The sequence below is a fragment of the Haemaphysalis longicornis genome, unplaced genomic scaffold (assembly GCF_048455015.1).
Source record: "Haemaphysalis longicornis isolate Haplotype H1 unplaced genomic scaffold, Haemaphysalis longicornis Haplotype H1 scaffold_10, whole genome shotgun sequence".
NCBI classification, from domain to species: domain Eukaryota; kingdom Metazoa; phylum Arthropoda; class Arachnida; order Ixodida; family Ixodidae; genus Haemaphysalis; species Haemaphysalis longicornis.
Genome location: NW_027526204.1, coordinates 53506010 through 53650188, shown reverse-complemented (window position 1 = coordinate 53650188; position 144179 = coordinate 53506010). Strand labels below are relative to the sequence as shown.

General features: G+C 46.9%; 1 protein-coding gene across 1 annotated transcript; it reads left to right on the top strand.

Moving 5' to 3' along the window:
• The first annotated feature begins 30169 nt into the window (after nucleotides 1-30169).
• Nucleotides 30170-126458, top strand: LOC144159836 (protein Skeletor, isoforms B/C-like). Its single transcript, XM_077691506.1, has 8 exons — nucleotides 30170-30428; nucleotides 48754-48843; nucleotides 59980-60129; nucleotides 72730-72811; nucleotides 84482-84584; nucleotides 100446-100611; nucleotides 116598-116673; nucleotides 126143-126458. Exons 2-8 carry the CDS (start codon nucleotides 48789-48791, stop codon nucleotides 126456-126458), a joined length of 948 nt encoding a protein of 315 aa, XP_077547632.1. The 5' UTR covers nucleotides 30170-30428; nucleotides 48754-48788.
• The last annotated feature ends 17721 nt before the right edge of the window (nucleotides 126459-144179 follow it).

Sequence of the window (144179 nt, the reverse complement as noted above, 5' to 3'; positions counted from 1 at the left end):
TAACCATACAATACCGAGCAAGCACCCTTTGGTCCTCCCTGTCTTGTGCAATCAGTCTCGTCATCGAACACATAAAAGTGCCCTCGACTTTTGTCCACACTTTTCACTTATCCCACAAACTGACCCAATACCTTTTGTTAAATTCAAGTGTGGCGCATGTGACATTTGCACTCAGAATCACATTCGGGCAGATAAGTGCCTGTTTACATTTTTATATAGTAGATTTAGCCATGGAGCAGACTTCGCACTCTTGTGTGAGCAGCATTATGCGGCCTTGTTACATGTCCAGCAAGTGATGTGATGCCATGTCAATACACATTCTTCAGTTTTTGCGACGACTTTGGTGTTTCGTTGGCTTCACTTTCACATAGTGAGAGTTCCTATTCATCAAGAAGCATACACTTACAAATGCTAGGTATTCTTATTTTTTCTTGGAGGTGACATTTAAAAAGTTTCCTTTGCAGCGCAGCATAACATCAAAACAAATAAAACCAAACTAAAATAGCATATTTGGCATATTTTGGAAAAGAACTAACAATGCAAAAACAAGAAAGCACGAGAGAAAGAGGGAGAGCACAAAAAGTAACAGCACTGCCTGTTTGCACTGTTTTCTTGTTTTCGTGCTAAAAAATTCAACAAAATAAATATGCAAGGAATGCAGCAGAAGTGGGGTAACTTTTTATTCGAGCTTGTGCCTTGGACATACAAGTACATTTCTTGATTGCTGGAATACTGGATGCAATTTTCGATATTAGGCAAGCACTGGATTCTCGAAGAAACACAACAGTATGTTAGTTCAATTCTTATTTGTATTGGCATAGTGCAGTTTCCCTGGTACAAATCATTTTGGCCAAAGTCCATAGCATTGCTTGAGTTAGAATAAAATAATGCCTGTGTGCCAAGATTTCCAAGCATGTCAAAGATTCATAGGTGGTCTGACTTAACCTCTAGCCCTACACTATAGCATCCCTCATAGCTGGCCCGAGCTATGCCGAGCTTCGCCGGGTGAAACGTAAATTCGAATTTTGATGTTTACAGCTACGCTGTGGAATGTATACACCTAGTATAATGTACTCTTCAGTATTTTGCCTCTATCGAGGTTTTCTGTTTATTACACCCCAATCAAAGTGCGCAGCCGGTAATTGAAGAGAGTCAACCAATTCAGGTTGAAAGCACAAAATGCTAACAGAAATGGCAGTCTTCACTTGTGATCAAATACGTAGTTCTTTAACACTAAACACGGCCAATGCAGAATGCCAGTAGCATGAAATATACTCGGCGAGATGCAGTTGGCCAGTGTGTAATTTAAGCAGCATTGTTTTAACACAAACAAGAATTGGTGAAACAGCCATGAGCTTCGGTCAGTAGCTGTCACCGTGACTGGCCAATTTGGCTGAGTGGGCATGTTATGGCTATGTGTTCGCCTTTGAACGTGTGGCCTAATAGATTGCCAAGAAATTTCAAACTCATTTTATGTCGGGTTGCTTGTACCTGTCGGCGTTTTTTTAAGTGCAATGCACTTGTTAAGCGACACTGAACCTGCGTCCACCGGCGATGTCCGTATAGCATACCCACGTGGGGGATTGGCCAGGAATCTCCTCGTCTTCTTTGGCAGGGGGGGGAGATGGGCGCGCGCTGCCTGGACGCTGACATGGCACATACCCACGTGGGGGATTGGCCAGGAATCGGGCGTGAGAAGGGCTAATGCACCCGCTTAAAGGAGAACTGACACGAAATTTCAAAGCTGAGATCCGCTATAGCAATCAAGTACAACGACAACACAAATAGGTGTCTGTGAATAAATGCATCTTTCTTTCTTTGTAGTTGTGTGTGTGTGTGTGATCTCTCTTTCGCGAACATTACCGAACCGCGCAAATTCAACTCGTGCATTCGCACTTTCACATTCTTCCCCTCGGGGAAATGCGGGGAATTTTTTTAGTTTAAGGTCACAATGCGCTCCCTGGGTCCACCTTTATTTAGCTGGAGCCAATGAGCTATAGTGGCGTCAAGGATTTGGTTCTGGGCTTGTACTAGGGAGGTTCTGGGTTTGATCCCCATGTGGTTTCAACTCTTCCCAAAGTTGTTTTGAACTTAATTTGCTCTTTGTTCTCTTTGCACTGCCGGCCAATTTAGGAGCTGTTGTGCTAGTGCAGACAGCGGATAGCGGCTTGCTACTCAATGGGCCACATATTGCTTTCGCTTTGATAAGGTAGGGTCCTCAAGATAGTGTGTTACGTTCGGTTACAGTTGCTACATTTAGGGTGCTTAAATCCGACCATGCGCAAATTGCAGGCCGGTGATAAATGTGTACAGGTGATTATCTAGATACATAAAACTACGCTCACTGTCAAAACATGCCATGAATTTGTTGGTGGAATGGATATTTACAAACATGCATTGACACTATTTCCACTTCAGCATAAAAAGTTGCGGCTCCCTAGATAACGACATAAAAGGTGCATTGGAATTTTGCAGCTCCCAAGTAGTACACTACATAAGACCCGCACTGCTTCCCCTTGTGGTGTTTGGACAGCTCACAGCAAAGTGCACAAAGCAACAGAATCAGCTAGTGCTTGATGTAGCTGCTACAACTATTCCCTTCGAAATGCAAATAGCTCGACACCAGATTTCCCTACACTAACACTAGAATTGGGTTAGACAAGTGGAATGAACTGGGAAGCTGTGGGTGAAAAGTATGGTGAACAAGAGAATTTCAACAGGAACAAGACCACCTTGTTTTGGGAGATTTACCCCAAAAGACCATGGCATTTGGCAACGAAAAGAGCCCCAGCAGAAACAAGAGCAAGGACTCATGGCTTGTGAAGGGTGCTATTTGTGATAGAATGAATGGTTCAGCCGTAACTGCCTGTCATCATACGATTTTGATTGCCCAGGAGTCTTCACCGCCACGGTGTTGACACTGAAGGAAGGTGACGAAAAGGGTCCGCAAATCGTTCGTCAAGGCTACTATTCCTCTTGACACTGGACAGGCAAAAAAGCCAAAATTACTACTAAACTTTTTTTCTGCACAACAAAGAGGTCACTTTTTTGTTTTGCCAGAGTTAATAACACGCCATTAAATGATCCATGCATGACATACGTTCATCACCGATGGGTTTGGGTGCATCAAATTATTTGTTATACGGAACCTTTTTTTACCGCACGGAGCAGTGCGAACTGGCACGAAGCAGTTTTATTTCGCCGAACGCATTTCCAAGACCAACGCAATCACTTTGGTCTAGGTCTGCCTTACTCCTACTAATGATTCTTAAACTTATCCCAGCAAATAGAAAGCAAACAGAAGCAAGAACGCAATTTAGCTCACGAGATATCCCCAGCTGTCGATCGCTGTGTTACTCGCTGAAAGACTTGTAACGGTCAAGCTGGCATAGATCCGTAGATCGTTTTGTTTTGTTTTCACTGGCATTTCCAGTGCGCACGCTGCTGTCTTCATGGCTATCCACTGCCGCGTTGGTTTAAGCCCTCGCTTTAAATGTACGCACAGTGAGAACTCAGCGGTGTATCTAAAGTATGCCACGAATTATAAGCCACGCAAGGGCGGGAACGCGTTAGGTTGTGACAAATGGCCATAGAACATCAATTCTTGAATGGCAGGCTGAGTGCTGGAAGCAGGCTAGGGGCACCGTGACTGCAGTCAAGAGAGGCTGCAAGAGAAAGAAATAAAACGTTAAGAATGAAACAACGTTCACACAACAGTAAATAATCTAAGACGTCTGAAAAGAACGGCAAACGACAGAGAAAAACTCACAAGCAGTTCTCCTGCCCTGCGTTGTTATCGGGGTCGTTCCCGCTTCATTTCCATCAGTTATAGAACACTGATCAGCTTCAGTATAAAAGATGAAAACACATAATAAAGTAATCATCCCTTGGCAGGCACTCCTGGCAAGAAAGAGTACTAGATGCAGGAAAGAGGTGCAACAGGCTAAACCAGTGTGTTACAGCACCCTCACGGACCACCCGCTCACACGAAAACCTTCCCAACAGCGTCCTGTCACGCTCCTAACTTCACGCATAGATCGTACAGCAAGTTCATTTTCGTTACTACATTAAGATAGATAGCACAAGGCGCGTTGCCCAGAAAAATCGTACAGGATAACAAGCGATGGTAATGAGCCCACAATAAAGAAGAGAGAAAGAGGCGTCACGGGCGAGAGCGGTTTGCATGTGAGCGTGTTTCCGGGCCGTGCAACAAACCGTCAACAGCTGCGATCACCGACGGACGCGAACAGAGCAGCATAAACTCCGACAATAATGCAAGACAGTGAGAACGCGTCCTTAAGAATTTCGTAAACATCGCTATTATAATGTCGCGCGCCGAAAGCGACCTCTTCAGTAGCCAGTATGCAAACAGATTGAAACCCCGACAAAAACGAGCGCTCAGCTGCGTAGGCCAATGGTGGACAGTTGAGGGCCAACAGCTGATTGCAAAGCCGTAGAGACAGAAGACACTGGAGCTGCTGATTGGCGATCGAAAGGGCGACACCCACAGACACGTTACGAGTTCTTGCGTCGACAGCGAAAGTCGAACGCGACTACTTGAATCGTGTAGGCAGCACTTGAAAAAATGTAAACTAGCCGCGCGGGAACGCAACGCTAGGAACAAACGACACGTCACATCCGCCCAGCGTTCCTCCTCACCCACCGAAATGGTGGGTTAATTCCTCCCCTGAAGGATATGTCTGCAGACCGTTTTCGAATGTATGCGGCGGAGCTGCGCTAGCGTGGGCTGTACGGCCGGCTGTCCCTACCCGCACACCTCGCGCGGATGTCTTTTAAAATTGTGCGCACGCCTCGCATTGATTACTTTTTAAATTATCCGCACACCTCCCGCGAATTACTGTTAGAATTGTCCGCAAGCTTCGCGGGGATTACTTTTATAATTGTTCGCACTTCTCAAGCCCGATTGCAGCGCTGCTTGGATGCGCCCAGTCTTCCTTTTTTCGCTGAATTGTGGCTGAATGTGGCGCTGAGGTGAAAATACGAGCTGAACTGGTCGAAGTTCTCGAAGTGCTCTGGGCGTCTCGAATTCCTTATTATTTGGATATGCGTGTTCTAGGTAAATTAGGTCAAATAGAGGTATAGTTATCTGTTTGAACTTTTCGCAGCGCAGTGGACTTGTAGACGGGCGGAGTGGCCAGCGGAGTGCTTGAATTCTTCGGGCTGCCTGTTTGCACCGCAACTCTTCTGAATTTACTTTCTCTTATGGAGAAGAAGAGCGAAAACGCAGCTTTTTCTCAACACTTTAATCATAATCTGGATTAATAATCAGCCCCCGACTACGGTACCAACGTTTAGGTTCAGCACTAAAGCCATAAAATTTGAATTATTGAATCTAACTTATGTGCCTCAGTGGTCTCAGTCGTACGGAAATGTTCGGTCACCCTTTCGGAGCAACCGGGACGTGTCTGGGGCTAGGCGCCGCCCTGGGATTATGCCTGCATATTTTGTGACCAGCATGCATTTTTCCGCGACTGTTTTTATTCCGGCGGTGTCGTCCGATTAGGTGGATGTTTCTATGACGTAAAAGCTTGAGTTCCGTTTTTTTGCTGGCTCTCTCTGCTGGCACTATTGGCCTTGTTCAGTTCTAGCTAACTCACCCGCCACTACAGGCTTGTGCTCCGTACCTGGTATAATTGCGTGCGACCTCGAACTACCACTCCACTTGACGCCACGGCACTTAATGCTAACTCGCAGAAAGGAATGGATTCATCGATCGACGACTTCGTAGAGGCCTGTCCAGAACTTTTCGAAAAAATTTCCCGCATTTCCCCGAGGGGAAGAATGTGAAAGTGCGAATGCACGAGTTGAATTTGCGCGGTTCGGTATTGTTCGCGAAAGAGAGATCACACACACACACACACACACACACAACTACAAAGAAAGAAAGATGCATTTATTCACAGACACCTATTTGTGTTGTCGTTGTTCTTGATTGCTAGAGCGGATCTCAGCTTTGAAATTTCGTGTCAGTACTCCTTTAAGCGGGTGCATTAGCCCTTCTCACGCCCGATTCCTGGCCAATCCCCCACGTGGGTATGTGCCATGTCAGCGGCCAGGCAGCGCGCGCCCATCTCCCCCCGTTGCCAAGGAAGACGAGGAGACTCCTGGCCAATCCCCCACGTGGGTATGCTATGCGGACATCGCCGGTGGACGCAGGTTCAGGGTCGCTTAAGAAGTGCATTCGCACTTAATAAGGAGCCTGCGTGGACAAGAGAAGATCATAGGGACATTTCACTGCCCGTATGGCAGACCTGCCGCGAGCTCCTGTGACCGGAAATTGGCAGAACTAAACTACTAAACCGTCTGGGATCTCGTTCGGACTATTCCGAATCAGAAAAAGCTCGTTCTGCAGAACACACAAATCCCTGGACTGAAGGCCCGCCCACGACGGGTACTTGTTAAGATTCCGTACTTTAATACGTTATTGCAATCACTATGTATGCTGGCTTACGGAATGTATTAATGTGTCAAGGCGCATATATACTTAATTGCAATGCAAGCACTCTTTGGGATGGAGGGCCCACAGTTGTGTTGGCTTTGTCGGCATGATAAGTTAATGATGGCAAGACAGCGCTAAGACGGCGTACTTAAAAAGGGAAAGCAGACAAAACGCGCGCCCTGTGTCAGGGCGGGCATGTGTTCCTTCTTTTTCTGAGTCGTCTTTGCGCTGTCGTTCTATCATGAACAATTACCAAGTAGCTCCGTTGGCAGTCCTTCGGAGTGATCAGCGGTCGTCATAATTAACGGGTGTAAGACTGTCGCATACTTAATCAAATGTGCCGCAGCCGGCACTTTGGTACGTGAAGATATGTGTTGCCGGCAGTCAATTCAACAGACCCCTGGTGCATGCCATGTATCCAGGTAGGCAGTGCGCTCGGTTTCCCTAAAATATTCCAGCTGCCGGCATAATTACCTGGACCAGAAAATGCCGGTTTCTGGCATAACTCACAACGGTCGAATAATGCTGGCAGCCATGAATTTTCTCCTCTGGTATTTTTGCCGGCACTCTGCCAGATGTAGCGCCAGAGCCATCGTTGTGCTGGCATGATTGACGTCAGAACAAAATGCCGGCAGCATCCACTTCCACTAGAAGAAGCACCGATTCCAGTGTCAAACCAACAAAGTAACTTTCTATGCTCTTTAAGATTGAGTACTTGTATACATAAAAAGAATACTTGCGTTGCTTACTTTACTAAGCAAAAAAATGTTCAGATAAGACAATTAAATAGAAGTATGAAGCAAAACATATTTTTCGTCAGCCGAGCACGGTACACATGCTTTCCAAAGAGGTTATTCTAACCTTTGTAGTATGATTTCTTTTGCAATTTCAAGCATGAGCGTAGGCTTTCTTCCTATTTGATAATTTAATGTTTTTGTGAGTGCATAAAGCCTGTTAGCACGCGCACTGGTTCCGAACGAATACAAAATACGCTCTAGGTGTTTAACAACACGCTGCAGCAAAGTTTCTCGTCATCATTCGCAACAACACACAGTAGAAGGTAAATTTACTACTAGCGGATGCAGAGCACAGCTGCTAGTACAAAGAATAATAGCAGCACTGTACCACTCACGCACTTCGCCCCTCTCTAAGCTCCCTCTACACAATGCACTACACAGAAAAGGCAAACCTAGTTCACCTAGCACACGCAGAGTAAAACAACGACGCACGCGAGACACGCACGCGACAGGCAACTTCGACCACGCTTCGCCGACTAGTCGACTAGCGTCCAAGACTGCAACACACAACCGACACAGAAAAGACAAGAAATAGAACCTCGGCCACTCGGCGCTGCAAGCGAGCTCGAGGTAAGGCCACTACCTTAGCTCTAAGAGGGCTAGGGGTGCTAGGCGTGCGGACAATTTTAAAAGTTATCCGCGCGAGGCGTGCGAAGTTAAAAAGGAAGCTAGAAGTCTGTACGCTGGGGCTTGACTTATCATACATGATAAATGGGCAGGTGGTGGAACAGCGAGTTCCAAGTCTAATGAATGCAGAAGGACATTTTGTTGATGTCGGACAACCGGATAAGTGTCCAGGGCTTGATGAAATCCACACGGGGCACGTTGATCAATCTTGGTGACGGTGTTGGCGACACCGCGGATCCTGGGCCCCCATACTCACGATGTAACCGACCATTCTATTGAGTTTAAAGGTGAAGGGTAGAAACCTCAAACGGTGGCCATCGGAGCCAAGGTCAAGCTGCTCCGGCGGATGGGCTCCTGTCTGTTTACCAGGCAGTGAGCTCCGGGACCTCTTCGACTATCAGGGTAAGGCTGACGAAAAAAGTACCCCCGTCTCCATGCTTCTAAACTATACTTTATGGTATTGTCGAAACCCCGCCCCCAAACGTAAACGGCCCCCTAAACGGGGCCGCACCGAAGTATCGTTTCCCCAACTGCCATCTCTAAAATTTCCTGAACCAGATCATTACTCTCGATATCTTGTCATGGAGTCCGTCAGTCCATCCCATCCCCTTGCATCTCAACCAGTCTTCTTGATTGCAAAATATTTCTAAGGCATAATAGGAAAATCGTATAAATGCAAAAACCAATGGTCTTGTGAACTCCTCATCGAAATAAATGACAAGCAGCAGTCCACGCAGCTTCTAGCTCAGACTAGACTGGCTAATCTAGACATGAGGGTCACACCCCATCGGAGTCTCAACAGCTCGCAGGGTGTGATATCCGAGACAGGTCTACTGAAGGAAACAGATGCAGATTTCCTTGCCGGCTTGAAGGATCAGGACGTCACTCCATGAGACGCATCACTATCCGCAGAGGGGACAAGGAGATTCCCACCAAGCACATCAACTTGACTTTTGACCACGCAGTTCTTCCACAACACAAAAATGCAGGTATTATCTGCAGGTTTTATAGCCACAGGCATCTAATCTAGACATTTGTGGGATTCTACATTTTACACATTAATTATTTCCCACCCCGCCGCCATCCGCGCTCAGCAAACATGCCTTGCGAGCCCCGGCTGCAGACGGGTTTGTTGTTTGTGGAGACAGACAAAGGCAGGAGGCGTCGAGGGCAGAACATCAATGGCAGCATTTATTGCAAAGTGCGAATCAAATACACTGTATACAGACTGATCGCAGGCCATAACGGTAACACTGTGAGCCAGGCATTTAACAACGCTAGAGATCAAAATGGTTCGACTCACCGATACCGAAGCAGCGGAGCGCTGCGCGTACGAGCACAGCTGCAGTCTCCCAGCTCTCACGGAAGCGTCCCATTGTGGCGCGTTCCCCAGGTCCGGACCGCCGCGCCGAAACGTCCGCTCGCTACCGTATCCCCAAGACAAGAGCCCTCCCTCTCATCATGCGACAACACACCAGGCCTCGCCATTTTGTGGCTCTAGTATAGGAGGAAGAACTGGTTCTCGGGTAAGGCAGAGAGGTAAAGGGTCAACGCCTCCACCCGGGCGAGGAGAAACCCTCCGGCCGCTGGCGCTCTCCCGTTTGGCTCCCGTCGCGTAAGCAAGGCGGGTTGTGCAACGCCGGCCGCGATGGGAAGCTAGCCAGAAAGGGGTTTGCGTGAAAGCCGCGATCCCCACATCCCTCTCTCCTAAATTCCTTGCATACGCCGGCGAGATCTGATTACAGAACTTGAGGCGATGGAAAGTTCGTTGGTGTAAATAATCGTTAGTCACTGCATCGTGTTTCCTACGCCGGCTTCCGCTCGTCCAATGCCACCGCTGGTATTGTACCAGCAGGCCCGGTCGTCCCCAGCTGATGTCTGCAGGCAGGTAGATCAGGGAAGAATCGCACCAACCAGCCCCAGCAAACGTTTATCAAGTGGCGGTACATCCGCGATGGCCCGTGGCGGCAAAGTGGCCAGAGGCTGCCGACTACTTCGGCCAGGCTGGCGGCGGCATGCTGCACCGCACCGCTTCAGCAGGATCGCGAGTTGCAGACGGCCCGTCGTTCGGACCAGCAGTCAGCAGCATAAACAAGCTTCGTCATGTGGTTTAAGCCTGGGTGGCTGAGCTGCCCAAAGAAACTCCCCACACCTACAGCGTGGGGCAGAAAAATAGTTCTCCGACCCCAACTCCTTTCTGGCGCGATGCTAATGATAATTGCCAAGTTGTCAGCATTGCCTTACCTCTGTTAGCGTAAACAAAGCCCAATAAATTCCCCAACCCCTGCAATGTGTAGAGCAGGAAACACAGGCTGCAGTATCCCTTTGATACCATTTATCACGTGGTTCGATGTTGAATATCACAATTGCCATGGCTTCGGCATAACTACCAGCTTGCTAAAGTCAACAAAGCACGCCAACTTGTCCTAACCCTGCAGCGTGCAGGTCAGGGAGAATACAAACTGGATTGCATCAATAACGTGACACAATCCGATGGTTCAGCTGCTACGTTTCTCAGCAATGCAACCGCTCTGGAAGTGTCAACAGAGCGAAAACTTGTTCTAACCCTGTAGGGTACAGGGCCGAAAGAACACACACGATCGCATCGACCGCCCCACGCGATGCTTAACCACACAATTGCGAAAGCACTATTTCCTCGCATCTGTAACACTACATTCATTCATATGAACACGGAAACAGTATTTGCTCCCAACGACAACTTTACGTTCACACACATGAAGACCGCTTGCGTAAAATGGCTGAAATACACTTCAACACACTGGCTCTTCGTTCACGTGAACAAAGCTTGGTCTCTCGAGCCGAGCAAGGGCTCCGCCGACGTTACAATTATGGGGCGCAAAATTTGCCCCGCGTAATCCTCCCAGTTAGTGGGAAAAAAAGGAGGGATGAGGCACCCCTTCAGTCCCGTCACCCGAGTGGCGCGACAACAAAAACAGCTACGCTGCGGAAAGGAGTTTTTCAAGCAGCGAGGGGTCAAAGCAACAGTCTTTCCTGAGAGGGGAGAGATTCCTTTCGCTCGCGCGAGGCCTCACAAGACAGGGGGCGCACCGTGCCGCCCTCGCATTGCTCCCAAGGTTCTGCATTACACCGGGAGGACCGGCTGCGAAAGCCTTCGGGTCATTCCCTTAGCAAACGACCCCATTCAAAAACACACCAAAATAAAACAGATCAAACAAAAGAAACCCGGAACGTGCCCGTACTTCAGCCTTGAGGAGACATATGCTTTGTTTAGGGTCCTACACGCTCACTGCAACACAAGCAGCTTATTACCGAATGGCGCCTACCGCAATCAGCGGTATCGGAGCGCCCGTGCCATGCTGCAATACCAGCTAGCCTTTTGCGGCACACGTGGCCCGGCCACACGGCTACCAGAGCCTCGCCTCCCGCAGTCAACAAAATAAAAAGAAAAACTCGGACCCAAATTGCAGCTTCGGACTGACACTCACTTCGGACTGACACAACGGCGCGGGCTCCCTTCCCTCGCGTGGGTGCAAACTCGGAAACCCTCATTTCCGTAAAGAACAACGTCCCGACGAAAATTTGGAGACCACGTGTGAACTGGCAGCGATGTACTGCCATATACACGATTGCTGCTAACTCGGCGCTTAAGAAATAATTAAAAGCCGCAGCAACAAACAACTCACCTCACTCTCAGGGAAGTTCACCTCTGGTATAACTCGCTCCAATCAGTTAGGCCTGAAGTCTCTTTATGCTCGGATCGTCCGACGCCGGAACAAAGGATGCTGCCGTGCCTCCTGCTCGTCTGCGCAAACAAGGCCTCACGTTGGAGCGCCAGATGTGGGATTCAACTTTTCACACACTAGTTATTTCTCACCCCGCAGCCATCCTCGCTCACCAAACATGCCTTGCGAGCGCCGGCAGCGGACGGGTCCGGGTTTGCGGAGACAGACAAAGGCAGGAGGCGGCGAGGGCAGAAAATCAATGGCAGCATTTATTGCAAAGTGCGAATCAAATACACTGCATACAGACTGATCGCACGCCATAACGGTAACACTGTGAGCGAGGCATTCAGCAACGCTAGAGATCGAGATGGTTCGACTCACCGATGGCATACTGGAGCAGCGCAGCACTGCGCGTGCGAGAGCGGTTTCAGTCTCCCAGCTCGCCCGGACGCGTCCCATTGTGGCGCGTTCCCCAGGTCCGGACCGGCGCGCCGAAACGTCCGCTCGCTACCGCATCCCCAAGACAAGAGCCCGTCCTCTCGTCATGCGACAATCCACCAGACCTCCCCATTTGGTGGCGCTAGTATAGGAGGAAGAACTGGTTCTCTGGTAAGGCAGAGGGGAAAAGGGTTAACGCCTCCACCCGGGCGACAACTTACCCTCCGGTCGCTGACGCCCTCCCGTATGGCTCCCGTCGCGTAAGCAAGGCGCGTTGTGCAACTCCGGCCGCGATGGGCAGATAGCCAAAAAGGGGTTCGCGTGAAAGTTGCGATCCCCACAACACAGACTTTAGTAGCTTTTAGACATCCATAATGTGAAGAGAAAATATTATTCAATGGAACTGTAGAGGCCTCCGTAAAAATGATGATGACTATGAGATATTACATTCGAACCAGCCAAGAGTGATGTGGCTTCAGGAGACACATTTGAATTCCAATCACACAACTTTTAACTAGGTTCATGGTATTCAGATAGGACAGGGTTGGCTGCACACACTCTTGTGGCGGTGTGGCCACTGTCGCCCGGAAATCCTTAGCATGCCACCCTGTCACTTTGAACACTGTCCTTGAGGCTGTAGCCATCCACACAATAATATTTCATACGTTCATAACAGTGCGCTGCATTTTCATCCCTCCCGATCTGGCACTCTCGAGCTCTGACGTCGAGGCGCTGGTTGACCACCTGCCCCAACCATGCATCCTCATAGGCGACCATAATGCACACAATTCTCTTTGGGGCTCTTCTCACACGGATGCCCGAAGTCGCCTAATAGCTATGTTTCTTACCTCATCTGGAGCACGCCTTTTCAACGAGAAACAGCCCACAGACCATAACTTAGGACACAATACATACTCACATCTTGACTTTGCTATTGGTTCTGGAATTCACTTTCCATGTCTTGAGTGCGGCGTGGGCACTGACCCGTATGGTAGTGACCAATTCTCCACTTCACTAACATATATAGGTAGATGACTATGCAGTCCATCTTCCCATATCAGATTTAATGAATCAAAAGCAAACTAGTACATTCACAGAAACATCTAAAATACACCGCACATTCATAAAACACATACATGTGGAGGAAGCTGCCTAACTCATCACGGCGCACATCATCGACACTTGCCAAAGGTCTATTCCCCAGGCCTCTGGTTCTCCGCCCAACCAAAGGAGGCAGTGGTGGAATGAGGACTGTAGGCGGACGCGAGAGGCCCATAACAAGGCGTGAGGTGTCCTTCGTTAGTACCCCATTTCGGATAATCTAATTTCCTTTAAACGGGCCAAGGCTTTTGGGAAGCGGGATCGTCGTAAATTCCTACACAGACATGCGCAAAGTCTGGACACGTATACGAAAGCAGGCTGTGTGCCTCCCACACTATACCAACATTTTCCTAAAGCATAAAACATCCTGCGAGAAGAAGTTCTTGCGATATAGTAATAGCTCGAACTCGTCTTAGAACACCCCCTTCTCACTTCATGAGCTGAAGATTGAACTAAGTACTTGTAAACCTTCACCTTCAGGCGCAGGCATTAAAAACTGTATGATGCAACAATTACACGCAGACCAATTTGAAACCCTCCTTCACCTCTACAACAAAATATTTATTTCGGGGCACCTCCCAAGGTAATGGAGGGAGGCCATCGTAGTGGCCTTTCTGAAAGAGGGGAAGGACCCCCTTCCTCTCCCGCAAGTTATCGTCCCATCGCCCTCACAAGCTGCCTGTGTAAGCTGTTCGAGAAGATGATCAATAGGAGACTCATGTAATTATTAGAGTACAATGGTCTTCTCGAAAGATGCCAGGCTGGTTTCAGGGCTGGGAGATCCAGCAACGATCATCTGGTAGCGTTAGAATTGTATGTAAAAGATGCGTTCATCGAGAATCAGTTTTTCATAACAGTCTTCTTTAACATGGAAAACGCCTATGACACGGCCTGGCGGTATGGCATCTTGAGTGAGCTTAAGTCGTTTGGTGTCTCCGGCATGATGATTAACACCCTCGTTAGCTACATGTCGGAAAGAACCTTTCGAGTGAGGGTTGGCAGTGTAATTTTTAATGTAAATGTGCAGAAAAATGGCGTTCCTCAAGGTGGTGTCTTAAGCTGCACACTATTCATTGTTAAGATGAACTCGCTCCAGAAGGCATTGCCACCAACCATTTTCTGTTCTGCATTAGTAGATGACGTCCAAATGTCGGTTAAGTGTTGTAATTTCTCAATTTGTGAGCGCCAAGTACAGCTGGGGTGAACAAACTTGCTGGCTGGGCGGACACAAACGGTTTTAAACTGAACCCTGCAAAAAGTACTTGTGTTCTCCCAAAAGCGCCGTATTGATGCTGACCCTGATATCTCTCTTAATGGTGTAGTAATCCCTGTCAGAGGGGAACAGAAGTTTTTGGGCTTAATATCCGATAGTAAACTCACATTTATCCCTCACTTGAAACACCTCAAACACAAATGCCTAAAAACAATGAACATTCATCAGGTCCTGTCACACCAATCCTATGGTGCTGACAAGCAGCTGCTCCTGCGCCTTTACGCTGTAGTGGTACGATCTCGCTTGGATTATGCTAGTGTTGTTTATGGGCCCGTGACGAAGACAGCTCTAAAAATGCTTGCCCGGTGCTGCATTTGGGGCTTCGGCTTGCCTGTGGCGCCTTTCGCAGTAGCCCCATTGAAAGCCTCTATGCACAGTATCACAAATGTTCCCTGTATTACCAGAAAACATACACTAACTTGTTGTATGCCTATAAAATCCTGTCTTTTACAAATCATCCTTTTAATTCAACAATTCGTGATGCATGCTCAGAGCAGCTATTTGGAAATCGTCTATCTATTTCCATGTCGGTCCCTCTCAGAATGAGAGCAGATGGTTGTGAGCTAGTGGTGTCTTTTTCACACATCCATAAGAGACCCATCACTATTTTATTGCACTGTGGCAACTCCGGGCTGTTTGTTGTGACTTGCCCTTCCTGCAATTCGATAAAAACAGGCAACGAAGGGTAGCCAGTATGCAGCATTTCCTCTTCCTGCAGGAGAAGCATCAGTGCGCAGAATATTACTGTGATGCATCAATGAGAGCTACGCCTGTGTCTTGTGCTGCACATGGGCCGAACTTTCATGTGTGTCAAAGAACTCTCACAACAGCATTTTATGGCTGAATCACAGGGCATTTTACTTGTTTTACATCACATCGTTCACCATCAAATTTAAAAGTCCATAGTGTTTCCGATTCTTTTAGTGTTGTGCGTGCACTTTTGTCCAGAAAACGCTAAAAAACGTATGTAATCTATCTTGTTTTCAAGGCCCTGATTTCGGTATACGCCTCAAATCTGGAAATACTATTGCCGCGAACCATACATTGGGTTTGTTTATTTGTGTTTTGCTTTTACCGCCCGGCTGCGCCGGTCTGTGTTATCTCTGCGCCAAGGGAAGCGCGTGTTCCATTCTTTCTTTCTGTGCCGCATGTGTTATCTGTTGTGATAGGGAGAGCATTTCGATCTAACGTGAACAGCCCAGAATATACTTCTTGGATCTACTATGTTCTCGATGCGAATCGATGTTTCGAGAACTACGCGCGCCGAAAGATAAAAAGCCTACAGTGCGGACGCAGGGGCATTCGATTCGACGACACTCACCTGTGCAAGTCACTTTGTTGACCGCTGCTTCGCCGCCTCTGCATTCTTTTGACTTTTTAGGGGAGCACAAGTTCGCTCCAAAAAACGTGTTTGTCATTCAAGACAACTGCATCGTCCTTGTCTTCGTGACATCTGGTAAGCTGCTGGGTACGCACCCTTCATGCCCACTACAACCTCTGGAAGCCGCCAAGCCAGTCCAACCGGAGAAAGCCCCCGACTGCAAGGATTGCTACCCAAGTTCGGTCTTCTGCCAGAAGGGCCCAAGAGAAGGAACGCTGCAACCAACACCATGGTGCAAGAAACAACGTCGCCAATCGTCCTGCAGCAGCCCCGGGAACCGCCATCGTTCCGGGGAGCCCCCGCTGAAGACCCCGAAGAATGGTTGGAGAAGCTGGAGCGCGTCGGCATCTTCAACAGGTGGGACGACGAAGAAACTTTTCGGCATGTCTTCTTTTACTTAGAAGATGCTGCTCGAACTTGGTTCGAGAACCATGAGAGTTCTTTGACCGACTGGACTCACTTCAAAAGGGAGTTCCTCAAGACATTCACTACCGTTGTGAGAAAAGAGCGAGCTGCGCTTTTCCTTGAAACTCGGACACAACAAGCCAACGAAGGGGTCGTGATCTTCGATGAGGAGATGAAGCAACTGTTTCGCCGCGCGGACCCCGAAATGACGGAAGAAAAGAAGTTACGCTTCTTGATGCGCGGTGTGAAGGAGGAGCTATTTGCTGGACTTGTCCGCAACCCGCCCAAAACCATCGCTGAATTCGTGACCGAAGCCAGCACGATTGAGAAGGCTCTCGGAATGCGTGCTAAGCAGTATGACCGGAACTATGTTGGCGCGGCCAGTGCGAACTATGTCGACAACATGCGGATTCCTGCTGATAGCCTACGCGAGACCATCCGCGCAGTGGTGAGAGAGGAGCTGCGGAAACTTTTCCCGACGACGCCGCAACCCCAAGTCGCTTGCCTAACTGACGTGATCCGGGAAGAAGTTCAAAACGCTTTGGGAACTTCTGTGGCATCCGAAGTACACTGCGAGCCCCAAGCTATGACGTACGCCGCGGCTGTTCACCGACCCCGCCCTGCTCCAACCCGTCGTCAAGAGGCACGTCGTCAAGAGGCCCCGCCCTACCGCCGCCCACTGTCGCCCGCCCGACCCCCGGTAGCACAAACCCAGACGCCGAGGAAGACTGACGTAAGGCGAACACCGGATAATCGCCCTCTGTGCTACCACTGCGGAGAGGCCGAGCACATCTACCGTCGCTGCCCATACAAGAGACTCGGGCTACGTGGTTTCTCCGTCGACGCACCACGCCCCCGACCCGGCCAGCACCCATCTGAGATTGAAGAATACCTGTCCAACACCAGCCGTGGACCAGCCCGTTTCAACCGTTCGTCGCCGCCCTCCCCGTACCAGTCGCCGGCCCGCCGTAGCAGTGCTGACTTCGCACGTGGAAGGTCTCCCAGCCCACGCGGGAGAAACTAAAGGCGGCAACTTCTGGAGGTGAAGTTGCTCTACGGCGAAAAACTGGAAACCCTCCAACGACGCAAGGACGCACTGAAGACAGTGATTCACGACATGCCCTCATCCAGACGACCCGACGTAACCCTGACGAGACTCCCGAACCCGACGACAGCTACACGGCGCGACGCGTTAACGACCTGACCGAGACGTCCGCTGAGAAGACGACGACAACGACGAACACGTACAAGCAGAGATACGACGCCCCGACGAACGCGGAACTCGAGGAAGACTGCATCTGACGTCAAGGTGTCCATCGACGGCTTTGACGTAGTCGCCCTCGTAGACACGGGAGCTGACTATTCTGTAATGAGCGGACCATTTGCGTCTAAACTGAAGAAAGTTATGACCAGATGGGACGGTCCGCACATACGCACAGCAGGAGGCCACCTCGTGACGCCAAGTGGAACGTGCACATCGCGCGTCACCATAGACGGCACAACGTACCCTGCGGCGTTCGTCGTTCTGCCTAACTGCTCCCGCGACGTAATTCTTGGAATCGACTTTTTGATGGACAATGGTGCAATAATCGACCTGCAGACTAAGTCAATAACTTTTTCCCCCCATCACTCCATGACGCCGGAACCGAACCCCGAACGACGTGCTGCTGTAAGGATTGCCGATGATCATGTCACCCTGCCAACCCGCGCAAGCTTGATGGTCGCAGTCTACTGTGAAGATGCTGCTCCTGACGTCGACGCTATCGTAGACACTGATCAAAGGGTGCTTCTCGACCGTGGTGTGTCTGTCGCAAGAGGCATTGCGGGCTTCAAGGAACACCAATCCCACATTTTGGTTACTAATTTCACCGAGGAGTACCAGCATTTAAACAAGGGCGCAGCAATTGCATTCCTCGAAGAAACGCAAGAAGCAAGTGACGTGATCGCGATCGCCGACTTTTAACGCACACCCGTAGAAACCTTCAAGCTCCCACAGCCATTCGACGTGAATCCGGCGCTACCGCAAGAACAACGGAAAAAATTATTGGCTTTGCTGCGTCGCTATAGCGAATGTTTTTCGTCGAGCGCAAAACTACGTCAGACCCCTCTAGCGAAGCACCGAATAATAACCGAAGATGGAGCCCCACCTACCCGACAGTCACCGTACCGCGTCTCTTCACACGAACGGGAAGCCATCCGGACTCAAGTCGACGACATGCTCAGCGACGACATTATACAGCCATCGAAAAGCCCCTGGGCTGTGCCCGTCGTACTCGTGAAGAAAAAAGACGGCCCATTAAGGTTTTGCGTTGACTACCGGCGACTGAACAAAATCACGAAAAAGGACGTGTACCCCTCCCCGAATCGATGACGCCCACGACCACCTCTGCCACGCGAAGTATTTCTCATCGATGGACCTGAAGACCGGCTACTGCCAAATTGAAGTGGACGAGAGAGACCGAGAGAAGACTGCATTTATAACCCCAGACGGCCTATACGAGTTCAAGGTGATGCCGTTTGGGCTGTGCACAGCACCAGTGACGTTTCAGAGTCATGGACACTGTGCTAGCAGGCCTTAAGTGGCACACCTGCCTCGTATACCTCGACGACGTAGTGGTATTCGCCCGGACTTTCGACGAACACCTTGAAAGGTTGGAGTCTGTACTCAAGGCCATTCGTACGTCGGGGTTGACGCTGAAGCCTGAAAAGTGCCGTTTCGCATACGGGGAACTCAAGTTCTTGGGCCACGTCGTCAACGCCGCGGGAGTCCTACCTGACCTGGCAAAAACTTCAGCCAATGCGAACTTCCCAAGGCCGAAAGACAAGAAGGGCGTGCGAAGATTTCTCGGGCTGTGCGCATACTACCGGCGCTTCGTCGCAAACTTCGCACTCATTGCAGAGCCACTCACGCGCTTGACGAAAGATAGCACCCCTTTCACCTGGGAAAACGACCAAGAAAAAGCATTCTGCGAGCTGCAAAAACGCCTAAAAGACCGCCCGTGCTCGCTCATTTCGACGAAAATGCCGAAACGGAAATGCACACGGACGCCAGTGATATAGGCTTGGGTGCCGTCTTTGTCCAAAAGCAAAGCGGCTGCGAAAGGGTAATCGCCTATGCCAGCCGTGGTCTGTCGAAGGAGGAGAAAAACTATTCTGCCTCTGAGAAAGAGTGCCTGGCTATTATATGGGCGATTTCAAAATTTCGCCCATACGTGTATGGAAGGCCATTCAAGGTTGTAACAGACCACCATGCGCTGTGTTGGCTCGCCAATTTGAAGGACCCCTCTGGCCGGCTTGGGCGGTGGAGCTTGCGCCTGCAGGAGTTCGACGTTACAGTCGTTCATAAATCCGGCAGGAAACACTCCGACGCCGACTGCCTGTCCCGCGCCCCCGTCGACCCACCACCACAAGACTCTGAAGAAGACTGCGCGTTCTTCGGGATCGTGACGGAGAGCGACCTAGCCGCCCAGCAGCGTGCCGACCCCGACTTACGCGTCATAATCGAGTACCTCGAGGGTTGCAACGTTGCCGTTCCTAGGACATTCAAACGCAGCTTACCAGGATTCAGCCTGAGATACTCCGTCCTTGTGAAGAAGAATTTCAGCACCGGAACAAGAGCGAATTACCTTCTCGTCATCCCCGCGGACCTTCGTGACGAAATTTTGGAAGCGTGCCACGACGACCCGTCTATCGGACATCTGGGCACAGCCCGCACTATTGGAAAAATCAAGGCGAGGTACTACTGGCCCGGCCTTACCGCTGACGTCACCCACTACGTCCGGAGCTGCCGTGACTGCCAGCGACGAAAAACGCCGCGGACAAGACCCGCCGGACTTCTGCAACCGATCGCCGTCCCATCGAGACCATTTGAACAGATTGGAATGGACCTTCTAGGCCCGTTCCCTACGTCACGATCACAGAACAAGTGTATTGTCGTAGCGACAGACTACATGACGCGCTACGCAGAGACCACCGCTCTTCCGAGGGGGACTGCACAAGAAGTGGCGAAGTTCTTTATAAGCCAAGTTGTGCTGCGACATGGAGCCCCGGAAGTCCTAATCACAGACCGCGGAACGGCATTTACTGCGGAGCTGATGCAAGGACTATTACGCTACAGCAACACGGATCACCGAAGAACGACGGCGTACCACCCCCAAACGAACGGACTAACAGAACGACTGAACAAGACAATCGCAGATATGCTTTCAATGTACGTAGACGTTGAACATAAGACTTGGGACGAAGTGCTCCCGTATGTCACATTTGCGTACAACACGGCTATCCAGGAGACGACGCATCTGACGCCGTTCGAGCTTGTCTACGGTAGAAGGCCGACTACGATGCTCGACGCCATGCTTCCGCACGTAGAAGACGACGACCTCAACGCCGACGTCCACGGATATCTTCAACGTGCGGAGGAGGCCCGCCAGCTCGCTCGAGTCCGTATAACGGACCAGCAGCTGGTGGATGCGGGCCGCTACAACCGCCGACGCCGAGATGCCGAGTACCAACCAGGGGATCGTGTGTGGGTTTGGACTCCCATCCGACGACGCGGACTGAGTGAGAAGCTCCTGCGACAGTATTTCGGACCCTACCAGATTCTACGACGTGTTGGCCAACTTACCTACGAAGTGATCCCCGATGGTGACTCCGTCACATCACGACGACGCACGCGGCCTGAAGTCGTCCACGTGGTTCGCTTAAAACCTTTCTACGAACGATGACGAACTTTTATTTTCATTTTTCGGACTGTCGCTTATGTTAGCATCGGGTCGATGCACTCTTACAGGGGGGGGGGGGGGTAATGCCGCGAGCCATACATTAGGTTTGTTTATTTGTGTTTTGCTTTTACCGCCCGGCGGCGCCGGTCTGTGTTATCTCTGCGCCAAGGGAAGCGCGTGTTCCATTCTTTCTTTCTGTGCCGCATGTGTTATCTGTTGTGATAGGGAGAGCATTTCGATGTAACGTGAACAGCCCAAAATAATCTTCTTGGATCTACTATGTTCTCGATGCGAATCGATGTTTCGAGAACCACGCGCGCCAAAAGATAAAAAGCCTACAGTGCGGACGCCGGGGCATTCGATTCGACGACACTCGCCTGTGCAAGTCACTTTGTTGACCGCTGCTTCGCCGCCTCTGTATTCTTTTGAGTTGTTAGGGGAGCACAAGTTCACTCCAATAAACGTGTTTGTCATTCAAGACAACTGCATCGTCCTTGTCTTCGTGACAATATGTTGGGTTCCTGGCCACTTTGGAATAGCCGGGAATAAAACCGCGGATCAAATGGTCACTGCTGCATCACTCTTGAATACAGTAGACATAGCAACAGTGCCGTATATAGTCATGAAGCCACACATTAGACACGAACTTCGCAAGGCATGGCAAACACGCTGGAGTGAACAGACCGATAAGTTACACGTAATAAAACTACACTACTGACTCGCACAACAGACACATTGAAGTTACCTTAGCTAGGTTGTGGATAAGCCATACACATGTAACACACTCATACCTGCTCACGGGCTCTCTAAGATCCATGTGTAGCAGGTGTTGGGGGGGGGCCAATTCGTAGTGCACATCTTAATCACATGCATGGCACTCGACACAACCAGACAACTTAAACTTCAAGGATATATACAGACAACACATTCCGCTACACCCTTCCTTGTTTTGGGGTGACAATGCCATGGTTTCTGTGCAACGCGTTCTTATATATCTCTCAGATGTTAACTTTTTAAACCTGATATCCTATCATGCGTTATGAACACTGGCCCTCTATACCAGCCATCTCCAATGGTTTTATTTGATTTTACTGTTATTCTGGCGTACACATTTTAATAGCCACTCTTTTCTGTTGTATACTTTTGTTTGGAGCTCTTTGCCCCAGCTGGCCTTGCGCCAAAAAAGTACAACCATCATCATCATCATCGTGATCCACATCCTCTTACAATGTAAGGCACTTCACACAACACGACACAAATACCTCCCACAACTACACACACGACATATTATACCACACCCGTCATACTTCTTAAGAGACGAGCCCATGTGTTCAATCAAACACGTTTTTGAATTTTTTAGCGACGTCACATTCTTACATCTCAATTCGTTTTGTGCATCTTGACAACCTGGCCATTTACACCAGTCATTTTCATTACATTGTGTTTTAGTTTGTTTATATTTACTGAAATGTTCTACTTTTATTTTCATATCACTCTCATGTAATAAATATTGTTTGGCGCTCTTTGCCCTTTGTTTGCCTTGCGCCATTAAACTCCAAACATCATCAGGGTTTGATGGATATAAGCGCTCAAGAAGCGACACATATGGGGCTATCATTTGCCGAGAAAAATAGGGGATCATGGTCCTTAACGATGGCGCGGAGCACAAAACAGTATCAGTGCAGCAAGTATAAATACCATTGGTGAAAAAGTATAAATATTTAGGAGTATGGCTGAACGACAGTGAAGATTACACACACGCGCATAAGGCTCACCTTCAGACGAAATGAAGAAGGAACACGGCTCTAATGAAACATAGAGCCCTCTGGCAGTACAGCAATTACGAAGTGCCAACGGGAGCTAGTGAGGGGTCATGGTACCAGGATTACCTTTCGTACATTCGGTTATCCGCATGAAGCCGGAGACCCAACCCGGCCTGGAGGTAAATCAGAAGGCGGTAGGCAGATTGGCCCAGGGGCCCACAGTAAAACTTCATTTGATGCTGTGCAGGCGGATATGGGCTTGTCGTCTTTCGAGGTGAGGGAGGCGCCGAGCAAGATAAAGTTTCACGAACGACTTCGTGACATAGAGGAAGCAAAATGGGCCGCGAGGTTGTTTAGGTACCTGTACATTGAGAGCGTGGACACGCGGTGTAGACGGAGGACCAGACAGCTGACCAAGCCGTACAGAAAGTCGGTAGGAGAAAGTGGGGTTTACACAACAGTAAAAAGCAGGTAAAGGCAGCAGAGACGACAAAGTGGGCACATAGAAAGGAAGCGAAGAAAACCTGGAGACTTATACAGCAGAGAAACAGGAAATTAGGAAGGTGGGATTCTATGGAAATACGAGAGGCAGTGCTTTGCTCTTCGAGGCATGGGCGGGGTACCTGAGAATCCGGGCTTACACGGGTAGCTACAGGCAGCATGATGAAACATGTGCATGCTGCGGCAGTGATCGGGAAACTATAGACCATATTATCAGGAGCTGCACAGAGATACGACCGCCGCGGGGTGAGGGAGAAACGACGGTGGCGGAGGCTTTGAGATTTGGGGTGAGGGGGAACCTAAACTCAAAGGCCATAGACGTGACGACGAGGCGACTGGAGTGCAGGTGGAGGAAAAGTAGGGAAGGGATGGGTACGCAGGCGGAGTAATCTTACGGATGAGAATTTAGAACAGCGAGGGGAGAAAAAGGGGGGTGGTAGCGATGAGTGAAGAACGCGAGACGGGAGGGAGGAAACAAATTTATTAGGTTAGCTGGGAGCAGGGCAAGTAAGCGTAATAAAACAAGCAAGTCAGTTGCTGACAACCGACGCCGAGAATCAAGGGAGAGCCACTAATGATCATCATCATCACCATCAAGTTATCCCGGCGAGGCGTGCGGACGATTTTAAAGTTATCCGTGCTAGGCGTGCAGATAGGGACAGCCTGTATGGCCGACCTCCTCGACTCCTTTGACTGCGTGTGGGGCGTCGGCTCGATATCACGGTTTGGAACTAAAACGGGTCTTTTTCAAAAGATATGCAATGCCGGGTCGTCAATTTCAGCGGGATTGTTTTGCTTCCGAGTGCAAGACGGGATAAGAGTGGACGAAAGACGGGGCGCCGCCGTTGTTTGCGGTGTAAAAAAGGCTGTAACAGTGCCAAACAAAATTGCACAAAAATTCGTTCATTACACTAGTTACAGTTTCCCCCATCGTGGGAGGATGTGGCATCAGCTTTGTTTCCACTTTTTTCAGCAAATAAAATCTGTGCAGTAACCGTACAGTCGACGTTGTCTGCTAGCTAAATCTCAGTTTTCTTGCAGAATTGGGTGCAGCCAGCACTGATGAGATAACAGGGCGACATTTTGACGTTTTGTGTTTTAACTAGGCTGCATGTCTACGTCACAGGCATCGATGTGTCTCAAAAAGAACGCAGAAAAAAAGATCCTCATGCCGAAATAGGCCGGTGCTCCTAGCTGCTCCTGCTACGTGTGCACCCACTTGGCAGAAAATGAAATTGTAGGTTGTACTTGTATATGAGGATGTTCTATTGTGCTTCAGCCTTAAGAATAAGGTAAGACCAGCATGCCTTGTCCGAAATAAAGAATGCAGTGAACCTTGCGCTGAGGCGCAAGAAGCTTGAACGGCCAAGCTGTTGTATGCGAGAATTCGGACACATACCTGTTTCAGTATCTTAGTTGATTTGCATTGTTGTGGTTCTAGTAATCGTCGTCATATCCTGGCGGTGGTGGTTTCATGGTTCGAGTAAAATGGCGTGTACCCACTCAGGGTGATTGGCAAGGTTATGGGCGCCTTACCGAAAAAAAATGTGCAATTTTTGAAGGGAAAGAAAAGTATTTAAATACAAAAATGGATTAGCACTAGACGACTAGAGAAATAAAAATAAGGAGATTAAAGAAAGATATAAAAAAGGTACAAACGAACACGATTCAATAAAAATTGGAAGTAAGAAACACGAAGAAAGAAAGTGGTAAAGACGAAGGAGTGAGCTAGGCGCGCATATATGTTGTGTCTGCCCTCCATTCTTATGTTGTGGCGACAGGCAGGTTTTCCTGCTAGCCAGCTAAACATTCACACATACCTCATTTTTCTTCCTGAATCAACTTTAATATTATATATATTTTAAAAATTCTGTTGGGTATTTCTTTTTCTAAATTTTGGTATCTAAAATAATATAGGTCACATCCTCCTTAGGCACAAAACTTCTTGGCCAATCCTCCGCGTGGGTATGTGCCATGGTGGGAGGCAACCAACCAACCAATTGGAATCCAGAAGGGCCAAATGATGTTGAACACGGCTGACGGCCTGATTACAGGAAGAATGAGGGCAACGCACAGCAAAGATCTCCGTGGCAGAATCTTAGTTCATTCACCCCGAATTACAAAATAGGTCTAGCAGACAGCGGGAGATTTAGCCGGCTGCATGTGCTTTCTAAGTATCTTCTTGTTATATAGGAGAACCGTCTGAAGAAGAAGAAATGGTCGATTGTTTGTTATTCTTTGCAGAATGCGCATAACGGCGACGGGGCCAGATTAGAGCGGTGCAAGTAATAATTTAAATTTCGCACGCGACAGTGAAAGCGCCACACGGGGCACCTCGAGCAATCTTGGTGACAGCACTGGTGACACCGTGGACCCCGAGCACCCCAACATAAGCTGTGACCTACAACGGTATTTTGTTTGAAGGTGAAGGATACGAAACCACGAACGGTGGCCGTCGGAGCCCAGGTCAAGCTCCAGCCGATGGGCTCCCAGCCTGTTTACCAGGCAGGCAGGTCGAGGACCCCTTCAGCTATCAGGGTAAGGCTAACGAATAAAGTACCCCCGTCTCCGTGCTTTTATACTATGCCATATAGTATTTTGAACACCCCCCCCCCCAAACGTGATCGGTCCCTGAAAAGGGGCCGCACCGAAGTATCTTCTCACCCATTGCCATCTTTACATTATTGAACCGGATAATTTTTCTCGATTTCTTGTAATGGACTCCCTCAGACCATCCCATCCTCTTGCATCTCAGTCATTCTTCTTGATCGCAAAATATTTTTAAGCCATAATAGGGAAATTGTAAAAGGCCAAAAAACGAAAGGTCTGGTGAACTCATCATCGAGGTAACTGACAAGCAGCACTCCACAAAGCTTCTAGCTCAGGCTACACTGGCTGATCTAGACATCACAATCACACCTCACCGGAGCCTCAACAGCTCGCAGGGTGTGATATCCGAGACAGATCTTCTGAACGAAACGTATGAATCTCCTTGCGGGCTTGAAGGATCAGGGTGTCACTGCCGAGAGACGCATCACCATCCGCAGAGACGACAAGAAGATTCCCACCAAGCACATCATCTTGACCTTTGATCGAACAGTTCTCCCACAACATAGAAATGCAGGTTTTTTCCGTTGCTCAATGCGTCCCTGTGCTGTCGCGTCGGCGACGGCCCAGAAGGGCGAAGCAGAAGACGTACGCCCGAGTCGAAGAGTTAAGCCAAAAAAGTCTAATTTATTCAGTGACGTCATATATATAGCCTGGAGTTAGCCCCCTGGTGGTAGAACCACCGAAACGCCAAGATGCGAAACCCCGGGATACTACATACTCCTTGCCTTAAAATGTTTTTTCTACTTCATCTTTCCCCCTTATAAAGACATGAATAAAAAGAAGCAAATGACATTCCCATACTCTAGACAAACAACTGACACAGTCCACACATTGCACTGTTTCCCTTTCTGTTTTTCTTCTTGTCCCCATCGGCAGACTCATTATATTCGACGGCCTGGATCTGGGGCTTGCTCTGTTTGACGACCTTCTCAGCGTCTCCCTGTAGCTTGTCGGCCTTTTTGGAGTCTTCCTCGGGCTTGCCAGCTTGTTCCTTTTGAACCTCCGGTACTTGAACCGCTTGAGATTCACTTGTGCTCTCCTAAAGTTCCGACGAGTTTGCTCGTAGTCGCTCTCGAAGATCTGCTAGTTGCGATTTTAGCTGTCGCATCTCTTCTTGCAGCTGGGATTCTCTACGTCTGCTTTGTGCTAGCTCTGATACGAACAGGGAAAGTAAGCTGTCATTTACCTTGACATCAGAGTAGGATTCTTGGCGTGTTGGCGTCGCATGCTGACCGAGCTGGTTGACGACGACGACGTCCGTCTCGTCGTCGGGTGGGGTCTCGTTGTTTTGCAATGGTGGCAGGGTGTATCGTTTCACACGAGGTGATGACGGATGCGTGGTTGCAGAATGCGGCGTACGGCAGGCATTCTTGAAGTGGCCGATTTTACCACACTGGAAACACGTTTTACCCAGAGCGGGGCACTGTTGAAGCGGACGTGGTGTACGGCAGGCATTCCAGAAGTGGCCGATTTTTCAGCACCGGAAACATGTTTTTCCCAGAGCGGGACACTGATGAAGGCGGTGCCAATCGTACCACAGCGGCCGCATGTTGGAGGAGGAGAGCGTCGACCACTGGTCCGGGCGAAGCTAGGCCCCGAACGGGATGGTAACGAACTTCGGTTTCTGGAGAAGCGGGGGGGGGGGGGGACCTCCGGACGTGGAAAACGGGTGGGGCGCTTTTGAAATCGCAGCGGTCGCGTTCATTGAGTCCCGTCGATCGCTTGAACCATTTCTTCTCTGGCTGCTCGATATCGTTGCAGCAGATTCTGGATTTCAGTTACGTTTTGGATGACTTGGATGGCTTTGTCAAACGTCAGTGCCGGACCTTCTCTGAGCAGACGTTCCCTGGTGCGATCGGACGCAAGTCCCGCGATGAGTTGATCCACGAGTGACGCGGCTTCGTCGGAGTCGAAGTTGCTTTGTCGACCCACGTATTGCACACGGCGCGCGAAGTCGATCGCCGATTCCGTTTCCACTTGACATAAACTTCGGAACTGTATGCGGTTCGCCCGCTGCGATGTCGAAACGTCAATGTAAGCCGCGAAGCCCTGAACTAGATATTCATAGTCGTTGCCGGTGCTTGCGCCCGCCGATCTGGCTGACTCGATTATATGCGCAGTTCTATTCGCTTCCGCTCCCAAAAAGGTCTTCAAGAGTGCTGTTTTGCGTCGCGGAGGGAATTTTTCACAGCCTGTGCGATAAGGTGGGTTTCGAACGAGCGATGCCACTCGCGCCATGCGATGGCCGGCCTCCCCGGGTCCGGCAAAAATGGTTGCGGCTTCGCGGTTATGTCAGCCATCTTGACACGACAATGAACCAAGTGGTGCCGCTTTACTTTGCTTTATGAAGTTTATATAATCCTGGTGCAAGAAATACTTGGTGCCAGTTGATGATATCTTGCAGTATTACCTGAAGGTTACATGCCGCTGGAAGTATTTGCTGCGTGTCGCTCGATGCACGTCGATTTCCGCACTAGGCTAATGGCCGTCTTTACCTCGCCGGTGCGGTCGTCCACGTAGGCCTAACTCTCTATCGCTCTCGGCTGACTGTTTCAACCCTCACTACTTGAAAATAAAACTTCCGGCCTGTTCGGCGGCTTACACGTTACTGAAGGGATGTCGAGCGCTTACATTTCGCACGGTTCTTGAGTCGGCTGCGCCATTGTGGTGTCGCGTCGGCGACGACCCCGAAGGGCGAAGCAGAAGACGTACGCCAAAGTCAAGCAGTCAAGCCAAAAAAAGTCTAATTTATTCTGTGACGTCATATATATAGTCTGGGGTTGGCCCCCTGGTGGTAGAACCACCGAAACGCCGAGATGCGAAAACCCCGGATACTACAGTCCCTACATCCCGAACCCGCGGCGCTGTTTTAAGTGCCAGCGGTTCGGGCACAGTGCAAACGCTTGCCGTGGCCGAACGACCTGTGAAAAATTCGCGCCACATGATCATCCCAGCGACAACTGTCCATCCGAAACCCTCTCTTGTGTGAACTGCGGGGGGTCGCATACAGCGTACTTCCGCAAGTGCGAAAAATTTCAAATAGAGAAAAAGATAATCAACATCAAGGTAACTGAGAAGATCACCTTCCAGAGGCGCGGTAAAGGTTCGCCTCTTTGCCCCTGAGGAGGTACGCCGACCCACATCGCCGGGGGGTGGAGCGGCGCCTGGTGTCCACATGCCCAGTCCAGCGAGTCTGACCCAGTCTAGCGAGTCTGACTTTCTTCGTCGTTTTCTTCGTGAAAACGAAGAGTTCGTGCTGCAGAGCGGTGCCTCTTATATTTGAAACCTACGGAAGTGCAAGGTAGCACCATGTGATGTGGAATGGCGGAACCACAATCATAAACATCGTTTCAAAATGGACGCCTCCAAGTTTTGTGGAAGCTCCGGTGTGTTGCCGTACGAAGTTCTCTTTTACTGTGGCGTAAATCATTAATAAAGACTAAAAACACCTCTTTCATGTGCACAAATTTTTATGTCACCTCCTAGTTTGTAAAGCCTCAGAATATTTAATATTTTTATAGGGAAAAGCAGAATTGAGTAATGGTATCTCCGTATGAGAACACAACTCCATTTGCGTAATATGCAATCTAGATAGAGTCAACCTTTTATTCTTACCTCTAGACACTTGACACTGCTAAACCTCCAAGTATGGATTTTTGCGCAGTGAATATATTTATTCGTGACTGAAAGTGCTATACTTCGGCGCCCATTCCTTTGATCGGACCACTACAACTATGACAGCTTCGACATCACTTCTGATATGTCGCGCCTTTGCCCGTTAAAGGCTTTTCTTTCGCTGTGCTTGCAATGGCCTCCACCGCAAGCTGCTGGTAAACCAGCGGCACTGATTATTTTGGAACCCGTACACAAAACTGCCAGTCACCAAATGCGCGCACTGGACTTTTCAAGGGATATCACCTACACTCACACATAAAGCGCCAAATTCAAATAATTATTCTTTCCCTCCCCGTAGCAGCCCGAGCACGAGGCCTCCAACACTCCTAGAGTTGACTGCTGGATGGCTGGACGTGTATTCCTCCTCTCCCTTTCAGTTACTGGCTAACTAGAAATAAAAATTGTTGCCACGCGGCGTGCTAACTAAATAAAGGAATTGTCTCCACGCGGCGTGCGAACTAAACATAAACATTGTTCCCACGTGACGTGCGAATATGGACACCCCATAATTTCTCGTCTGTCTGGTAGCGCCCTCGGGTGTTTTAAACTTGTTTCTTCCGAATATCTAAGCGGTAACCAATAAGATTACGGGACGTAGGCCGCGGTCGCACATCACTGCGCAATGGCTGGGTGCGCCCCGTAGTGGTGGTTATAACTATGAGTTGCACAGTACAAGAGCCTTTTCTTGTGGTTTTTGTCCGTGCCGTCGCACGCGAAGTCTCTCCGAAACGAAAAGAAAAACTTATATTCACGGAGGGGATAAAATGTTTTTCATGCAACGGTACTGTACATCAATTTCGCGGCCAATTTCCCGCGAGTGGGTACGCACGTGCAAAAAACGAGAAGAGAAAGAAGACGCTGAACAGGCACCAGCTGCTGCGTCTGCTAATTGTTCGTGCGCCACGTTGGATGTGACTCGGTGTTCGACCTGCTCACTCTACCGGACCTCCCCGTCGTCTCTTAAGCTCCTGGGTAAGTCCCATACTTATGTCAATACGTGAAGCGCTTGCTGTGCGCGAAGTGTTGGGCCCTTTTATTACATCGCGCTTTGTCTTATAGCAGTTTTTATCACCGAAATCTCTTGAGTGTTGTTCGGCGCCGCTCCAGCTCAGCGCTGGAGAGTGGCACAGCACGAAGCGTTCGTCACTGTGGTGAAGAGGTTCTGTCTTAGCTTCCTCATGCCAAGGACAATTGTTGAAGACCCGTAGTTTGCCGGCAATATATTTTCGACTTTAATTTTAATTTTTGTAGCGTCTACATTCACGGCAACTGTAAGAAATACCGCCAGACATTTCTCACGGCAGCTGCCTTTCATTGGCTAAGAATGCTACCCGGAAATTCTATGGGATGAATATGCCCTAAAAGGGCGTGTTGGAGTGGCTCCTGTAGCGCTTGGTATAGTAATTGGTTTTATTGGTTGAGTCCAACATTGTGCCGTGTGTGTTTTTTTTTGCCTTGGGATTTTTTTTCTCATGGGGATTTCGTTAATGGTTTTTTTACTCTGGTTTTTACTATATCAAGAGGTCGACGCGCAGGACTTCTTGAACAGGTTGTATTTTGTTTATTTCAGGTCGTCTTCGGTGTCGTTTGCTGGGTTAGATAGTGTTTGTTGCAGTTGGGCTGAATTTGAGTAGGTAGGTTATGATGCATTCGGGGAGCTTAGCTTACATTAGGTTCGGTGAGGACATGTTATGTTAGATTACGTTGGGATGCATTATTATTCATCGAATTATTCGCGAGCCAGTTTTTATTGCAACTGCCGGGAGAATTTACCTGGGGGAAATTCTCGCGGCTGCCGTGATATGAAACGCTGCCTTATATTTTCAACTTTAATTGTAATTTTTCGTGGCTTAGGTTAATTTTTTGGTGTTTCGGTGTTTTAAATAACGTGTGTTTTTTAAGCTATGTTCACGTTATGTTGTAATAGGTTAGATTACGTAAGCTTTAGAAGAACGAGGTAGTGCTTTACGCGGAATTTTGTTACGAAACGCAAATCGACATTCATGTAATGGACCACTTATAGTACCGTAGGACGGCACTTTAGAAATCGCCTTTTATCAAATGGGAGTGGGAGAGCATTGTAGTCGCTCCGTTTGTCTCTTTCACTACACAGCAAAATTGGGAACGGTACAACAACGAAGCAGTTGTGATACTTCGGTCTCGTTTTTCTCTTTTATGTGTGCGTGATTACACGCGAGTAGATGTATTTTCCACCGCATGAAACTACGCGCCACGAAATGCGGCTACGGTGTGGATGTTTCCGTGACTGGTTAAACACATTCTAGCTTGAAGCTAACACTCTACCACGGAGGTACTGTGTTTTAGGTAGTTATGTAAGCTGCTTTTCAGGCTATGGGTAAAACAAGAGCGGTTTTCTCTTGCGGCGGTATTTACTGCAGTGTCTTACGCGCTCTTTGGGGTTGTAGGTTATATTGCCTGAGTATCCAGGTGTCTTAATGGGGAAATGTGGTGAGATTACCCATTATCGCTCGACAGTCGCGGTAGAGCTGTTTTGGATCTGCCCTTGCTAATCCCAGGGCTTATTTTGGGTTGGGCCGTTGGGCCGCTGTCGCAGTACTCGGACCGCTAACTAAAAGTAAAACAGTACCTATTGGTTGGACGCGGTGCTTTAAGAGATACTACGCGTTGTGCTCTTTTGGGCTTTGTTGTTTAACAGCGATTACTTGGCGCGAAGCAGCGGGCATAACTAAATCAACGCTTTCGCCATTCGCGGTTATTTAAAATTTTGTAGAAAATAAAAATGCGGATGCGTTGTGTTATGAATCATTAAATGAACGCGGCACCTGCACGTTCACGCATACTAAAAGCTTGAGACACAATAAAAAGATGGCCGAAAATTGGTTCGAGATGCCGTATCTGCATATATTGTTGAAAGTAATGTTTTGGGTCCCAGTAGGCAATCACATTTTTCTGAGATTTCTGTTAGAAAAACTGGACGCTTTTTGTGGCTTCTGCGTCTCGAGCCACCAAAAATGTCAAACATTTCAGCAAGAAGGGGGTAATTGTGCATGATCTGGCATCCTATGGATTGCTTCTGCAAGTTTGCGACTTTGTTCTCTTGCTCACGAGGGACTACAAGGCGATCGCAATCCCACTACTCAGTACTCGCCGAAAATAATGAAACGTTTCACCGATACAGACTAACAACACGGTTAATTTTTTTTACTTGAAGGTTAGGTGCGCACGCTTTGGCCCCCTACAAAAAGAGGTATGGTTGTAGTGTGTGTTGAGTGTGGAATCAACTTATTCACAAGCGGCGAGGGGCGCAGTAGGGGGGGGAGGGTTGTGTGCTAGCAAACCCTCAAAAGTTTCTGAAAGCCGCATCCCTTCCCCCTTGGACGCATAGCATAGCGCATAGCCAAACGCAAAGCGTAGCCGTTGTCGTCTAAAGTACATCAACGGATACGAAATTTTTGTGATCCGCGCTGTAATTTTGGTCATGTTAAAGTAAAGCTGAACAGTGGCATTGCGGTAAAGGAGGATACTGAAGCACAGGGCCGTTACCAGAAATTTGGCGGGAGTGGTGCGTAGCGGAGGGTAATTTATGGGTTAAAGGAAGGCAGAAGTTTTTCTGAAAGGAACACCAGCACAAGAGAACGCTATGCGTGTCAAAATATTTCGCAACATTTCGGAATTTCGTTTTCGAAAGTCCCTTTGAAAACGAATTTCGTATGGAAAGAGATGTTATCGAAGTTTCGGAAACTTCGAGAATCTTCGAAGTGTCGGAAACGTTTTTCTGAACTTTGTTTCTGAGCGTGTTTCGGAACTCGAAAGTTTCGACAGGTTTTGAAACTTGCAAAGAGTTTTGAAAAGTTCCCCTCCCCCCCTACTCACCTGACCTACATTCCGTCTGAATAGGGATTTTATGGCAAAGATATGTGGTCCCCATACACAATTTCGGTCGGCCTTGAGTCATAGAGGAGTTGCGCGGTTCGTTTGTTTTAACAGGGGTTATGTTGCCTGCCGTATGGTGTTGCCGTCTCTGGAGTATGTTTCTCCGCCGAGCGAAGCTGGATCCCTTTATAGGAAAAAATCATTAAGAGATAAACATAATGTCCCAAGGCCTTAATATTTACATTTAAGACAACGTACATTGCCCGCAGAAAAATGTATCCCCACCGATGCGTTCGTGTTAAGATGTGAGGCCATCTTTCAGGGAACTGGTGTAGGCTTGGTATTTGTAATCCTGAGTTTCCCAGTGAAGCGTGGCCGTCTACGGGGGTAGTACGATTAGTTAAAACATTCTCTTTCGTTACCAAAAGCATCATGAAACAAATTATATGACAATTTTCGCTTAAGACGACCCTACCATAGCGCAGTTTTATTTAGCTGTTATCATTACTTCACATTGAAGTGGTAAACAATGATGTACTGTCGTGTATCAATACATGACCCCCCTACGGAGGCACTGCTGCTACAGAAAGCGACGGTAACAGTTGTTTTATCGTATCTATGCGGAAACAAATTATAGGACGATTAGCCGTTAAGACGGCCGTACAATTTAGCACCACAGCTTAATCCTGGTTCACATAGCTGAAGAGACTGAATTGTTATCAGATTTTGTAGCCTGTTGTTCATGTGCACTGTCACAACTAGCAACATTCTAGTAAGAGGCTGCGGCATAAAAATAACTCTTTTTAAAGCGCGAAAAGCGTTGAGTTCAAACTTATGCACGTCTGCTGAATGCGTGATTTTCCTTCCGTATGCCAGTGTCTGTGATAACAAGTCGTTTTCTATCCAACTTCAGTGTAAGCGTAGTGTTAATGCTTGGTGACGGGTCAGTTGAGAGAGCTTCCAAGAAACCGTGCTCGAGTATCAGACAGAAATTTTAGGATGTCAACTGTTACAAATTGCCTGCGGTTGCTGCTGTTGCGTGCGGGAGTGTAGATTAGAACTTTACGGCGCTTAACTCGAGCCGTACGGGGTAGGGAAATCAGCGCGCATATGGTTTACGGAAAGCAGCACGCGGGCAGCTCACCCAGCAAATATGATTCCAGTAACACTTGGAATGAATGAACGAACGAACAAACGAACGAACAGACGAACGAACGAACGAACGAACGAACGAATCGATCGAACGAACGAATCGATCGATCGATCGATCGATCAATCAATCAATCAATCTCAATCAATCAATCAATCAATCAATCAATCAATCAATCAATCAATCAATCGATCGATCGATCGATCGATCAATCAATCGATCAATCAATCAATCAATCAATCAATCAATCAATCAACCAATCAATGAATTATTAATAAATAGTTAATCGATCAATCTATCAATCAACGAATCATTCAAACAATCAATCAATCAATAAATAAAACAATTTATGAATCTATGAATCAATCGATAAATCAATAAGTGAAAGAAATCATGAATGAAGGAATGAATTTACCAATGAATGAATTAATGTATGAATCAATCAACGATAAATCAATAACTCATTGAAATAATTTATGAACGATTTAATGGATGGATGGATGGATTGATAAATGAATGAATGACTGAATGAATGAATGAATGAATGAATGAATGAATGAATGAATGAATGAATCAGAGACTTTACTTAAAAAAATTCCCCGCATTTCCCCGACGGGAAGAATGTGAAAGTGCGAATGCACGAGTTGAATTTGCGCGGTTCGGTAATGTTCGCGAAAGAGAGGTCACACACACACACACAACTACAAAGAAAGAAAGATGCATTTATACACAGACACCTATTTGTGTTGTCGTTGTACTTGATTGCTAGCGCGGATCTCAGCTTTGAAATTTCGTATCAGTACTCCTTTAAGCGGGTGCATTAGCCCTTCTCACGCCCGATTTTTGGCCAATCCCCCACGTGGGTATGTGCCATGTCAGCGGCCAGGCAGCGCGCGCCCATCTCCCCCGTTGCCAAGGAAGACGAGGAGATTCCTGGCCAATCCCCCACGTGGGTATGTGATGCGGACATCGCCGGTGGACGCAGGTTCAGGGTCGCTTAAGAAGTGCATTACACTTAAAATAGACCTGACGACCTTCGGCTTTATGAAGGAAAGGAAAAGGAAGGCCAATGTTTCAATGAAATGAAATCAACTGTACACTGTGTTATCGGTTGGCAGGAACTACCAAGGCTGTGAGACCACTGTACACTGCTTTGTAATGACTGCTTGGTCAAATATTAAATCAGTAGATGCGTTCCAGAAGAGCGTGATGTGACCTATCATAAGAGCATCCTCTAATCATCATCGGAACATTTCAAAGCTCGCGACACAGAATATGCGGTGAAAAGCCACACTTTAATGCCAGCTTTTTGCGAAAAATAGAACCTATATTTGTATGTGAACCTAATCATTCCATTACGCCTGTGCCTGAAGTACTAGTGTGTCATAGTGCGCGCTACCCTATAAGCTACATGGGTCCGCGCGTACCTACGACCTACCTTGCTTTCTTGATGTTACTACAGACTGCAATTCTTTTATACCAAAGAAACGCAAACTAATTTTAGGCTGTTATTAACACATACCCACCGGCTGTCTCTCTTAGTACAGCCTCCCAAATCTTCAATATTATAGCGGTAGTGACGACCGATCGGCATGCAGCGCCTCATCACGGTGTTCACCGGTGAAATAGGCGAAAGTACGCGCACGCGCGTAAACTATCTGCTGTGTGGAGCGTCGTGTGCTGCGCTATTCTCCTCAGGGAAACACACCCCCTGTGTTTCTTATCTTGCAAGTCCATTTCGCTACCGCCGAAGGCAGCTAAACAGCGTGAGGGACAAGCTTTTATTTTTATCAGATTTCTTATTTATCGCATTACATCGCGCAGTGGCATAAGGCCATACCGACCAAAATCTTTCCATGTATCTTTTATGTATCTTTCCAGTGGCATTACTCACGCTGTGCGCGGCAAGTGATCCGAAAGAAAAAGCAAACGTGTATTTGATATGCGCATGCGCTTCAAGTAACCACGGTTTCTCGTGAACAACGTCATTCAGTTGCAGTGGCAAGGGGTGTACCGCTCTCAAGGAAACAGCGTAGCAGACGACACTCGTGCAATAGATAGTCCTTTGCGCGTGCGCGCACTCTCGCCTGTTTCGCTGCTGAACACCGTGCTCAGGAGATGCAATGCCGATCGGTCGTCGCTCCCGCTATGCTATGAAAAAATTGGGGGGGGGGGCTGTACGTGTCATTAACACTGTGGTACGTGCACGAGACGCGCGTGGCAATATCTCGCACCACAATAGAAATATCTGTTTGCTATGCGCGCGCATTTCGCTCAGCAATAGAACGACATTTTTCTGTGCTAAAATAGTGTCCTCTGAAGTCTTCATTGCTTTGTGTGCTTGTTTCGTTATCTTGTCCTAGCATTAAGAATTTCTTTTGCAACTTTGCGCAAGTGCCGCTCTCTGTGTTCACCAAGCTTATAGCACTCTGGCGCGTGCTTGAGCGTTATTTTTTATTTTTTATGTATCCACCGTATGCGCGTATATTTGCACACATTTTCAGTCAGTTGTTAGTGTTTTTGCATTAATGGCTTCGCGTTTCTTCCCGCACAAGCTTCCCTTTATTTAGTTCTTCCCACTACTTGTACCAAAACCCACTATTTTCTGTTAAGCCCCATAGGCACTCAAAATACCGAAATAAATAAATAAATAATTAAACAAATAAATAAAAAACAAACAAATAAATAAATAAATAAATAAATAAATAAATAAATAAACAAACACAGATAACTGGAACACATCTTACCTTCATTTGCAGGCCTTACCTTCCAAGAAACCGTGCTTCCAAGAAACCGTGCTCGAGTATCAGAAAGAAATTTTAGGATGTCAACTGTTACAAATGCCTGGGGTTGCTGCTGTTGCGTGCGGGAGTGTAGATTAGAACTTTACGAAGCTTAACTCGAGCCGTACGGGGTAGGGAAATCAGTGCGCATATGGTTTACGGAAAGCAGCACGCGGGCAGCTAACCCTGCAAATATGATTCCAGTAACACTTGGAATGAATGAACGAACGAACAAACGAACGAACGAACGAAGGAACGAACGAATCGATCGATCGATCGATCGATCGATCGATCGATCGATCGATCAATCAATCAATCAATCAATCAATCAATCAATCAATCAATCAATCAATCAATCAATCAATCAATCAATCAATCAATCAATCAATCAATCAATCAATCAATCAATCAATCAATCAATTATTATTAAATTATTAATCGATCAATCTATCAATCCACCAATCATTCAAACAATCAATCAATAAAACAATTTATGAATGTATGAATCAATCAACGATCAATCAATAACTCATTGAAATAATTTATGAACGATTTAATGGATGGATGGATGGATTGATAAATGAATGAATGAATGAATAAATGAACGAATAAATCAGGGACTTTACTTAAAAAAATTCCCCGCATTTCCCCGAGGGGACGAATGTGAAAGTGCGAATGCACGAGTTGAATTTGCGCGGTTCGGTAATGTTCGCGAAAGAGAGATCACACACACACACACACACAACTACAAAGAAAGAAAGATGCATTTATTCACAGACACCTATTTGTGTTGTCGTTGTACTTGATTGCTAGAGCGGATCTCAGCTTTGAAATTTCGTGTCAGTACTCCTTTAAGCGGGTGCATTAGCCCTTCGCACGCCCGATTCCTAGCCAATCCCCCACGTGGGTATGTGCCATGTCAGCGGCCAGGCAGCGCGCGCCCATCTCCCCCCGTTGCCAAGGAAGACGAGGAGATTCCTGGCCAATCCCCCACGTGGGTATGTGATGCGGACATCGCCGGTGGACGCAGGTTCAGGGTCGCTTAAGAAGTGCATTGCACTTAAAATAGACCTCACGACCTTCGGCTTTATGAAGGAAAGGAAAAGGAAGGCCAATGTTTCAATGAAATGAAATCAACTGTACACTGTGTTATCGGTTGGCAGGAACTACCAAGGCTGTGAGACCACTGTACACTGCTTTGTAATGACTGCTTGGTCAAATATTAAATCAGTAGATGCGTTCCAGAAGAGCATGATGTGACCTATCATAAGAGCATCCTCTAATCATCATCGGAACATTTCAAAGCTCGTGACACAGAATATGCGGTGAAAAGTCACACTTTAATGCCAGCTTTTTGCGAAAAATAGAACCTATATTTGTATGTGAACCTTATCATTCGATTACGCCTGTGCCTGAAGTACTAGTGTGTCATAGTGCGCGCTACCCTATAAGCTACATGGGTCCGCGCGTACCTACGACCTACCTTGCTTTCTTGATGTTACTAGACTGCAATTCTTTTATACCAAAGAAACGCAAACTAATTTTAGGCTGTTATTAACACATACCCACCGGCTGTCTCTCTTAGTACAGCCTTCCAAATCTTCAATATTATAGCGGTAGTGACGACCGATCGGCATGCAGCGCCTCATCACGGTGTTCACCGGTGAAATAGGCGAAAGTACGCGCACGCGCGTAAACTATCTGCTGTGTGGAGCGTCGTGTGCTGCGCTATTCTCCTCAGGGAAACACACCCCCTGTGTTTCTTATCTTGCAAGTCCATTTCGCTACCGCCAAAGGCAGCTAAACAGCCTGAGGGACAAGCTTTTATTTTTATCAGATTTCTTATTTATCGCATTACATCGCGCAGTGGCATAAGGCCATACCGACCAAAATCTTTCCATGTATCTTTTATGTATCTTTCCAGTGGCATTACTCACGCTGTGCGCGGCAAGTGATCCGAAAGAAAAAGCAAACGTGTATTTGATATGCGCATGCGCTTCAAGTAACCACGGTTTCTCGTGAACAACGTCATTCAGTTGCAGTGGCAGGGGGTGTACCGCTCTCAAGGAAACAGCGTAGCAGACGACACTCGTGCAATAGATAGTCCTATGCGCGTGCGCGCACTCTCGCCTGTTTCGCTGCTGAACACCGTGCTCAGGAGCTGCAATGCCGATCGGTCGTCGCTCCCGCTATGCTATGAAAAAATGGGGGGGGGGGGGGGGGGGGCTGTACGTGTCATTAACACTGTGGTACGTGCACGAGACGCGCGTGGCAATATCTCGCACCACAATAGAAATATCTGTTTGCTATGCGCGCGCATTTCGCTCAGCAATAGAACGACATTTTTCTGTGCTAAAATAGTGTCCTCTGAAGTCTTCATTGCTTTGTGTGCTTGTTTCGTTATCTTGTCCTAGCATTAGGAATTTCTTTTGCAACTTTGCGCAAGTGCCGCTCTCTGTGTTCACCAAGCTTATAGCACTCTGGCGCGTGCTTGAGCGTTATTTTTTATTTTTTATGTATCCACCGTATGCGCGTATATTTGCGCACATTTTCAGTCAGTTGTTAGTGTTTTTGCATTAATGGCTTCGCGTTTCTTCCCGCACAAGCTTCCCTTTATTTAGTTCTTCCCACTACTTGTACCAAAACCCACTATTTTCTGTTAAGCCCCATAGGCACTCAAAATACCGAAATAAATAAATAAATAATTAAACAAATAAATAAAAAACAAATAAATAAATAAATAAATAAATAAATAAATAAATAAATAAATAAATAAACAAACACAGATAACTGGAACACATCTTACCTTCATTTGCAGGCCTTACCTTCCAAGAAACCGTGCTTCCAAGAAACCGTGCTCGAGTATCAGAAAGAAATTTTAGGATGTCAACTGTTACAAATGCCTGGGGTTGCTGCTGTTGCGTGCGGGAGTGTAGATTAGAACTTTACGAAGCTTAACTCGAGCCGTACGGGGTAGGGAAATCAGTGCGCATATGGCTTACGGAAAGCAGCACGCGGGCAGCTAACCCTGCAAATATGATTCCAGTAACACTTGGAATGAATGAACGAACGAACAAACGAACGAACGAACGAAGGAACGAACGAATCGATCGATCGATCGATCGATCGATCGATCGATCGATCGATCAATCAATCAATCAATCAATCAATCAATCAATCAATCAATCAATCAATCAATCAATCAATCAATCAATCAATCAATCAATCAATCAATCAATCAAGCAATCAATCAATCAATCAATCAATCAATCAATCAATCAATCAATCAATCAATCAATCAATCAATCAATCAATCAATCAATTATTATTAAATTATTAATCGATCAATCTATCAATCCACCAATCATTCAAACAATCAATCAATCAATCAATCAATAAAACAATTTATGAATGTATGAATCAATCAACGATCAATCAATAACTCATTGAAATAATTTATGAACGATTTAATGGATGGATGGATGGATTGATAAATGAATGAATGAATGAATAAATGAACGAATAAATCAGGGACTTTACTTAAAAAAATTCCCCGCATTTCCCCGAGGGGAAGAATGTGAAAGTGCGAATGCACGAGTTGAATTTGCGCGGTTCGGTAATGTTCGCGAAAGAGAGATCACACACACACACACACACAACTACAAAGAAAGAAAGATGCATTTATTCACAGACACCTATTTGTGTTGTCGTTGTACTTGATTGCTAGAGCGGATCTCAGCTTTGAAATTTCGTGTCAGTACTCCTTTAAGCGGGTGCATTAGCCCTTCGCACGCCCGATTCCTAGCCAATCCCCCACGTGGGTATGTGCCATGTCAGCGGCCAGGCAGCGCGCGCCCATCTCCCCCCGTTGCCAAGGAAGACGAGGAGATTCCTGGCCAATCCCCCACGTGGGTATGTGATGCGGACATCGCCGGTGGACGCAGGTTCAGGGTCGCTTAAGAAGTGCATTGCACTTAAAATAGACCTGACGACCTTCGGCTTTATGAAGGAAAGGAAAAGGAAGGCCAATGTTTCAATGAAATGAAATCAACTGTACACTGTGTTATCGGTTGGCAGGAACTACCAAGGCTGTGAGACCACTGTACACTGCTTTGTAATGACTGCTTGGTCAAATATTAAATCAGTAGATGCGTTCCAGAAGAGCATGATGTGACCTATCATAAGAGCATCCTCTAATCATCATCGGAACATTTCAAAGCTCGTGACACAGAATATGCGGTGAAAAGTCACACTTTAATGCCAGCTTTTTGCGAAAAATAGAACCTATATTTGTATGTGAACCTTATCATTCGATTACGCCTGTGCCTGAAGTACTAGTGTGTCATAGTGCGCGCTACCCTATAAGCTACATGGGTCCGCGCGTACCTACGACCTACCTTGCTTTCTTGATGTTACTACAGACTGCAATTCTTTTATACCAAAGAAACGCAAACTAATTTTAGGCTGTTATTAACACATACCCACCGGCTGTCTCTCTTAGTACAGCCTCCCAAATCTTCAATATTATAGCGGTAGTGACGACCGATCGGCATGCAGCGCCTCATCACGGTGTTCACCGGTGAAATAGGCGAAAGTACGCGCACGCGCGTAAACTATCTGCTGTGTGGAGCGTCGTCTTCTCCGCTATTCTCCTCAGGGAAACACACCCCCTGTGTTTCTTATCTTGCAAGTCCATTTCGCTACCGCCAAAGGCAGCTAAACAGCGTGAGGGACAAGCTTTTATTTTTATCAGATTTCTTATTTATCGCATTACATCGCGCAGTGGCATAAGGCCATAACGACCAAAATGTTTCCATGTATCTTTTATGTATCTTTCCAGTGGCATTACTCACGCTGTGCGCGGCAAATGATCCGAAAGAAAAAGCAAACGTGTATTTGATATGCGGATGCGCTTCAAATAACCACGGTTTCTCGTGAACAACGTCATTCAGTTGCAGTGGCAGGAGGTGTACCGCTCTCAAGGAAACAGCGTAGCAGACGACACTCGTGCAATAGATAGTCCTTTGCGCGTGCGCGCACTCTCGCCTGTTTCGCTGCTGAACACCGTGCTCAGGAGATGCAATGCCGATCGGTCGTCGCTCCCGCTATGCTATGAAAAAATGGGGGGGGGGGGGGGGGGGGGGGGGGGCTGTACGTGTCATTAACACTGTGGTACGTGCACGAGACGCGCGTGGCAATATCTCGCACCTCAATAGAAATATCTGTTTGCTATGCGCGCGCATTTCGCTCAGCAATAGAACGACATTTTTCTGTGCTAAAATAGTGTCCTCTGAAGACTTCATTGCTTTGTGTGCTTGTTTCGTTATCTTGTCCTAGCATTAAGAATTTCTTTTGCAACTGTGCGCAAGTGCCGCTCTCTGTGTTCACCAAGCTTATAGCACTCTGGCGCGTGCTTGTGCGTTATTTTTTATTTTTAAGTGCGAATGCAATTTATAAGCGACCCCAAACCTTCCACCGCCGGCGGCGGCGGCGGCGGCGTCCGCAGTCCTCCTCTCTGTATAAAACAAAACAGCATCCGGCGCCACGTTTCGATCCGAGGACTTTGCGGCCGCAGCGCGACGCTCTACCGACTAAGCCACGGACGCTTTTTTTTTTTTTTGCTACTAAGCCACGGACGCGACTTTTTTTTTTTTTGGTAACAATAACTTTATTTACAAATATATACAGAACAGTATGCAGTGATTACAGTGGTTTCCGAGCGCATCAGAACATGGCTTCACTTAAACGTAAAAATGAGGCGATCGGCTATCATGCGAGGAGAGGGTCAGAATGCTTTGCCAAGTAACTGTAAGCCAATCGGGGAGTATTGCCCGCGAAGTCACAGAGCGTTTGTGAAACCTAAGCAAGAGAGATTGCCAACAGGGCTACTGTGTCATTGCACAGAGTTTGAAGTGAACGGGATAGAGGGAAGGGAGAAATTAGAGGTCTTGGGTAAAACCATTTCTTGGTATAACTGGACACCAGCGTTACCCGGGGCTAGCCCTCAAATTGCGTCCCATCTCCTTTGCTGTTGTGACTTGAAATCCATGAGTGCTCGCGTTCCCCGTTCCAGTGCGTCGCGTAGCTCGGAGTCTGCCTCATCCCCGTCGAGGGCGGCAATTGCCCATTGTGCCTTTTGGACGAAGTGTCGCCACGCCGGTCGGGGGCGCTCAGTACATTCGATGGCGTCGACTCTCGCCCTCCATAGCGAGTGGAGCCCTATTACGCGGACACAGTCGCGAAGGAGCGGGCGTTCCGAGGCCGCATCTAGGAACTTCAGATTTGTCCAAGTGATTCTCCAGCGCGTGTTGAAGGAGCACTGCAGCTCATCCCAGAAGTAGAACGCCGTGTTACAGTCCATGAATACGTGCTCGGCCGTTTCCCTCCCTCCGCACAGCTGACAGTTGGCCCCTCCTGGCAAAAAAAAACCGCGTTCCTCCTGTCTTGCCTTTGTAGGCAGTATACACGAGTGAAAGCGGAAGAAAAAGTCCCTCGAGCCAGTCGGGATAGGGAGCTTCCGTACTCGCCGCAGGACGTCACTTTTCGGCCGACCAAGGGGTGGCAGGCGTTACATGGGCGGTGGGAGGGTCTGCTCTACGAGGTCCCAATACAGCTTCCTTGGTTTCACTGAGCAGAGGTATTCCCACGAGAAGCGCTCCTGTAAGAGGGCCACCGCCCCCGCCACTTCTCTGTAAAAACCTGTTGCACGGGCACCACCTAGGAGCTCCGCTGTTGTTGCGAGCCAAGGGGCGAGGTGCAACACGCCTACATTTTGCACTGCCGCCTGGAGGAAGCCATCTCGGTGATCTCGCAAGTACAAAAATCGTTGCACGGTTAGTTTAAGCTCTAAATTGACGAGCCCAAGCCCCCCGGCTTCAGCGCTCCAGAAAACGTTGGTGCGGCGCATGGGCTCATACGTGGATCGCCAGACGAAAACAGCGAACAACCGATGTAACTTGGCCACTGAGCCTGCGTCAATGGTCGAGACTCGGGCCGCGTACAAGATGGCTGGGTATACCACGGCGTTGCAGACATGTGCCCTAGAGAAAATGGCAATATGTCGTGCTCTCCAGGGTTCCAAGTTCCTTCCAGCAGCTGCCAGTTTCGTCTGCCACGTGGGGGCGGTGGCTGTGCGGTTTTCTAAGTTTACCCCGAGGTAGCGGGTGATGGCCTCCCTCCATCGAACTCCGTAGAGTTGTTGCGGTTTGGTGGGCCATTCCCCTAGCCATGCGCCCTCTGACTTCAAAAGATTGAGTTGGGCCCCCGAGAATCGACAAAATGCCTCAGCCAGTGCGACGACCTCCCCTGCCTGCTCTCTCGAGGAGCACACAAACGCAACATCGTCCGCATAGGCCAACACCTTGAGCTCTTCGTCGCCGAGAACCAAGCCTTTGGTTGACTTGGACGCTATTGCCATCCTGCAAAGTGGTTCAATATACAATGCGAAAAGGATCGGGGACATAGGGCAGCCCTGCCTGACTGACCTTCCGATGTCGATGGGCGCCCCCACCTCCCCGTTTATGATGATGCTGGTGGTGATGGCGGTGTAGCAAATTTTTATCCACTCGACCATTGTATCCCCTACCCCACATTGACCGAGGAGCGTGAACAGGAAGGCGTGGTCAACCTGGTCGAAGGCCTTTTTAAGGTTGAGTTGTAGGACAGCTAAGGGGTGAATGCCTGATTCCGCCACCTCACAGATGGTCCGCATGCGGTGCAGGTTGGTGTTGATGGAGCGTCCCTTAAACCCGCACGTCTGGTGAGGACCCACAACACTACTGAGGGCTGTCTCGAGGCGTTGGGCCAGGATGCGGGCTAGGATTTTATAGTCGGTGGAAAGAAGACTGATAGGCCTGAAGTCTTCTACGTTGGGTGGTGTGTTATGGGGTTTTTTTTTTGGGAATGAGTACTAAGTTACTGCTCCGCATGGAGGGTGGTAGCAGTTTTGTGCTTTTGATGTTTTCAAAGACCGCCGCCAATACCGGGCTGATCTCTTCACGAAACACCTGATAAACTTCCGAGATTATGCCGTCAGGCCCCGGTGACTTATTCTTTTAGAGTTTCTTGATCGCGCGCTTGACCTCTTCTACCGATATGGGTTCGTTTATTGTGGCCTTTACGTCCTCTGCAACCGTTGGCAGCGCGCCTGTGACTTCCGGTGGAGGAGCCTCAAGATGAGCGTGCGGGGAAAACAGCCTTGCGTAGTATTCACTGAAGGCCGTCTCCACCTCCTCGATCCCACTAGCAAGACCACCGGCGTGGTTCACCTCGGAAATCCTTTTAGTGGCGGTCTTTGCTCGTTCGAAGGCGCCGAAAAGCTTCGATGGCTGTGCCTCGGACTCCACTCGTTGCTCCCTGCTCCGCACAAGAGCCCCCCAATACCGTTTTTCGAGCTCAGCGCGGATGTCGTCTTTCACGTTACGGATGTCTTCTGAGAATTCCCCCGGCCTCTCCTCGTCCGCTTCCACGAGAGAGCGCAGGCACTCCACCAGTCGATTTACTTTCACCCTTCTGTCTCTCGCCTCTTGTCGCCCGATTGTGATTGCTGCATCTTTGACATGCTGTTTGAAGCGCTCCCACGCAGCTCCATCAATGGGCGCAGTGCTCATTGCTTCAATTCCACCTCTTACGCGATCGACGAAGGACGCGTGTTCGAGGACCGTGGAGTTCATCAGCCAACGGCTGCCGGCTTTTTTTCTGATTTCACGCTCAGCTCGGATGGTACATGTCACCAAGCCGTGGTCCGAGAACGCGACAGGAGTGACGGCGTAATCGATCACTAATGGCAACGCGTCCCCCGTCAAGTAAATCCGGTCGAGGCGGGCCTGTGACGTGCCTCGCCATCTAGTGAAGCGGGTGGTTGACCACCCACGCTGAAGGGCCACGTCAGCCAGGTCGCCCTCTCGAAGGACCGCTTTCAAAATCCGCGCTGACGCATCCACTACACCCTTAGCACCTGCTCTGTCGCTGGCGTTTACAACGCAGTTAAAGTCGCCCGCTAGGACAACACGGCCCGGAACCACTAGGATGTCCCGAATAGAAGAGAAGTCGGTCCTCGCCTGCGTATCATTAGGCGCATAGACGCACACAAAGCGTGTAAGCTCCCCTCCCACGAGGACGTCGACGGAACAAAAGCGTCCGTCCTTCGCCAGCTCGCAGTCGATTACTGTTAAGAATTCGTGTTTCCGGATTAGAATTGCGGTACCACCCGCTCGGGTGGGTGTGAGGGTGTAAAAACACCAGAACTGGTGGCCGAAAAATCGTACAAAATTTTGAGCGTCCTCTCGAGAGGCAATTTTGGTTTCCTGTAAAAAGGCCACATCTATTTTTTTTTTCATTCAGGAGGTCAACTAGCCAATGTTTCCTTTTCTGTGAGGTTAGACTTACCACATTTAAAGTGGCAAGCGTGACTGCGTTCTGGTGTGATGCCATGGTGTGAAAAGCGCTTACTGGTCAGGACGTCAAGTCCGTCCGTTAGTCGAGCTTCCCACAGCGGTCGTTGACTCGGTATCTCCATGGCTCGGTTTGTTGGTGACTGCACCGCCGTGTTTCCCGCGTGCCTTCCGCCGCGTCTCAACTCCCGTGATGTTATCGGGTTTGCGCGATGCTGCGGCGGCCTTCGTCGGGAGCTCGTCGTCCGCGTCGTCACAGCTGGTCCCTTCTGGCTGGTCGCTCAGGAGGGCCGCCTCCTCTCCCTCAACGTCGGCGGGTTTCGCCTCCCCACTCCGCTGCTCGTCGTCCGCCGCGGGCTTGGCGTTGGTCAGGGAAGCTTCGCCACCCCGCTCCGAGACCGTTTCCTTGAGTTCACGGGGCGCGCCGCTCTCGTGGGCCCCGTCGCTGACCATTTCTCTACTCACGCCCGGCATCGCTGGCGTCTCCTCCTTTTCCTTGCAAGGCGTTTGGGAAGGGGCCACTTGCTTCCTCGTGTTAGGGCGGCCTCGTTGTGGTTCCTTCTGCCTGCCGGTCGCCTCGGGGGGAAGGGGGCGAACGTCGTCGACGCTGCTGGCATTCTCCTCTGTCGCTTTTGTTCCCACCGACCTGTCGGCGGTAATCCCGGTTCCGAGGGGTGGGGGGCGGTGTGTCTCGTTTCCGTTCCCTCTCTCGGCGTGCGCGTTGGGCTCGGAGCTGACCGAGGGTCGGAGGCCGGACGGCTCGTTGTCTTCGCTCTTCTCTTCTCTCTTCCCCTCTGCCTCGTTTAGCTGGCCTGCTTCTTGCGCCGCAACGTTGGTGTGTACTGGAGGCGAAGGCACGTGCGGGGATGCCTGGAGAGGGGTTGGTGGGTGAGCGGCTGCCTCAGGTCCTTCGGTGCTCATCATCGCCGCCATGTCATCGGCGTCCATGTACTCCTCGAGATTCCTCGCGGGCGCTCTCTGCTTCGCTCTGGACGCGTACGACTGCGTGCAGTTAGTTTCGTGATGCCCGTAAGCGCGGCACGCGCGGCACCATGGAGTTGAGCAGTTTTTCCGATAGTGTCCGGTGTGGTAGCAACGGAGGCAGAGCGACGGCCGTCCGGGCACCTCGATTAGAATGGGGCAACCGTTGAGAGTCGCCTGATGAGGGATTGTCTCCAGGGATGTCGGGGTTGAGGGAATCACGTGGAAGATCCTCGTGGTGCCGGTCATCTGCGTGAGGCCGGATTTCTGCCACCCCTCACGAACCACTCTTTGCACTCGGCCAAAACGTTCGAACTGCCGGATGAGCAGCTCGTCTGGGACTTTTGGCGGTACCCAGTGCACCCTTACCCCGATTTCTCGGCGGTTGGGGTTGATCACAAGGCACCGCCTACGTTTCAATGTGATCTCCGTGCGTGCTGCCAGCTCCTCCATGTCCGCTTCCGATGTGAATGTCACCATCCATAGGTGATTAAACTGAAAGGGACCGAGGCATTCGATCTTCTGTAGGTCCGTGATGTCACGAAGTGTGGACACTGATATCAGTGTTAGTAACGCGCCTTATATCTTTAACGCATTCAAACTACGTCGTCAGCGGCGTACGTTGGCGACTCAGCGGCGTTATAGCGGCTTGATAACTGCGTGGTGTACACGTGATACTACAACCCCGATGGAAGAGATGGAAGAGAAGGCGGCGAGGCGGTGGGCTGCGGGGGCCGAGCGCAAGCGCCGCAAGCGGGCCGACAACCGTGCATTCGCACTTTCACATTCTCCCCCTCGGGGAAATGCGGGGGAATTTTTTTTATGTATCCACCGTATTTGCGTATATTTGCACACATTTTCAGTCAGTTGTTTGTGTTTTTGCATTAATGGCTTCGCGTTTCTTCCCGCACAAGCTTCCCTTTATTTAGTTCTTCCCACTACTTGTACCAAAACCCACTATCTTCTGTGAAGCCCCATGGGCATTCAAACTACCGAAATAAATAAATAAATAAATAAATAAATAAATAAATAAATAAATAAATAAATAAATAAATAAATAAATAAATAAATTAAAAAAAAATAAATAAATAAACAAACAAACAGATAATTGGAACACGTCTTACCTTCATTTGCAGGCCTTACCTTCTCCTGAGCTGCAAGTGGCCTTAAAATGCGCTTGACAACTCTGTTGCCGGTTCTGTTCATCTGCTTCACCCTGCATAAAGGTATTCTTTTTTCCTTTCTATTATCCAGTTAAATTTAAAAATTGATGCATTTGAAGTTGCAAGGATGCGCACTTGAAATACTTCGCCGCCTGGACGCACTCCACAATAACCCCGTTTTCGTGCCATTCTATAAGAATCCAAAAACAAGAAACTTTTGGATAGATGAGCCTAACCCTTAACATACCAAATTTAGGCCTACTGAAACATTGCGTATGTACAGAAATATGGGAATGCGGAATTCATGCGCATTATTCGGTACCAAGGCATAACTACCGCCGATCATATTTTCTTAAACAAAAGAAGGTTATCATTTTTCAGTTTGGAAACGTTCAACACTGTTTTCGCGCTTCTGTCCTAACGAAAGCGCGAAATATGGCACGTCTTTTGCGAATGTTTTTCAAACGTTCCGTATGTATCGAATACATACGGACCATTATGGGGAGTTTCTGGCGGTCATAATTTTCTAGCGTAAAACCGCACCCATATTGCTTTTTACTTACCTTTGCTTCTATCTATTCCTGTGGTGTGTCAACAACGGTGAAAATTGTCTTCGCGTAATTTCCTATGTGCGTAACGTTTCATAAGGGTATTTATTTCAAGAAATGGCGTGAATGAGCCTCAGATGAGATGATGGGACAAAAGAAATTCGGTATTCTAACGGAAGAATGGAACCATGAAGCCTCGAACCCAGACCGTTAGCGCGAAAACCCCAGACGCTACCCCAAGGGCACTGAGACCGAGCAGCAAAGCCTGTATTGCAGCTGCTCCAGAGAATAGTTCCAAGCCAACCAGTAGCTGGCCCTAGTGGAGGTGCGTCTAGCGGCCAGGCTGGTCATTCACGCTGTTAAGTCGCACCTAACTACGGAAGCCGGAAAGTTAGAAGGTAAACGTTACTGGAGAATGAAGCCAGACTAGAGGACTACACAGACCCAGATAGAAAGGAGCGAAGTCCAACCAAATGCAAGAAAGAATACAGGACTGTTTATAATTTGATATGAGCATAGCCCCAGTTACCAGCATAGTGAAAAAAAATTAGATTTTTCATGCGGAAAAAAATTTTTGATTTAGGTTTCACGGTGCTTTTGGCATGCTGCTGCAGAGCACTCTAAATGGGTTAACGTTATTTGCATAAAGCTGACGCGGTGGTAACGATTTATACCTAGGCCAATACAACTTCCCATTTCTAAGCATTCCTTTGATAAGTTCATTGTCATGTAATTTTTTTCGCGAAAATTTTGATATAACACGAGTTACCACAAATCTCAGTTCGTGAGCAACCTGCTCTTGCCTCAAAAAGCAGAGCACTGCCCTGGGAATTATCGTAGAAATTTTCGTTTCTGATGTTCAATTTCTCCGCCCTGTACATCTGTAACGACGTTTTAGCTTTCATTTTTTGTCTCCATTTATTCGTTTCGATCTGCCTTGCCCTTTTTTGGTTACCTTGGCCGTTTTGGATTCTCCACTGTTCTTTCCGTATTTCATCATTAGCATTTTAGTCTTCCTCAACCCCTGCGTGTCCACGCTTTTCAAGCATAGGTACCCAAAAACCTTAGCTGCCCACCTTCGTCGATCCATTGCTCTCAACCTCGTTTCAAAACACAGTTTACCCTGTGCTTCTCGAACTTCAAGCGACACTCAGCCCATATCTCCCTGTACTGCTTCGTTAGATGTTTTTCCATGCGCGCCAAAGGCCACACGTCCAGCGTTCTCTGGTTGACTTCAAGGCCTGATAGAGCGTCCGATTTTAAACAGAGTGCAGCAGGTGCAAATGTGAGACCCCTTTACACATTGCTGTCACTACTTCATATTTGTTATACTCCCACAAACCTCTATGCTTTATTATAGCTGCGTTTCGCTTTCCCTTGCCCTTAAGTTGCTCCTCGTGAGTTCTTAGGTAGTTATTTCGTTCGTTTATCCACACTCCCAAATATTTATATTCCTTCAGTAGAGTTACTTTGCCTTGCTGGATAAACACTGCGTCAGTGGTAGCATCATTGAAATTCAATATTCCTGTTTTTCCTGCACTAAAATTTAACCCGAGGTCGGTGGCTTCCTGGCCGCTAATATTTATTAGCCGTTGCATATCGGTCTGGTTATCAGCTAAAAGAACAATGTCGTGTGCGTATAACATTCCCGGATTACACTGTTGTACCACTTTTCCTTGCAGCGTATGGGTTAGGCTAAACCCTACTTGACTTTCTTCCAGTTTCTTTTCTAACCCTGCCATGTAAAACATGAACAGTATTGGGCTCAAAGGGCGTCCCTGTTTCAGTCCCCAATGAATGTTGACCTGCTGGGCGCATTTCTGTCCTTCCCATGTTACGTGCACTCTATTGTCTTTACAGATTGCTATAAGGAGCTGTATTAACTCGTCATGCAATCCCTGGAGTTTCACAGTTCTGCGAAGCAGTTCTCTGTTTACGATGTCAGATGTCCGTTGAATGTCCAAGAACGTAATTCATAATGCTCTATTCGGCGCTTTCGCAATTTCTATCTATTGAGTTATCACAAACAAATTATCTACCCAATCGCCAGTATTGTGAAAATACATTCTGCAGTTCCCCAAGTATTTCATTTTCTTCCATCCATGCTTGAATTTCTGCTGTTATCGCCTACATTAGGAATCTATTCACCCCTGACGTTACTGTGAGCGGTCTGTATGATTCAATGCTGGCTTTCTCGTCTCTGCCTTTATATAATTAGGAATTTCTACTTTCTAGACAGTCCTCTGGAATTTGTTTGGTTTGTATCTCCTTATGTTTAGCCCTCATAAACAATTCCTTACTTTTTGCTCCAAGCAGGTTTATCAGTTGCATTGGTATTCCTTACAGCCCACTGGTTAGCTTGGTTGTTTTGGATTCTCCACGGTTCTTTCCGTATTTCAGCATTAGCCTTTAGTCTTCCTTAACCCATACGTGTCCACGCTTATCATGTATAGGTACCTAAAAACTTTAGCTGCCCACCTTCGTCGATCCATTCCTCTCAACATCATCTCAAAACATAGTTTACTCAGTGCTTCTCGAACTTCGGGAAACCTTTTTGCTCTTCTTTTGCTTTTTTCCAATAAAGGTTTGTCAAACTTATTTTCCTTTCCGCAGTCTTTTGTGGTGCTGATGTTATCGGTGCAGGCTTCCCTACCACTATTACTCTAAACGTCTCACTAATCACTCGATGAATATGCGCCAACGCGTGCTCTCCTTCTAATGTTTCCCCTACTCATCCATCAAGAATTTCCTGGATATCGTTTTTGAGCTTTGTAATTTTACATGGTTCCAAAACTTCTTGGATGCACTTTTGTTTTCCTTCCGTATTTCTGCTATCCATTGTTCGCTTTTCTGCTTGATCTTTGCTTGCACCATTTTCTCCACTTCTAGTTTTTTCCCCTGTTGATATCTTATTTTCTCTTCGCTACCTCCGGTTCTATGCCAGTTCTTTTTGCTTTTCTATGTCCCCTCGACGCCTTTCATCGCTGGTCAACAGCCTCTTTTATTTCCTTGTTACACCAGCTTCTCGGCTTGCTGTTCCCTTTCCATCGGTTTTGTTGCTTTCCTTCATTCATCTTACTCTATATGAACGCAGTCATTTCGTCGTAATACTAATTTTTGTCTGGGTATTTATTTATTTCATCTTCCATTCTATCAGCCATGATGTTTAACTGCTCATTGTTCAAATTAGGTCTTCCTATTATACCTATTTCTAAATTTGTCCGGGTTGCGCCTCCGAAATGCTAGGTAAGCCGCTTGTGGTTGCTTCTTAAGCTGTCTGTTCCATTTCATCTATCCTCATTTTCTGCAACCTTTCCTATACTGTCTCGGATACTAAACTGCAGCTTATGGTTCACTCTCTGTTAGCGTTTTCCTAAGTTATTTGTCCATCACACTTGCTTGCCGTCTTTACTATTACAAGCGCGTTTTCCTAACGTGGATCTATCACTAGAGAGCCGTTACGGTCTGTGTATCTATCCAAACGTTCTATGTGGGCATTCATATCTCCAATTAGGATTATTTCACCCGAATCTTTGAACTCGTTTATATGTCTTCTCAGCTTACCATTTAATCACTTTCCTCCCTAGCACTACTTCCGGTCCACAGATAAACCACTCCTAACCATGTATTTTTCCCCTCTATGGTGCCTCTAACCCATAGATTCTTTTTAAGGCTTTCATGCACTCTCTGCCAGTCGGTCCCTTGTTTAATGAGCATGCCAACCCTTCCCTCTTTCTTCGTTCCGCTGGTGATGTTGCAACCTTCCAAAGCATAGTTGTCTATGACAGGTGGGGCTTCTAGGTGTCGGAGGTGAGTCTCAGCTAAAGTGCACACGTTTATTTCTTCCCGTTCAAGTTGGTTTTGAATTTTATATCGACTGGAACGGCTTTAATTTTTACACTTCTGTGTAATGAGCCACCGTACTTTTCATTGTACATTGCACGATAGCAGTATCTTCTTTCTTTCCTACTGGCGGAGTCACTGATACTAAGCTGCCCGCTCTTCGGAAGTGTGATGCCTGTCTTTCACATTTGGAGGTAATGTGAGGCTGGTGTTTGCCATTGCCCCGTTGACCCTGCTACACCCAAATCACAGCCGCCCCTGCCCGCAGTTATCCTATTGTCTTTGCTTTATTCAGAAGCTCGATCAGCACCCGTTCCACTACGAGCGAGATATTCCAGCCACAGAATCGGGCCGTACTTTTAACTCCTTTCAAACTGGGTTTTCACAGCGAGGCTGCTGGCCTATTCTCGGTCGGAAATTTTGTGTCGTTGTTGTCAAAAAAACCAGTCTAACAGTTGAAGGCGAACTCCATAGCTTTCTTTGCTATTAGGCATACAGGAGAGAGCTTATTATGAGTTTAAAAACAAAACAACAATCATCTAAACAGCATGATGGACGATAAGGTTTCTGTTAAAGTTGGAAATCCACCCACAGGTGTTACTCGTATAGAGTAGGTTTGCAGCTGCTTTAGCAAAGTGGGCTTGACGTCAACTGAAGCCCACGGGTGAAGTGCAGCTCGTGTTACCTTGTGTCAAGACTGCCTAAGGTGGACCACGTACATTGAAGACCTGCGGAAAGCAGCATCAATAAATTGGGTGATGAAGGGTAGGGAATCGTCTAGCCCAACTGTGTTGTAGCAGAAACCCTGCAGACCTCGCTCAAGACGCTGGGCGCATGCGTCAGGCATTAGCATGTCTAGCGATTTACAACAGCTTTGCTGGTCATCCATAATGCCGGGCGGGATAGCGGCCGTTTGACTGCGAAGCAGTATATGTACAACCACCCCTTCCCTTGTTTTCATTCCGGTGGCACTGATTTAGTCAGCGCGACTCCTGGGCAACCGCAACCGCCGACAGCTCTATCAGAACTGCTAGTCCTTTCTCCACCACCGATGCCTTTTTAACAAGATTCGTTTACGGCTGAAAACGGCGGTAGCACCGTCATCAGATGATTGCGGACAACACACAGGAGCGCGAATGCGCGTAAGATGTCATAAAGCCACCCCCGCTTTGGCCGCCTTGAATTCCACCTCGCCGAGTAGGTGCGAATTGAGGAGCCACTTGCCCGGTTGGAACGTCGACGTGAACTCGTAATTCTCTTCAACTTGAAAGGCTTTCCGAGCGACATTTTCTCCTGTGTATTTCACTCCCAAGTAAGCGCCCATCACCGGTTGCCAGTTTATGCGTGTACGGGTTGCCGGCGTGAGGGGGGAGAAGGAAGGGGGGCGTGCACGCAAAGCTGGGCTTCATGCCGCTACCCATAATGCCCGTTCTGCTGGTTCGGGAGTTAAAGTGCCAGTGTCATCGCTAAATGCCTCCTGTCAGCTGTACAGAGCAATCGAGCGGTTTTGGAGTGGGTTTGAGTGCTAAACAAACAGTAAGCTGCCTACGACGGGGGACGGAAGAGGATGGTCGCATGTTTGTCTGCTAGAATAAAGCTCTAGAACTTCCAGCTTCAACTCGCTGTGGGACAGACGCATGTCGTTCGCTAGAAGAAAGAGCGGGAAATCCATAAGCGTCCTCCGGAACGACATTTCCAATGGCTTGCAAACCGGTTGCTAGAGTGCACTTGTTGGGAAATGGGGGGGGGGGGGGGGCGTTGCACGCGTTGCATTGCTTGTATTCACTGGCGAGGAGCGCATGAAAGCAAACGTGTAAGTGGGCCGTTACTCGTTACGTTGGTCTCCGCGGGATGAGGTTACGTGTCCGTGCTAAGAACATGGCTGTGTTGCAAGTTTACAAAGTGTACCTCAGCAAGCGCTAGGTATTGCCTCGAGTTCAACGTAAGTGCGATTAATAAGGTCTATGTTTACACCACCGTTGAGAGTGGGGTTGAAACGAAGCAGACTACGCACGGCGTTGATTTTTTTTGTTCGGCGGGAGTAGTGGCCCAAGCCGCGCCATGACCGTGGCGCATCAGCCGTCTCTGTGGCCGTTTCCAGTGTTGCCAAGGGAAGAAATTCACAGCTAAACTTTTCAAGAAATACCACCTACGAGATTTATGCCCTTACTGATGATATGTCTATTGTGCTGGCGGTAGGCTTAAACGTGGATGTTAAAGGAGCCATGAAGAGAAAACACAAATCCGAAAGATTTTTCATCCGAAAGATTGCCTCGTTAGAACCATAACGACACCACTTATAACGCAAACTTCGCTGAAATAAGCTACATAATTAGGAAAAAAGGAAATGACCATGTGACCCACCAGCTCATTTTCCGCAATAGAACCTATGATGTCACTCGAGAATGTTCTGCGATTGGCGGAGGCCGGCAAAAGCAAACGCATATTAGGCAGGGCTTTCAGTTTGCATAGCGAGCTAAATGACCGTGAAACATACTGCACATTCTTTTTAAGACAAAGAAAGATGGAGTAAACGGTTGAAGTTCCGAACGAACACGCAAGCGTGTGCGCCAATGCGTACGAAACTACCGCGGGCCGAGCTCGAAATCTCGCCGTCCTGCAGACAAATTTCCGGGTTCGAGGCTCTTAGGGGCCAACGAACCGTTCCAGCACGTACAGCCGTGACCTTGCTTGGTATCTTAATCCCTTGCCAGAAGGTTGGCCGTCATATCGCCAACCAGCAAAGGTAAAAATAGAAACTAGGTGAGTAAGGAACAGCAAGAAGCGACGAGATAGTGCCAGTCCTCGCAGAAGTTTCGAAAAGTGTTGGCTTGCTGCTGTCGTTACGAGCTCGTTTCCAGTTTACAACCACTGAAAACTTAAGTTTACCCGCCGCGGTGGCTCAGTGGCTAAGGCGTTGCGCTGCTGAGCACGAGGTCGCGTGTTCGATTCCCGGCCGCGACGGCCGCTTTTCTGATGGAGGCGAAAAGCAAAAACGCCCGTGTGTACAAGATTTCGGTGCACGTTAAAGATCCCCGGGTGGTCAAAATTAATCCGGAGCCCTCCACTACGGCGCGCCTCATCGCCTGCGTTGCGTCGGCGCGTTGAACCCTACAATCAATCAATCAAAACTTAAGTTTGTTCGAGTACTTTACACTGAAATTTCGTTGCTGCGTTTTGAAATGCCCATGTAGTACGGGCAAATCGTCGAGGGAGTGCGACATCCCCGCCGGTGAGATCTCCTTTCATGTGCTGCCCAACGACGAACCTCGGCGAAGCAAGTGGCTACGTTTTGTGAACTTTGCAAACGGAGGAGAAAGAGAGCTAAATGAAGTACGAGTGTGCTCGCTTCATTTCCGACGAAGTGATTACGGCAGGGACCCTTAGGTTAGCTCACTCCTGGGACATGCTGGCGCTCGTCGCCGACTTCGTCAAATCGCCGTCAAAGCGCTCTGACCTTGGGGGAAAAATGCCGTAAACTGCGCGCATTGACGCTCGCATCTTTCTGGTCGAATCAGAGAGCTCGCGCGAACGGCTTTCCATACACGACACCGGCCAACTGGCATAAGCGATACTGCTACTGAACTTGAACTATTATTAACCGTAATAAAAATACGGCACATACGTACCAGTCTGTATTCGTCCGTCGCGACGGGGCTGACGAGGCAGCTGTTCCGACGGCAGGGCGTTCGTCTGTTGTGGCTATCGAGGAATGGTCGCTTTCCCGTCAACCGCGTATCCCACAACTCTTGCCGCTCGTGCACTTAGAAGCATTGAGCGTTCAAGTGGTGTGAGGTTGTTAAATGCAAGCTCGAGCTCCTCGGCGAGAGTTTTGTTCTCCGGATCAGGCGATTCCATGACTAGGGCTGCGGGTGCACTAGGTTTTACTAGTATTTTTAAAATGGCCGCCGTCTCGGTCGACTTCCGCGTGTGGGTACTATATGGAGTCGACATACTAAATATCTGTTTCATGGACCGGCTCGTATGACGCCATTGTTCACATCACGAAATGTGCAATTTTAGCGGGAGATTTAAAAATTTGGCTTAAATTGCCTTATTTCTCAGTGAATAAAGCATCATTTGCTTCCGGGAAAGCGCTTGGGGTACTATGAAACATTTAATCTTTCGAATAAAACAAACTTTTGTTTTCTCTTCATGGCTCCTTTAAACGGCCCAATGCGACTTTTCCAGTGTTGCTATCAGTGGTCGAGCGGAATTGGTTTGGTGTGTTGCTCAAAGATTAAGATTTCTACGTCGCGGTAGTAAAACAGACAGCCCCGTGTTTGTGCGCGAGACTGAAGCTTGAGGCTTTTTTAAGTTTCATTTATCTAATTGGCTACGAAGTACGCTCAATCGATAAATATGAACAAACGTGTTTCCTTTTGTGCACTCCATGGCCTGTGTCCAGCTTCGAAAGTCATCCTTCTTCACAGAGTAGAAGGCCACTAATTGTTTTTTCCCTTCAACTTATCCTGTTGGCAAGGATGAGTTTTCGCCGTACAGAGGAGAGCATTTCCAGTCATATCAAACGTCATTAAAGACGTGGTTTGTCTCATTCACGCGTGTGAATGAGAAAAATTTAGATTTTATTCCTTTTGTCGTCACTTTATCACTTAGATGTCGTTAGCACTTGCAGCTTACAAGTCGTCCATGCCTAAGAGTTAGTAATGTCAAAATAGGCATTGCGGCGAGTTGTTGAAAGACGTCACCGCGACACCCGCGGCAGCATACAACAAGAGTTACGCAGAGTATCTTAATGCGGGCTTCAGTCCTCTGCACCAATGCATGTGAGGACCCATCATTCTCAGGGTAATATAGTATTCCCGCTATTTTATACATCCAAGAAATATTTATATTTGTTGCATAAAAGCACTAAAACAGGTGTAGAGTGGTGACCTTCCCGCACTCCGACATTACGGACGGAAAACAACTTGTGCAGTCGCAATAACAAGCCAATCGTAGCTTACTGACTGCAGTGATTATGGCGAAGCGGTATATTCGGAATAACTACTGGTGGCTAATACTGGTTAGAAGATATCAGAAGCAATGGCACATTCTACAAAATGCCATTTAGAAAAAGGCACTGTGACAGAAAGATACGATGGTTTTGATAGCGGTTGGCACAGAGCTAGAAAGGCAAACATCCATGCAACTTGGTCGTGACAAACAGCTGGGAGTTCTATGGTTCCACAAGAGAAACAAACAAGACGTTATACAATTCTGCGAAATAAAACGAAAACGATGAAAAGAAAGTACAGACTATCGCTTTCGCCTCTGCTAGCGTCTGTTCAAATTTTTATTGGTTATTCGACATGAGGGCACCAACATTCAGAAGAAATTTGTGAAAAGGAAACTGATATGTCGAGCTCAATGTAGACCATGTCTTAGAAAAATGTGGCGGTCAAAAGATTCACTCAACTAAGGCAACACAGTTTTCATTAGTTTTCACGCTAAGGCTCTACATATTAAGAGGTCTGCAGCGAGGGGTAAAAGAATGGACTGCGTTGTGCAGTAAACGCACGCACTCCGTTATTAGGAATGGACGTGCAGCGCTGAATTATTTTTCGGTATGCATTTGCGAAAACGTCCCGGCGTAGATGAACACGAGACTAAAAAAGGCATATAAGGTCACACTTTCTAAAATTGAATGGAGCTACGTCAGCAGGAACCTTGGAATTGTCTTCCATTTCAATAGCATGGCTATTTTAAAGTGTTGTTGCACTGCCTGTACAATATACATATGCAACCAAACAGCTAATTTTGGTGATTGAAGCCTACCACATAGTCTTCATAGCCGGTTTCAAAAGTCGGCAGTTTCGGAGGTGCAAGTGGTCCCAGGAGAGGAGCCCTCTTGAACGCCCACAGTCACTTATAAATTTGAGTGGCAGCGTAAAGTTAGCTGATGGTAACTAGAGTATTAGAACGCGAAAGTGTTTAATGCCCGTGCACACAAAGATCTGACTGACGTCATATCCGTCATGGAAGTCACGTCGCAAGAAAAAGGGCACTTGACGCGGCGGCGTCCGGATTCGTCACAACGGGAGGTACGTGGCGCTCTAACCACTGCGCTGTGAATACACGTGGAGGTCATCAACGAACGCGCATTATGTCCTTCGCTACGAGTCATTAGGTTGGTGTTGCCGCCTATGAGAGGCGAAGGGAAGTAGCGCATCATGGTGCGCCGAAAGCTGGCGCCACGATGCCATTGCCTTCGTGTACGGGGAACCGAAGGGAATTCAGGCACCCTCCGCTGTCATATTGTTTGCATGACCGGACCGTTATATATTTTAAGCTGATATTTCTGTGAATGTAGTTTTTGATTTTGATGTGCCGGAATACACTGGTTATTTTTGGTTCTTGCGTATCAGCGTCACTTCGTCTGGCGGGGTGAGGCTCGCGAACCCTTCGCACATGAAGGATGCTCCTCTAGCATTCAAATGCACCTGCGAAGGCATCTTTCACTTCCGTGTTTTAGCGATTCGTATGAAAGAGGGATCAACCACAATATTTTCACTTCTCTCAGTGTTTCTCTAGAAAGTGTACTGAACAAAAGTGACCAAAAAAGGGGGGTGTAATTCATTGATTGCCATATTTCTCACGGACGAAAATAGTAGAATTGCAGCTTGGCAGTGACACGGATAACATGCACGCATATTGTAAGAGCATTGCAATTGTCTATTCGTTAACCTGTTTTATGTGACAGCCGGGTCAAAAGAGTACTTGAAATATTATGGTCGCATTTATCTCAAATAGGACCATAACTCATGATATACGAGTGTACCTACACGGCTGCTGGCACTTTTTCCAGGTATCTTCGGAGAATACTACGGCAAGTTTATTGGAACCGTCGTTGAAGTGGACGTCGATAAACCGTACCACAACTTTACTGGGGAATTGTATGCCGTCAACGACACGAGCGTCGGTTTCGTGAAACTTACTTACGACGGAAAGGGCCCCGGTAATTCACTCTTGCTTCTATAGTAGGGAATCGTGAGACTGATGGTTAGTTTTTCATCAGTTGTGTCACTGTAAGTATCAATATCGGTTTTATGTACCCGGAACTGCAATAGTTCCACGCTTGCAACAGCCTAAGGCTTTATTGTATCCTAATGCTTTAGCTATTATGGGATAACGAATGAGCGCTGGCCTCGCGTAGTAGTGCAGCAGTGGCTGCGAATAAGGCACCTATCGCGTCCAGTACTGCAGTGGAGGTGCATACGTACCACAAATTTTTCAGCAGGCCCGATCGAAGCCGTGTGGTCGGGGATGGCAGTAGGCTACACAGCGCACTCGGCAATTTCTTCCCCTCTACACTCCAGCTAGGCCAACGCAACGAAGCCAGGAGGCGGACTTTTAGTCTTCAACCTTGGCCTCCGAGATCTCACCGCGGGCGTTCTCCTTCCGCCGTCCCAATCGGCCGGAGAGAGCGTAATTTGAGAAGCGGACGCAGCCCCTTCTTTCGCCATACCGCGGCGCTCGACACATCTGCAAGCTATGCAAGGCTATGTGACTTCGGACGCAAAGACTATATTGTGATCTATGGACGTAAAAAAAACGGTGTGCCACGGAGTTCGGTTGGCTAATACGTGAACTAACGAGGACAGTTGCGGCAACAGTCTGAACTCTCTATGGTCTCAACACGGCGTAATCGGCGTTTTCGGTGATTTCACTCAAATTGAGTCAAGCAGACAGTTTTAAGCTGGGAGGTAGAAGACAATAACCAAACTCTTTGTGATGGTTGACTTAAAAGTATGATGCATGCGAGTAGGTAGATAAATCAGCGACCACCCGAAAGAAGCGCAGGCCATTGTGCTGTGGTTTTGCGTCGTCCTCTTATTTTTAACTTGTAGATGTGTATTTACACGCAGTGCCCGTACAAAACTCCTTACGTCTTCACCCAATGGAATATTTACAAAAATGGCAACTTGCATAAGCACATGTCGAGTACTCGCAGAAATTCGTTTTTTAATAATGGTTCAGCCACATGATTGCTGTTGATTGGAATGCATGTCACGATAGATCTTTTACCGCGGCTTTCTACTGAAGAATTGGAAAATAGTAAGCATGCAAGTCCTACACAAACCAACCGTTGAGTATAATTCACTCCAACCAGTTTCGTTATATTCGGATTTGACTGTATCTTCTTCTTGAGTGCAGTTGAACTGCACTGCCAGCTTTAGGGCTATACCTGAAACTGTGGGCTCTCCTGAAGCTATACGGCACGTGCTAATAATATTTTCGGGGTCTGGTGTGTGTTTTTATGTCTGTTGTTCGTGTGTTGTTCTCTGCAGTTTCATTTATATTGCGCGTTTCTAGAAAAAATTAATTTCTTTTGTAAGTCAGCTCTTCGTCTGTCCTCCTGCTGTCGTCCGTCATCTTCGGAGGCACTGTGATTAAACAAGCATCAACAACGCGCCAAAATTTTCATGTTGCAGAGCTTATGCCGGGACCTTTTGATGCTTCGGAAGTCTATAATAAATGTTCCATTGATTTTCCGAATCAAATAACAACAAAAGGAATATTAACATAAAGACATTTAAAAGATGTGACATCTATAATAAATGTTCCATTGATTTTCCGAATCAAATAACAACAAAAGGAATATTAACATAAAGACATTTAAAAGATGTGACATCGCCGCCTGCTTAGGCCAGCGCAAAAATTGATTGCTGGTACGATATAAAACTGACGAATACTCTTTCATTTACCACATATAGCACAGAGCTAAGCCTTCTTTCCAGAGAAAAAAACTTATACGAGGCAAATCTTTTTTCGGCTGACAGTTAGGCAAAATGGATGAGAAAGTCTGGCGCAATACCCCCCTTGACCGTGTCCTACGTGGGTATAAATCAATGATAGGTGTGTTCACTCGTTGCACATACTCCGCTGCAATTGGAGGCTGAAAGCTTGTACGCCCTTTGTTGGGCGAATCATCTCCTCACACGTGGTTCTTGATGGGTCACCTGGTGGCTACGGTTTCGAGGGTTCTGGGACCAACAGCAGTCCGAACCACATAGGTTATAATGAGCCGTTGTGGAACCGCTTAGTGACCTAACCGTGCTCCCGGGCGGTCACGCGCGAGTTACGTGCACAATGGGAAGGAACCAGAGGCGAAGGCATTACAACCAGCGAAAAACAGGCACTATGCTTTGCTACGACCAATCCGTTCATCTCGTCAAGTAGATGTTATCTGCACCGACCTCCCAATCGGTCGCTTAGTTGTGACTACAAATGGAAAACCAGTGACCAAGCAACCGTCAAAGTGCCGGTCACCCTCTGTGAGACAAGTTACCCGTGTGAACTCTCACATGCTGGATGAGAGCCACTCGGGAAGCTGGAAAACGTTTGCATTTGCAAAGCAATGGCATCGCATTCCAGCGATGGATCGATCGATCAATCAATCAATCAATCAATCAATGAAAACTCAACATGGGGTTTATACAGAAGCAGGTTTCAAGATCGGATACTTTAGCAGGACCTTCAGCAATGAATAACATTTAAAACACTGAATAATACCAGAAAATGACAGGAAAAGCGGATGTGTACACGAATGACGTACAGCCGATTCGATAGGTGAAAATAAATGGTAGGAATGATTATACTAAGCGAAACTCAGAACAGCAAAGCATCGGAAACCATCTTGGTTATGTCTTAGGCAGGGGCATGAAGTAACACTTTAATTCTTTTTGGAATTTGTGTAATGTATTCGAAGGCCTAATGAAAGGCGGCAGAGAATTCCATGGGGATATTGCCGAGAATGTGCACTGTCTGTTTGCCGGAGTTATTTTGTTACTTTCGCTAAACTGAAATTGTTCTTAGAAGCAAACCTAGTTGTGGTAGTATTAACACGTCTAGCTGCCAAAAAAGGCAAAGACGGAGACTAGTAGCGAAGTACCTTCAACAAAAAATACCTCGTTTATAAGCTTGGAAATAGACAAAATATTTTTTGCATAAAGCAATGAATAACCATTCACGCTATACGAACTAAATGAGATTATTCGAATAGCTTAATTTTTTATTATGTGGAATGGCGCAAGGTGAGTGTAGTATGTATTTCCCGAGCATGAGGTGCAATGTAGTTTGTGAATGAATACAGGAGAAGTATAGTAGTATAAGCGATGATTGGCTTGCATGCCGTACGGCATGCAGGATTGCATGTTGTAAGTCATTTTTCTTTATATTAAAAATATGATAATACTTAATGTTGGAGTCCAGTAGTGTGCCTAAAATTGAAGAGTATTCACTAGCAAACATTTGTTGGTTACCATTTGTAAGTGATGCTGTACATGCAATGGCCCTGTGGTGGGAGTAGCAGAAAAGTTGTTTTAGAAGCCTTAAATTTGACCTATTAAGATTACACTGCTTTACCAAATTACGAAGATCGACATTTATTTACCAACTACTGACGAAACAGTACTATCACAGTTGTAGAGAGTGAGAGATGGAGAGAGGAAAGACAATTCGGAAAACCAATAATGTATACCAGCAAAGGTTGTGGCCCCAGTATGGAACCTTGGGGTACCCCAATGTTGCTTATGAGTAGACGTCAGCAACGGAAACAACCACAATTCTCTCTAAAATTTTCATCTATCTCGGAATGCATCTCGTAATAAGTAATGGTATGTAACGCAACTCTGTTCTAGAATACACATAGCAACTCTCGCGTATGCACATCGTAGGCGCAACGTTGGGGTTTTGATTGTACGGCACGAACATATACCCTCTGCTTGGCGTCTATTGAGCAATTTTAAACAGCGAAGCGGTTTAGCAAAATGTTATTTTTGTGGGTGCAGCTGAGAATACCAAGAAATTGCCGAGCGCAGGCACGTTCGGGTGCGTGCCTCGCAACGACCGCCCAGCGTCCCCTGCACGCGTTTGTTAAGTCAAGCATACAACTTAGAGATATTGGCCAAGATTTGCCTAAAAGAAAACTCCAGCGCTCACCGTAATCCTGAGACCACTTGCTCGTAACAATAGACTCCAGCATTCGCCGTAATCGTGGCAACACTTTCCCGGCACGAGAAAGACACGTAATAGCGTGCGCCCCTCCAACGTTATGTTCAATGATTATCATCTTCAAAAAAATGAAGCAAGCCCTCACTTATAGCGACAACGATGGAGTAAAGGTCGTTGCCGCAGGGAAGAAGCCAATCGGCGGCAATGCTAGACTAAAACCTTCGTGATGGCCGTGTAGGTTGGGTGCAGCTTCGCTACCTTTCAAGCCTTAAGTTTTAATGTGAGCTTCCTTCATATTTTCTAGTGGTACTGGTTTGACGTCTTAAACACCAAGATGTGAAATTTGTCCTAGCGTCGTAAACATCGAAACTGAAATCAGGCCTAACGTCTACGTCTTTTGGCTAATAGCTTACGGCACGCAGATCAACCCAGCTCTTGTTGTTAGGGATTCTGTGGTTGTCGCCTGAGTTTTTCGTACCACTTCGACCATGTCCAAATCGAGTGGTCGGATAAACACCGCCTTTCTAATGCCAGGTGCACACGTTCGATTCCGGTGAGGGGAAGCGTATTTTTTTCACTGCACCCACGATCATTCATCATCATCATCAGATAGTTTTCTGTAGAACCGATTGGTGCACATTGGCATCATGCAGAAAAAAGATTGAATCCTATTGCAAAGTCACAAATGGAGCGATTGTATAACGCCGGTTTCATGACGCGAGTAACACAGGTACGCTTCCGGCAACGGGAAGCGATTTTTTTTTACTTCACCCAATATTCATCATCATCATCACCATCATCATCAGCGAAAGTTTCCTTTCCTTCTCGGCGTACTGGCGTACGACGCCGTTATTGGGGAGATAAAACACTAAACCTGCCCTTTAAAAAACGTCCTCGCGTAAACATTTGCTTCACTCAGAGTTCCAGGTTAAAAAGTACCAAAAGGATCGCGCGAATGGCGCAAGCAGGGTAACACGGCGAAAATAAATTGGCGCGAAAGGAAATTCATCTACTGGCTTCGGAAAGCTCTATGAAGGTTATCTTTGCGATTACTGAACGCCAGGCGGCTTCTTTGTTACCCCTAGCGTGGGCGACGTTCAGTCAGTCCCGCTGTCTCAATTTATTTCATTTCCAGCAACATGGCAAGGGCGTGATTTTAGAAATCTGCCTCCTTAGCCAGGTTTCTAATACCCTCTTATCGTCTGCATGAATTCATGGTGGATCCGCCATTTTTGGGAGCAAGCAAGACGTATGAAATCAGTGAAAAGACGCACGTGTAGCTATGATGGCTTGCTGGGTAATTTAACGCGCAAGTCATAAAGATGACCCCCAAGCTGTCAAATATTGCGGATTTTAAAAGTTATGAAAACAAACGGCATGTATTATAAAAATTAGGAAGGCAGGTTAGGTTGCAAGAACAACACTTCACTTTAAAAATGGCGGCAACAGATTAGGCGATTAAGTAACGTTGATCCAAAAGTCAGCAAAAAGTAGGTGGTTGAGCTAAGAACAACAGACTCTTTTTTTACCCAATCTTTTATTATCTTTCAATCACTTTTAGTAACATAGGACCCTATTGTCAACTGCACAAATTTTGGGGACTTCGGGAATTTGCAGAAAGATTTTTTGATTGGCTTACAATTTTGGTCACGTGTTTCAGGTTTACAGAACGATTGCGTGGTTTCGTCATTATGACGTTACATAACGCTTCCTGTTAACAATTCTAAAGTTTGCCTCATTTATCTTTACTGAAACCGCATAATTCTTGGCCGGCAGTGAAAACTAGACTAAATGCACCGGACATGACAACGTAGGCCTGTCTTTGCTATTCAGCAACAATCACGGCCGGGCTAGAGCGGCGGTGCTCGCTGTCTTCATACTTACGGCCTCCGCAGCGGCGGCGAGAGCAATGCGCACCAGTCTCGACGTAAATTTCCGCCGCTCTTCGCATGGGGGCTGCGAGAGCCTGCCAATGCCTGGTCCTTGCGGGTTTGCATTTGTAAGCAGTTTTGCACGCGCGCGGGCTGTTTTCGCAGCGTTCGAGCTTATGTAGATTAACTGCGATCATACCGGCGCACAATGTCGTAGATCTGTTATACTACTGCGGCAAATCCTGCAAGCTGGACTCCGGGCATCGACGAAAGTTATAAATCACGTCTTGCAATGCCAGACGATGATCTTGGCCACTTATTCGCTGGCGGGGGCGGATTTGTGGGTGCGCCGTAGAAAGGGAATGAGTGGGAGTTTTTGCATGGATGACGATGATATTTCACTAGACGATGATATTAATATTATCAACAACATTTTATTCTTTAATTGTGTCTTCATAAGCTAAACGAATTGCCAATGTGCCTTTCTGGCCCATTGGTAAGCTGTACAAAGGTAAGCTGTACAGATTTCCTTTGTAGCCGTACGGCTGCATTGAGCTGGATGTAAAATTCTACTGCGGAGAATCTTATTCACCTTGGGGATTTTGCCTAAAGCTCGCCAATTCAAATAAAACAAGACAACATGAAAAGCCAAAGCTAGTAATATATAGGGATCATGCCGTGCTCGGTTTTATTATCCAAATATTTCATTAATTTCTTTAGAGAAATTGCAAATGTACATCGAAGCCCCGTATGGCTGGTGCGCAGCGTGCGGCGGTAAAATATTTATTAGGAGTCATTATTCGTTGATGGGCATGGGTCTTCACCCGTTGCGTCGTATTACGCCAACCGTTCCCTTTCTTGCGTTTGCCCGTAGCCAGGATTGTAGCGACAAATAAAAATAAAACAAGAGCAGCAGCGGCACTTAGCTTGCTCGCTGAGTGGGAGACGCGCGCGTCAACAGAGTGGGCCCGAGGCGCCGGCTCCTTGTAGCGGCCGCAGGTACGACAAAGCCCCTTGCGAAGGCCGTACCAACGCCCGCACGCCGCCGCTGTACCGCGGCTGTTCAACAATACTGCTTGTAATACACGCCCTCTTTATGATTGGCTGTGAAGGCGTGACTTAATTTAAACAGTTGGCGGGAACGATCACGTCGCACATTGGCAACTTCAGCCTGTGTAAGGGTGACGTAATTTAACGTGACAGCTTGAAAATGGCGGGTGCTTTAGCCGCGAAATAGGGCACAAACATTTGCCGACCTTCGGCGCCGCGAAATGTCCGGGAATTTGCCTCACAGTTGCGTATGACACGTGCTTTAAAGCATGTTTTCTACAAAAAGAAAGAATAGTTTCGACGGTTTCCAAGTTTGCAATCACGGAGCATACAAATGACCTGCAGTATTTTGCTTTTTTGTTTGGTCATAAAATAATAATAATTTGTTTAGCAGCAACATAAGAGGGCAGTACAGGCCTCTCCAGGACAAAGAGAACCCAATGCATGGCATTTGTCCACACTTGTAGTAAACTGCTGGGTCACATGATCAAACTCAAGAGAAAAAAAACAAAGAAAAGTTAGTCCTTTGTTTATTTCAGCGCTGATTTGAGTCGAGCTTGACGAATGAGTGAATCGGCGACATCGGTGTGCTCTGCGGTTATCAGGCGTAGCGCTTCGCTGTTGTTATGTGTCATACAAACGATGGTCGCGGCCGTCGTTTTCTGTGATCTCACCACAGCTTGTAACATATAACAACGCCGCCTGTATAAACATTGCTTAACGCGTCGCGCTCTTTTCAATGGGACGGGTAGGGACGCTTAGTGCAGGCACTCATCCGCTATGTGGCGCGCGCCGGCAGACATCTCGCCTTACGTCACTGCTCGCGAGCCGCGAACGCTGCACCCACTTCTACGGCGAGTGTCTGACACTCGTCGTAGAAGTGGGTGCAACTGTTTCGCTCACATGTTAGCCGCGACGGGGCGATAGTTCTAGGGCGAACTGGGGATCTCGTTGAACGTGTCCTCGCTTCATACTTGCTGCATTTTTCGAAAGATAACTGACGGAGGCGGAACTGAAATAGTGTAAAAACATATTATTGTCCAGTAGACAAATATCGAACAGAAAAACCGATATTTTCGTATGATGGAGCCATTATTTTACTGTTGGTTTTCTCTCTGGAGGATTTAGGAAAAAAAACATTGCAGGCACATTTTTTTGTTCAGGCGCTCAGGTACTTTCCAAAAATATCACCGGCTCATAAATTTCAGAAGATTACAGAAAACAAAATGATAAGCATAAAAGGGTCCCGCCACGCTGCCCGGGCGCTTCTGCAGTACAGTCCTCAATTTCAAAAGTGCGTACCGATTCGGAGTGCGAACAGCGGGGACAAAACAAAACCGAAATGCTGAGGGCACGGAGGAGGGATGCCCCACTCAGAAAATATCGGGGCCCGTGATTCAAGTAGATAAGCACGGAAATCTGGCATCAGCCTACGGCAGTACAAGTAATTTTGCCATTTTGCTCCGAGGCAAAGGCGGTTTTATAAGCGATGGACGAAGACAGACAGGCATGGTGAAAAAGAAGAAGGCGTGGGAGCGCCGCCTCGGGAGCGCTAAACAAACTTTCAACTATTTTGCATAGTTCTCGAAAAGCGGCGCTGGCCGGCGGACATGAAAGCACGCAGGCATAGAGTTTCTTACAGTATACACTAGAGAGGAATCTGGCGCTAGCGTCTATGCGGCTCTCATCAAGGTCGTCTGTGTCGTCATGGACCGCCATTACACATCGTGGTCACCTTAGTTTCATCATTGGCTTGGATTGACACGTTTTAGTGACCGCAAATGTAAACAAAGTGCCACAAAAGCCCGAAAAATAGTGTGCAATTATGTAAGTGGAAAATAAAAACAGGCTGTTTTAAAACTAAGGAAAAAGGAAGTAAAGCGTATTTTTGCCGGAATGGTTGTGCCTGCTATTCCGCAGGCGAAGGTTGTAGATACGAACAATGTTAATATTTGGGGGGTAACTCACTAGAGACTGTGATTTTATTATTTTACCTATATTTCAAATAATGAGTTGTTTGAAGAGTTGAAGAGTTTTGAAAGTTTTTTGATCGTGCCTATGAAAACGTTGCCTTCGTGGTGAACCGGTGCACCGACCGCCAGCTAGTTTAACAAGAAATAAGAAAACGTGTAGTTAAACAGTCGTGGACGATGACAAGGTAGGACGCATACAAGCGCCCGTATTTGCCGTATCGTGTCTTCGTCGAAGTTCGTTTTGTTTCTTTTTTTCGTCCGCTACAAATGTCGCGGAGGCATATTACCCGCTCAGTCATACGTCCTTCGACTGCGGCATGAGCAACGTGGTGCGATCATGAATTGCCTGCTGTTTCACTGAACACGGCTGCCGCAGAAACGGGAGGATTTCGGCTTCCTTGTAGTTCGTAAACTTGTTAATGCATAGTGAAACCCGCCGCGGTGGCTCAGTGGCTAAGGCGTTCTGCTGCTGAGCACGAGGTCGCGGGTTCGATTCCCGGCCGCGGCGGCCGCTTTTCTGGTGGAGGCGAGAAGCAAAAACGCCCGTGTGTACGAGATTTCGGCGCACGTTACAGATTCCCAGGTGGTCAAACTTAATCCGGAGCCCTCCACTACGGCGCGCCTCATCGCCTGCGTTGCGTCGGCGCGTTAAATCCTACAATAAATAAATCAATCAATTAATGCATAGTGAAGAAAGCAAATCCCAGAAATCGCTTAACAATCCAATGGTCATGCCAAGCCCAAGCCAAAAAGGAGGTCTTCCCATGAACTCCCACGACGACATGGCTTAGTAGGCGCAGTTTCATTTCTAGTATACTTACTAAGAAACTCTATGCACGCAGGAAGGCTACGGAGCGGGGAAGGGTAGGAGAGAGCAACAGGAGAGTGGCTGTTTGACCATTTTTCACTCACGCGTTAGGCAATGATTATACAGGCGGCGTTGCATATAAGCTGACGATAGCGTATCAGCGGTGGCGGCCCGGAAGGTGATAACGCAACAAAGCTTGAATAGAAGCTGAGAGCCAAACTATGTTACTAAAAGCTGTTGAAAGAAATAAATAGATAGGGTAAAAATTTTTGATGTTTTTTAGCTCAACATCTGCCTTTCGGTCGCTTTTGGGTCAACGTTACTCGATCGCCTTGTGGTGTTGACGCCACTTTGGACCTGCAGATATGTGTTTCTCTTGGCAGCCTCAGCTGCCGTCTTAATTTTAGATGCAGAGCATCTGATTCACTCGCCTTATCCCTCCGGCGTCGTCGGCGTTGTCCGCTCCTCCCCCATTCTCCTCGCCGCGCCAGCTGCGCTTTCTGCTGCTCACCCCCTCTCCTCTCCGATAGCGAACACTCTCTCGAGAGGGGCATTTGATTGGATTTGATTGGATTGGCTTGGCTTAGCTTGGATTAAAGTGGATTGTGTTGGATTGTATTGCGTCATAGCCGCAGCACGTTGCGTCATAGCCGCGGCAGACGTGCTGGGATCCTGCGCATGTGCAGTACTCTCTCTTCCGCGGTTTCCTCTCCTTCGGGCGCGCTGCGCATATAACCGGTGTGCCGTTCCCCGGCGAAGCAACATCCACGCTTGGCTCAAACACCTAGAGTCCACGCCACTTTACAAGTACGCCAACGTCGTCATCGACTGGGACCGGCTTACGCAGTCCCCTCAACGTTATGCGTGCTATAAAACGCGGTCCCTTCGCCGCTCCGCCTATGCGTCGCATCTACACAGGGGTTCCCGCGAGGGGAGGTGGAAGTTTTAAATGCAGAGCATTTCTTTAACTCACGATGTTTTGCGTCCGTAAGTCGGCGTCCGCAGCCAGCCAGCTGCTCCTCCTCGCTCTCAACAACAGGTGCGGGCACGCATGCGCGTGCTCCGGCGCTGAAAGAGGCGTTGCAGCAGCAGGTGCTACCTCCTCTCCCTCTACTACGTGCGCTACGAATAGTATACTCGTTGCCCGAGCGAAGGATCCGCGGCCCGACGTTGACGTTTGGCCGCGGCTTCTTGTGCATGAAGTTCGGCGTCGGCAGCGCGCTTCAGACGCTTGCGTTCGGCGTCGGCAGCGCGCCGTCTCGATCCAACCGATTGCCCCACAGAGAGGGTGGGGTGCAAACGATGGCAATAAATAACACGTTACGTAATTACGTCTCTCGTCTCTCTCTGTCTCTTTCTCTCTCTCTTTCTCTCTCTCTCTCTCTGTCTCTCTCTCTCTCTCTCTCTCTCGTCTGGCAACCGAACTACCCAACCCCTACGACAACAACTACAACTACCACCCCCAACTACCACAACCTACGCCACGTGACCACCCCCAATGCTGTGCATTTACTCGTGTCCCTCGCGCGGGGGAATGCGACGGAGGATTTTTTATAGTACGTGCGGAGTGTTTTTTTTATATTTTATGCGGAGTATTAGATACCTTGGTTGCTATCTTTATGAGTGAACCATTACATTACACTGCATTTCGTCATAGCTATACGTGCATCACGTCACTGATTGCTTACGTCGTGCTTACGCAAAAAACAAACCGAATTGCCTGGGAATTTGCGCAGTCGATAATAGCGCCCATAATTGAGTTCTCTGCTTCAATGCAAGCTTTGTTGCATTATCACATTTCCTTCCGTCACTGCCGCCACGCTATCGTCATCTGCTATGCTATACGTTTGTCGTGTGATGACAGAAAAATAGGGCAGTGACCATCTGTCGTATAGCGTGTTAAGGGCAGCGAAACGCAACGCCTGATAACGATGAAGCGTCCCATTCTGCCGATTCACTCATTCGTCCAGGTCGAACTGAATCAGCGCAGTAACGAACACGACAGTGAATTTTCAATGTTATTTTTCTCTTGAATTCGATCGTGTGACCCACCCGCTCTAGGAAGAGTGTGGGCAAATGCCATGCGTTGGATTCTTTGTAATGAACAGGCTTGTGCTGCGCCGTTGTGCCTTTGTTACGCCAAACAAATTGCCTAAGGTTATTGCCTTTTAATTACCTTTTATTGCTTAACGTAAAAAGAAAATACGAGAAATTATTTTTATGCTCTGGTAAGGCAGAATTGGAAACAGTCAGAACTATTTTTTTGAAAACATTTGTACACGGGCGAAAATGTGCCTGATACAAAGTCACAGGGATTTTATGGCGTCGAAGATGGATGAAATGTTTTGCCCTATGTAATGGCGACAGCAGCGGCCATTTGAAAGCTATAACGCAATAAAGCGAACTTTCACGCTGGCTGAAGTTGCGAACATATGGCGTAAGCGTTCCCGCCAACTGTTTATATTGCGTACGTTACGTCTTCTTAGCCAATCACTAAGAGGGTGATACATACAAACCGTGTTATTATTTAATAGCAAAGACAGGCCTACGTTGTCATGTCCGCTAGATTTTCTCTAATTTTTCCTTGCCGGCCTAGAATTAAGCCCATAAACGTCATGAACTGTCAAAATTAAATCACCAACAACCGCTTTTCAACCGGAAGCACGGGGCCAAACGTGAAAGTGAATCAGTCAAAGCTTCCAGCGAATTCACAGTTCACCATGATTTTACGGCACCTAGAAGAGACCGGCTGTTCTAATGTGTCTTTTTACGACACTGTGAAAAGCGTTCTCAATCCGATTTGTTATGTACCAAACGCTTTCTACCCATCAAAGCACAAAATTTTGAGCATGATGATTGTAACACAAACGTGTCTGTTTACAACGTGTTTTTCTTTGCAGCCGCACGTTTCTGGGTTGCCAATAAAGGCGAACAGCGCGCGGATAACTCAACCGGCTACGCGACCAAGGACGAGCACGGCAGGTAATGATGCAATGTTATTTTAAGAAGCTTTTTGTAGTATTTAAATAGGTTGCCTGAAAAATTGCCACAAATTTTATATATTGTTATTCATGAACACTGCTGTTTGTATGCTTGACATTTAAGATGTTATTCAAAATATCATCAAAAAATTAGGCAAAGTATCTTCATGGTTACAATACAAATTCAACAATGTTTGGTCGATTTTGTAGATATAAATTTCAGCGCAGCTGCAAGTGTGTTATTATGCAAGAATAGTGTCATTTAAAAGTGGATGCGGGTTAGGTGCGCTAACCTTGTATATACAAAACAAAAGCTTGGCATAAAATGGTTGAATGGCGGATTGGCTTGGTTAACCTTTCATTTAGCCGTATTGCCGACCCCGTATCGAAGCCGTTCGGTCCCGTGCTACGCTCACAGAAGGAGGCCGGGTGAAGGTGGCATTCGTTCATAGCGAACGCACCGTTCCTCTTTCCCGGGCGCGAGAAGAGTCACGTTGCCCGAAACGACCCAGCGCGCATGCGTGGGAGGCTGTGGGGTGGTTGGCTGCCTCAACCACAGCGGCGGTGACGACCGCTGTCGGCGCGCGCAGGAGCCAATGTTGCGTAGTGAAGCATTCCCAATTTCCGGAGGGAGTATGTCCCCAGATTACTACTGTAATGGTTGAACAATGAAAATGCCCTCAAAGAAATTACGCCAAAATTACCGCGCAAGGAAACTTAACCAGTTCTTCGAGATTTATTTCCTTGTCATGGTTTGTTAGTTCATACTAAAGATGTGGAGGTTACAGAATTGCAGTCGGCTGTCAATACATAGCCGTATGATTGATTTGACTTGATGTGTTCATTGATTCTGGAGTTAGCGCACCGAACCTACACATGAGATATGAGGCATGTCATAATGAAGTGCTGCGGATAACTGTGACCACCTGGGTGCTTTTAGGGTCCGCCAACATTTAAAGGCATGGGTGTTTTAGTTTTTCGCTTCCATCCAAAACGCTGTCACAGCAGCTGGGATCGAACCTTCGACCTTTGGCTCAGCTGCACAATGTCTTAGTCACCACCGTGGCACTACCGCGGATAATACACAACTGTCTATGGCAGGAGTCTGGTAACACAAACGGCTGTAACTTTTACTTCAGCGGAAGTAACCGGACACAAATACTTTGACAATAAGCCGCCAAGGTCCTTGTAACCTTAAGCCCACTACCTCGCTGCTCATCGTTCTTCACAAAGTGCGACGGCACCAACTTTTTATTTTTTCTTGTTCAGACGGTGCGGGTGGTGGTGAATTGTGCGTACGCAATAGAGGCCAGAATGAATGTTCTTGGCGCAAGGGAGCAGTGACACTGGCGCTTCTCAGACCGAGGGCCCTACTATTTCCTCGCTAGGTCAGTAATCACACCGCAATATTCTCCAGCCGTCGGAGCGGAAGCATTTGGGTGTGACGTCACTACACTCAATGTGCTTGTTACATTCATCGCAGCCGGTAGCCTCGCAGCTGTGGTAGACGAGGTGATAGTTTAAGGCCTGTTCGGATCCTAGGTGTCTAGCACTTTTAATGGGCGGTACGCCGGCTGGGCGGCCTGTAAGGGCGTTTCACATCAAGCGACAGGCTGAGTCTTCTCATTCATCAGATTCAGAGAGACGCCACGCTGCGAAATAACAGGATAGCGTGCAATTTACGTATAAAATTTTGTGGTTTTACATGTACATTTTGGTGTTGATGAATTGCGTGTTCGTAGCCCTAGAAAAAACGTCTGGCTTTAGTAATGTCATGTTTTATATATTTATCAAGTTCGGTCAACGGAATAGCGGCTACCTGTTCACACAGAACACGAATAAGCGGAAAGGGGAGTAAATGGCTCGTCACATAGCTCCGTACCATGTCGAAGTTTTCAATGCTCCTTCCAATGGGGGTGTCGCTCTACTCCCAATATTTCCGCAGTTATTCAGTAACATATGGGAGTTTCATTTTACGGCCACTTGAGTGGGAGTTTTCAGCGGACCATTGGAAGTATACATTTTCTCATACTGGGAGTTTTCAGGGGGCGGGTTGGAAGCACTGTGGACCTGAATCGAGGTATTGTTTCTGTTTTACGGCGTTTTATGTAAGCGCTGCGGGGGATTCTATTACTGAATATTGGGTTCGTATTGAGCCCACAGGCAGCATTTTTATTTTTTCTTTGGGAGTGTGTAGGAACCCTATTGTAAATAAATTTTAGTCTTTTCACGCTTGGAACGTTTTAATGGCAAAACATAAACTGTTTGGTTTCTGAACGCAGTTAATTCATTGCATAGCAATTACATAAATACGAAGTGCGTGTAAATACGTAAATAACACAGTAAAAATGAAGAATCAACAGAACACTTGCATCGAGAATACAATGTATCTTGTTAAAAACTTTATCGACTACAACACTCTTCAAGAAAAGTGTAAGCCCTTGGCAACCAGTAAGGTCAGCATGTCGTCGGTGCGCTGTATGATTGCACTCCGAAACACTGGCCCTGGCGCACGTCCTGGTATTTCCCCAGAAAACAACAATGATAACATAATGCCTTAAATCTGCGGCAACAAATACTGAGGCATACTGGATATCCTACCTGAAAAAAAAACAGCACTGTAAGGACGCTGCACTTATCACTCCTGTGTCCAGCTTTCCGTGATGTCTGAATGTGCATTTGGGCTATGCAAAAGTGCCCTTCCATCAAATACAACTGCGTTCATCAGATGATCAAGACGACGTGGTGTTAAAAAAATTGCGCCAATCCACCCCGTGAATGTGGTTGGAAAGCAAAGCTGTAAACGGCACCCTTAACGATTACCCATGCGACGTCAGTTAAATTCACTCACATCGCTCTACAAATAGCAAAACCAGAGAGAATTGAAATGCACTTAACCACACCATTTATTACTTCGAAGAGATATTCTTGTTAAGGTTAAATCAACTCATGAAGCATGAACGTTGTTTGGTTGAGTTGTATTGGTGTAGCACAAGAGTGGAAACTTTTTTTATAAAATAAAGTAAGCTCCAACCCGCTGTTAGACGATCTGTCTTCTCCGTCTCTGCGCTCCGGACGGAGGCGACGAGATTGGCGGCAGAGAAGGAGAAGGAGGAAGAAATACTTCTGTTCAGATTTCTGAACGGCACAGAGTGCAGCCGTGGGGAGTGATTCCTTCTTCTGTGGGGCCCATATGCAGTCTGCGCGGCCTGCGTTCTGTCCATCCGCTGAAGCTGGGTAGGTAGAGAGGGCCTGGGCAGCAGCATTGCTCTTGTTGGGTAGTTGACGGAAAGAGAGGAGGGCACTCAGGGCTAAAGTCGCACATCCCGATTATGGGGCCGAGTGTTCCTACTTCTGAGCAAAATTTACATTCAGCGGCGTAGCGATTTGGATACATTAAGTGAAGACGCGTAGGCTGTGGGAAGGAGCCCGGATTGTATGAGCCGTAGAGTTCTTTGTTGTTCTCTGGAAAGGTCAGGTTAAGGCGAAGGTACGGTCTGTCTCAGAAGGCGATGATGCTGGGTTATCTTCCTGAACGTGACAAGCCGGTTACTCTCCTCGTGCAGCTCCATAGCACGGGAGGTAAAAGCGCAGGCTTGTTGGGTGGGCGTATTTGTTGCAATCCTTTGAAGCGTGAGGGGGTGTCCAGATGAGCTGAATGGAACCGTTTGGGGAGTGGTTTTTTAGCACGAGCAGTGCAGGTAAGGACACCCAACCCTACTGGTAATTCCAGTAGGCTTGCTGGGAATCTATGACTACCCTCCGAACCCCTGGTTGAGCGAGAGCCAAGGTGATGGCTGGCTCTTCTGCTGCCGTCATGTCTTGGGTCCTAAGAGAGGTACACGCAAGGAGGTTGGTTCCGGAGGTAGCCACGATGATGGCGTATTGCTGCCCTCGATGTTTGGAGGCGTCTGTGTAGATAACTGCATGATCCTCACCGAGGGTGGTGTTTAGCGCTTGAGCCCGTGCTTTTCGGTGACCCTATTCATGTGAGCGGTTCATATTTTTATGCAATGGGAGCACCTTTAGTTTTAGTCGCCAAGAGTCTGGGAGTACGTCAAGCGGAGTGACATTCTGGGCTGTCCAGCCAATCTGGTGAAGCATGCGGTTACCCATCGCAGTTCGTAGTCGTACCTTCTGGTTTGAAAGATGGCCTTCTATCAGCTTTTCCACCGTGTTATGGAGCCCCGTGCTAAGCAGCCTCTGTGTGGACGCACTCATGAGAAGACCAATGGCCTGCTCGACCGCCTTTCTAATCATTATATAAAGTATCTCTATGTCTTCCTTGTCGAGAAGAAGACAGGGGGTTGACGTAAGTAACTCTCGAGAGGACAAAAGCTTCAAATAATTGAAACGTACCGGATCCCTTTAGGCCTCGCTTCTTGGTGGCAACTCGCCTGATCAATTGTATGATTTGATTAATGCTGTTTTTGAAGCGCTGCAAGTTGACGTCACTCTTGGTGTTAGCCTGGAGATGTAGGCCCAGGATCTTGATGCTGGGGCTATGAGTGATGGCCTGACAATCAAGGAGTATTTGAATGTATTCCTTGATTTGGCGTGAGGGCGGACGTCAAGGAGCTGTGATTGTTTACGTGAACACTGGAGGCCACAGGCTTTAGCACGTTGGCGTACTAGAAGTGAGATGCCATGCATTGGTGTGAGCTTCCTTTAATTTTTGTAACTCTTTGCACATGAGCAAGGTGCGCACAGGGCCGCTAGACGGGCGTCAGTGGTCGCGGGACGCTTTCACGTGGCATTCAGCGAGAACACAGGGGGTAAACCCGTAGATGTGCTTGGTGAGTACACCACCTGTATTCCCAGTCTTCGCGTGGGCTCGTAGCTTAATCGGTAAGACAACGGACTCTCCCTTTGTTAGTCTATTAGTTCAAGGTTCGATTCACAGCGCTGCTAGTAAATTCTTTTATTTGTCGCTGCAGTTTTCTGGTGACACCAACGGTCGCTAAAGAACCCTTGGGGGTAGAGGTAAGAAGCTTTGCTTTAAAATAGAGCGCGACTATTCTGGCGACCAACTTATCAAAATGCTTCATCTTTTCCTTTTCCTTTTCTTCGCGTATGCGGAAGCATTTCCACCTTGCACTGGGCGTCACCACATTAAACAATCGACGCGCCACCTGGCGGGCATTTTTTGGGGACTGCGGGGCGAGCAGACGTCGCCGCAGTCACACGCTGTTGTTCAGTGCTGTGCGGGGATATCCGACGTCCCAGTGTAATCGAAAATCGGTAAGTGTCATTTATTCGATATGTCGGCAGCGTGAAGTTTAACAGTGCTTCATGGAGAACATTCAAGGCGTGCAAGAGCTGTCGGGTTTGCCCATAAATTCCGTTCTCAACCCGCTAAGGCTACCTGTCAACCTACGCACGCTTTTTTCTTGACGGCATTTGCCTGCGAGGATACCTTTCGCCGCGCCAGCAGGACGATCAACTTTTTTGTCGCCAATTGATATTTATTTTTTCAATTCTGGGCAGGCTTTCGCTTTTGCCTTTATTTGGCGATAGAAAGAATCTAATCGTTCAAGCGTCAAAACGCCTTTGTTGGCTGAGTAAGCGCAGAGTGCTCATACAAAAAACGTGCGAAGCGCACCGCGGCAAAAGGTGTCTGCACGTGCGCAGTATTTTCAGTGCACAAATTTTCTGCGTTCCTTGACTGCGCCGGGAATGAGTCGTCGCGCTGAATCAGAAATACTTCGAACATAGCAAATTTGCGAGAGGTAGTACTAACGCGCCGAATTTGACTCGCAACAGGCGAGCGGCCGCCGCAGCTGCTCCCCGGGAGGCAGTGGCGCCTTGAAGCGAAGCATTCGAAAAGTAAAGGGAGAGGGGTCAGCTGTTCCGATACCAATCGGCATTCCCTGTGTGCACCATTGCTGGCTTCTTTTCTTTGCGGCTGGTATAAATATTTACCTCAAACGTTTTCCGAGTGGCTGATCGCATCGCCAGCGATAAGTTTTATCTTTGGCTGCAATGCTCCTATGCGCATTTGCGCAAGCCTTCCAGTTTGGTAATAATAGGGCGTCGCGAAATATCGATTACGTTCAATCTTCCACACAAAGATATCTGAAACACTGGCTGACCGCATTTCTTTTATTTACTGCTTCTGCCTCTAATTCTTGCAAAGCCTCACGGTACGAACTGCACTATTATGCTTTCAGCTACGTCACTGACGGCCACTGCGCCGCTTGGTTCCCCTCACCACAATTCTGGAGTCGCAAGGCTGCGCCAAGCTGAACTAGATCGGGTAGCTCCACGCGCACCGCATTCGGAGCGCGAATGGCAACAAAGCACTCGGGGGGTGCTGATGATTATCACAACAGCGGACACCCTATCCCTTTACTTCTCGAGTGCTTCGCTGCAAGGCGCCACCCACCGCCTCCCGGGGAGCAGCTGCGGCGGCCGCTCGCCTGTTGCGAGTTAAATTGGGCGCGATAGTACGGTCGTACGCTGATTTTGGAAGCCCTGCCTAATAACCCTCATGCTCAATCTTCATCGCACGTTTCTGTGCTCTGGAAACACTATTTCCTGCTAGCAACACAAGGGGAACGTCTTAGGTACACCAAGATTTCAGGGCCGTTTGGTTGCTCACAAAAACTTTGGCGTTTCAGTGGCGGGTGAGAAACGCGAACGTCGTTTTAGCGACACGACCAGGCGTGCTCCGCCACCGGGAACCCTTTATTTCGCTTTCGGCTCGCCTTTTTCGCATGTATACCGTAGCTGCAGCATAGGTGTCGGCTTGATTATTGTCGGCTTCTGGTCGATAAAATGAATAGAGAATACCTCCAGAGCACAGAAATATGCGATAACGATTGCATATGAGGGTGAATAAGCAGGGCTTCCAAAAGCTGCGTACGACCGCACTTACTCTTGAAAATTTGCTAGGTTCGAAGTCTATCCGATTAAGCGCGACGACTCGTTCGCGGCGCACTGACGGGACAAGGGAAACTGGTGCAGTGAAAAGACTGCGCAAATGCAGACACCTTTTGTCGTGGTGCACTTCACAGGTTTCTTGTATGAGATCATTGCGCTTCCGCTTATTGTTGCTGAAACCAACAAAGGCGTAATGACACCCGGACGAGTGGATTCTTTACACCGTCAAGTAAAGTAAATGAGGGACAGCTGACCAGAATAAAGAAAATAAACGACGAGTGCTGATAAAAAGACGGGCGTTATGGTGGCACGGCGAAACGTGGCCTCGCAGGCATCCCCGTCAGGACAAAGTGTGCGTAGGGTGGCACATAGACTTAGCGGGTTGAGAGTGAATTTTATGGGCAAACCCGACAGATCTCGGACGCTTTGAACGTTTTCCTTAAAGCATTGTTAAACTTCGCGCTGCTGACATACCGAATAAATGACACCGGTTTTCGATGACGCTGGGATGTCGGATATCCATGCACGGCACTGAACAATGGCGTGTAAACGCGGCGCCGTCTGCTCGCCCCGCAGTCCTCAAGGAATTCCCGCAAGGTGGCGCACCGTTCGCCGGAAAGTGTCACACACGTCAAAATTCTGGTCTATAGTGTGATGGGAGCGGGCTTTAGTTTGTACCACCCACAATTCCCCTTCTCTCCCCTCACCCAAAGTTGAGAAAACATTCCGGTCGCTGTGATGTTCCGCCCTGCCCCCTCCAGCACTCTTTGCCCGCACCTCCCCCCCCCCCCCCAAAAAAAAAAAAAGAAGCAGTCGTCCGCCGTACATACTGAATGTTCCTTGGAATGGCGTTTCGCTGGTTCAATTTACACGCGCCTAGCGCACAGAAGGCTCCCTTTATCGACCTACCCGGTGGGGCCCCGAACTTTCCCTTCCCAGTGAAAGCAATGAATTGCTGGCTGCAGTCCCCCTCGTCGTAGCAGGCGAGCGGGCACCACACGTTTTTCTCAAGAAAAGGAGCCCTGCGACGTTTGACCGGCCAACTTCCCCTTCGCTCGCCAGTAACGCATAGGCAAAGCGTAACAAAACACCTGCTAGCCGTCCACAGTCAAGACACTTTTCATTTCGCTCGTGAGTGCGAATGAGTGAGTGTTCTGCTCGCGACTCGCGCACATACGCATCCCTTTCAGGCCGTTCGGCCTCCTCAATGACGCACCGGGCATGGCGCCCACTCTCGCGCATAACGATCACCTCGAGTGGCGAAGCATGGCCTCCGCTAGCGGCTGCCGGCGGCACGCCGACGCGCCGGCGCGAGCCGATGGCGGAGGCCGCGGGCGAAGAATCGCAGGAGCAGTGAAGCGGGAAACACCCTGAGTTTAATTTGACACTTCAAAACTCACAAGTCTTCAAAAATGTTGGTTACAATAGAAAACGTTCAAATCTTACCTTCAACCGCCAACATCCATGTTGTTTTCAGCATACCACTCTCCGGAAATTACTGCATTTGGCCACGTGTTGGTTTGCTGGCTCGCTGCGTCGGATCGAAGGTCGTTCACTCGGAGGAGCCCTGGCAGTAGAGCTGTCCACGGGCCGAAAATGTGGGCCCGAGACCAGCCCGGGCCCGGTGCTTATCGCCGTAGGCCAGGGCCGACCCGACGAAGAAGGCCGACAGGCCGCACCGGCGCGGCCCGAGACTTTAACCTTATGGCCCTGGCCCGGGCCGGCCCGGCTGCGTGTTTCCAGCTCAAATAGCGTAGGGGCCCGCTCCTGATTGCGGCACGTTTGCAAGCGAAAACTACCAAAATGCGGTAAAACGCATCGTAAGGGAAAAAATGGTAACAGGCAAAACCAACATTAAACGGGCAAAACAACCCCTATTAAACATAACAATCATGTACATATCCCTACCGCAGCTGTCCTTCGCTCAGCAACATAGGAAAGAATTGAAACCGACATAAATGTGCCCGAACCGCCCAACCTAAAAAAAGATGAACCAAGAACTCCCCAAACCATGGACAAATTCATGGTAATATTGTAAACTATTCACAAAAAAGTAGCCGAAACAGCAATGGCCCAAACCACTGAAAAGTAAAAAGAATGAGCTGGAGATCACTTAAAGGGAACAAAATTACCTGGCATTTTGTGTAGAATTTTATAATGTGCCATACATGAATTAAAACAAGCAATTAAAATATAATGGCACCTTGGGCATTTGAAACTGATTCTCACGATTGATATCCAGAAATGGAACCTGTATGCCAGGGGACCAGCCGGTTCGTGTTTGTTTAAACAGGGTGTGTACTTGCTTTGTTGCTTCGTCCGTATACGTTTCCTTTTCTGAAGAGTATATAGGGCTGTCGGACTCGGTCCCTTCTTTTTATCCAGACAAAAAGTAGACGCGTGCATTTAGGCACATTTTATCGTTGCCGATTCCCTACGTTCGATACCGACTCATATCGCTTATCTATAAAGTTTCAATCATATTAGGTGTTCCCGTTTAGGCGGCTGTTGGCGCATTTAAACCATTTAAACCTCCTACCACCAGCTACAATCGCCACCATGTTTTCCCGCTGAAACAAAGAGCAAAACTAAACTTGAATTGTGACTTCAGTTTTTGACAGCTTCACTTTTGTTGAGAAAAGGAAACGCAACCCTGAATATGGCACTGCTACAGAAAACAGATGGAGACGCAGGTTTCTCTCGCAGCTTTTGCAGTTCAAAGTGTTCCATCTTGAAAATTAGTTTTCACCCGAACTGATAGGTGGAAACTAGTCCCGCTGAATTGTCATTCGTTGCACTTCCCTAGGCGGTGTGCCGCGGAGCCGCATGTGTGGCTCAGTTCATTCCAAGACATGCAGTTGCAGATCTCTCACACTTACCGGCTTGCCATACGCCCACATGTGCCTTTGGGCCTAACGATAAGTGCAGTGAATTGTAAAAAAAAAAAAACCTGACCCGTGCTTATACCGCGTCAGCAACATGTAGCTTCTGCGATATCATAAAAAACCTAACTATTGCTTTACTGTGCCGGGCCAACCCGGGTCGTCAGGACGGCCCGGCCCGCCCGAAGCAATTACATTTTCGCCCAAGTCCGGGCAGGGCCCGGGTAAAAAGTAAGTCGGGTGGCTTGAGCCAGGCCACGGGCAGAGCCGGGTTTGGGCTTTCGCGTAAGCCCGAGCCCATGCACATCTCTACATTGCTGTGCGTCGCACGTTAATTGGGGTTTGTTCCACAATGTTCACAACGACCGTCGGTTGGCGGGAAGCACCTTGCATCAATTCGTGCAGGCACAAGTTCCAATCGACACAACAATTTCAAAGGCGCTAGAGCTCACACGACACCAACCAACAGCCATTTTGTAATGAAGCGCACAGGATGAAGGGGTGAAGGAGAGAGTGGAGGAGATGAAGGAGGCATGGGAGCTTTCCGTACTGCCATTAGAACAAAGAGAGTAGTTACAGTCAGATCCTGCGTTTTAGGGGGAGGTACAATCGCGGTAAATGCGCCTATTTACGACGGCTTGTCGCCACCGGTGTAAACTGGCAGTTTTTCCGCCATCATGCGAAAAAACCTGCGAGTAGGCCGCCCACCCCGAGGAGTTTAAAAGGCGTACTTCAGCTAAAAAACTCCCATTCAGGGCAATTTGTGTTCTGTGCGGTAACTTCGAGCGCTGGTAACAGTACTCTGCGCAAGGCCATCCATTTTACCATCGGTGCTGTGGTCGTCTCGTTTGGTGTCATTACCACACACACTCCCTATATGTCAGGGAGCAACAACACCCGAGTCTTCCCTGCTCGCGTGCCTTTGTGGTGCTTGTGGAAACGGGAGACTTTTTCGCAGCGAAACTTGAGACGAAGTCTGCTAAACCGGGCGCAGTGATGTTGAGAGGCCATAGCTTAATGAGCGGGGATCAAGTTCCAGCACGGGTGCAGCGTAGTGGGGAAAGAAGGATCGGCTTCAAGTGTAGGCGGGCGGCTTCAAGGATGCAAGGCCAATTGCAAAGTGCGCATACGACAGATGGTTCCGAGGAACGCGAATATATTGACGACTGCGCTTGGCGGTCGATTCACCAATGTTCGGAAAATTGGTAACGTTACACGCTTTCTGGGAGAATCCGCTGTTGGGAGTGCCATTGAAGGGGGGGGCCATTGATGGGAGGTTTTGGGTACCAACCGGCAACCTCCAGCCGGCTGTTCAAAAAACTTGTCGGGCTGGTTGAACTCCGGGATGGTCGTAAACCTAGTAATATAGCATAAGGTACCTAATAGGACATACCATTCAGGAGACACCCTACCCTTACAGGGCACTCATTTCAGAGTTTTCGAAGCAAAGACATCAAGTTACATTTCCGCGAACGGGTGACAAACTGGGGGGACAGATTCAACAGTCGGTTTGGAAATCGTCCGCTTCGAGTGGATTTGGCAGAGGGCAGACGGCGTAGGTGTTTCACCGAATAACCAGTGTGCAGCTGTGATTTTGTGTGGTGATTAGGTTTCTTGAAACCGCAAAAACGTCTGCTCACAGCCCGCGGAAAGCGCGCAACTGGGCGGGAGTTCGGAACACTGGAGAGCTACATGTCCACTGTGCTAATGTCAGTTTGAGTGCCAAGACACTAACTGAAGGGTTCTTTAGTGTCAAAAGTAAGTGAAAAAGAATTGGCAAAGGGGGTAAGAAGTTCCAGAACTTCCGCAATTTTGTTATTGCAGGGTTTGTGTTTGAGCGACTTCAATCCTATTGGTTTGTCTCCAAAAATACGCATTCTAAGAGTGATGCCTTTTTTTCCTTACAGTGACGACAAACTCAAGAAATACGACAAGGATCATATCATCCTTACATTGCCGGGAGAAATAACGCTGTACAGCAGCCTCGCCATCTACTGCCCAAGGCACAACGTGAGTCGGGGTTCGTGATGTAGGGGTCGCAGTTTGATTCCAATATCAATGCTAGCGAGCCTACCTCAAGGGTACGAATGGCAACACGACATTACTTGGAATAAAAAAAAATAAAACAGCTGAGACCCACCATTAAACACGTGGCTTGCACTGACGTCACTGTAGCAGCCATGATGGAGCAGCGGTTGCAGGACGAATGGCTGTGAACTCATTCTCCCTTCTTACCTCGAGCAGAACTGAGAAAGCTTCGAGCACGGCTGGAGCAATACTCTATAAAATGCAGTGGTGACGTTACACGCAAGCTATGCATAAATTTCTCGGAATATTTCCATGCCAGCATAACGAACATTTGTGTTTTGGGCACAGTGCCGAACCGGAATTTTGTACGTTCGGGTTCGCGTTCAAGCCTTTTGGGTTCCGTTCTTGGTCCGGTTACAAAGCACCATTCCGTGTTGGTTCAAACCTGTTCAAACGCGCTCAAAGGGGTTCGAGAGAAAAAAAAGTGTTTAGTTTGTTTTACTTGTTTTGTCCTTAGTTTTCATTTCTTCATTTCTCTGCCCTCTGCCCTCGCGCTCCACCCCCATCGCCGGCAAGTGACGCGCAGCTCCCCGTCATCAAATAAGGAATCGTTGGCCAGCCTTTTCAGCGTGCAGGCAATTTATTTGTACAGCACAGAGCCCGCCCGTCTCCAATATTTTTAGTGCCATCAAATGTCGCCACACACACACGCATGCATGTACGCAACCACACGCACACACGACACGTACACGCACATAATTACACACGAACACTTACTGGAAGACACACACTCACAGCCCCACACACATGCACACGTACGCTCATGCGCCCAAACACTCACGGGCGTTGGAGCACGCACGTGTATTTTCGCTCAATGAGGCAACTGATACTTCCAAATTGAAAATAGAATTCGCTGGCCTCTTCCACTTTTCTTTTCCCTCTAATTTCAATGGCGTTTTATCTTTAACGAGGGGGCCTCAGCAGTGCAATAGGTAGAAAACTGACCGCCGTCGGCGTGAACCATGCACAACCTGCCAAGCGTGGCAGGTGCCGTATACACGTATTTCATTCTCCCTACCTTCCACCTCCTAAGAAATGGCCTAAATCGAAAGAACAGCTATAATTATGCCGCTACAAAGGAAAAAGATGAGATATAGAAACTTACGGATGACACTCTAGCGACACCTAACAGCGACTGTTTTCTAATAAAGAAAGATTAGTGAGTTCCCAATCAGTGGTCGTTGTCGCTATTACTGCAATGCTTTCGGCTGGTAGCAGAAATTTGGAGAAGGTATTTAAAAATGCTAGCGGATTCATGCGCTTCTAACCAGTTGATCGCGATATTTTTTATTCAGCTTAGTTGCTTCCTTCAGTGTTACCTCATGCAAATAATCTTCAGGAATTGGTCGTATTGTCATGTAATAGGTATAATTTTTATGCCGCTTGACTGCATGGTGAGTTTTGTGGTGCCACATATGGCAATATGGGAAAAAGTTGCGGGAGACTTGGAAGATTTTATTAATGTAAGTTTTCTTTTTTTCGCCAATGATGTGAATACATTCGATTATAGCGATGGAGTGCCTTTGCTTCGCTAAATACCTGCGACCAATTATCACAATTTACGCTTTATACCTCGTAAAGGGATTACTTTTTTCAAATCTTCATGTTTGTGAAAATCATGGACATTTACAGTTCCACAGTGTCCGAATTTTGTATTCGTATTGTAAACGTTTTTTGCGGTATTTTTTGTTGATTCCTTGCTTTTGGAGAAAGGTATAAGATGCACCCAATCTTGTGAACATTTTTGTGACTTTTTTATCAAGTGTTTTCTATTGGTTTTTAAGATTCTGTCTGATAAATTATTTGCAACTACATTGCTTTAACGATTTATTTATTTATATATTTCGGTGCCTTCAATGCCCATGGGGCATTACAGAAGGAAGTGGGGTTTGTACAAATAGTGGGAAAAATAACTACATAAAAGGGAAGTTTACAGCGAAGAAATTGCGAAGCCATAAATACAAAAACAAGAACAACTCACTGAAGATGCATGTAAATATATGCATATAATACAGGGCACATAGAAAGAATAAGGTAAAGTAAGCGCCAGAGTGCCATAAGCTAGGTGAACACACAATTTACACTAGTGCAAAATGGCAAAACAATTTTTCAATGCCAAAAAAAGGTGAGCTATACAAATACACAAGGGAATAAACACATGATGGGACACTACTATAGTACCATTAAATGTCGGTCAATTGCTGAGCGAAATGCGCGCGCATCGGTGATTGTAGCTATCGCACTTGGCAGTCGGTTCCAATCGTCTGATGTTTTAAGGTACGAAGGAATGGAAACGCAGATTAGTACGACAATGAGGAATGTTCACTTTGAAAGGGTGATCTATACGCGACGATGTGTATGCTGGACTGGAAAGAAGTTCATTTTTTAGCTGCGGATTGAAGTGGTGGATTTTATGAAACTGGTTAAGCCGTGACAGCTTTCTACTAAGGGAAAGAGGAGGCCGGTTTACCATTCGCTTCATTGAAGATATACTGACCTTGCGAGCATAATTAGATCGGATAAAGAGTGCGCTACGCTTTTGTACGGATTCTAGGGTGTTAATATGGTAGTGATGGGCAGGGTCCCACACTGAACAGGCATACTTGAGTTTAGGGCGGATTAGTGTCTGGTAAAGAACTAGTTTTAAGTTAGATGGAGCGATAAAAAAATTACGTCGCATATATCCCAGTGTTCGGTTAGCATTGCTTACAATATAATTAACATGTGTTTCCCAGCATAAGTTGTTAGATATGTACTCCTAGATATATAGATATGTTAGATATGTACTCCTAGATACTAGATACTCCTAGAGACTCCTAGATACTAGATACTCCTAGATATGTACTCCTAGATACTTACAAGCAGTAACTATTTCAAGTTGTTGTCCCTGAATCGTGTATCGCGTCGGTAATGTTTCAGCAAGACTAGTTCGTCGCTAAAGTCTCATCATTTTAAATTTGTTAGTATTTAAGCGCACTTGCCAGTTGTCACACCAATTACCTACTGCATCAAGGTTATATTGATTACAGGTGTTACTTTCGCGAAATCATTCGTGTTTTTTTGCAGGGTTTTACACCATTGGCCGATTTTAATTCGTAATTTGAGCGCTGTTGGCAAACTTTTTTGCCTATTTTCTGTTTGGTGAAAAACCTCCAAGATTTATATATTTTAATTTTTTAGACCGGTTTTGTGAAAATTTTATATTTTGTATTTTTCTGGTTTCTTGGTTTTCGAAATTCTGTGCACCCAATTTATCTCCATTTACACTATTACACGATTACAGGAGTTACTTTTGCCGAATTGGCATCTTAGTAGAAATGCAGGGCGTTACACATTCCTGGCTGTGAGGGTACGCAGCAAGAATGCTACGCAACGAGACTTGTTTTGAAAACCCCTAGATAAATAGAAAACTAGAATTAGGAAGCTATGGTCCAGTTTTAGTCGGAAATGTCAACCCTATGCTCGATTGATTGATTGATTGATTGATTGATTGATTGATTGATTGATTGATTGATTGCTATTGGTTTCCCCTTTGAAGCGGGGTGATGACATGTCCTTTTACCAAAAAGGACTAATATAACCATGTTTTACACTCTTGGTTTAATACTATCGCTCCTTAGGGCAGGCACTAAAGCTTATTACGCCCGAAATACTTTCTTTTCCCTATTACAGGTGGTAACTGTCCTAGGCAATATTCGATTCTCTGCTTTTCGTCCACCCGCATTCTAATCTTCTTTTCGTCCCCTCGACATCCTTGAAGTTACTTCCTCTCTGATACCCTTAAATCCTAGGGCTTCTGGAAGCCAAATATTGCCTTCATGTAGATTTGGATTGACACCCTCACAATCTAACACTATGTGCCGCATAGTTTCTGTTTCTGTTCTGCAGACCACACATACCCCATCATTTTGTGAATACTTCCCCACAAAACTCTTAGTTCGCCGGACCTGCTCTAGCCTCAAAAATAAAGCACTGCCCTGTAAATTATCGTAGAAATTTTACTTTCTGATGTTTATTTTCTCAGCGCTGTACATCTATAACGACGTTTTAGCTTTCATTTTTTCCCTCCATTTATTCGTTTCAAACTGCCTTGCCTCTTTTTTGGTTATCATGGCTGTTTTGGATTCTCCACTGTTCTTTCCGTATTTCATCATTACCCTTTTAGTCTTCCTTAACCCCTGCGTGTCCACGCTTTTCAAGCATAGGTACCTAAAAACCTTAGCTGCCCACCTTCGTTGATCTGTTGCCCTCAACCTCATCTCAAAGCATATTTTACTCTGTTCTTCTCTAACTTCAAACGACGCCCAGCCGATATCTCTCGGAACTGCTTCGTTAGTTGTTTTTCCATGCGCGCCTAAGGCCAAACGTCCTACCGTTCTCTGGTTTACTTCAAGGCCTGATAGAACGTCTGATTTTAAGCAGAGTACAGCATTCGCAAACGTGAGACCCGGAACCATTACTCCTTTCCACATTCCTCTGTTATACGCCCACAGAGCTCTATGCTTCATTATAGCTGCGTTTCGCTTTCCCTTAACGTTAAGTTGCTGCTCGTGAGTACTTAAGTAGTTATCCGCTTGGTTTATCCACACTCCCAAATATTTATATTCCTTCACTCCAGGTAATTCGCCTTGCTGGATAGACGCTACGTCGGTGGTAGCGTCATTGAAAACCATTATTCCTGATTTTTCTGCACTGAAATTTAACCCGAGGTCAGTGGCTTCCTGGTCGCTAATATTTATTAGGTGCGTCATATCGGTTTGGTTATCAGCTAAAAGAACAATGTCGTCTGCGTATAACATTCCCGGAATATGCGGTTGTACCACTTCGCCTTGCAGCATATGGGTTAGGCTAAACCCTACTTGACTTTCTTCCAGTTTCTTTTCTAACCCTGCCATGTAAAGCATGAACAGTATTGGGCTCAAAGGGCATCCCTGTTTCAGTCCCCTATTGATGTTGACCTGCTGGGCGCATTTGTGTCCTTCACAAGTAAGGTGCACTCTATTGTCTTTATAGATTGATATAAGAAACTTTACTAACTCGTCATCTAACCCCTGGAGTTTCAGCGTTCTCCACAGCCATTCTCTGTTTACGTTGTCATATGCCCTTTTCATGTCCAAGAACGTAATCCATAGTGGTCTATTCTGTGCTTTCGCAATTTCAATGCATTGCGTTATCACGAACAGATTGTCATCCAGTCGCCTGTCTTGTTTAAATACATTCTTGAGTTCCCCAAGTATTTCATTTTCTTCCATCCAGGCTTGAATTTCTGATTTTATCGCCTGCATTACGAATCTATACACCACTGACGTTACTGTGAGTGCTCTGTATGAATCAATACTGGCTTTGTCTTGTCTGCCTTTATATATTAAATTCATCCTACTTTCTAACCAGTCCTCTGATAATTGTTTGGTTTCTATCACCTTATCTATTGCCCTTATAAACGATTCCTTACTTTTAGGTCCAAGTAGGTTTATCAGTTGCATTGGTATTCCGTACGGGCCCACTGCTGTCTTGGGGGGAAACCCTTTGCTCTGCTTTTTTCCAATCAAGGTTGCTCAAATTTATTTCCCTTTCCGTAGTCTTTTGTGACGCTGATGTTATCGGTGCCGGTTTCCCTACCAATATTGTTCTAAACTTCTCACTAATTACTCGATGAATATGCGCCATCGCGTGCTCTCCTTCTAAATGTTCCCCCTCCTCATCAATGAGGAATTTTTGATGGTTATCGTTTTTTGAGCTGAGTGATTTTACATGGTTCCAAAACTTTTTGGATGCGCTTTTGTTCTTCTTCCGTATTTCTGCTAATCCATTGTTCGCTTTTCTGATTGATCTTTGCCTGCACTTTTTTCTGCACTTCTAGTTTCTTCCCACGGTAGATATCCTACTTCTCCTTCACTACCTCCGTTTCCATACCAGTTCTTTTTGCTTCTCTATATTCTCTCGACGCCTTTCTTCGCTGGTCAATAGCCTCTTTTATTTCGTTATTCCACCAGCTTCTCGGCTTTCTCTTCCCTTTCCATCGGTTTCGTTCCTTTGCTTCATTCATCTTACCGTTTATGAACGCAACATTTCGTCGTAAAGCCAATTTTTGCCTGGGTATTATTTGATTTCATCTTCCAATCTATCAGCGATGACCTTTAACTGCTGATTATTCAAATTATTTCCTCCTATTGTACCTATTTCTGCATTTGTCCGCATTGCGCCTCCAAAGTGCAAGCTAAACCGCTTGTGGTCGCTTCCTAAGCAGTCTTTTCCATTTTCATCTATCCTCATTTCCCGCAGACTTCCGCATACTGTCTCGGATACTAAACTGTAGTATATGATGGACTGTCTGTTACCGCTTTCCCACGTTATTTGTCTGTCACACTTGCTTTCCGTGTTTACTATTACAAGCCGGTTTTCCTGACGTAGATCTATCACTAGAGAACCGTTGTGGTCTGTGTATCAATCCGAACCTTCTATGTCGGCATTCATTTCTCCAACTATTAATATTTCGCCCGAATCTTTGAACTCGTTTATGTCTTTTCTCAAACAGTTTACCATTTCCTCATTTTCCTCCCTAGCACTACTTCCGGTCCACAGATACACCACTCCTAACCATGTATTTTTCCCCTCTATGGTGCCTCTAACCCATAGATGCTCTTTACAGCTTTCATGCACTCTCTTCCAGTCGGTCCCTTGTTTAATGAGCATGTCAACAACTCCCCCTTTCTTCATTCCTGTGGTCCTGTTGCAACCATCTCAGACATAATTGTCTATGATAGGTGGGGCTTCTAGGTCCCGGAGGTGAGTCTCGGCTAAAGCGTACACGTCTATTCCTTCCCGTTCAAGTTGCTTTTGAATTTCCACCCACTTATCTGGCTTTCTGCCTCCCTGCATATTTATGTAGCTAATGAAATATTTATTGCATTTGTTTTTCCCTTTCCGCTTACGGGGTCTGTTTTGGTCTTTTACAGAATTGTTCGCCCCATTGTGTCCACTTAAATGGCTTATGTCAACGCTCTCAGTTACGTCCGTAGGTTCTCCGTTTAGCTCTAGGCCTGGCTGCCTCCCAGCGATGAGTGTGCATGTGTCTCTTGCTTCCCCTTTGTCTCCTAGATTGCCTTCCTTAGCGGCGCGGGGCCCCCTAAAAAAGCTACCGCTCTCCCACCTAAGCGCCACCCCACCTTGTTTCCTAGCCTGCGCTTCCAACAACATAAGAACGTCTTCGTGCGCTGAAGGACATTTTGCAGCGTTTGCGTTGTCGTCACCCAAGAACTTTCAGACTTTTTTTGTGTGCAATTACACTTTCTGATTGGTTGCAAGGAAGAGCGCCGGAAAATTTGCTGATGCCAAGGACCCCGAAAATATCTGTAATGGCTTCATTGACTCGATATTCTCCGCTTTACTGTAACCATTTCCCTATTTGCTTTATTAACCGTTCTCAGAACCATTTTGAAACGGTTCCTTCAGTTCCTTCCCGTTCGGGTTCACTTCCAAAATGGCGCAAAAGTGCGGGTTTGGTTCGGTTACAGTTCAAGGGAAAAGTTTGGGTTTGGTTCAGGGTTTTGATTCAGTTCCGGTTCTTGTTGGACTCCCTAGTTTTGAGGGTTTCGTGTTCAGCGGAAAAGTCGGCAACACTGCGATGATTGAATCAGTACAGTATGTTCAACGATGCCACAGTATTGTAGAAAGTACACTTCACGACAGCGCGAGTGAACGACAAATCTGTGTGCCAAGTGCCCCAATTTGAAAACAGAATTGTTTGTAACCAAGCTTCCAGTTTTATGTTAGCGTTATCCCATTTTGGGTTAATCGCTCAGCCGGTAGCACTAATCTTGATCCACATCATCCTCAGGCATAGTGCACAGAGAGCGCAGATGTATTTAAAAATCTTGAAATGCCGACATAACCAGTTCAGTTTCTAGAGTCTGTGGAAGTATGAAAACGTCTGATTGTGAATATGTAGAGACATTCTCGCCCTTGAGTGTATTTGACCACTTCTGCGCCCATATCATCGCGCCGGTGTTCATATAGGGATATAACCTCTAAAGACAGCATGTAAAATTTTTGAACCGGCTCATAAAAATACCGCAATAGACGCGTTCCAGTAAAAAAAATACGGAAGATGAGTTTAAGCTGTTCAATAATGTATTTTTTTTTGCAACGACGCCAACAGAACTTGTACCCACAAAAACATCAAAAGTGATGGGGGACAACAAACGTCCAGTGGGGAAGTGTTATTTTGGGCAATTTAAATAGGACAAAGGAGCCAACCACTGTCTCCGTGCTCGCACAAAAGAGGATGAAGGTTCCTGGCACCGAATTTCTAGGTTGCTGCCGCAAAAGCTATGATTACAAATAGAAAAGCCCGTTTCTAATGACAAAGATGGATAAAACGCGAAAGCTGGTTCGAAAGTGTTGCAATGGCGCCGTTAGATAAAAGTCGTCTTCATAACACTAGCGACGCGGGTTAGATTCAGATTACGAGAAGCATTTTTTTCTCGAGGCTCTTGAAGTGCCTTCACCTACAATAACCGTTTTGTAGAAGCCACAGTGTAAAGTACGCTTTCGCGGAATACTTTTTCTGTGACTTGCCACGCCATAAGTGATAAGCCATCCTTTCCCCCTAAAGCGAAAGGATGGCTTAATATAGGTCGGTCCGGAGGGCACGTAGGTGGCCACGCAGCCATAAGGCGCTTTAATTGAGCAAACCGCGTTGGTGGCTCCCAAATATTCTAATGTGAAAGTGGTTTTGTTTTGGATACAGAAAGATTTCAGTGACGTCATATCCGTCACGGACGTGACGCCAGTACAATGGAGCAAGCAGCCTTCAAAGGGTGCACCCCTGCACTCGGGTGTTTTTGCGGAGATGCAACCTTTAGCACTACAGAGTACGCTTTACTTAGGGTTGCCCGTTTTCGGGTTTTATATTTTAACACGAAAGAGTTTTATGCCAGTATACACCAAGATTTCACTGAGGTAATATCCATCGCGAAAATTACGCCAGTATACCTGTGCAGAAGCGTCCCGACAGCAGGACGTCGCTCGCCAAACACAACCACAGGACAGCCGCCGACCCGCAAATCTTGCTCAACTGCAGATTTCGGTCCACGTTTCAGTTTCGTGTATCCACGAATGAGAGCACACTGATGGAAACATGCGTTTTATAACTCATTGCGCATTGTTCGCCGCAGTACTCCTAGAGCAGAAGAAAACACAAATGTCGAAGAACCTGTCAATAATCAACGCGCATGGTGGCAAGTCTGCGAATACATTTTCTCTGCGGTTGCTTTATTTGAATTTATATCGGAACCCTGTTGTTTTGGGGCAAGTCGTTTTAGGTTGACAGCATTGTCGATAAAACAACCGTCTTAGCTGGGGCGGACAAGCGACTCCTTAAATCCATCAAACGGTTTGCCAGTAATAGCTTACAACAGCAGAAGCAAATGGATGGTGTGCGTGAAACACAAGGTAAAGGAGCACGGGTACGCGCTTGTAACAAAAAATATATAAAAAATTATTCCCAGGGCATAGCTCGTGAACGTATTTTCGTTGGCGCAACAAATGATCATATTCCGCAGTTTACGCACAAATTTTTTGTTGTTTCAGTTCCCGATTTTCGAGGTGTTTCCCGAAGTGTTCGCGAGTCAGTAAGCTCTGAATGGTACGCTGTGGTATTTTTTGTATTACAGTCTATGGTCCATACAACGGTTTCGGCGGAGACTGTATGATTGGACGAAACAGGCTAGAGCTTCATTGATTGATCTTGTGTTTTACGGGAACTATCCCAGATAACGTATAGAAACTTTTGGCCTCTAACATGTCTTCAAGCTGATGAGAGGCTTTATCGCGGCGGTAGCTTCAATGATAAGTTCTTACAACATTTTAGCATATATACAAAAATCCATCATAAGCCCTTCCACCGGACTTATAGGTTTTATCGATCTCACGGTAAAACAGACCGCCTGATGGTCATCCTGTAGAAACAAACGGGAGCCTTAAATGCTTTGTTCTGCAAGTTACTCACAAGCACGCGGAAGGAAAGCATATAAACACTCTTTTTTTCTGTGGCGATCTTTAGGGTACGCCTTTACTTGTACAGCACACGGGCCAACAACGTAGACAAGCAGTGTCAACGTGAAATTCAGCAATTCCTTTCCCAGTGCTGTTTTATTGGTGTTGCACTGTTTCGCAAGCAAATCATTCTCCACACAACTGCGTCAACCTCTTCCAGTAGTGCATTTGCATTCAATGGCTCAAATGTTTCATTTACTTGGTGGATGTGTGAACCTTCTACAGCAAGATAACCTAGTGAGCAGGAGCGTAAGGCTTACAAGAGCCGCTGCTTCTTTGCGCCGTTGCTTCTCTCGCAGGTGGGTTTTAATAGAGGGCGACATGTGCGCCTTACTACAGGCAAGCCGCGCTATAACATTGCTACGGAGCAAAAACCTTGCTTCTGCGTAATGGAGCTCGGTATTCTCTGCTACTTTTCCAGCAATCCACACTTCCCCAGTTAAAAAAAAATATTATGCTATCCTATAAAAGGATGCATTATGCTCAAGGGCCGCTCGTTCCCAAAAACATGGCAAAAACTCTCCAAAGGAAATTGTTGTTTAAAATTTTTTTTGGCTGCACATTAATGCGTGCAGCTGAATACCATATTTTTTTATTTATTTTCTTTATTTTCAATACTGCCAGTCTCGGGCGAGACCATAGCAGGTGGGCATTCATACAATTTCAGCAGGAACAACAGCGATGGGCCTAACATTGGCCAACAAGCAAAAACAACAATAAACTGTACAATAAAAGGGTACCACACACTTTCACTTCACGTGCAGAACCGCTGAGTTGTGCAGCATCGTCAATGTTGAGGTTACCCTCAGGGAGCCCTTGCAGGGTGTCACATAAGGGGAAGGTCAAAACAACGGTATAGACACAACTATGGTGTAGAGACAAGAATACAGAGAACAATTCGGACGTACAGACATGTAAACAATGTAAAGACATAGACATACAAAGTCTTTGCGCACTGTAGACCACCGAAGTTTAGTTACGAAAAGCATCAAATTCCCTCCACCCCGACATCCAGTTCAAGCTTCAAAGCGAACGCGACAGCTCCCTTCCCCCCCCTGCCCACCCCCCTCCTTCTTATTTTATGTCCAAGTGACGAGTAGACCGAAAGGCCTCAGGTGTGTCCTCCCTATTCCCAGAGCGGCGACTGTTTGTTTCCTGTATTATGCCCGCAAAGAGAGCAGAATCGGGTAATTTCGGACCCAACAACAAGAAAGAAGAAAAAGAGAACCACTCTAAAGGTTTATCTTTTCCGTGTCCGCCGCCTTAAGCAAGAGAGGGCGGCTAACTGCGAGTGGGCATCGACCGTCGGAGCCCTGGAACGCCATATGTATTGCATGTTTCAACAGATTACCTATGGCGGTTTTGACGTTAACACCAAAGGTATCAAGGAACTTCCAATTAGTCGACCTATATAGAGCTAAGCAGCACTTTCTTATAAACAAAAAACAGTACGCACTGCATGATCATTTATGGTTTGGAATAGGGCTATGTGGAGAGTCGGTTACCTCGCGGACCTTCAGAAGGGCCCTTCAGCACGGCTTCAAGCTCTCGCCGCCTTAGCATGGCCGTTATCTTCGACAAAGTGTACTGTGTTTTCAACAGTGAGGCTGTTGGGTATTGCCCCGCGTTCTCTCATGTGCAGGCTGCTCCGCACCCAAAAAAAATGGTTCCTGTACAGAAAATAGTCATACAAAATAGAAAAGGGCCAAGGGCCGTCACATTTTTGTTAAGTGGCCTGTATGGCACTTAAAAATGTCTCTCCAAGTAATGTATTTGTGATGAGAACGGAAGAGGAATTTACCGAGGTTGTTGTGAGCTTGGTCTTTGTAAGGTGGTTTTCCCACAATTCATGTAGCCTATTCAAGCATGTCAATCTATCGAGGGGCTACGAGAACAGAAAACGGCTCTGGCTGTTGTGTTATTGAAAGTACCTGGAAAAACTTTATGGCAATAGACCGATAAGAGCTTCACCATTAGCTATTTCTCACGATTATCTCTGAGTGAAGCTGTAAACATTACAGAAATGCTGCCTGCTGTCCACACATGGCAATCTACGGTCGGTGTATGGTTGCAGAAAGCGGCTGTAACTGTTGATATTGCGGAACAGTACATTGGGTTTGTTTTTTTTGCTATGACCGCCCGGCGGCGCCTGTTTGTGTTATCTGTCGGCCAAGCGAAGCGCGTGTTCTATTCTTTATTGGTATGACGCACGTGTGATCTCTTTCTCTTTAGATAGGGAGTGCCTTTCCAACTAACGTGAACATATTAGAATATTGTTCCTTGATCTACAATGTTCTGGGTCTTAATTGACTGTTCGAGAAACACTCGCGTTCAACTAACGTGAACAGATTAGAATAACGTTCCTTGATCTACAATGTTCTGGATGGAGATCGACGGTTCGAGAAACACACGTGCCGAAAGAAAAAAACGTGCAGGGCAGACGCCGCGGCATTGGACTCACCGACGCTCGCCTGCACTCGTCACTTTGTTGACTGCTGCTTCGCGGATTGACTATTTTCTGATTTGTTAGGGGAGCACAAGTTCGCCCGAATAAACTTGTTTTCCTTGAAGAAAACTGTGTAGTGTTTTGTTTGGTGACCATATACCGGAACTATCAGGGAATGAATAATACGGTAATTAGCGGCTGGTACGATTATAACCATACGCACAAGACAGAAGGCAAATGTGAACGAATTTTTTTAAACTGCTCCGCTGTTTCACCATATTTCATAATGGGGGAAAATGGACGTAATTTATGCAACTCTCGCCCCTGTGGCCTCAACTACACTAGCATAATAGCGGATTATGGTAGCTTCCTCAAGTGTTCATTTGCGTTGCTCACGTTCGCTCAGGGTGCACAGTATCTTGAAAAACTCCCTTGCCGGAATGAAACCCATTCACAGTCTTCACGACGCAACGCGTCCTAATAGCACAATTTATCTGGCTTCCTTTTTTGCAACGCGCAACGCAATTGCACGGATGGAGAGACGGTCGATTCATTCGACCTGCACATTACGAAAGTGCCGAAGGCGAAGACAGCGTGCTCGGCTTCAAGTTTGACGTCATTTGTGAATCTAAGAACACCAAAGCACCCATTTCGCCGCTTCTCTAAATAAATACTTACGAAGTAAGATATCAAGGAGACGTCGTTGCAGTGCTTCGCCCAAATATTGACGCACAACCGATAAACGCATTGATGATTACTGAGGAAAGGGTCACTAGCTTTGCACTGGAGATGATCGTAGGTTTATAACAACTACTCCCAGAGTATGATGACAGGAGCAGCCATCCTAGCAGATCCTGTGGTGAAGTACAAATTTTTCCTCGGGGCGCTTAGGTCTGGTGGCCTTATTTGAAGACCAAAGCATCATCAGGTTCCACGGCAGTACTTCTGAAAGAATTATTAACTGCTATTTTGTGCGACCATCTCTCCATTCGTTTTTGTTTTATTCATTTTTTGAAGTGGAAGAGTTCAACAGGAAGGGTGGCACCACATCAGACGTAACCAAGAGTCAAGTTGCTATGTGGTCTCTTTGCACCTGTTATGCTCACGTGCCGTCACGCTGAGCAGTAAAGCCATTCGGCGTCAGGGCGGCCCGCAGTAGGCTTACTCTTTTTCCACTGTTGGTATCATGGGGTGGTGGCGAGGTGGTAGCGAGGTGGTATCGCGCGCGACAGTGCACCGTAGACCCGTATAGTAGACTTGTGTACTAGAAAGGTAGTAGACACAAGAGACTCGTATATACAGTACAATAGTATAAAGTCGTAAAAAAACGCAAGCGTGCTTTCGTTTGCTTCTATCAGCCGCCATGTTTGATACCGGTAACTACAAACAACACACACGCCTGTTTTTCACAATATGAGGCCCGAAAATACAGTGCCTTAATAAGAAAGGCATGCAACCACGCAGTGTGATGCATGAAGTCGCACGGCAGGTGATTGTGTGTGGAAACATGTTGAGTTTTGAGAATCGCCACTGTTCCAAGCGGAAGACCGGAATAGTTTAAAACTACCTGCAGCTTCCTGTCTCCTCTACACTCTTGCACGCCTTTCTTCGTCCTTATCCAGGCATTCCCCTAAAGCCTCAAACAACCTGTACTCGTTTTCCGCCCTTTCCAACACTCGAAATTCCTATTATTCCTATTTACTTTTTTAGGCTTCTCACGCAGATGCTTGTGAGATGAAGCTAGAAAGGTGCAGAATCTTAGTGTGGTGAAGTGCACCAAATGAGCATTGTACTATTAAACATGAGTACATGGACACATTCGGTGACACCGTCACCTATGCCTCTTCGCGTGTCGTCCGCATGTGAACAATGGAAGCGCGGTGGCGCGCGGAAATCCGACAGGGTCCTCACCCTTTTCCGCCATGGTGTGCTGTATTTTGGGCCACACACAAGATTACCAAAGAAATGGACAACAAAAGCAGGAAATCTGGCTTTCTGGGAAATACTTCATCAACGGTGCCAGTTCGGATAGGCATCACCATCATTCGTTTTTGTTACAGAGGAGTGCTAGAAAGAAGCTGTTGTAGAGAGGATATCTGGTGACTGAGTAACCCTTAGGCCTGACGTCCTATTTAGACGTCGTGCATTAACAGTTGTCCATGCTTGCCCTACCGGCGTTATTATTTTGTTGTAGGATCAGTGCATACCAAGAATAAAAACCAGAAACCGTTTTTCTCTAGTTAAAACTTTCATTTGCCTTATGGGCGAGGCAAACGCCACGACTGGAAATCAATCATTCGTTCCACCAGAAGCTGAAGTTCTTGTTTGTAAGCTTATAGGACCCTAAGCTTAACAAAACACAGAGAAAAAAGGTTTTTTTTTCTCGTAATACACATCTACGGCTGTAAACAAATAAACCTTCTTTGGGTTCTCAAGGCTCTAGTCTTTCATTTGCATAACCCTTTGTCACCCCACCCTGGGCTTGACGATACTATTCACCTCTAGCTCTACTTTGAAGCTGTCACTGTTGCGAGCACCTATCGGTTATTTCGCTTAAGTAGAGATATCATCCGTCTTTTTCACATTCCTGCGTATGATGTGGAGGTATTGCCTCCACCTGTCTCCTGCCTCAGTTTAGTGTTTTTAGCTGATCGTTGCTGCACTCAAGTGAATACAGCATGAGTGAAATTGTAATCAAGCACGGAAGACTACTTGATTGTACAGACATCAAATATCTGTCATTCGACTTTGCTGATGTGTTATAGGCGTAGCAATTACCTGCTATTGTAACGCCATCGTAACGCTAAAGTGGGAATCAGTAAAAGCGGGAAGTTACCGAGTACAAAAGCATGAATAAGTCCCCATATCACCGCCAGTATTTTGCTGCAAGGCAGCAGAAATTTAAGACGCTTGTTGCATTCTCTCCAACAAAGGTAACTCGTGAGCGACCACATAATATATGTTAGTGACAATACACCGCCATATGTTCTACATACTGGCCTCATAATTTCCTTGTACACGATAAGCACGCCGAATGTGCCGTCGAAGGTGCTGATAAGGTGGAGTGGTAATACCCTGAACCGCGGTTTTGCAATCTATTTCTGACGCTAACTGCGTCCACTGTGACCCTGGCCAGATATTCCTATGTTTGTGCGCACTCCGTTCAAGTTGTAATTTGCACGGAATGAGGGACCTCAATTAGCGTTTCGCTTAGAGAAACGAAAGACAAAACCTAAAAACAAATTTCGCGCATGTTATCAACATGCCACCCTCTCTTGCAGCACAATTTTGGTCAAGTTCCAATCCCGGACGATTTTGAGCTTCCGAAGGAACAGACCATTTCCCCGCTGGCAGAAATAAAACACGGAGTTAAGGCTTCTGAAGTCATCCTAAAAGACAGCGCCACGATAGAACTGCAAGATTTTCACTACGATGGCCAAGGCAATGGTGAGTATATTTCTCCTGCTGTTTCGCAGGGCTCACCACTGTCAAATCTTGCGGGAATCCTGGTTCTTTCAAGGGTTGCTACCACTAAAGCTCTTATCCTCCATGTACAACGTTTTTCAGCGATGCATGGTTATATCCCTGCGTCGTTTTAACTACCGAATACCTGCCGTATTACCGCGTCAGCAAGGCCGTGCTTGCAGCAACAATGCGAGGGTACTTGCCGTATTCATGAATGGACAAAAACGTGTAGAGATCTGATGTTTTAAGTAGCCATAACGGCCTATCAAGGGCAGTTTTTCAATGCAATAACATAATTAGGAATCAAACATCCAAGGCAGCAAAAAGGCTTTTTGGAAATAGAGCGAAACAGACAGCCAGCCAGTTTATTTTTGAAATGTAGTTTTCTGTGTTTCCACGGCAATCACATTTGAGAAATGTACACAAAAACCGATATTATCGCACGGCACATTTATTCTGCCCTCAGAAGCGTTGTTTACAATCCTGCATATTTTTTCTAAACCAAGACCTTTTAAATAAATAATTTTAGTTCTCATGTTTAGGTACTCCGGGAAGCAACGATTAACAATATTGTCGCCTCAAATATTCTGCTGTTATCTGGAAGCTTTTCGCGATACTCAATTGTGCAGCATTTTAGTTTCCCATTAGTGCAAATATCCGCCGCTTCGCGGTGGCGCAAATATTTTAACTTCATGCAAGTTAAATCGTAGCGCAGTGGGTACGCGCTAGGAAATATTCTACTGTAATCGTAGGCTACACTACCTACATAACGGGAGGTAATGTTAAAATTTGGAAACACGTAAACGCTGAACTACTGTACTTTGAAGGTGCGCTGGTATGCGCGAAGCCATCAAAGCATGCCGTGTTTTACACCAGCATAGCTGTTAAGGCTTCTGCTTGGTTCGTTGGTGTTTGCAAAAAAAGACCAAGAAAAACAACTCCTCCTTGGCTTAGCTCAGCTAACCTTGGATACGTGAAGCAAAAGCCTCGCTTTAATTCTCGCTGAACAACGGTGTCAGATGAGTCACATCGCCTAAGACGCCCCAGCGGCGCATGCGTGGGAATCTGTGGGTATGGGCGGCTGTCGATCAGCCGAGCGGCCGCTGTGTTGCCGCCGCGACGGGGAGCGACCGCGCGCAGTGCAGCATTAAAACGGAGCATTGCGCGCAGTGCCGACAGCGGGCCCGGAGAATCACGCGGTGTGCTTCGAGGGGTGTGTCGCGAACGGTGTATCTCCGGTCAAAAGGTCTTATTGCGCAGTCTCCGTGAAAAGCCTGCGAGAAAGTAGCAAGCCTTTGCCTTAAAAAAATCGGAGCACCGGCTCGCGAAAGTTCAAACGCGAGGGGGACACGCAGTGCTAAGGTATCATCACCCAGCGCGTCGCCACGGCTCAGAATGTCTCACTGCCTCCCCCTAACATTTTCACTATGAATCGCCGCAGCGGAGTGCCCTCCCACCGCACGTACAGTGTTTCCGGACCACCTTCTCCGTTTGTGGCTCGTGCAAACTACGTTACATTTGCGTGGGAGGTTTCAACATGATTTGCAACAACGACTTAAAAATCGGAAGAATGACCTTCTGGGCGAAAGCGAAGCTCTGCGAGGGGAGGATGCTGTAGCGCGCCGCCGGGCGTTCAGTAATTACGCGATCACTTCCTTGGAGGGCGCAGATATACACCGTGACCGAGAAGGCTGCAGTTTGTTCTCCACAAAAATTTCTCATTAGGGATATTTGTTTCCCGAGATCCTAACGTGTCGCAAGCTCACTCACAAGCCAAAACAAAGCATGGCCCTCGTCGCGAGAGGCGCGCCCGCATGCGCTCGGTATTTTTTCTTGGTATTGTTTCGATGAATACGGATGGACTAGGCTTGAGCTGGAGAAGATCTGCTAAGAAACGTTTGCGAAGCTTGAACCAAACCGTAGCTGTAGGATATCATTTGATGTGAGCACTCGAGGGCACACCACCACTCAATGCATTAGGTTTTATATATGTTTACATGTTCCCTCGTCGCTTTCACTGTAGCAGCAGTAGTTATCGTTATATCAGTATTTTTCGTCTTCTTCCTTCAGCATAGATTGCGGCCCAGGAGCGTTTTGTCCGCAGGCTTTCAAATGTTTCCAAAATGGGACTTGTCAGGATGGCGTAGAACCGGCGGCAAACTGCTTTCCGAACTGGGCGTCTGTAGCGCGAGCTGTCTTGTGGTCCCTCATTCAGGCGCGGACGCACGTGAAATATTTTCTTTGTATTGTTTTTCGACCGCCGCGCGCAAGCCTGCATGACCCCAGCCGCTTCTCGTAAGACGCGTTCTCATGCGCGCCTACCTGTGGGTGTAACAATGACCAGGGGTGTTCTAATGACGCCGCACACCATATACACTGTCGCCAGCAACAGCAGCTCAGCTCTTGGACGTAAAGAACACGTGAGCGTGTTTTCGCGGAGAACTCGGCGTCGTCCAGACTTGCGCGTGGGTTGATCCACATAAGTACTTCCGTCGTTGTCGCCGTGGTATAGCGACGAGCGGGTGACGGGTCCGCAACGACACCGATGACGATAAGGAGTCTGTTAAGCCATCGCTTTACATTTCACACGTAGAAACGACCACCAGTCCAGCTGACAAAAGGTGGACGTCTATATAGGCTGCGACGCACTACAACAGAATTTTCCCTACGCGGCTTTGCTCTCAGATGAAGAAGACGAAAGACATGACTATTGCTACTGAATATAAAACTGTGCTTCCCTTACCAGTTTTTGCTCTAAACTGTGGTCCAAAACCGCTTTGCTCTGCGAGGGTCCGGCGCCGCTTTTTCGCAGAAGAATCGGCGCCATTGTGGGAACAAACCAAAGGTCGACCACCAGCGCTTCTGTTTCTCTTCATGTAACCTTGCGTGACTGCGCAAGCTTCGCAAATTTTTATCTGCCTACCAGTTACCTAAGTAATATGCTAAAAATCCGGGTTCTAATTCTATCGAAAAAGATGTTTCGTTCCAATGAAGGTAAGCAAGAAAACGTAAGCATTCGCGCCATGAAAGGTTTGGTTGGTTATACAAAAGATGGCAACAGCTAAGTTTTCTGTTCTGGAGTGAACCGTCAACAATCAAAACATTCTAACATCTTTTTATTGTGTCATGCACTTTACAAAATATCTAGCCGTTTAGGGCTGATGGCGAGGATAATTTTTTTAGCAACAGTAATCATGGACGTTACAGAAATAAATAAAAGGAAACACGTTTTTTGCTGAGCGCCTTACGGGCGCAGCCTATCTGCAATTTTTACGCACTTCATTGTAATTTATATTATGAATTTACAAACGGGGGCCCCATATTTCCGTTCATTTGAATACATGCAGCGACATTTACTGCCCCATAATTGTTCCGCACTTGGATACGCACGCAACCAGAAATTTTCTAACGTTAAAGGGCCAGTGAATTCACCATGTTTTATGGGGGGCTTAAATTGCAGGTAATTGCTTTCTTCGTGCATTTTTATTATGACCATCATCACACCATAATCATTAACAGCCTATTCAGTTTCATTGCAGAAATAAGGCCGCTTCCACTAACCTCCAACTGCTCCTGTCCAGCGCTGTTTGAATCCTCAGTTTACCCGAAAATTTCCTTATTTCTTCCCTAGAACGGATTACTGCCATTACCCTCCTAGATCAATCTCTTGAATGGTCCACCGGTCGTCGGTTCGCCTCACTACAAGGCCACCTCAAGTCAATTTGTTCTTTTTATTTAGACTATGATATCTTCTACTCTAGTTTATTCTCTGATCCAGGCAGCCTGTTTCCTTTCTCCGAGAGTTACTCTACGTTTGCTTTCTAGTTTAGTAAGGCGCCAAGTTCCAGCTCTGTACGTCACCACCGGCAGTATGCATTGGTTGTAGATTCCTCTTTTTAGTGGAAGGGGTTGCTCACTTTTCATTATTTGGGAGCGCTGGCTGAGTGCTCTTCAACTCACACGTATTCTGCACAGGGGTTTGTCTTTCGGAATGGGGTCAGCACTAACCACACGGCCAATGCAGTTGTATTATTTTACTTCTCCTATCGTTTCGTTTTCATAACTGAAGAGAACGTTTTTTCATGGTGATTACTAATTACTTTAGAATTTATTCATATGAATTTTTGTCCCCACGGCCGTTCTTTCAGATTGTACTTCCTCAAGCATTGTTTGCAGGTGTTTTCCGAGCACACTCAGCACACTCAGCACACCGAGCACAATCAGTTCGTCCGAAAACCTCAAGTGGCTCAAGTATTCCTGGTTTATCCTAAATTTTTTTGTTTTCCCAGTCAAGCTTCCTAAACAACCCCTTCAGGCAGGCTGTGAATACCCTGTCTTGCTTTCTTAGAGATGACGAATTTATCGCTTTGCTTGTGTAGGCTTATCGGGAGTGTGCATTCTTTGTACGTTTTTTTTTCGAAGTCTCGTGTTGCTGCTAGCTGTCGAAGTGCTGGTAGCACGGCTGCGGTGAGTACGGAATCAAACGGTTTTCCGTAATTTATAAATTCCGGGCAAATGGGTATAGTGTGGTCCGCGAATTTCTATAACACTTGACAGACAACATGAATGTGATCGATGGTCGAGTAAAATTTCCTGAACCCACCCTGCTCTCGGGGTTGTTGGAAATCCATTGTAATAAGGCACGTTGTTAGGGTGGTTAGTCGATCATTCTTAATTGAAGTAGAGCCGAAAAAAAAAGACAAAGAACGGGAAGGATGCAAAAAGACAAAGCGCTAACTTGTTCGCACTTTGTCCTTCTGCATCCTTTCTGTCCTTCGTCTTTTTGTTGCGCTATACATACCTTAAGTATGGAAACCCAGCCTCTCGCCTATGGGCAAACTAAAACTTCGGTAAAATGCTTGCACACAACGCAAGGTTGGCTTATAGGTCTCTAATTCATGAAGTGGTTGCGATCTCGCATCTTAGGAATGAGAATGACGTGTGCATGTTTTCAGGCTACGTGTACTTTTTGAGTCTTCATGCATTCTGAAAATACTACAGCGAGTTTTTTTCAGAACGATATCACCTCCCACATTAAAAAGATTTACTGTTATGCCGTTGTCACCTGCAGCTTTTCGTCTTTTCATGGCTTTGAGAGCCTTCCCTACCTTCTGTTCAGTTACTTGAGGGAAATGGCGATTTAAGCTTGCCTCAACGTAGCTCCCATTGAGCCTGGTGTTGAATCGTTCTGCTGTCTTTATATATCTCGCCCGACGTGTGTGTTAGGTTACCCTGCTCGTCTCTGAGTTCGGACATCCTGTTTTTCTTGATGGCTAGCTTTCTCTCATTTGCTTCCAAGCTTCCTACTATTTGTAGCGTCTCCTGGATGACTGCCTTGCTAATGAACGAATAGCGTTTGTTTTACTTTTGTTAATCAGGTTCTACAGCTGGACTAGTTCAATCTGATCTGCCGTACGTCATACGTTATGCTCTTACGTTTGACAATTATTTCATTTTATAGTTGGTTGCCCCGTTTGTTCCCTACATGTTGCTTCTCCCACAGCTGCCGCCGATTTACTGACTGGTGATGTTAGGTTCCAATTTAGCCTGTCTACACTGAGCTCGTGCTCGTTTAAAAGCGCCAATTTCTTTTGAAGATATTTTTTAAACTCGTGCAATCTGGCTCTCACTCCATGCGGGGTTTCTTAGTTTTCATGAGTTTCCTACTTTATCTTGTGAGATTCATCCTGGGCGTGCCCATGACCATCCCAGGATTGCTTCTCCGACACTTACGTTAAGTACTCACTTGGGAGCGCGCGCGCGCAAAAGCGGTGGCGGCGGCGGTGAAAACCGGTCCTCGCCCACCATGACGGGGCAGCAGAGGAAAAGGGATCTGAGCACTTTCCGTCTCTCCGCGCTGGCCAACCTCCCTGAGGAGAGCACTGACCTCGCAGCCCACGTGACCCGGGTGCTGATTGGCCAGTTGAGTTTTGCGCAAAGCGCCTTGCCGCGAAAATGGGTCTGGAGCCATCCTTGCGCGGCAGAGGAATCCTGCCGCGAAAGGGCGTTTTGCGGCGTGCGTTTTTGCGCGCGCGGCGCCGCAAGTGAGGACGTACCTTCACACAGCGCCTCTACGTATTGCACAATACTTGTATTGTCACTGAAACTGAAGTCGATTTCGTGTTTTGTTGTGCTATCGGGAGTTTTCTATATCTATTTTATGTTCTTTCATTTCTATAGGAATGTAATAAACTTCAGGGTAGTCCCTTCTGTAAATTCCACCGGTGTATGTCCTAAACTGTTTCGATGGTTAATTTCGAAATTTCCCGCTGATCTTTCTCCTATAACTGTGCTGTTGCCTTCTCTATTGCTTATTCGACGTCCTCGCAGAATCTGTCTATGGCTTCGTCCTCATAGCTGGTTGTTGGCACCTAGGCCTATACTATCCTTAACGTACATCGATTGTTTAGCTTGATCACCACAGAAGCTACTCTCTCGCTAATGTAGAAAAACCGCTCCACGTTTCCTGCTATTTCTTAATGTGTCAAAAATCTTTTCCCGCGTTTTTTCGCCTCTTGGGGTCCTCTGTAGCACAGGACATGTCCGTTAGTGAGCTCCATGAAGTCTTCTAGTGTCCTTCTAACCACGCTCAGCCCTATAATATCCCACCTAATCTTGAAAACAGGCGCCCAAAGACGTTGACCTAGAAAAGAAATGCACAGGACGACGCGCTACAAGCAACTCTCGTCCTGTCCAGTATTTCTCGTCCAGTGTGTATTTATTTCCTTTGTCAGCGTCTTTCCGTGCCTGTTTTCAAGATGAATCAACACCAACTCGCCCAACTTGTCACCCTGTTAAACTCAATCCCACGTTATGTCCGCAACCTACTGTAGTACTACAGCTAAGATTCCCTCGCCTGACAGAGCGTATTCGTTGAATGTTGCGAGGAGTTTCAAGGGTGGCCTGTCTGGACCCCGAGACTCAGAGCACCCTCTGCTGTACCGCTATGTGACTACCGCCGTTCACAGGTGCTGTACAGCTGCTGGGGACTGAGGGCGGAGCATTAAGTTTGTGATTCATGAGAGGTGGCTGCCATCTCCTACACCAGGGTGGCCAGATCCTTCTCTGGTGAAGGAGCGCCCTTTGGGACCCTAAAAGCCTTGCTCGTATGGTTCAACCTTTCTAGTGTAGCCTCTTACGTGTCAGGAATGATGATAACTCCCGGAGAAGGCAGCCCTTCATACCTGAAAGGGTACGGCATAGAGCCAGGCAAAAAGGGAGAGAATGTGAGAAAAGCTTTCCGCGGATGGTGTTGCCGGGCACGCTTGCAGCCATATTGAGCCATTGTTGCTCGTTTTCCTTTTTGTACGCTCGGTTCTGAAGGAATAAGCTGAAGCGCTAGCTTACTGACGACGGGTCTACTGACGTCTGGCCATTGGAAAAGCAAGCCAGTGCTGTGCTCGAGTGTACAGCTACAATAAACGGCTAGTTTGAAGGTTAGCTTGCCTATAATAGGTATAATAGCAGCCTTCGTCGCCATTTTCTTGCTATTCTAAGCGGAAAAGTTGTTTATCGGAACAACGGTGGCGTTTAGGTAGGGCTGAGCGAAACTTAGGGGAGTCTGTGCTCTCATAAAACTGGAATGATGTTGTGACCACAACGGAGGTTGAAATGTTCTTTCTGTCACTTCTACACAATATCCGATTTTATACCCCGTAGCCCTTGCTCGGGTGGTCATAAGAAGATGTTAAACAGTAGTGAACTCGCTTATGGTGAACACGGAATCGTGTGGCCGCTGGTACTATTAGAGAAGCCTACCGTGGTCTTCGCGAGGTATCAGGCATGCACCATTGCGTGTTGGTGTAGAATTTCCTTTCAGCAAGCGCATCGCGTGATCGGAGCGTCTGCACGTGTTCTGCTATGCTGCGTGTCATCTGCTAATTGTGTCTCGGTTTGAAACTCGACTCCTTTATCCTTGACCGAACACGCCTAGTAAAAATCACAAAGTGCTTCTCCACCATACATTGAATATCGAGGTACTATTGCCCGAGCTCACCTCAAGATCTCAGTTTATTACTGATAAAGACATTGCGCATGTGTTCCTTCAATTTAATTGGGAACATCACGTTTGCTTAAAGCGAGCTGGCAAGTTAACAAGTGACGAGCCGATTTCAGCGGGCTGAAAGCATAGCCTCACTCGACCAGCAAAGCACATGGGTGCTGCTGCGCGCATGTCACGATAGGTTGCTCCGATGGTACCGGTGGCTCCGCGCTCCTGTTTTTACTGTAAGTAAGCTCACCACTGTAATTTTTTGTGTGCAGTTATTTGCGCACCCACGGGTTGTCGACTTATTGAAATTTTAGCGACGTTATCTGGCTCACCGCGAACCCCCTACGTGCTCCTAGTTTAGTAAGGGTACGGCGGTTGCGACGTGGCGCTGAATTTATTTCGGGTCTTTCACATTTATAACTTAGTATTCGATGCTAGGAACGTCTTCTTTACCTTTTTGAACAATGTTTAACCCCTGACTAATGATAATTTCGTTTGAAACTTAGCCGTGCCGGCTTAGCCGTTTAGGCTTGCTGTTACTGCAGTTCGTTTATGTACTGTTCCGATGAGCACTGTTAGTGCGCGCCCTTTGTTTGTACGTGGAATGTTTTTTAGCCTATTTCATTTGTTTAAAGGTACCTCCTCGTTGACTGCTCGCTTATTCTGTGAGTAGCAGGGGCGGCTATGCCGTGTATGGCTTAGGTGACTGTTGTTTACATTCCGGCAAACAACTGTCCGGATGGAGATTTGTTGGGGGTGATGGACACGTGAGCCTGTTGCAGAATGCGTGTTTATGTGGGCATAATCATTTTGGCAAGATAACCGCTGGTCATTAAGGGTAACAGAGTGGATCCCTAGAGAAAGCAAGCGCTGCAGGGGGCGGCAGAAAGTTAGATGGGCAGATGAGATCAAGAAGTTTGCGGGGATAAATTGGTCACAGTTGGCACAGGACCGAGATAATTGGGGAATAATGGGAGAGGCCTTTGCCCTGCAGTGGGCGTAGATAGGGTGGTGATGATGATGATGAATCATTTTAGACGTGTGTGCGTAGGAACGCATTCTTCCTGTTCGCACAAGTGTAAGTGAACACTATGCTCACAGCGCGTTTTATTTCTTCCGTATTTTTTTTCTGACCCTCCGACCACGAATATGCGTGTTTTTCTTGGGAATAGTAGTTCGAAACAGTTTGATGGGTTACGTTCGATCATACCAAAGACATTCAGTTATTTAACCCGAGAGCCGGTACTGCATACATGTTTTGGAGATAATTTTCCTGGAATGCATAGAAAAGCTTCGAAATCCTATTTATAACAAATGCTCCGTCCGTTTCAAGTCTGTGAGTGGTGGTAAAACGCCTCGCATATTTACGTTCCTTGAGAAGGTGACACAGCTCCATGTTTTTTATTGTGATCTTCGTTCACCTTCTCTACTGATACAGTACACAACCGGGTTTAAAGATAACACGCTGCCCATGCAAGGCAAACTCGTTTGCCGAATAAATTTTTGCTTGTTTTGATTCCATGATATTCACTTTACTCTGCGCCGCTGTAGCGTTCCTTTTCGGTACCACCGACCCCTTCAGTTCCGGATGATCCACCTCGCTGAGACCGCTATACGACCAAACTGAAAAAAAACTGGCCACTAGGCTCGTTCATTTGAAAGTTTATTCTTTCTCTTTTTCTATTTCAGAACTGTTATTTGCAAGTGTCTTCCACGTTTATGCACCCGCGCTGAAGCGGTTACCGGTTTTTGCGTGCGCGTAAGTGAAATGGAGGGAGAATGTGCCGGGCGTGTACGAAAATCTATAGGATGCATCAACAGACGGATGACTTCTTCGTTGTGGTGGCTGGAGAGGGAGAGAAACTACATTTATTCGCATAAGCAACTAGGGCTCGGTCATCAGGCCTTCGCGGTTTGCGACGAATTTACCAGCCCATGTCGCGCCCTCTTTCTAGAGCTAGGGGTTCGAACGGCCCAACGCATTTATCCAGTGGCCAGGCGAACTATTTGGAGGGTATGGGCCTTCTGTACAAGATCATATTTTGTTTTTTTACCGTGGTCCTTCCACCGCTGCCGGGGCAGAGTGAAGGGGGGTTGGGGAAGGGGTGGACATGGCGGGGCATATCTCTACAGGGTTACGATTCCGTTTTGAGTTGACACCAAAGGTGTTCCTTTTCCAGAGAGCGGGACGAGTGGCGCGAGCTTTACACGTGGACGTCAAACAGCAAAATAAGATCAGTCTTGTGTCTCCCCGGTCGAGAGGATAGGTTAGTGTGTTACACAAGCACTAAGTTGCCTCGGACGTGGGACCAGAAAAGACACTTTCTGTGTATTCGCTACAATAAAGCTCGAGTTCTTCCGAGTTTCGTTAAGCTAACTGGCTAGCAAATATGCTCAATCAAAAACTACAAACCAACTTTGTTTCTTTCGTGCCCGTCGTCGGCTGCAGCCAGCTTCGCAGGCAATCGACTTCTGTTTGCTTGGTCTGTCGTCGTTGTACATACCTTCTGTTAAGTGCACTTCTGTTGGCTCCACTGTGGGCCCAAAGAAGAGTTTTGATGCAAAATTGGTACTTGGCAATTCTGGAGAAAATACGCACCCGGCTGTCCTCCTCCATACATGTGGCCATCCTCGTATCATCCGCGGAAAGTGTCCAGCGTCCCTTACCCTCTGCTTTAACACTTTCGGGCGCATTTTAACGCAGCTGCATAACGCATCTGTCCAACGCCTTCCATAGCGTTCTGCGCATTTCACAGAGGGCGTCCATCAGAAAGAAAAAAAAAGCACCGAGCAATATTCACCGCATTTGTTTTATTGCCAAAATCAGACAAAAAATGGCCGCGTATGTCCTCCTTTTGTTGAAAATGTCCACCGAAGACGATAGTCGACTGGTGTTTCTGGCAAGTAAATGCCTCCCTTCTCTTTTCTGCTCACTTGTTTGGCTGTTCCTCTCCCGTCGAGTTCCCCCCAATATGACACGCTAGATCAGCTAGATTTAAGTTTACCGCGTTCCACTGCTCCAAGTTGGGTGCTTCGCTGCCAACGCTGCTTTACGGCAGAGAATCCGGGAATCGACGCACCCTACCACAATGTTTAAAGAACCACGGTGCCCTACTGCACGAGCGCTCCGAGAGGAACGTGGAACCTATCTACAGGAACCTTTCGTTTCTGTTGCTCTTTGAATTTTTAAATGCGCCCGGTGGTGCGGGCAACATCAGGCGATGGTTTTCTGCAGTTGATTTAGTATTTCATTTGCTATCGCAAAAACCAAGCATTCGTTGATTGTTTTATAAGAGAACACTGCAGCTACCACTGAAGTATTGATTTTTTGCCTGATATTTGCTTAATGTCTTGGTCTTGTTCGGCAATGTTGACAAATATGAACATTTGCACCGAGCTTAGACGTCTAGATTTGGTAGTGATTATATAAGATTTGCGCCGTTTCTGTACCACTTCGTCCAGGTGGTTTAATCGAGTCAGACAGATACAGATACCAAAACTTCTGTTTAAGTGGCCAAAGAAAGACTTTTATCTCCAAAAAACAGAAAGAAGTACACGGTGCGCACTGTTTTATTAAGGCACCTAAAAATATTGAGAAATCCTCGGTGCGCGCCCGACTTCGGCTTTTGTGGAGGCAATTTCGGGGCAGCGCGATTAGGGATTTCTGAAAAGGCAGCTGCAGTAGAGGTAAAGGCAATGGGCGTTATCGCAGAAGCAACGCTGACAAACCTGGCCAAAGAAATTTTCGCGAAAAAATAACGTGGAAATGTATCTCTTCTGCACCATAGTTTCTGTGAACATTCCCTACCTGTAATGGACCTCGAGGTCCTCCGGCTGCCAAGCTGTCGCGAGAGAGTGGAGAGCGCACGTCAGATGATAATGATGGCTTTAATCGAACAGGGTCGCGTGGAGCGCGAGCGCGTGCCACCGCTCGGTCCGTGCTGGTGAAGATGATGATCAGCGTCGTCTGTTATGGCGCAGAAGAGCAAGAAGTTCCAACACTCTCCCCCGCCGACAGATGACGCAGGTGCGCTACATTTGAATGGTCTTTGCAGAGCGGGTGTAATTCTTGCTTGATGGTATTTCGGCCGACGAAGCATCGCCAATGTCGTCTCTTTTTTAGTCGGCGACTGGTACCTGGCACCTCTTGCGCACTTTGATCAGAATGTCTCGTACTCCCCCATGGAGGACCTGTGCGTGGGTGTGCTGGATCACAAGAGATGTTCAGTTCTTTCTTGGTTTCTTTTTTAAGGTGATCTCGAGTCGTTGCGTCATACCTTCTCACAAGCTTGACACCTTTTTCTAGCTTTTCCGTTGAGCTGGGGATCCGCATCGTCGCAAAAGCAAGGCTATTTCCTAGGTCGAAGCTTGGTTTCCACGAGGAAAGAACCTCTTGTCGCTCATTTGTCGCTTCGACGGCCTTTTTTACTCGTGTCATAGCCAGTTTGGTGGTGCCCCAGCTTTGTTTGTTCTTGCACTTGGCGCCTATGCCTCCAACTTGCGACGAATGGTTCAGAACCTTCGACACCTCGTTGGCTCCCACGCACGCATGGAGCACGATAACGATGGCACAGTCCGTGACATTTGCTCCTACTGCCGACAGGCCCTGTACAGTCCAGCCCGGCAACGTTTCCACTGCTTTGAGCGTAGTGGGCCGTGGTTTTACATTGCCGGTCACTAGATACCAGTAGTGGTCCGCACCAATCTGGATCGATATTTTGATTTCACCGAATCGCTGTGCTCTGAGTGCCCTTGTGTCCAAGTGCATTTCTTTCATCTTCGTAATGACTTCATCGTCCGGTACCGGAGTGTACTCGTTGCATATTGTGTCGATTTCGAGCTCCTCAATCTGTACGGGCCTCTGTGTCTTCGCGCTATCTATGGATAGACGTACTTTACGGAAGGTTTTTGTCTCCTTTGGACCTCCAAAGACACTAACAGTCAAGGTCTCCTCTTCTTACAATTCGCATCCTAGTCTCTTGGATACATCTGCAGTGATAAAACTGCGTTGGATTCCGCCGTCGAAAAGAATTCGGTGGCGTCCCGAGGATGCGGAGCCCGCGACTGTGTGCCGTGCACATGGTGGTTGCATGCTTTCGAGCACACTTGCGGCAGCGCAGTCGACCTCGGCAGTCCTTGGACAAGTGGCCTTTCTTCAGACATTGGAAGCATCGACCTTCCCTGGTGAGCAGCTGCTTTTTTCGCGTTATGTCCCATTCATCGAGGTCGCAGACCTCTGAACGATGCTTTGTGGACTGGCAGAACAGGCACCACTGATTGTTGTTCACTGAAAGGTGTAGAGCCGACATGCTATGTACGTCACAGCGTTGCTGCTTTCTAGGTGGCTCTTCTGGGGTCACAGCGACGTCTGAGGTCCTTACTCCTCTATGGTGCTCCACGGCTTCTCGACACTCAACTTGATGGTCGATGAACTGGAGAAGCTGTTTAAGCTCTTGTTCGGGCTGTGCCGTCTGGTTCTGTCGGTCCCTTATTACTTGAGCTGAGGTGGATGCCGTTGTTGAAGGCGTCGGTGGGCTGAAGTGCTCGTGAAACTTCAGAACAATGTCGCATGGCAGTACTCTGAGGAGGATCTCCCGTAGAATTAGGCAGTAATTACCAGTACTAATGCCAAGTGCCTTCAAACTTCGTACGTGTACTTGCACCTCGTCGTATAGCCGTCGAAGTTGATGCACGTTCGAAGACGACGAAACTGATTTTAAGTCCAGAAGGCCTCTGAGGTAATCTTGAACGATGAGCGTTTCGTCACCGAAGCGCTTCTTTAGAATGTGGATGGCGTCTTTGTAACACTCCTCGCTGGCTTGGAGTCCAGAGATGGCCGATGCGGCAGCTCCGGTCAGGAGGGTATTCAAATAGTTAAATTTGTCTGCAGGGCTCAGGTCGTCGTTATTATGCACGGCCGACGCGAACTGCATCCAAAAGCGCCGCCAGTTCTTCCGGTTCCCATCGAACTTTAGAAGGTCAAGCTGAGGCAACTTAGTCTTGCTGGTGATCGTAGTCTGGCAACTCGGCGGTCGTGTAGGCAGTCTGGATGCAAGGGCGTTCTGCAGCTCGAAACGCAGGGTCGCGCCGTGTTCACGACCTTATCGCCGTATCTCCCAGCGTCTGACGTCTCATTATCCAGCAGGTCATCTGGCGTCTCGTCGAAAATACGGTCGTTGAGCTTCCTTATCTACTGGTGGAGCGCTTCGATTCGTTCAAGAAGAACGCTCACCTCGGACGCCCAAAGTCCAGGCTTCCCTCGCAGCGCTGCTTCCACTTCGACAATTACGCCGTCCAGCTGAGAGCGGAGACTCTGGCGATGTCGGAGTAGCTGTTCCATGGCGGTCAACTGGCGGCCGGGAATTCTGGGGCCAAGGTCGCCGGCGCCGCGTCGGTTCGAAGGGCTTGCGCGGCTCCGGGCGTCGATGAGGTAGGCCTTGTCGCGAGATCCCGCCTTTCCGGCACCATTTAATGGACCTCGAGGTCCTTCAGCTGCCAAGCCGTCGAGAGAGAGCGAAGAGCGCACGTCAGATGATAATGAGGGCTTTAATCGAACAGGGTCGCATGGAGCGCGAGCGCGTGCCACCGCTCGGTCCATGCTGGTGAAGATGATGTTCAGCGTCGTCTGTTATGGCGCAGAAGAAGAAGTTCCAACACTACCCAATGGTATTTGTTGCGTATGGCTCCACTAAACAGAAAATCACTAGGTCAAGGCAAATTGTTTTCGCCAGGTTTCCATCCTTTTGCTGTAGACTGGGTTGCCTAAATAGTCATTCGGAGGATAATTGCAGTTCTTAGCGCAGGCCCAGGCCGGACGCGGCGGTCATACCTAGTTTTGCAGTTTCTTGGAATTGCAAAACTCCCATAGGGAGCCCCGACAAGCATCCCTCCAGTTATAGCTGAAACGCCTAAGCTTATTATGATGATGTATTGGGTAATGTTACCTTCAACATTACCACATGATGCTATCGGGCAGGAATAACGGCGCTTCAACAAACTCCTTACCTGAGAACTTTTTTATGAGCACAGACAAGCTTCACGTAAAGCGAAACTAGAGATTGAAAGGTGAAGACTAGAAAGTCGCCAAATGGTTGAATGAATGACATTAATGAAAAATAAAGAGGGCTTGTCGAGGCGGCACGTAAGAAAGCCGTGTACGTGTGTAATTTGAAGTTTGCAAAAAAAATGAGCAGATCTAATAACATCACGTCACTGGCTGGCATTAAGGGTAGTTCATCGGTACTACTGGTGTTTATTGGTGCGACCGCAATATTTTACGCGAGGAGTCAGTCATGACACTCCGAGAGAAAAGACGGTGGGGAGTTGGGGGTTACGTTTAGCAGCACCAGATGGAGCGATCTGTCCCGACACGGCACGTTTTAGGTGATCAGTACCTTAGGACCGCACAATGTCCGTCCCCGTCCGCGCGCACAGCATTTTCAAACGCAAAGTATCACACAGTCACCGGCAGGATTCGAGCCTGTGTCTCGTAGGCCAGACAGAGTTAGTGTCAGTCTTCTTACCCGTTGTACTACGACCGTGAGGTAGTACTCGGGAGTCAAACGGCTTACTCCCTCGCCTGTAACGGTGCGAAGTACCTTACGCCCTCCGAACGTCCGTCTGCATCCATCCGTGCGAACAGCACCGTGTTGCGAAAATCAATCGAAATTGGATTTGAGCGGTTAGTCGCAGTTGCTGCAACTCAAGGCTCAAATTAAACGAAGGTCAGGGCACAAATAGGATGTCACTCGGGGGTAAACTTTGATGTCATTTCAACTCCCCGTCTTCCGCGCCCTCGCCGTTACCCACGGAGTGGAGATGCTGGCATTTTTTGCAATGATGGCTGCATGTTTCCCCGGCTTGTTTCGGCAGGTTGCCACCTTAAAAGGCGGTTGTAATATGGGCACAGTGTTAGCAACGCTGGTACGGTCGACGCAATAGGCAATTTTGATCTAAATCAGCTCGCCGTCTTTTGCAGACGTTTACTTCGCTGTGGGGCCGGACACGGGTGCCACGACGGATGAGTTGACAAAGCTTCTGGACGAGAACGGCAAGTACGTTGGCCTATGCTGCGTGCAGCACCAAACACAAGCTTTTGTTACTGATTTGCCAGCTTTCCCATTCATGCCTAGGCTGGCAAAACGTGCGCGCAGCTACGCACAGAGGTTCCAGAGGTTGCTAGGCGATGCGTTTCGACGGCATTGGTCTGCGAGGATTTTGGGTGCGTCGAATAACGCTCGGCCTAAACATCTGTGCTGCTAGAGGGTCTGTTACTAGGGCGAAAGACACGTGTGATGTATGTAAAAACAGCTATACGGTTTCAATGGAAGCACGTGAATTAGTGGCACTGTTTTATGAATAATTTTATACCATCGTTCTTAGTTGGTTCCGGGCAGGCTCGTTTGCGTTATTGATGTGCCGATTGCATTCTATAAAACAATTCGCGTGTCATGATAACTATAAATAAAAAAATCCCCCAAGACACGAAACATTGCTTGCGGCGCTTCATTTATAAACTTGACTTGTGTTGTCACTGGTGCCGAGTTGACCAGCATTATTCGATAGTCGTGTGTAGTTCCAGCGTTTGTGATGTTTCACTAACACTGCCAGTAAGCGATTGATGATTCGCAAAAATCATTGTCTAGAGCTCTTATCTGTCGGCCTCGTTTGCCATTAGTCCTTTTTCACCCACCAGAATCTGGCAAAAACACTCCTAGGAGATTGTGTCTGTAATACTCTTCATGGTTTTCCTGAAAATCTGGAGTTTCCATAAAAAATAACTTCCTGTAGTTTGCGAAAAGGTTCTGTTTTCCCTCATAGATCTTTATGAGCGTTTAGTACCAACTGTTGCTTTGGCTTTACGGTCCGTCACAAGGAACCCCATATTTGTCTCAATATCGACTGCTTGCTCATTCTAGGCAAGGGTATCTTTACATCTTCCTAATAATGTTGCTGGTTACTGACCCACTTGTGTGGTCAGGTACCTAGCAGCATTCTAACGCTAAAACCGACGGTTAAGAGTTCACCTAATATAAGGACAAAAAACGCCTGCGGAATTAGTATATTGCATCAGACCGAAAGATATCAGTAAGAAAAGAACACAGACGTTTTGTTTGATACCACGTAGTAAACAGTACAGGTAAGCGGAATCGCTACGAAGGGAACGAAGATGATTGAGTAAAAGGTTATGCAATTATAAGAAAGAACTTCTGGCAGTGAGGCAGAGCGAAATAGATAAATGAATGATGAGAAACTGCCTTTGTAAAACATATGGTATCTCCGTATGTTGAGTCAGTAGCATTAACAGGTCCCAGTGACACAGTAGTTCACACTATGAAAGTTAACATGTACACGATGGGCCACACAATAGTGTAAATCCAAATATTGTTTCTTTTTGAGATGGATCTGCGCCACTCCTTGTAAGTGCGTTTTCTGACTCCTAAAACCGAGTTCAGTACTTCCTGGCTACCACTGCAGAAATAAACGTCGCTGGAGATTACTTCACAAAAACAGGGGCGTGTATTTTTACAAAACGGGCAGCACCGGAGCCGGAAACATACTTCGTTTGCCAACGTCTTTACAGATTATGGGTCAGTGCATGTTAGCAGAGGTCGTATCATCCCAACAGTGCGAGACGTGATGAGCGTATTCGGTTGTTCTTAGAAGGCCACCAGATGGGCATTCCGTAGGGTCCCATGAATCTCTGCCTGAACATTTCCAAACAAGAAATTAGAGTATGGTGCGGTGGAAGGCCGGTAACACACTGCCATCTAGTGGAGATCTGTCCTGCCTCTCTGGGAAGGAGTTATCCCCGTTGCGCTAGCGGTGCACATGGGGCGCGTGTAAAAGTGCCCTACCGGGGATGGGGATGACATCGAGATGAATTTCTTAGATATGAAATATATTTGAGGGTAGTTACGCTGAAAAGAATCTTGATATTCTATTATGGCCATACTAGAGTCCTTGTTAAAGCAAACATTTTGAGGTCGGACCGTGGGAGATTGCTGAAGGTTTGGACATCGAGGGAATCACTCGCCTATTTTTTCTTCGTCTACACCCTATCACCTCTAACCATTTTCTCAGGTGCGTCCGGGAAAGTTCTTCGATAGCGGGCTCAGTGGCGCGCAGTGCAGCACCTGAGAATATGTCAACCCCTATATTTGCCATCTTTCCTAATGAAAAGTTCGTATAGATCATGTGTGGTTTGTATCCGAGGTTTTGAGGCGAAAGCCGGGTTGTCAAATGTGGTTTTCAAGAAAGCAATACTAAGTAGGCAGCTACTCAGCTCTAATATTGACACCCTAGGAGCACCTCTACCTCCAATAAATGGCCGTTTTGTCTGATTTGTAAATATTTGTCTGCTCAATGCCTTTTTTATAAATATATTGGGTGCACTTGTGGACGTGGGTTCAATTGTCAATTACCACTTGCCGTGTAGCATAGGCACAATAATGGACATGAAAATATGAACACCAGGAGCATCGGAATTTTTGCGTTCCCGTCATGTTTTAAGCATAGCCTTGTAGTGAATACACTGTTTAAAATAAATGATTGCAAGCAGAGCTCAGCCCTTTCAATGAGGGCCTCAAGAGTGTAAACGGGTAAAATTGATGATCATTCATTGATGGCGCGGTTACGAGTGATTTGGAAAGTGGTTTTACGGGGACAAAAATATGCACGCAGAAGGAAAAAAAATCAGTCAGGGATAAGAATCTCGCGCTTTATTACGTATTACTGCTATTGTATTTCTTTTTTGTTTATATAAGGCACTGCTGATAATTAAGATTTTTTAATCAATAGCCACTGTGCTCCCGCCATGCAATGGTTTTAGCTGAGAGAGCCGAGTTCAGCATCCAGAAACAGAGCTTCACAGCGGACGCTTGGTTTCGCCTTCAGCAATGAATTACGGAAGTCAACAGTTTTCTTCTGCATTTCTGTCTCAAGACAGCCTTTTGTGCTGTCCCACCTTAGGATCCCAGTTCTTTCTTTGGGGTGGATGACGCTGAGATAAACCATTCGCTTAGTCTGAACGAATGGGTGGGTAGCCGCAAGAAAATAATTTTTAATTCAATACAACGGTGCAGGTGTGGTTTGAAACCCGCGAGTATTATCTGGGAAGCTGATAAGTGGGAACAGAAAAATGAAACATTGTTTGGAAAGCATGTTAATTACAGTGTTGTCCTGAAGCAAGAACATGCGTCTGGTGCACCGCCTAGTACTCCATTACGAAATTTCGCGGAATCAGGCAAGGTACAACTGAGGGCTATACTCGCACACCACCTCAAGAGGGAATTTGATTTCGTGGACCGCGCCGCCATATTAGAGCAGTTAGCTGCAACCGATTGTAGATCCAGCATGTGCGCCTCATCAGGTATTACGAGAACGTTTCCTCGTGGTTTCTACGGGTAAACATGAGACACCACCGTACCCCCATCCGCAACCAGGCAAACCACAGTGCACCGCACTATCTCCCATTCTGTTCAACCTTCAGGTCTTAAGATTTAGAGAATGCTGGAACAAGTAGAAGACGCAAATCACCTCTCGCACGCAGATTAAATCACCATGAGTATGAACGCAGGTTTCCCCAGATATATTAAAACACAACTACAAGAGACGGTCAATAAAGCCAAAGGAGCAGCCAAAACAATAGGCAAGGCATACTCCACAGAAAAAACGGTAATACTCGTGGCCACCGGCAGAAGTTGGGAGCTGCCTTTTATTTTATGCCTCAGTGCACGATCATCCCCACCCACTAGACTTAAGATAGGCCGCCGGACACTTCCAGAAGAGTGGTGGGGCCGACAGCACATTCAACCAGATTCTCCAACAGGTAGAACAGTTACTCCAGCTTCTGAGACGAGCCTCCGGCGCAACTCAAGCAGAGAAGCTTCAAGGAAAGCGAGTTACTTCGGCTCAAAGAATCGTTCATCATATTTTGCTTAAGATTCGATGTTTTTATAAAAAGGTTAACAAAACCCAACGGCATAAATTGGATACCATAATAGGAAAATTAGCAAATTTATCCTTACGGCTACACATACTCTTTAGTTATAAACTGATAGAGCTATGGGCATCACAGCAACAATTGAGGAAATCGTATCAGTCCACACACACAGCAAACGTAGGAGAATGCGGCAAAGCAAAAGCGGGATCCAAGTCTTGCAATCGGCCGCATAATATTCGCAAGAAACCTGGAACGCGTACTGCAAGTAGGAGCACACCGACAGGCAACAATCACAGATGGAAACCATTCCCAGTAATGTGGATCCCACCAGGCAGGCCGCGCGAGGAGGAATAAAAGCTAAATACTTGCACAGGAAACCAGAAAGAGAACAAATGCAAATGCATGTATACACGGACCCCGGCGGAAAACGTTTGCTGTCCACTCCACAGATCTTCCACAGATGGCCACAAAGTACAGCTCAGCACAAGCGGAAGCATACACTATTTACAAAGCTGTTCTTCACCTACCTGAGGCAGCCTACGTCCTTGTCATATCAAATGCAGGTGGCCATGTCGTCTGTCAGAATCTTGTTATACACCCTTATAGGTGGCACGCCTATTGAGATATTCAACGAATAGTGAAGCTTTATTGGATTCCTGGCCACGCCAGAGTACTTGCAAAGGGGAAGGCTAATCGGCTTGCCCGTGGCAGATAAACCTGGGCTCCCAGACACAGCTGCCAAAATACGTCATCTGACGAAGCAATTCACTCCCAATTCGCCCTAGAGAATACAAAACAACTAACTGTTTATTCCCAGAGCCTCAACAAAACAGCAGCAAAGTTCTTTCGACAGCAGAAGTCGGAACACTCAAAATGTAGGCGAGGCTTCTGATATTGAGATATGGTATGGTAATGATATGGTATGGAGATATGGTAAATGCAATAAGATATGGTAATGCAACTTACAATGAATAAAACTAAATTCTGTGGGACTGCCCTGTGCACCTAAAAACCTAGAAGAGAAAAATCAGCAACGCAACATTACTGATTGACTTTTTCACGTAGGTGTAAGCAAACGCATGGACGGATGCCGCTCAATCTCAGATCGATCTATACAACTCTTTTCCCCTTCAATATTTCACTAAAATATTCTTACTATCTTTCTCTCCCTCTTTCGCTGCCTCATGCATAAACTCTCATCGCAGAGTATGTGCCATTTATAAAAGACGAACTCGATGTGAGCTCGAAGATTGACACCTTTATGTCCAAAGCTGTCATAAAAGAACACATTCTGGGGGAAAGCACATTTATAACAGTGAATAACAATCGCCAACATAATAACGGATCGGGATCGTTTCGAGAAAGCTGAAACCCTGCCTATAGCGAAGGATATAGCGAGACTTCTTATCGGAGTTTAAACTTCACGTCAGTTGACTTGCATTCCCATTTTCTTTAAAGGGCAGATCCCACACCCTTCATTAAAGTTATTAGGCGCCGCACACTCGAGGCTATATCTGCTGACTCTTACTCCAGTCCAGCACATGACTGTTATGACCTCCCTAAAGCATCGCTCAGAGTTTTTTCCACGAACAGATTTATAATTTACACAAATCTACCTCCTCTGCGTGTATCACGCTAGAAGACCTGTCGAGTGCTATAGATATTTTAAACGTTGAACGCGTCTCCGGTACTGCTATCCAGGCGACTAAAGAACGCTGCACGAATGCCTAACCTGCTTTTAAGGTGGCCATATGAGCCGCCGCGTCTCCTTGTATTCCGGGCATCGTGGGTCACTTTTTCTAATCCTAGGCATCTATAATGATCGCCGATGGCATACTCGTTCCTGCCCTCCTTTTATGGGCGAATCTCCTCTTGCTCGGGCCCTGTCTCGTCCCTCGTTGCTCCTCTATCCGGCACAATACTGTTGATTGCGGCAGGATCCCCCTGGGAATTGGCCAACCATAGATTGTCCGAAAAGATCAAAACGTTCAACGCGTTCGTTGCTACCCAAGAAGGAGGAGAGGAAGAAGAAGAGGTTGTCGTTTGTCGCCTGCGAGCTCAAAACACGTACCGGGGGAACGCGACACTAGACGATCTGCAGAAGGCAACGGCCAAGGTGGCTAAAATGTCACACACCGAACTCGCCAACTTACCCATGAATATTCTCATCGTCCCAAACAAGCCCTACATAATCATCACAAACATCGACGTCGTCGACGGGCTTGTCATCGTTGCGGTGGTAAGCTTGTCGTGTCGGGTCTTTATATGATGTGCGGGCGAATGTTTCACAGTTTTACCGATAAGCATCTTAGCTTCGCCCCTCTCATAATCATTCACATCTTAGAGATGGGGGGATTTTTTTATTCTAAAACTCTCAGGGACACACTCACCGCCATTGTATATGTCGTACACAGGTGATCGCTGTCGCCTACTGGCATCAGCCGCGCTCTGGCCAGATTCGCAATCATTGCTTCCTAATCCCAAGCAATGCTTTTGTTCAGAAACCTGTGTCACATAAAGGTCATAACAGGTATTCTCCCCATTTGGAATATGCAAGATGCGAAAGTATTGCGGAGAATTTTATTGGCTTAGCTGTTTAAGTTTGTTTTTTCTAGACAGCACGTTTCCGTATAAACGCTGTAAAGCTGTTAACTCAAGGAATGCCCAACTTGTGCCTATGTCCTGGGCTGCGAGTAGCTTGCGGTGCAACGTGCACCAATTCGATATGTACGCCCCGAACGCTTGCATTTGACGGAGCAGAAATATTCTTTTTTGTTTAACGAACGCGGACGCCGCGCACACGCAATGGCTTTGATTTGGATATTTTCTCGAATTATGTATCTCTTACAGGGTGATCTACCGGCAGCCCAGACGCTGAACTTATTCTTTTGCCTTATGGGAGCGTGTTTATTGCCCTATAAGACGAATGGCGGCCTGTCGCTAATCACCTACGGCGGGCACACGCTCTCAACTGTCCTCTTGTACTCCTGTGCTCTCTGGATATTGCGTCCTGCTTGTTCTACCATCGTGAAGTTAAAAAAAAATTATGTTTGACTCCCGCTCTTAAACTTTAGTCTATCCCATCAAATAACACCTCAAAACACCACCGTGGCCATTGTTCTTCTACAAGTCTTCACGTTTTGTATCTGTATTTTTGGTATCAAACTACGAATTATACTCGCAACGTTTGGCGGAAGCTCAAGTGGAGACTTCCCCTCTTCAGAACCAATGTGAAGACATGGTTGTGCAAAATATCACGGCCCATAAAATACCACACTTCCTCTACCACTTGCTGTGGTAGTGAGATATTTGACTTTGGCCAACGCCGCTTGGGCCGCACGTCATTGGTAAATCACCGAATCAGAGCTGCCGGGGCCACACCCATACACCGCCGTCCGTACATTTCCTACCCTGCTGGGCACCAAATGACATGCAGTGAAGGCGCGTTGATGATCTAGCGAGAAATGGGTAAGCCCTTTTCAAGCCCTTGGGTACAACTAGTCGTGTCGCTTAAAAAATAATGATGGTACTTGAGGACTTCGAGTGCATTATCCTCTTCTCAGAATGCTGACGTCAAGGATACCAGCTCGATTGTCGGCCGCGGCTACCGATTTTTTGATAGAGAAGAAAAGCAGCAACGCCCGTGTGTTCCAGATTTCGGCGTCCGGTATATTCCCAGGTGGTCAAGATTACTCTGGAAACATCGACTACGGCCTGCCTTATAACCAGTGTAGCTACGGCGCCTTAAACCGCACAATCAATCAATCAATCAATCAATCAATCAATCAATCAATCAATCAATCAATCAATCAATCAATCAATCAATCAATCAATCAATCAATCAATCAATCAATCAATCAATCAATCAATCAATCAATCAATCAATCAATCAATCAATCAATCAATCAATCAATCAATCAATAAAGCAATAAACCAATAAACCAATCAATCAATGAATCAATCAATCAATCATTCCTGTCCTTAGTAATGCCACACCAGAAGATGGTATATTTCGAGCATTAGCAATTATTTCTACTGCTTTTAACAAGTCGTCACTCTACACTTATCGGCATGTTAACCGGCCTTTGGGTAAATGGCCTGTACATTGAAACGGCGTTAATTATTGTGGTAAGTTAAGAGCAATTTGCAAGGGTGCCTTTTGCCTGATGGTCGAGCTACGTTTCATATCCTTCGTGTGCTCCCACGTTGAAGGATTTTGATGTAACCTTTGCGTAATATACTTGGAACGCGTCGCTACATTCCACGCAATTCTTACTACGAACAAAAGCAGCGCCTTTCGGTCTCTATGACGTTTTCCGACTTTATGAGCTTCATGCGGTTTGGGAGCCATTTCTCAACGACCTCATCAAGAAGATGGCGCATTCATGTGTGGCAAAAACTGTCGCCCATTCTTGAAAGATGTCTGCATATCATGAAACCACCTGTTTTACACAAGTTTGAGCCTTTTCCCCCGTACAGAACTGTGCACTTACGCCACTAAGTATTGGCTCAAAGCTGTGTTACACCAACGTCAAGGAGGGCGAAAACGGGTGCCACTGATTCCAGCCGGCCTCTTTCCACAGCGGAACGCCACTACCCTGTGACCTAAATTGTGCCTCCCACTTGACCACGCAATTGCGTAATTTTGCCTATATCTCTTTTGTGGGTTTCCTCTCATGCGAAACACAAAAACGGCCGTTGCTTCCCCTGGCTACTCGGAAAATACTCTGGGAGCTCAAGCGGCCATGTGCGAACCGAGAGAACTAGGATTAAAGACTGTGTCTTGCTGGGCAACTCCAGGAACTTGGATAAAAACGCTAGTGGCTTGTCGCGTAATCCTGTAGGTCCAACCCATTCGCTGTGGAACGCCTGGACGCTAGCACCGACACAGGCACAGCTAGCAGAGAGCGTCTCAAGGTGCCAAACGGCTTGCATGCGTTCTCGTTATTAGTCACAGCCGTTATGGTGCCTACGCACTGTTGGTTATGTCTGACACAGGAGTAAGAGGACAAACCTTGTAGTAGGAGCATGTTTCCTTTGGGTTTGCTGTGTGTGTAGGAGCACGTTTTGGAGGAGCGTGGTTACTGTAAATGCTGTCAGCTTCCAATTAAACGGCCAATGCCGTCCCACGTTCAAACAATAAACAGGAAAGACCCTAGCGGCACGTTAATGCGCTATCACACACTCAAACATTGGAAGCCTGTAGGCACTGACACAAAACCCCTTTTAGTGCAAATGCTCTTAAGCGGGGACTGGCGTCAAGTTGTACGGACCATTTGGATCAACTGATGATTGCATTGGAACTGGAAACCCACACAATCGAGGGAATCTAGTACCGTATCCGTGATGTGGGTTGGACGCAATCTTGTCTTAGGAAGTGTGTTATGGTTGGCGATTGAAGAAAAAGGCTTCGTCTTCACCACACGTATTTGCTAAAGCTTCTTAGTGAAATATTTTATATTTTGTATAGGTCTTTTCGAAGGTACCCGTAACGCCACAGCCTAACACCTACTTCCTACCGAAATTATGGTGGATTATCAGGGAAGGGTAATTTTATTGGTTTCATTCTTTGTGTGTAGCCCTGGACCCCTGGAAGAGTATACCGGCAAGACTGTGGCACTTCGGCTTCCGAAAATGAAACACTGGAACGACTACAAGTGGTTCACAGTGTACAGTTTTGGCGATAACGAGAATCTCGGGGATGTGGAGATCTCACAAAGCACTGCGGAGAGTCTACCTTGGTACAACTGGGGAATAAAAAAAAGGACCACTGCTGCTACTCCTGCTCCTAAAGTGACCCCGGCTGCAACTCAGCCGAAGCCTTCATCTAATCCTCCGCCACCACCTGCATCACGTCCTTCATCGCCGGACAGTAATAAGAGTGAAGGCAAGTAACGGTTGAAATAGGAACCATTTGCGGCCTCTAATAAGGAGTATAAAATTGCGCTGATAATACATGTGCATCAGTATCTTTCTCACGTTGGTAAAAGTATCTATTAAAAAAATAGTCTGCCTTATGCAGGATTACTGTTTTTTGAGCACAGTGTAGGGCACGGGTATGTTACGTGCCCAGAGTAAGCCTGTTCCCATTCACACTTCAAAGATAGCATAACATCGCTGTCGAAGATGTTTGAAGCTGCTTAAAATGATTTTGCAGCTGGTTTTTTAGAAACTTTACCTGTCTTGTGCATTGATAATATTGATCAGTATAATTTTCTGAATTAAGGTATCTTTCTGATTATTATTTTAGAATGCCTCGGTCGACAGGACCGGGCTTGTGGTTGGTTTATTTTTCTTACTGGTAAATTTGGGGCATCCTGGAAACTATTCTGCTTTCTACGAGAAGTTGTATTTTCCCTATATTGTGGATCATAAACGACGCCAGCGAAAAAGAATCATTTACAATTTGCAAACGGTCTTCGTAGTAAGCTACACTGGGGTATTTGGGCTTGCGGATATCAGGGAGCACATAAACTACTTGACATTTTCGGATGATGTTGTTGTATAGGCCGTCCCACGCAGACTAAGCATATGCTTCCAGAACTTCATCCATAAAGCTGAGTTGCGAATGTAAAGTTAGCGGGAAGAAGCATTAAGTATTCTTTGCAAACACGCAGAGAATTAGGCGTTAGTTAGGGTAATATATTATACAAGTAGGTGCGTATAAGAATCTTGGACCATTTAGGAGCGCTGATCAAAATATTACCTAAGAAACACGGCTGGTCTGCTTTAAGTAAGTACCTTAATATTTTTAGCAGTAAGATGCCTGTCTGACTGTAGCAAAATCCTACTCATATGTAAGAAAAATGACGCGTTCCTGAGAAATATCAAGCGACAGACAATTCCGCCCATTGCGACGTACTGTGCTCAACGTTATTTTGTAATTCCTTAGGAAGCTAGACTTTTGTCACCTGATACGCCGTGCGCGAACTTTGTGCGAGAGGGCTTCATAAAGACCACGCTGTCTTGTAACGTTTTTTTCACTAGAGTCTTCCTTGAAGGCAATTTAGGCCAAATTAATTGCGCAGTTGAAGCGATTAGGTAATAGTGTCCCCGTGCCGATTATCGGCTACATGAAAATAGATTGCTGTTTTTTAAAATGGCAATTGGCACCACATCTGTGGAGCTCTGACGATGTAGTGAACGGCGAAGTCTTGCTCCTTTTAAAGACGATAGGTTTTAAAGAAGCTGTATGAATTGCACCCAATTTTAGTGTCTCTTCATTGGAACATGTTCGACTGTTGTAACTTATGTCTTATTCGTGGGTTACTACAAAAGCCTTTTTCCTTGTCACATTTGATATCGTCTGTAGATCTTGACATATGGCTCTACAAAAGCAGATACCTCGTACGCCTTCAACTAGAACACTTCCTGTGTTTTCAATAAAATAGATGTCATAAACGCAGGCGAATTGTTTGATGTCAGTCGTAGTGTGCATATTATCTTTCACATAAAAGATACGTGTATGTGTGAGACATACGGTACAGGAGTATACCGGGATAACAGATTTTGAACCACACTTGGGTTTCCTGTAAAATTAACGTGGTTGCTCCTTTTAGCTTGTTTTTGATTTAGTACTGCTATCCAGATTCATCGAGCCCATCGCCTAGCTAGAACTTCGTGGATATAGTGGCTAGGTTTTTATACTCAGTGGATTATTCATGAAATTATGCCCTTGAGAAGAATAATCTAGCCCCGCCCAATGTGCCGATCTTCAATTTTCAAAATTGAATTACTCTCTGGCAGATCGGGCTCTCACCATCTGTGTACATTCTGTTTGTCATCACTAAATTGATTTTATTACCGTACTGTTTCGCTCCACAAGGTAACCTTCAAAAAATATTGTACTTATAAAGTTTAGCCGTCTAGACATGTCTCATTAAAGTGATCGCCATCGCGCACCTCCGCAGATTTTTACAAAACATCATAAATTAATGGAATTATCTGCTCTGCCGCAACAAAAGGTTCCGACTCTCACTATTGCCCTTCTTACAAATATCCATATATTCCTTTTCAGAAAGTGGTGGTTTCCCAACCCTGATTGCGGTAGGGGTGGGCGTCGGCATCGTGGTTTGCATTGCAACCTCAGCCTTTCTGTTCTGGTTTCGCGGTAAGTTTTTGTTTATTTCTCTTCACGTTCGTTAGCTTTGCACGCCTAGATACCCAAAATGGCGAGTTTAAACGCTATTTTGCTTTGCTGCATAAACGCAGTATATTTAGGTTACCAGCCAAAGTCTTCGTTTGCCAACATAAACACGACTGTTACTCAAGGGGAAGATTCCCCTTGTTTTTAACCTATAAGGACCAAGAGGTTATGCGTGGAAAATGTTTCAAGATATAAATCGTAATGGGTATAATAAGGCTGTAAAAAGTACAAAATAAAACTGCTGCCATTGTTCTGGAGCGAAATATATTAAAAGGGCACAATTCACAGACTACTCAGTTTGTAGGCAATGGTGTCTTTGTGGGTATTCATACATGCCGCAGTCAAAAACGTGTGCTCCAATATTATGTGCAGGAGTCTTCCTCCGCATAGTTGTCGTCGTCGACGTCATCGTCATCATTTTTGTCATCGTCATGGTTATCACGATCATCATCATCGTCATAATTGTTTATACAGCGATTTGAGGAAAATTGATAAGCCGAGAAAGAAGTACCGGCGTCAGCAAAACAAAGATGACAGGACAGACAAGGCATAAACGGTAGTCGGGTTCATGATAAAACAGTGATAACTGCGGTAAATATATACCGACGTAGAAACTCTCCAGCAAGAAAAATAAAAAAATCTGTTTTTAAACTTGGGTGTCTGTTGGACTGTTCAGAAGCAGCACGCGTTTCCTACGAACCCAGGCAGGTGTTTTGCATCGTTGATGATTTAGGTAACAGATAGTCACCAAGTAAGTGAGAAAAATTGCGCCCACAGCACAATAAGGTCGTCTCCCAGTAAAAAAACCGACCTTAACTAGTATTATTGCAGCCTAAGAATTTTCGCTGCATTCAAGCACAAAGTTGTATCTCTTCGCTGGTTACCCAAACATTTCATGTCCTCATTTTGGCAGCAATGAACTTGTTGCTCACACCTCCTCGCCAAGAGTTGCGTCACATCTTTCACAAGCAACTGTAAATACTGTTACAAAGTTGCAGTATTTAAAATGGTGGCGTGTAGCATTGGAGCACAATATAGTCTGTGGAAGACTTGGACAAAATGTGTGCATGGGGGAACACACTGGTGAATGCAGACTTTTTTATCCTTTGTGCACCTGCCTAGATGAAAGCAGCAACACCAGTGGTTCACGTTTTCCTTACTTCTTGCACAATAGCATATATGTTACATTCGTTCAGCGGAAAATATTTCCACATACTTAAAAAATTTGCGCATACTGAGACAAAATACTGCAGAGCCGCGCCAAATATGCTTTATAGAGGTCGGAAGGCAGTGCGGTTCTCTGGTGCCAATTAAATGGATAGCATACCTGGCGCCTTCAAAAAGCCAATGTAGGGCATATAATGAAGAACCGATAGCATTACAAAAACGAACGCCTCAGAATTATGTAGTCTTCCGAACCGTCTGATCTACGTTGTATAAGCGCATATCTCTAACCGCACTACCAGAAGGGCGATGCTTTCCTCCTCTCACCTTACACAAGCACACAAACAAGCGTTTACTGAGACTTCTGCAGAACTGTTTGTCGCTGCATTAAACCCTTGCACTGCCACTCCCGAGATTACTCTTGCGGGCACGCATGCACACCCGTTGCTACTCCCGACTATACTCGAGTTGCCGTTTTAACTTACTCCCTACGACTTTCGAAATAACTGAAGAAAAAAAGTACAGCGGGGGTGTCAACCCATCTATGGAGAGTTCATACAAACGCATAAAATATGTACGTAAAAATTCATGTAACAGTTGGGCCACATGTTCCTCCATTGGCGTCGCTTCACCTTCTCTCAGGAGCGCTGCAATAGCAGGAAACCGTGCCACCCGCATCTACTCTTTGATGCATGAACACATTCCGGAACTTTTGATGAAATCCCTCTCTTACGCAAGTCACAATGATCAAACAGCTTTTGCTCAATGGCCTATTAAAAAGAGCCCCTGTATCCGGAGAGTTCACAAAGAATAACAAACTCCACGAATCGCATTTCTGTGAAAGGAGAAAGCACTCAAGCATCAACAGAATGTTTTAGACCCGTGTTCTTTAAGAATCTTTAGAAGTAAAATTTCTTAATGTCGTAAAAAGCGTTGTAGTGATTTAATAGCGCAAACGATCCAAGAAAGTAACGTGCAACAAAAACCCGGCAGCGAGTGGGACGCATTGAAAAAAAAAATACTCAGCAATGAAAGGTTTAAGGTATCAAGGCATGACCCCCAAAAGGTTTTCAGGTTGCCAGGCCTTTAGATCTTACGTGGGCAGCTTAGCTACCTTAGAAAACCCACAATATCCATTGTACTGGACATATTTTATTTAAAACTGAGGAGTGTCTACACAGACTTTTTTGTTTCGCTCGAACCTTCAAGGCTTTTTGCTTGAATGACTGCTCACTTTTCTCGACAAATTTTTGCTTGGTTGGAATATTTACTCATACGGCTGTTATTTATTTTCAAATTCTATACATATTACGTTTGAGAGGGTTTCGGCACCAACGAGTACTAAATGAAAACAGGAATACATATTTTATCAGAATTTTTAGGGGATTGTTGAAGATACCAGATTTATAATTTTAGATGTATATGTATATTCGAGAAATATATTTTTGTAGAGAATCGTGGCTTTGTGACTCTGACAAGTGCTTTTAAAATTTTCTAATGTTTTTGCCCCATTAAAGACGTAATTCCGGCAACTGATTTATTTACGAGAAATTGAGCAACACTTTTTGTTTCAACTTTCAGCATCCGATAAGGTTGAACCGGCCGGTGGCGGGGAACCGGCGGAAGGTGCAGCAACTGGCACGGCCACTGGAACGGCCACAGGCACTGCCGGCTGAGAAGAATGCGCCAAATCATCTACGGTCGTGGCAATAAAGCTCGAGGGACTGACAACTGTATCACCGAATAAATTGTAGCGCAAAAGAGATGCTCTTCTCACAACCAACAAATCTGTGTTTTGTAGGCAATATACAGAACATAGTGGCGTGGGTTTCTCCCTTCCAGAAGTTAGTGAACGAGTCCATTCTTATTTGCGAAGTATTTCCTGGCTCTGAATTATCCATATTTTATTTGCATCAACGCTGTTTCTCAAAAACGTGTAGTAACATCCAATCTCAGGGTAGATTAATCGGAGTACCTGATATCTTGGCATCCGCTTTTCTAAGCTTTGCCATAAAACTTACTACCCTCCTCGCTCTTGCGGCAATCCAGCTCTTAAGATATCGAAACCTAGGCCACACTCACGTCAATTAACACGAGGTCCCAGGGGCTGCTAGCAAAAGTGTCGCTCCCCGAGAGTCGATCCACAATGCTGCGTACGGGGTGTGTAAAACATGCGCAAAAAAGGTCCGAAAATACAAGGAACCGTCGTTTATGGCTTCCATCCAGCAAGGTAATTCTGCGGTTGAACAGCTCTCGTACGCTACGTCAAGCAGTATTTTTTCCAACAAGCAACAAGCTTTGTGGGGCACTCAAAGTTCGAAGGTTTCCTTAGTGACGCAAAAGTCCACAACAGATTTTCCTACGGGGTGCGAGACCTCCAACGTGCGCAGTTGACCGACAATTTGTAAGCTGCATTTTTCCTGGGAGGTGCTTTGCGTCAACAAAGTGTCTTAAGGACGGCGGGAATTTAGGGGATATTTTTGCATGTGCGGCAAACGGAACAGATGTTTCGAAGCATTTGATTATTCATAGCATGCATAAGTTTTCGCGCGATTTCAAGCTTAGCCCATGTGGCCAACGTACTTTGTATTTCTGCGCAAAATAAATTCCAAAACTCCACGAGTCTTTTTAAAGTAAGGGTTTCAAGCAAGCGATCGCCATCAAAATTCCACGCGTCTTAAACCATAAATTTGCTCTTAGGCTTGTGGTATGTCTTGTACTGTGAACTCCTGTTAAGACAAACTCGAGGGAACCATAAGAATTTCTTCGTCGTATCAGAAGTTTCTTATCAGAGTCCTTCCCAAAAAAAAGGGCAACACGCCCAGGTGGATGTAACGATCTTGCATAAAGGCAGTGAATGAAGTAGACTTATGATGTAGTAACAAGACAAAAATCGTTTATTTGGGTGCGCAAATTGACAGAAGACTGTCTATAAATGCTCTTGTCTGGTTTTATTCAGACAAATGGTGGCGGAGCGCGCACACCCTCTACCTCAGGTGACAACTCAGCAGACACCGAAGGGTAACACCTAGTTTTCTCGGCGGTGACGCATTCGGACTCGCTACACGAACCGACGCGAAGTCACATACTCTTGCTGAGAAACGGCAGTTATTTATTTATTTATTTATTTATTTATTTATTTATTTATTTATTTATTTATTTATTTATTTATTTATTTATTGGAATAACCTCAGGGCCTGTAGGGCGTTACAAAGGGGGTTGGTACAATATTTCATAGTACAGAAAGGAATAAAGAAAAGGCAAAAAACAAAGAAAACAAGTGTCAGAAGCACAAAAAACGAAAGCAACATAAGTCAACTAAAAAAAAGAATGAATATGTTGTGGCTAAACAACCAAAACAAAGGGCCCATCTCCCCGCGAGGGGGACCCGAGTTAATGCGTCGCATAGGGGGTGGGTGTATTGCGTTAATGTTTAGTGTTTTGGGAGTTGGTGGTAGTGAATGCATTGTATCAGCAGCTTCTTGACGTAGTTTGAATGAGTCAAGGATATAACGTGCGTTCGTAGCCTTTGATTCTGTGTCGGTTTTGTGGCGCAGTATGAAGAGCACCATGTACCTCGCGTTCCGCCCACAGGTAGTGAATGCGTTCTATCAGCAGCTTCTTGACGTAGTTTGAATGAGTCAAGGATATAAGGCGGGTTCGTAGCCTTTCATTCTGTGTCGGCTTTGTGGCGCAGTGGTAAGAGCACCATGTACTTAGCGTTCCGCCAGCAGGATCGTGGGGTCGAAACCAGGCGCCGGTAAGTATTATTTTTTATATAGTGTAGAGGGAGGGGTGCGGACCTGTTGTTGAGAGCGAGGAGGGTAGCGTGATGCGGGAGAGGAGGAGTGGGGGAGAGGGCGCACCTGCGCGCTGAGCTGTTGCGGACGCACGGCGGAGGCTACATGTGAGTTAAAGAAATGCTCTGCATTTAAAACAAGTATATATAAAGGAAACAGCATATAGTTACCAAAATTGCTTAGCAATTGCGGCGTTTAACAAAGGTTCTGTTATCGTTACAACAGAAGAGGGAAGGTGGTTCCTATCGGCACATACTTTCGCTAAGAAGGCTGCTTGAAAGAATTTATTGCGGCAAAACGGAATGGCAACTTTATGCTGGTGATCAATGCATGATGGCCTGTATGATTGTTGCGAAATGAGGTCTCGCCTCATTGGTGGGTTATCAAAAAATATTGTATGATAACAATGAAATCATTCCAGTCTCCTCTGGATAGGTCAATTGGGTAGGTCAAGGTTGGATTTTGTTTAAAATACCCTAGCTCTACGGGAATATTTAGAGCAGACAAAATGAGCCGAGCATTCAGGAGAGCTGCTTCGAGCACGATCATGGTCTCCGCTGTCACTTATTTTACTGTTTTATCTTTCTGGTTGAGAACTTGTCTCCTGTAGAGCAGAGCGGCCACAAAACTCGCCCTCGCTTTTTTTTTCTTTGCTTGGCCGCTGGCTCTGCCATGGGAAAGGTGGAGCAGTGGTAGCTTTATCCGCGTGTCTTTTTACTCGCTGCCTGCTTTCTTCCGTGGCTCAAATTTGGTAAGCGCTGGCGGTGTTTTTTTACTTTTGTTCTCCCCAAGACTGCCATGCTGGCTTCCTGAAGTTGCCAGCAGTTGTGGTCACCTGAAAAGTTGTTCGTCTTAACAAACGAGCACGGGCGAGGCCCTTCATCGTAAATCGAATTTATTTTCATTCGGTCTTTAGAATACCAAAGAAACGTTCACACGTTGTTCGGCATAAGCAAGAATTTGTCTTAACTTTGGTCTCAGTTGTGGTTACACCAAAGTTGTTCGTCTTCTTAACCGAAAAGTACGTACAAGGCTGTTCATCTGATGCTATTTTTTTGCATTGGGTCCGTGGGAAACCAAACAAACGTTTCCACATTGTTCGGCATAAGCAAGTTTTTTGTAATCGAACTCTCTTAAGGGGAGTTCACTTATATGCATTATGAGTAGACCGGTTATAAGAAGTACTTATATCATCAAAACAAGCCAAATTTTGAGCTTACAGGTTTCGTCTGTTGTATATGAATTATAGGTACATTATTTATCAATATAGAGATGAGTCTTAAGATAAGCAGAGTTTAAGTAAAAGTGCATACGTCTTCGTATGTGACATTTTAAACTGAAGGCGGAAACCAAAATGTCAATATGAAAAAAATGTTGCCACACCCTACCACTGAACTGTGTGTCACCTCTTTGTAATCCGACAAAAACCGTCGCTGTTCATATACAATTAAAGTAGAATGACTGATTATTTGTTTTGCTGCTTGTAGGCGCTGGGATCCATTACTGTGCAACAATATTCATCGGATGCCGCAAAATAAAATCTAGGTCAGTCGTCCTACTTGTAATGCTTCCCAATGCATCGTACAAATGTTTTGGCAAACACAAGAAAACCAACGCCTATGATTTGCCGGCGCTGTTAAAAGCTGTGGTACTGGGCAGGATAAAGTGATGCAATGGCAGTAGGTGGACTAAGGCTGCGATTTCTACGCAGACATCATAGGAACTTTTGGAGAAAGGTAAGAACACCTAGGCAAACTATTTATTTGCTACAACAGGTTGATCGTCCCAAATAAATTGCATCTTCAACACTTGAATTCTTGCAATTCATTTTTCGAATGTATCGGTATTGAAAGAAGGGCCCCAGTCAACGGCTTGTGGTATAGATGCATGGAATAGAATACCCATACAACAGGAAACGAAAGAACATCACGTGAACAGAGGACGGAACATAGGCACACATTTTGACGAATTGTGCACACCAGGATGTGCTCAGCCTGCTAATTCCAGGAGGCCGCATGTCCGAGCTGTATCCGGAGCTCGTTGCCCCAAAGCTTGCTGTCACTGTGGCGCTGAGATGGTCAGCTCGGCCTCCCACTGCTCATGTTAGGAGGGTGGGATGGCGTTAGGGTGGTGACGACAAAAGAAAACAAGGTGGTAAGAAGTTTGAGGTATGTGACAGGGGAGTACTCATAGGAAAAAATGAACGGTGGGATGGGGTGCAGCATGGGCTGATTATAGAAGGTTTAAGTTTGCAGGCCTCGGTAAATGCCGGCGTAATGTGTTGGGATGAGGTGCGAGGCGAGGGGTATTCTTCATGTGTGTCTGTAGTGGGACAGCACAGAACGGAAGGTTTAATCAATATGAGGGAGCGTGTCTTCACTGGTGGGAGGGTAGCACACGAAGTCGGTCTTTGAGGTGGGGAGTGCCTGGTAGTGCAGATCGCTGGCTGCGGCATGAGCCGCTTCATTCCCAAGCAGCCTGGCAGGGCCAGAGTCCAGACCATGGTCACTTCTAGTCCGCAGTAATCGGTACCAAAATCTGGAATGGTTAGCCCCAGGATATAAAATTGGCTGATAACTTCCCTTAAAATAAAGAAACATTGTCTTTTCCTCCTTAATGAGTTTCTGTGACCAGCAGTACTCCTCAAATAGTAACAAAATCGTTAAACTCGACTAGAAACATCACTTCGTACAGCAAAAGTTTACTGCGCAGTTATGTTTCATTGCCTTTCATTTGTTAGTGCATTTTATTCGCATGTTTCAATTATCCTACCCAAGTTGAGTGTGTGAATAGATATGCTTGTATAATTCCCCAATCTCCATTTCTATTGGCAATGTTCTCGCATCTTTCATTTTTTATCCTGTTAGGATGTCTTGTATCTCAACATTGGACCTAATACTGGCCTTTGGCTATGGGTCCAAGCAGTTTTTCTGAACTATAATGTTTGAATTCGAAATAAAGTGAAATGAAATGAAATGAAACTCCGAGATGGCCTGAAATTGGTAACTCATCGGATTGCTGGAGAACGTTCAAGCGCACATGTTCAGCGAGGACCAGAAGTAACTCAGGACCCTTGGGGTGGATGTAGCGATGGAGTGCCCCATTGCATAACTTGAAGAAGCGCAGTGAAAGGCAAGAGTTCGGACGGTTGACAATTGCGCCCAGAGATGGATCGCGGCGATGCTCGTCTTGGAGGCGGAACAAATCCGTTATTGAGAGCACACTGAGTTTCTCAAAACATCAGGGTGGGGGTTCTCAACCGGGTAACGAGACAGGCTATCAGCGTAGGGATGCATTCGACTGGTCTTTTAAACAATGGTTTATGAATACTCCCGCAGACGCAGGACTAAGCAACCTAGGCGTGCTGATGGATGCTTCAGAGAAGAAAGCCAACAGAGCACGTGGTGGTCGGTTTTCACCAGAAAGGGGCATTCATACAGATACGGGCGAACGTTTGCTGCAGCCCACACCAGTGCCAGCCTCTTCCTCTCCTTGACTGAGTAGTTCTGTTCAGCGGCTGTCAAGACGCGGCTGGTGTATGCAAAAACAGGTTCTCGACTGTTTTGTCGCGGAACGATGAGAGCGTCAATGCCATGTCCGCCAGCGTCACCCCGTACTTCGGTGTCGCCAGTGGGATCAAAGCGGGCGAAGATAGGTGAAGTCGTGAGAGCGGATATCAATTCAGTAAACGCAACTGCTTGAGATGCACCACAGTTCAACTCAGCATTCTTTTGAAGAACATCTGTCAGAGGTCGTTCAATGCCAGCAAACCCCGTGTAAAACGCCGGAAGTAAGAGCATGGGCCCTGAAAACGTATGACGTCCTTGGATGAGCGAGTGTCACAGAAGTGCTTTACTGCGCGCACTTTGTCGGGCCGGCTTTACCCCGCTTATTCCCAACAAGATGGCGAAGGATGGTTATCTGTCGGAGGCCGATGCGACTTTTTTCGGAGTTCAGATGGAGGCCCGCACGTCGAAATATTATGAAGATGTCTGAAAGGTGCTGAGGATGCATTTCAAAGGAGTGTGAAAATCCTATTACGTCATTCAGGTAGCTTAAGCCTGTGTCCATTTGAAACCGCGCAGAAGAAACTCCATCATTCGTTGGAACGTTGCGGAAGCATTTCATAGTCCGAACGACTTTACTTTAATCTGGTGAATTCCGTCTTGTGTGACGAAAGCGTACTTCTCTCGCTCCATCTCATCAACAGCTATCTGGCAGTAGCCAGATCGAAGGTAAATAGAAGAGAAATATATAGCACCGTGAAGCAAGGTACCTTCCCGGAGGTCCGTAGCACCCCGCAAGGGTCCCAGAGCATACGCTCCTAGCTGTTGCGTGCGTAGCACCACATCGTCAGGGCGTTTACGTAGCGTACTGCGCATTGCGCAGTCGTAACCCGCCCCGCCGGGGCGCACGCTGAGCGCCCGCCCGACTAAATCTGTCAATTTTGTCACTGAGACACGCAACAAAACGGCAAGCTAACGCTGCACCATGTATTCGTAACGGCGACGCGAACGAGCACTGTTTAACGAAAATGTACGCATAGAACGCAGGTACGCAAAGAGCGGCGCACCGCAGCAGACGAGCCTGCAGTCCGCCGGACTAGCTGGATTTTTAAAGAGCGATCATCGCCGATTGCGTCACTCTTCTTTTTTGATCGGCTGTTGTTTAAAAGTCCTTGTAAAATGTAGTATTAGTTTAAACCAGAAGTTTCACTTCAAATTTCTCTTCATACTTCCATCGATCGGTGAACCTGCGAGTGGCAGAGCGCCGTCATCGTCCCGGCCCTTGCGTCGGCGCTGTAAACGTATTGAGCGCTAATCCCCAATATAAAGTTCACCGCCGGTAGAGATCGGACACGCCGGGGATAGGTTGGTGACCAAGTCGCAAAACAGTCGGGAGCAGGGAGCTCATTTTGCTTCTGTCAACACGTAATCCTAAGGGACCCGCGCAGCTTCGTACTACCCGGAAGTACTGCCCGGGAGCCGCTTGCCCGCGCCCCCAGGCAAGCGAATGAGGCCTATATAGTCTTAAGCGTTTGAAAACCCGGTAGACGGTGGCGCTTGTCATACATATTCCCGTTGTTTAGCGCAATAAAAACTACAGGTAACTTTGAGTAAAAATATGCGCAATTACCCGCAGCGCCCACGTTCATTTAGTTAGGGACGCCCGTTTGCGTTTGTTTTTACGATAGCAGAGAGTTTTAGTATAGCGTTTTACATGTGGCGTTAACGTTTGCGGGCCGCAATCGCAAACGGATAGCGCCTTGTTACGCGATGGTTAGCGTGCCGGCTAACGCTAAGGGCGCGCTAAAGGAGCCGTTCCGCTATACTTAAACTCTCTAGTAAACGCAAAATGTGGCAGTGCAACGCCGGCACGTGCGGGCAGAAAAGCGCAAACAGAACAGAACTTCCGCTAGCGCAAATTTAGGCAGAGGGCGCGCGAGCAGTGGGAAGGCGGGAAATTTGAATTGCATGGGGTGGTAGCAATAAGCGGGTAATGGCGGTACAGTCCATTATGGCGAATCACTGCTCCGCACTTCCGACAGCTTTCACATTGAGTGGAATGGCTTTAAGTTTTTTTTTCTTAGATACGTACCTGCTGCCCGTGAAATCTGCGAATGTTTAGCTGGCATGTCTAGACGTCAAGTACCATTAAAGGGTATAGATATTATGCCTACTGCTTGTGTAATTTTGGTCGTCGGCTCGGCAGCTATCGAGCTGGCAGGCGATCGTTTATTGCACTGCATGACGGCATCGGCGGCGGCGTAGATGCACCGGCTTACGGAGGGCTGCGACCGCGGTATCCTTTCTTCACTACCGAGCACTGACTGCAAGTCACACGTAGAGAAGAGCCGAAGGGCGCATAAACCTTGCTTCTCGGCACAGACCGCGCGGCCCCCGGATAAGTTCATCCCGCAGCTCGTCGCACAGCCACCGCACAGACCTCCTTCAGAGGCGGAAATGCTGGCGGAACGCTTCTGCTGGCATTTTGAAAGCGTCACATTACTTATCCTCACATTAAAGCGTCACATTACATCCAACAACAAGGCGATGCCTAGTGTATTTATGACTGAAATTCCAAATCTGTCTGTATCAAACTAAACTCGCCAGTCCGCAGATCCACCGCGCTTGCGCTACGTCAGATACGGTTGTTTGGTTTAGCCAGTGAGGGCTCGCTCAACACGGGCCATTTTGAAACGGACACAAAACGGAGATAACATGAGAACGCCGCCCGATGTTTTCCTTATAAATAAAGTTGAGAGGTGTTGAATCCCTGTGTTTCTGCTCTTCCCTTGCTGGTGCATATCCACTCAGGGAAAATTAGCCGTGAAATTATTCTCCAATACGCTGCATTGAAACAATGAACCCTCTTTTAGATCGTACATTTACCTTTTTTGGAACAATTCCACCTACAACGGAAGGTGCAATAGAGGGCGAGATTTTGCAGCTCTGGACTATTTAAAAGCCCCGCCACCGGTGCGCCTGCCTCTTTTCGCAATGACGGCCGACCATGAACTAAGCGGCGCATTTTTTATTGGTTATCGCCCGGGGATTTCGCATACATAATTTTGAAGCATACGACAGCCCTACCAGACCAACACACAATTGTCCCTGATTTCGGGGAACCCCTATATTCAGAAAAGCCAGTTGATTACACCTTGTAATCTACTCAGGAAGACAATATTTTGGCGTATGGGAAGGGAAAAAAGTACGTCTGTATTGCGCAGACGTACTTCAGGTGAAACATTATACAGGGTGTTCTAGATATCATGCACCAGGAATTAAAAAAAGAGAAACGGCGTTACCCAGGGAAAACCTAGTGCATAACTTTTGTGGTACTGCGGAGAAGCGTACAGTAACTTTTCCATCAGGAACACCTAACTAATTCATTGTAATTAATTATTTATTGCGAGAATTACTGTCCTAATCACAGAAATGTCAATGAGTTTCTTGTAGGTACCCACGAGGGGGCATCCAACTACGGTATTTTCATCGACGAACTAATTGCGTACTCATTTATTCTGACTGATAAAGAAACCCGCGAAATATGAAAATTACCCCGTGACGGTGCTTCCCCGCGCATTGTAAGGCAGCGTCCCCAAATAAGATGATTGAAAGCAACTGCTTCGCCTGTCACCCGCCCGAAGACACAGCGCATCACCTTGATAATGGCACCCGCCGCGGTGGCTCAGTGGCTAAGGCGTTGCGCTGCTGAGCACGTGGTCGCGGGTTCGATTCCCGGCCGCGGCGGCCGCTTTTCTGATGGAGGCGAAAAGCAAAAACGCCCGTGTGCACGAGATTTCGGCGCACGTTAAAGATCCCCAGGCGGTCAAGATTAATCATGAGCCCTCCACTACGGCGCGCCTCATCGCCTGCGTTGCGTTGGCGCGGTAAACACTACAATGAATCAAATCAACCTTGATAATGTCATGCTTTCAAGGATCAGTGGCAGCAAGATTCGCAGGGCGTGTGTGCAGATAAGGCAAAAACTCGGTCGCAATTACTTCTATCTTTCTTTTCTTTATTTCATTCTGGCTAACTCAGAGGCAGCCTGTTTGAGGGCATTGCTTTAAGATGCGCTTTGAGGTGCCGTCACAAGGTATTTTTCGTATTTCGCGGGTTTTCTTTATCACTCAGAGTAAATGCGTACGCAATTAGATATTAATTACCATTAACTAACTTCTCGAGTTAGATATCAATTACCATTATTAATTAGGTCTCATTACCGAACAAAATGCTGCCAGCTTCTCCACAGTAGTGCAAACAATGTATACACTAGGTTTTCTTCGAGTAACGCCATTACTCTTTTTTTTATCTTGGTGCATGATAGCTGGACACCCTGTATACACTCGGGTGCGTACCTTACAGTCGGTGTCAATAGATCAATGGGTTACATGACTGTGCCGGCAAGAACATACCGCTATAAAGTATGTGGTTGTGTTTTGAAAGAACTAATGATGCCTGTAAAGAGTTGTCGTGGTTTCGGTAGCTTGACCACCAGCAATTGATTTATTTTAGTGCGCGATCTTTACTAGTGTAGCCAGTCCATTCCGCGAGAACAATATCACTCGGTGAGGCCATATTCATAACTTGTCATTTATGAAGAATTCTGACCTTTCCACGTTATGACGCCCTTCCAGAAAGGCTAGCGCGTAGGTGACCCTGGTTTACTACTGCCCGACGGTGTTTTTACTTCAAGCTCTGCGGTCTAACACTTTTACCGGTACCGGCTGCTCGGCGTAGAATAAATACGTGTGCCTAGGGACGCCCTAAGGCTGGGATTTGGTGTTACTTATCTTTGCCTGTACCCGCAAGGTATGGGTCTAACGTCACGCTTTGAAGACTAACGAGACCTACCCGTACCAAAGGAAGAAAATGACAGTTCATTTGGTAGCGGTAACCAAAATAGCACGTAAAGTATGCATATTATTTCTATTTATTTATTTTATTACCTTCTGCAGCAATCATATATTTGTGCGCAAGCCCCTAGTACCCCATCTACGAAAAAGCACCGCCGCTGTTACTGCCGTAGTTGTAGTGGTTCGGGGACGGAAATTGGCGCCGAGGTAAGAGCATATGTCTGAATAACACGCGTGTGATATGACGTGATTTTAACGTTAACCTGCACTGAACCAGCCGAATGTGCGCATTTAGAATCCGTGATTGTGTCCCTTAGGACGCATGACATCATCTATGGACAGTTTTGAGCACTACACGCATGTATGCCCTGATTAAAAGATTATATATACTAGGTTCGTATTCCCGAAAAGCCAATTCCTTTCATTACATTGGTTTGATCTAAACCAAGTTCTTATTCTCACCCGTATTGCTACTTGTGCGTATTTTTGAATTTTGAACTAAATTTTGTGTGATTTTGTTCACTTGAGGTTATTTCGAGTCCTTGCTTTGTCGATTCCAATCGTTTTGCGCATTCGGCTACTTTCCTATATTTGCAAATTAGTGCTATTTTATCAGTACTTAGATTGGATCTGGTTAAGAATATTTGATATTCTGGGTGGATTTGTCGTCTTTATATCGGTCTTCTCTCCCGTAGCTACGTTGAGCAAAGACAAGCTGCCTTGTTAAACTCATGGTTTCTAAATTTGGTACTAAGGGTTGTTCACCTTTTATTTTACATAGGGGTTTCCTGTACTGTGGTTTCCTGTACTGTGCAAATTTTTCTATCACTTATTGACAACATGCTTGTGATCCATGTTTGATTACCCCTTACTAAGCCTAGCCTGCTCCCTGGGTTCTTGGGAATCCAGACAGTCACCTATTCGGCTAACTTTAACTTTGCGAAAGAGCTTGTGAACAGCTGAGAGTTAGCCGATTTGTCTGTAATTTGTGACGTCGCGGGGATCTGTGTCCTGATGAATTGCAATAATTTCGGCGTTTTTCCTATCCTTTCACACGCGAGGCGCCCGGGCCTCGCGTGTGAAAGGATAGATGCCCGACGCTCGGTCAGCGGCACTACGCTGTGGCCGTCGTCAATTCACTGCGGCGCTTTCGGGAGACGGCTTGTCTGGATGGAGGATTGCCGCAGGAACAACGCCCTTTAAGAATGCAGACTATTCTGCCTAGTTCCGATGATTCTGCGCCTAGCTGACAACGAAGGGGTAATTTTCGTCGTCTGACCGCACGGCTGCGGCGGCTTTATTGCGAGTTTCTTTGTCGCGCGCCACCCAAGGAACGGCTGCCTTTCGGTAGCAACCGCTTTTCGCCCCCACCCTTCGGAGTCGTGTGTACTTGCCACCGCGTGCTTGCTCGCCTGCGCACAGGCTTTTGAACCGAAGGTGGTGGCGCCGAATCGAATATTCGGCAGATGGTTGAGTTCCAGCTGTGTACATGAATTTGGGCCCGATATTTAGCGTGTACGAACGCTAGAGGGGCATTTCCGAGAGAGAGAACTACCGAGTTGTTATAAGGCTGAACTTTGCCGTTAAACAGCGTCCTTGTCTGAGCTCTCGGCAAGGCAGTTCCTTGAGAGACAAGGAGTCTCGACCACTAAAGCTAGGTTCGGATTTGTGAGCCCCCTAAGTGACAGGTAGACTGTACAATCGCGTCTGAAGTTTCAAGGCAACAGTGTCGTTTGTCGGGCAACAGTGTCGAAGCGGTTATATTTACTCACTCTTTCATAATGAGCGAGCCACTCATCCACGTCTTCTCCGGCCTTCTCTGAAATAACACATCGAGCTGAAAAAACTTGTTGCGCGTAAACATTTATGGTGGCGATGTGAGTGCATTCATTGGCACGAGAGCGGAAGTATCGGTCATGAGTGGGAAGCTTCGGTATCATCTGGGTAAAGTTTTGACTCCCGCTACGTCGTGCCTCCGGGTGGCTGACAAAGAAATTCCAGCGGTCGCTGATGTGTGCACCGCGAGTGTCCCCATCGCTGGTGATGATACAACCGTCGGGTTGGCTGTTTTAGACCACGGCGCCCATGAGTTTACTGCGGGTCAGTATTTTTGTCGGATAATTCTGCTCTCATCAATTGCTGTC

Coding starts and splice junctions, on each gene's coding strand:
- LOC144159836 (XM_077691506.1), top strand. CDS start 48,789: ATGCGCTTGACAACTCTGTTGCCGGTTCTGTTCATCTGCTTCACCCTG. Junction 72,812..84,481: donor ACCAAGGACGAGCACGGCAG/GTAATGATGCAA, acceptor TTTTCCTTACAG/TGACGACAAACTCAAGAAAT. Junction 116,674..126,142: donor CTTCTGGACGAGAACGGCAA/GTACGTTGGCCT, acceptor CTTTGTGTGTAG/CCCTGGACCCCTGGAAGAGT.